We start from the raw sequence: 144179 nt of genomic DNA on the forward strand, positions 1-144179 counted from the left end.
TTTGCCTTCACCCTTTTCCTTCTTACAAATCCTATCTGTGCCTTGGATTTCACTCCCACTCGAGATCGATTCAAAGTGAAGAAGTGAGAATTATTTATGCATCTACTAATCTTCATCTATATATATATATATATAGCATAAAGAAAATGTTTATTTCAGTTATTGAAATATCATATGTTTATTAATAAATTTAAATATGAAATTTTGATAGGGTTATTGCTATAGATAACCACATTATTGGAATTTTTTCAGTAGATCATACTTCCAATGCTACTTTCTCTTAAGCTTGAGATATAAAAGATTGTTTACCCCCTTTCAATAGGTTATTATCTAAGACATCCTTAACCCTTCCTTCCTCTAATAAAGAGGAGGTTTTATGTGTTTTAAGTTATACTTTTTCTCATATTCAAGTGACTCACTTTTCTTAGCACGGTCAGTATGCCTTGGAGATGAAATAGGGACTGCATTCAACCCTAGGGAACTCTGAAGTAGAGATTCCTATGAGAAAATTATAGAGGAAATTTAGGGGCATAAGTTGAAAGTTCATTGCATCATGAGTCTCCTTACATGGAGCATCATCATCAAGACCTTCTAACAAGAGTTTCTAGGGAGATGCCTATGTATTCACCATCATTACTTTATATCCAATCACCAAAACAAGTAAAGGATCTAATTCTTCCAATCACATACCTTTATCTTGAGTTGACTTCAAAATCTTAGTCACCTCCTTGTGATTTGCATTCTAGTTAACTTTAAATTCTTCAATAATATCTTTAGTTTCTAGAGACTTTCTAAAGCTTCTATGATTGCAGTGTTCAAGTCAAATTTTTCAATACGAACCTCCATAGGAGAAATGCTCTTTTTTCAGTGAAGGTCCCTTTAAAATGTTGGAAGTAGGTGATTTTTTACCCTAACTTTTTATTGAAAATAAATGAGCAATATTTAGCTATATGAATTAGTTAATGTCATATTAACATATTAAGGGAAGAACATGGCAATCAAGCTCAGAAATAACCATAGGCAAGTCCTTCTAAATCACCATTCCCAATACTAATCCATCTCCAAAATAAATTCCAATCATAATTTGAGTGACCGTCGTATTCTTAGTCTTAATAAAATTCATGTTTGCCTCCAAATAATGACCTAAAGAGTTTCGTATCTTTGTAAAGACTCTGGAAAACCAATAATTGATATGTAAGCTAGGTATATTTCACCATCGATGAATGTCATCAATTGTTTCAAATTGTGAATGAAAGAAGAGACGGAAAATTTTCAAATTGAGAATCACCTATTTCCATAATGAAAAAGAAGATGATTCATTTTCTACATTCTCCCATTGAAAAAAAGGTGGAGGCCAACCATCTTCTTGCAACAAAAAAACTCTATTGGAACATAGCCTAATAACGTTCGCAAACATTACCACATAAGGACTTAATGTTGGATTCATTAAAAAATCATTTGAAGATGCATCATCCTATTGTATGTTATATTATGTTAACAACCATCTTGTGCTTAATATCACTGTATGGACTAACCTTGTGTAAGTACCATTTATTTTTATGCATTTTCTTTTCTTCCTCTTCATATTTGGGCATCATAAGTCCTCAACAATGTGTTCAATCATAGGAATATGTTGATATATTTCATCAGCTAAGTCCTTTGATCCATACCTCATCACATATGGAGGGGACACATAGGAAGATAAGTCAAATTCTGAGCCATAAATATTAACAAGGGCTTCTACCTGGAATCCAATTCCCTTAATTGAATCATTTCTCAGCCCTTCTCATGAATCTTAGCCTTTTGCATGGAATCTGCTAGGCTTACAAGGATGGATTGAGTTTTGCTTTGATAAAAAACACCATCCTTTAATGTAGACAATGTTTTCACAATAACATTACTAGGTGACCTATTCTTATACTACCCATTCAATGGAGGATATGGATGAAAATATAGACAAACATTTCCAACATAACATTATTTTTTCCTTATGACAAACACCCTCCAAAATTTGGTCTAACTTGAATTTTAGAGCCTACTGTGGATCTTGTGATCATTCGTTCCCTAATCGATTTATGGTTAGTTGATAAGTGTCAAAGTCACTTGCTGAAACATGCTTATTCTACAACAAGTTCGTTAGTGCACCCTTTTGTGCAAGCTTGAACAGGAAAAGTACAAGTCCATCAACGTAGTGTCTATGCACTGTTCCACCTGTGTCGAAAGTCAGTGCACACTTTCATCAACAGTCCCTCACTTTTTGTTGTGATTTTCATCAATGACGTGATGTTCTCATTAAACTATTGTTATAATACATATATTGAACTAATGTTTAATATATAATTTAAATTACATACATTATTGTTGTAATTCACAATCAATCATCAGAAACTATCACAAGTGAAATCCCGATAAAAAAAGTTCAAGCAATTAATTTATTAATCCAAACCTCTTTTATTTACGTTATGAAATATTCTCAAAATTTATTAATCCAAATAAATTTCAACGAGGAAAAAACAAATTATCGTCATAAACATACCATACCCAAATTTCAATGTGATTGGTGATTGTGCAACTTTGCACCTAGCATCAATTTGCAATTGAAAACAATATCGGCACTACATTTTTGGCCTTCACCATTTTCCTTCCTACAAATGCTATCTGTACCTTGGATTTGGCTTCCATTCGAGATCAATTCAAAGAGGAGAAGTGAGAATTATTTATGCATCTTCTAATCTTCATCTAGATATAACTCTTTTCTATGTATTCATGGGCATACTCTAGTTTATTGTATCTATGGTTTTTTGGTGCATAAACTGTTTTACTCACAATCACTATGTTTATCAACCTAAAGTGTGTTACTTAGTCACTAAGTTTAATTACCTTCATAGGTATCCTCTACTTTGAAATGGTTTCTAAAATTTCTGTCTTTTATAATAATATAATATATATTTGATTTAAATTTCAGAATATGAGAATATTTTTAAAAATATACACACTTTTTGTGAGTTGTATCTCGGAATTTTACTCTATCTTTCGATTACAAAGGTTTAGTATTACATAAATTAAATAGCACATTATTATTTTAATCACTCATAACAACTTTTATTGCCCATTTAATTTATATAACTATGCTAATTATTATGAAAATGTTATTTTATCATCTACCAAGCTCAAAATTGTCACGGTTGATTGTGCTACTTTCACTTTGTCTTCACCCTTAATTTGATGTTTATAACCCTTGCATTATTCACTTTTACATTCCTGGTAAGGAATAGTTTTTATAATACTCTTATTCCTAATTTTTTGTTCAAATACATAACATTATGTTGTTTGATTGTGATAAATTTCCTTTATCTTCATCATTAATTAAATGTTCATAATCCATTATGCATGTTTATATTCCTGCTAACGAATAATGTTTATATTACTCTTATTCCTAGTTTTCTTTTTGTTCAAATAAATAGCATTTTGTTGTTCTCAACCCTAATTTATTTCCACAATGCTTTAAATACCTAATTTATCTTTGCAAAATAATGTATTTTGCAGTAAAATTTATAATTGGTTGAATTGATGTTTAAATTTTATTTTAATAACCATTAATTATTTGTTTCCTTTTATTCGAAAAATATTTGTTTTGAAATTATGAGATATCATTTATTTATTTGACATCACATTTTGTTTGCACCATCTATTTGGTTAGTTTTATTTTATAAAAATAAATTTTTTGGTTAATTTTTATTTTAAAAAAATATATTTATATTTTCAAAGCAAGTTAACCAAAGTGAAGAGATATATCACTTTTTATTCAACATTAGTTTTTTTCTTAGTTTATTTATCCATTAAGAATTATAACATTTATAATTTATAGAAATTTATTATTTAAAATATTCTATTTTATTTTATTTCAATTTTTTTATTTATCATTTAAAATATAAATATTTTATATGAAAAAAATAGATGAGTGGTAAAATTTTAATATATTTTATCTATAAATTTTGTTATATTATTATTATTATTATTAATTAATTAATTAATTTATTTTTCTTCTTCAGAACGTAATATCTATAAATAAATCATAATATTAAAATGTTATTCCATGGGCTTACTGAGTGCAATTAACCAAAATTTCATGATACATTCAATTTTCTGTGGAATATACTTGGATTGATATATTTTATTAATATATTTTTATCTATATATTATATTTATTAATATATTTTCATATATATATTATATTTTATTAATATATTTTTATTAATGTATTCTATTTTATTTTTGTATCTTTTCCAGCATTGTTTAATTACTTTGTCTTTGGGGTTTTCAGTTTGAATTTGAGGAAGTAATTTTTGCCAAGTTTTTGTTATTTAAAATATGTTTTTGAATGCATCAACTACTATGGGATAAATTTGATGGGCACTCCCACCTGTCAAGTAAATTCTTGATCATGGGTTTCCTTTTAAAAGTGTCCTTCACATGCCTTTTGATTTTAATTTTTACCCATCATTTAAATATCATGTATTATTTGTTTTTGTTAGTAAGCTCAATAGCGGGGCCTTAAATTCCATGGAATATTCTAGAATACTGATAGTAGTATACACAAATCAATGGTTGAGATTTTGTCAAAAGTAGTTATAATCTTTTAACCATTTTAATTAAATTGATTAATTAAAATAAAAATGTGATATGAAGTGAGTTGAGATTTTTGGGACATGTGGTATTGATACGGCATGGTATTGTCCAATGAGATTGTAACAAAGCCTATTTATAGATTAAGATACTTCAATGTAAAGTAGAGGTAAATCTCCATGGTTAGGAATCGTATTCCATGTTTTTTTAAATATATGTATGTTTAAATTATATATTAATTATTTTTAAAAATAATAATAATATTTAAAATAATGATAATTTGTTTAGTTTTTATTAATTTTTACTTCTAGCAACATGAGATGCATATGGAGTAATTGTTTTGATTTTTATTACGGATTGTTGCAAATATGCTTTTACCATCCATCTCTCTCTCTCTCTCTCTCTCTTGCATGATCTCTCTCTCACCTTATCTCCCCACTCTCTCCCTATCTCACGATCCTTCCCCTTCAATTTATCTCACCATCTACTCCCTCTCCTTCTCTCTTTATCCCCCCACCTCTACCTCTCTCTCCTCCCTCCCTCACTCTATCCTTTTCTCTCAATAATTTCATCGCACTTCCCCCTCTCTTATACATGTTCTCGACATCTTTCTGTCGAGACCCTTCCTCTCAGTCTCCACCTCTTATTCTCTCTCTATCACCGATGCCTTACGTCTCAAACTATCCCCATTTTCCCCATATCTCTCTCTCCCTCTCCCTCAAGCTCTCATTATTTTCCCATCACTCCCTCTCTCTCTCCCTCTCCCTCTCTACCACTTCTCCATGTTCATCTTTGTCTCACACACTATCATGCTCTTCCCTCATCTCTCTCTCCCATCCCTCTCTATCGTCTCTCTCTCCACTGTTGTTTCCCTCCCTCTGACTGTCGCCATCCAAATATTCGCTCCCTCCCTCTCTCGCTCTCAATCCCGCTGACCCTCTCTCTCTCTCTCATGCGCCCTCCCTCCCTCTTTCTCTCTCTCTCAACCCCCCTTACCCTCTCTCTCTCACGCACCCTCCCTATCTCTCTCTTTTTGTCTCATGCACTCTCTCTTACCCACCTTTAGCTCCCTCTCCCTATCCTTATCTCTCTTTCCCTCCTACTCTCTATCTCTCTCCCCCAAACTTATCCTCACATTATCTCTCCCCTTCCCACTCTCACCCTCCCTCTCTCTTCCCCCCTCACTCTCTATTCCCCTTCCCCTCCCTCTCTCTTTCTCTCTCTTCCCCCTGCCCACATATCTCTCCCTTACACTTCCCCTTCCCCTCTCTCCCCCTCTCTCTCTCTCCCCCACTCCCTCCCATTCCTTTTCCCTCCCTCTCTCACCCTCTTTCTCCCACTCCCCCTCCCTTCCTCCTCCTCCATCTCTCCCTCCCTCTCCTTCTTTCTCCCTTCCTTCCTCTCTCCCTTTCCCACCCTCTCTACCACTCTCCCTTTTTCTCCCTCTTTCTCTCACTCTCTCTCCCTCCTGCCATTCCTTCCACTACTCTCTCTATATATCCTACCCTCTCTTCTTCTATCTCTGCCCCTGTCCCTCTCCCTCTTTCTATCACTCTCTCTCCCACTCCCTCCTTATTTTCCACTCTCTCTATCTCCTCCGCCTCTCTGTCTCCATCCTCCCTACCTCATCCGCCTCTCTCCCTCCCTCCTTCACCTCTCTCCCGCCTCCACCTCTCTCTCCAGCCGCTGCCTCTCCCTCCCTTCCTCTTTTTATCTCTCCCCCTATATCTATGTCTCTCCCTCCTCCTTCCCCTCTCGCACCCACAATTCTTCCCTCTCCCACTCTCTCCATCCCTACTCCCTCCCTCTATATCCCTATCTATCTCTTTCTATCCATCCCTCTTTTATATGTCTCTCTACACACCCACTCCCTCTCTCCTCTCCTTCCCACTCCCCCCCACTCTTCTTCTCTCTCCTTACCCCCTCCCCTTACATGTTAATTACATGTAAAAAAAATGTATCAATAAAGCAAACACACATACCAAAGAAACAATATAAATATACACATATATTAAAAACTACAATTCATCATATTATATATATATATATAAACATTTATTTAATTGTCAATTAAGAACAATTTATTTAAATTAATGATAAAACACTTACAATATTAGACACATATTACATTAGAATAACAATAAATTATAATTTAAAAAAGAGAAACCATATTCCAAAAACAAGCTAAAAAAGTCTTTAATTTTTTAATGATAGAATAAAATAATTACTAACACTGAAAATTTATATATATATATGAAAATCAAGGTTGACAAACAACGTTGCGAATCTATGCAAAAATAAATAATCTTACCAAAACAATTTAAACATGTTAAAAAATAAATTAAGCAAAGGATGAATGTAACAAAAATGATGTCAAATAGATACATCGATCTTTGTTTTATATTTTAAAACATTACTTATTTTAGAACATTGCGATCTCTAACAGCTACTCAAACCAAATTAGTAAGAAAGTGTGAGATCTATCGAGCCAAGCGTGAAAGGTTAAACAACTACAATAATCCAAAACCATATATTTTTCATTGGGATTAGCATAACTTATTGCAAGCATTATCAACGTAAACGAGTGTTTAGACATAAACAATTGTTTGTAGCAGCAATAAAGAAATAACCATAAAAGGCTAAACATTACGCCTTAGAGAGATTGTAAATATACATATTGCGAGAACTATAGAGAGTTTCGTGCTATTAAGAAACTGTAGAGGAGTGCGGTTAGTAGCAGCACCATGGAGAATTGAAAGGAGGACTCTATAAATCAACCCTGAGCCGAATCAATGGAAGAAGGCGAGTGCGGTTAGTAGCAGCACCATGGAGAATCAAAAGGAGGACTCTCTAAATCAACCCCGAGCCGAATCGATGGAAGAAGGCAAGAGACATTTGATTTTTCGATTACACAAAAATTGAGAGGAGGATTAATAATGAAAGAGTTGTGGTCGATAAAATGATAATAGGTTAGACCTATATAACGTAGCATGCACCAGAAATGGAGAGGCAGTCTTTCAAAGTCACTCCTCGATTTAGGTCTATTTAATTTTTGGAAACACCTGAAACAGATCGTTATGAAAACAAAAATTAAAAAAAGACAGAAGCATACATACTCGAAGCACGAGACAAAAGCATGATTGGTTTCAAAAGCAACTCAATTTCATCCCACAGAGGTGGTTCGAGAGCAGAGCAGAGATCCAATTCCATTTCTACAGTAGAGGTGGTTCGAGGGCAGAGCAGAGGTCCAATTCCATTTCTCCTGAAGGCCACCCTCCTCCTTCAGGCCAGACTCAAACATACGACCAACCCTCCTCCTCTATCACATATGGACTCAGGACCAACGCGGACTCCATGTGTGGGGGGGATTCCAACACAACACAGATCAATGGTTTGAGAACTATGTCGAAATGGTGATACGATACCAAGAGTTTTTTCCACAAATCGTTTTTATTGCTTTTTATAAATTTCTTTTTTCTAATTTTAAACTTTTTCGCTTTTCTCTCTATCACATATTAATAAATATTCCTTTTCTTGCTTTTCTCTCCATCAGCTATCATTAAAAATTGCTTTTCTTGATTTTATAACCGTTATAAATTGTTTTTCTTTTTTTCTTTTTCTAACAAGTTTTGCTTTTCTCACCAGCAACTATCCTTAAAAATTGTTTTTCTTGCTTTTCTGACGTTTCGAAGGTGGAGTTGAGGCTGTTTAACTTGGGTGAGAAAAGGACATTTGAGATTCCACTCGATGATGTTTTTCCGACGACGTGTTTAGCTTTGAATTTCAACTCATTTGGCTGTTGCCTCATAGACATTCGCTGCATGTTTAACATTACGAAGGTTTTCTGCTAATACCGTTACATTCCAAATTACTACTACATTCTAAATTGTTTCATTACTAGTAGGCGATTAAGAAATCATCAACGAAATTGTTCTCACTCTAAGTTATATTTCTCTTGAAATTGGGGTTAGTTTTGTGCATGATTTGGTCCAAAATTGATTTTCTTGGATGCCTTTTCTAAAATGCAAATGGCTTGTTAATTTTAAATTATGTCGTACTGCATGTTTATATTTTTGTATATAATACAACTGTTACTAAACATGAGGTTTAAGTTTAAATAGTGTTTACTTCCTTATTCATGGAAAATCAAACTCGAAATAGTCATCCTACCTAGTTTAGGTTAGGTTAGGGTTGTGTCATTACAATCTATTTATTAGGTATTGTTTTTGAATCTTACACTTATACTTACAATATGTTTAGTAGGTATATTTTCATTTTATTTATAAGATTATGGGAGTTATAATTTTATTTTATTTTAATTAATGGTTTTTAACTATGAAATTTATTTTTTTCCTGCCAGAAAGATTTGGTTGGGGATTTGAGTGCTATTTAGCAATCTAGGACAAAAAGCCAAGAGGCCTATGGAATTGAGGGTTTAATTACCAATTTGTAATTTTAATTTACTACCATCATGCTACCTCATCTTTTCACCATAAGCCTCAGAGAATTATTTGTAGGAAGCTCTTAGTAATGAACATATCATCAACCCATAAACTATTTCCACCATTTCCCCATCTCCACCTTAATATGTTGTGAAGCTTCTCCAAATACGCATCTTGATATGTTGAAGAGATTTTCCAAATAAGCACTTTTCACAAGAACTTGATTCTCAAATTTTAGAGCTTTTTTCCTACTTATCCATTCTCTCATAATGATACTTACATTTGTGATAACATTTCATAATTCCTAGTATGTTCACTTTTTAAAATTAAATTTTGAGTTGTTCTCTTATAATATTGCTTAAGGTATTACAATTCATGGTGAGATCATCACTCAATTTAATTTTGAGTTTTTAAGAATAAATTTAATTATGATCTTCATCCATTCAGAATCCTACAATTTTAACAGGAAATAAAATATATAGATATGCATGGGTATAATGATATCTTCCAAACAACTCTATTTAGCCTCTCCTAAAAATCAAGGTTAAAATACTTTATAAAATGGTACCACAATTGTAATAAACATTTTTTTTAAATATTTTTTTCTTATTATAAAATAATTTTAATTTTACAAAATTCTATTAATTACAATTATTTGTCATAAATTTTCTATATTTTAACATTTAAATATTTAAACAATTTATCTTAGTTGGTGTTGTATCTTTCAAAATTCATTTTGTAAATACACCACCTATTAGCATCGTTACCATGAATCCTTTCAAATGTTGTGGAGCTTCTTGAGAAAAGCATTCTTCATGTGAAAGCCTAGTTTTTAGAGTTTGAAAATTAACTTGGTTAGTATCAATTCTCTTACAATGACACTTACATTTGTAATAACGTTGGACAATGGGTAATATGGTGAACTTTTTTAGTTGTTTTCTCTTGGAATATTGTTAAAGATATTATAGTTCAAGCAAAGGTCATTACGCATAAAAAAATTATTTAATTTAATGTGTTTAGACATTAATTTAATTGCGATGATTTTGATACAAGTAAAATTAGTTGAAGAATATACTCAAAAAAATGCTTTAAAATATTAAATTACCACTTTAAATTCAATACTACACAAATATATATGTGAATAGGTTTGACATTTTAAATCAATAAAATTGATATAAACCATCTTTTAATATATAACTATACATATTTTAAAGAAAAATTTATAAAATTCATTAATCATAATATCTCTAATAAAAGCAAATAATTAAACTAGCTTAGACACATCTTAACTTTGGATCTACCAAGGGACGAGAGGGATCAAATATTTTTCACTCTAAAAGAGGCTTGTACCTCAAAGAGATTTGATACTTTTGGGTGCTTGGTAGATCCAAAGTTAAGATGCATCTAAATGCTTGGTAGATCCAAAACTAAAATGAATCTAGGAAACTATAATTTATAAATAAAAATACATATTAAATTAGAATAATGGTTAAATTATAGTTAAAAAAAAGAAAAACATATTCCAAAAATATATCAAAAGAATTTTATTTTTTTACAATAGAGTAAAATAACCAGTAAGACTAAAAAAAAAATCATAATAAACAATAATTATTTGAAAATAAAGATTCAAAAGAAAAGTTGAGACTCTATGCAAAAATAAATAATCTAACCAAGACAACTTAAGCCCAATCTAATAAAGAAAAAATGAATGATAAATGCAACAAAATTTATGTGAAGTAGGTGTATCTCCTCATATTTTAAAATATTAATTAATTGAAACTAGGCCAGCCTGATCACTAACTGCTACTGAAACCAAATTAACAAAAAAGTGTAAGATCTATCAAACCAATCATGAAAGCTTAAACTACTACAATAATACGAAACAACATATTTTGAAGATATAAATGTATACCAAACATTGAAATGAGCATTAACTTATTGCAAGAATTATCCACATAAATGATGGTTTGTTGTTGTAGCAATAAATTAGGAATCATAAAAGGCTAAACATTATGCCCTAGATAGATTGTAAATATACATATGGAAAGAACCATGAATAGAGAATGAACATGGAGAGCTACATGTTAGAAGGAAATTGTAGGGAGGGTAGTGATTAGCAGCGCCATGGAGAACTGAAAGGAGGACTCTTAACAATAAACTATAGAAACATGAGTAAGACATTGTACACTAAACTAAAAAAACTTGGTAAATTTTTGTGCACTAAACTAAATATAATAAACCTAGGTAAGGCATTATACACTAAAATAAATACAGTAAACCCTAGTAAAGCATTTTATTCCTGAAAAGAAAGTAAAGAAAGAGATCAATGCCTACACTAAGAATGTTTCTAGCAATAAACTCCATGTGCAGATGCATTCAACATATGTTTTTTGTACTCCTAAATAAACCCCAAGATGAATCCATGGAGTTAGGACATGTACATGGAAGGAGAAGGGAGAAGGCAGGAGACATTTAATTTTTCAGTTACACACAAAATGAGAGAGGAGTATTAATAATGAAGGAGATGTTGTCGATAAAATGATGCCGGGTTCAACTTATATAACACAACATGCACCGAAAATGGTGAGGAAACCTTTCAATCTCACTCCTACATTTGATTTGATACTTTGTTAGATGTCAATGGGCTGCTTAATGGATATTCTTCTTAGTAATTGTATGTATTGAATTTTAAGCATCACTTAATTTCATATTGTCTCTATCAAAGATTTAGCTCACCATTTTTAAATTTTAAATCTTCTCTGCTCTGATCTATCTTAGCTTTTAAAATTTCATATTTTTTTAAAATTCATATTTTTTTTTTGTGCGATCTACCCTAGTATGTTATAAGTTATTTGAAATCCCATTTTGGACCTCCCTACCACATTCACAACAACATAACATAAATGGAAAAAAACATCAATGCGAATGCAAGGAATGAAGAATTTGACATCAATTATTGTTGGTCAAAACCTCAACAAATTAATGTAAATCATTTCTTTAGATATGCATGCACCTCTCTTGTCATGTTAACTCACCTCTCACTGCATTTCCAATTTTTTTGTTCCCCATGTTACTAAAATAAAATGAAATGAAATCTAAGAATGAGTTTCTTAAATTATCAAAGGGACCTTCTCCATTTCCAATACATGTTGTATATGTCAAGCGTGGTATTGTTTTATCAATCCCATCTCCTCTATTATTAAACCTTATCTATCATTTTATATATATGTCGACAGTGATTATGACTACAGTCAATTTGGTATATGCGAGGCTTTCATTTGAGAGGCGGACTCTTGAGAAAAGAGTGCTCTCCTCCACAGGCTATAAATTATCCAATATCTTATAGCTCCATTGCATCTCGAGGTTCCACGAGGAGGAAGGGTACCCAAGAGTAGTCTAGGAGGTGAACTGACGAGTCATTAACATTTGGTTCGAACACATCAACATTCACACATGAAAGTGGATGATGACAAGGGAGCATAAGCAACAACCAATCCAAGAACTGGAACTGCACTCCTTGGTGAACGCTACATTGTCTATTAATATTATTTTATATGATTAATGATGTATTTATAATGACCAGAATGTAATGTGAATGTCATGATGATTGAATTTTAGAATATGACAATTGATGTATGTACGTCATATATATGTGTTTTCAATATTGATGAAATTTCATAATGGTCATGGCCATCAAATGACTAGTTGATAGAATGTTTATTTACTTATTATTATAGTATTCTAAGTTAAATATGAATTTTTCCGTATACCTAGTAACTTGATTTCTACTCTGACTAGTAAAAAAAATTAGCATCAGAGGGTGTGTCCCCACGCTTGGTATTAGAGTCGTAGATCTAGGACCTATGGACCCATAAAAATTAATTTTCATCAGTGACATGATTCACTGATTGGACTATTATTATAATACATATATTGAACTAATATTTGATAGCTAATTTAAATAATATACAATATCGTTGTGAATAACAATCAATCATAAGAAGCTATCACAATTATAATCCCTATAAGAAAGGTCAACAATTAACCTCTTTTATTTACATCATGAAATATTCGCAAAATTTATCAATCCAAAACTCTTTAATTTACATTATGAAATATTCTCAAAATTTATTAATCCAAATAAATTTCAACAAGGGAAAAACAAATGATCGGCATAAAGGTACCATACAAAAATTCCAATATCATTTGTGATTGTGCAACTTTGCACCCAACATCAATTTACACCACATTTTTTGCCTTCACCCTTTTCCTTCTTACAAATCCTAGATGTGCCTTAGCTTTGGCCTCAACTGAAGATCGATTCAAAGTGGATAAGTGAGAATTATTTATGCATATGCTAATCTTCATCTACATAGACAACATTAAGAAAAGGTTTATTTCAATTAATGAAATATTATATGTTTGTTAATAAATCTAAATATGAAAATTTGATAGGTTCATTTCTCTAATTAACCTCATTATTGGATTTTTTTATTAGATCATACTTCCAATGCTACTTTCTCTTGAGCTAGAGATATAAAAGATTGTTTGCCCCATTTCATTGGGTTATTGGATAAGACATCCTTAACCCTCCCTTCCTCTAATAAAGAGGAGTCTTTATGTGTTTCAAGTTATAATTTTGCTCGTATTCAGGCGAGTCATTTTGGTTAGCAGGGTCAATATGCCTTGGAAATGAAATAGGGACTCCATTCACCCCCAAGGGAACTCTGAAGGAGAGACTCCTATGAAAAACTTATGGACGAAACATAAGGGCATAAGTTCAAGATTCATTGCATTGTGAGTCTCCTTCCATGGAGCATCATCATCAAGACCATCTAACAAGAGCTTATAGGGTTATGCCTACATATTCACCATCATTCCTTTATATCCAATCACCAAAATAAGTAAAGGAGATAATTATTTCAAACACATACCTTTATCTTGAGTTGACTTCAAAATATTAGTCAAATCCCTGAGATTGGCATTCTATTTATCTTCAAATTCTTGAATAATATCTTTAGATTCTAGTACCTCCAAATACTTTCTAAATCTTTTGTCATTGTTGTACTCAAGTCAAATATTTCAATACCAACCTCCATACGAGAGATTCTCTTTGCCAGGGAAGGACCCTTTAAAATGTTGGAAGTAGTTGATTTTTTACCCTATATTTTTATTGAAAGGAAATGAGCAATATTTAGTTATATGAATTATTTAATAGCATATAAACATATTAAGTGGACACCATGAAAATCAAGCTCAAAAATAACCATAGGTGGGTCATTCTAAATCACCATTCTCAATACTAATCCATCTCCAATATCAATTCCAACCATAATCTGAGTGACTATCATAATGTTAGTCTTAATAAAATTCATGTTTGCCTCTAAATAATGACCTAAAGAGTTTCCTATCTCTGTAAAGACTCTGGAAAACCAATATTTGATATGTAAGCTAGGTAGATTTCACCATCGATGAATGCCATCAATTGTTTCAAATTGTGCATTCAAGGAGACAGGCCAACTTTTTAAACTGAGACGCATCTATTTCCATAATGAAAAAGAAGACAATGCCTTTTCTACATTCCCCCATTGAATGGAAAGTGAAGGCCAACCATCGTATTGCAAGCAAAAAGGCCTTTTGGAACATAGCCTAGTAATGTTCCCAAACCTTACCAGATAAGTACTTAATGTTGGCTTCATTAAAGATTCATCATACTATTGTATGTTATATAATTTTAATAACCATATTGAGCTTAGTATAACTGCAAGGGCTAACCTTGTATAAGTACATTTTAGTTTTATGCATTTCTTGTCTTCTTAATATTTGGGCCTCATAAGTCCTCAAAAATATGTCCAATTGCAAGAATATGTTGATATATTTCATGAGAAAAGTCTTTCGAACCACACTTTATCACATATGGAGGGGTCACATAGGCAAATAAGTCAAATGCTGAGCCCTAAATATTTATGAGGGCTTATAGTTGGAATCCAATTCCCTTAACTGAATCATTTCTCAACCCTTCTCAGGAATCTTACACTTTTGCTTGGAATCCCCTAGGCTTACAAGGATGTATTGAGTGTTTGTTTGATCCAGAACAACCTCCTTTAATGTAGACAATGTTTTCACAATAACATTACTAGGTGATCTCTCCTTATACTACCCATTCGATGGAGGATATGGATGAAAATATAGACAAACATTTCCCAAATAGCCTTATTTTTTCGTTACGATAAACACCCTCCAAAATTTGGTCTAACTTGAATTTTGGAGCCTACTATGGATCTTGTGATCATTCATTCCATAATCACTTTATGGTTGGTTGATAAGTGTTAAACTCACTTTCTCACACATTCTTATTCTAAAACAAGTTTTTGAGTGCACTCTTTTATGCAACCTTGAACAGGGAAAGCACAAGTCCATCAAGGTAGTGCTTATGCAATGTTCCACCTGGGTCAAAAGTTAGTGCACACTTTAAAACATAGCAATCTCCTCTTAAAACTACTGAAACTAAATTAATAAGAAAGTGTGAAATCTATCCAGCCCATCGTGAAAGGTTAAACAACTACAATAATCGCAAACCATATATTTTGCATTGAGATTAGCATAACTTATTACAAGCATTATCCACGTAAACAACCAGCAGCAATAAACTAGGAATCAGAAAAGGCTAGACATTACGCCCTAGAGAGATTGTAAATATACATATTGCGAAGAATCAGAAAAGGCTAAACATTATGCCCTTGAGAGATTGTAAATATACATATTGCGAGAAGTGTAGAGGAGGGCAGTTATTGTACCGAGCCGAATTGATGGAAAGAGAAAGGAGAAGGCCAGAGACATTTGATTTTTCTATTACACAAAATGAGAGGAGGATTAATAATGAAAGAGATGTGGTAGATAAATGATACCATTTTTGGCACCGAAAATGGAGAGACAGTCTTTCAAACTCACTCCTAGATTTGAGTTTATTTTATTTTGGAAACACCTGAAACAGATCAATATGAAAACAAAAGTTAAAAAAACTTGGAAGCACAAGACAGAAGCATACATACTTGGAAGCCCGAGACAGAAGCATGATTGGTTTCGGCAGCAACTCAATTTCATCTAGCAGAGGTGGTTCGAGAGCGGAGCAGAGGTCCAAGTCCATTTTCCCAGGGGAAGTGGTTCGAGACCAGAGCAGAGGTCCAATTCCATTTCCCCTGAAGGCCACCCTCCTCTATGCTAGACTCAGACAGAGGACCAACCCTCCTCCTCTGTCACATATGGACTCGGGACAAGGCGGACTCAATCTTGGATGTGTGGAGCGCTTCAAACACAACACAAAACAATGGTTTGACAACCGTCCGTGTCAAAGTGGAGATTCAATATAAAAATTTGTTCCCAAATCACTTTGATTGTTTTTCTATCCATCAACTATTTTGATAAAGTGCTTTTCTTTCTTTCTCTAACTTTTCTTGCTTTTCTCTCCCTATTAAGTATAATTAAAAAATTGTTTTTCTGGCTTCTCTCTCCATTAGATATCTTTATAAATTGCTTTTCTTGATTTTCTAACCATTATAAATTATTTTTCTAACTGTTTTTGCTTTTCTCTCCGGCAGCTATCTTTAAAAATTGATTTTCTTGCTTTTTTTAACGTATCAATTTTTGGTGTGTGAGGAGCTTGGAGGGTTCGAAGCTGGAGTTGAGACGGTTTAACTTGGGTGAAAAAAAATGACATTTGAGCTTCATTATGTTCCCGCCGTGGAGGATTCTTTTCCCCCGACGTGTTTGAATTTCAGCTCATTTAAGAGTTGCCTCATAGACATTCGTTGCATATTTAATATAGATAATAAAGTGTTGTGCACTAAACTAAATATAATAAAAGTAGATAAGCCATTGTACACTGAAATAAATACAGTAAACACTAGTAAAGCATTTTATGCCTCAAAAGCCTATAAAGAAAGAGATGAATAACTACACTAAGAATATTGCAAGCAATAAACTCCATGATGAGATGCGTTCAACATATCTTATTTGTTACAAACAAAATGAGAGAGGAGGATTAATAATGAAGGAGTGGTGGTCGATGAAATTATAATTGGTTCAACTTATGTAACATAGCATGCACTGAAAATGGTGAGGAAACCTTTCAAACTCACACTTACATTTGATTTGATACTTTGTTAGATGTCAATGGGCTGCTTAATGGATATTCTCTCAGTAACGGTATTTATTGCATTTTAAGCTACTCTTAATTTCATATTCTCTCTCTTAAATATTTAGCTCACATTTTTATATTTTAAATTTGATCTATCTTAGCTTTTAAAATTTCATAGCTTTTTAAAATTCCTTTTGTTTGTGTGGTCTACCCTAGTATGTTAGGAGATTTGAAATCCCATTTTCAACCCTCCTACCACATTCACAACAACATACCAAAAATGAAAAAAAAAACATCAATGCCAATGCAAGGAATGAATAATTTGAAATGATTTATTGTTGGTAAAAACGTCAAGAAATTATTGTAAATCCTTTCTGTAGGTATGTATGCATCTATGTTGTCATGTTAACTCACATCTTGCTGCATTTCCAATTTTATTGTTCCTCTTTTGTTCCACATGTTACTAAAATAAAATGAAATGAAATCTAAGAATGAGTTTCTTAGATTATCTAAGGGACTTTCTCCATTTCCAATACATTTTGTATATGTGAAGCATGGTATAATTTTATCAATACCATATCTTCTATTATTAAAACACCTGTCTAACTTTATATATGTGTTGACAATAATTATGACTATAGTCACTTTGGTATTGTGGAGGCTTTCTTTTGAGAGGGGGACTCTTGAGCAAAGAGTGTTCTCCTCCACTGGATATAACTTCTCCACCATTGTATAGCCCCATTGTATCTCCGCGGTCCACCAGGAGGAAGGCTACCCAAAGAGTAGGCTAGGAGGTAAGCTGATGAATCATTAACATTTGGTTAGAACACATTGACATTCACACAAGAACGTGGACGACAGAAATGGAGCGCAAGCAACAACCAATCTGAGAACCAAAAATCCACTCCTTGGTGAACGATCCAAATTGTGTATTAATAATTTTTGTTATATTATTAATGATGTCTTTATAATGAGCAGAATGTAATGTGAATGTCATGATGATTGAATTTCAGAATATGACTATTGATGCATGTACCTCAAATTTATGTGTTTTCAATATTGATGAAATTCCATAATGGTCGTCGCTAAAAAATGACTAGTTTATTAGAATGTTTATTTACTTATTATTATAGTATTGTATCTTAAATAGAAATTTCCCCCTATACTTAGTAACCTAATTTCTACTCTGATTAGTAAAAAGAAAATGGCATAAGAGAAAGTGTCCCCACACATGGTATCATAGTCATAGATCTAGGACCCATGGACCCATAAAAGTTAATTTTCATCAATGATGTGATGCTCTCATTAAGCTATTGTTATAATACATATATTGAGTTAATATTTAGTATCTAATTTAAATAATATACAATATTTTTGTAAATCACAATCAATCATCAGAAACTATCCCAAGTGAAAAACCTATAATAAAGGTCAAACAATTAACCTATTTTATTTACATCATGAAATATTCTCAAAATTTATGAATCCAAACCTTCTTTATTTACATTATGAAATATTCTCAAAATTTATTAATCGAAATAAAATTCAACCAGGGAGAAACAAATCATGGACATAAAGATACCATACAAAAATTTCAATATCATTTGTGATTGTGCAATTTTTCACCCAACATCAATTTGCACTACATTTTTTGCCTTCACCCTTTTCCTTCTTACAAATCCTATCTGTGGCATGGCTTTCACTCCCACTCGAGATCGATTCAAAGTAGAGAAGTGAGAAAGTGAGAATTATTTATGCATCTGCTAATCTTCGTCTATATATTTATAGCATAAAGAAAAAAATTATTTCAATTATTGAAATATTATATGTTTATTAATAAATTTAAATATGAAATTTTGATAGGGTTATTGCTCTAGCTAACTGCATTATTGAAATTTTTTCAGTAGATCATACTTCCAATGCTACTTTCTCTTAAGCTTGAGATATAAAAGATTGTTTAACCCCCATTCACTAGGTTATTGGCTAATACATCCTTAACCCTTCCTTCCTCTAGTAAAGAGGAGGTTTTATGTGTTTTAAGTTATACTTTTTCTCATATTCAGGTGAGTCACTTTTCTCAGCAGGGTCATTATGCCATGGAAATGAAATAGCGACTACATTCACCACTAGGGAACTCTGAAGGAGAGATTCCTATGAGAAAATTATAGAGGAAATTTAGGGGCATAAGTTGAAGGTTAATTGCATCATGAGTCTCCTTACATGGAGCATCATCATCAATGCCTACTAACAAGAGTTTCTAGGGAGATGCCTACGTATTCACCATCATTACTTTATATCCAATCACCAAAACAAGTAAAGGATCTAATTCTTCAAATCACATACCTTTATCTTGAGTTGACTTCAAAATATTAGTCACCTCCTTGTGATTGGCATTCTAGTTAACTCCAAATTCTTCAATAATATCTTTAGGTACTAGTCCCTCCAAATACTTTCTAAAGCTTTTATGATTGCGGTATTCAAGTCAAATTTTTCAATACCAACCTCCACAGGAGAAATGATATTTTTTCAGTGAAGGTCCCTTTAAAATGTTGGAAGTAGGTGATTTTTTACCCTAACTTTTTACTGAAAGGAAATGAGCAATATTTAGCTATATGAATTAGTTAATGGCATATTAACATATTAAGGGAAGAACATGGCAATCAAGCTCAAAAATAACCATAGGTAAGTCCTTCTAAATCACCATTCCCAATACTAATCCATCTCCAAAATAAATTCCAATCATAATTTGAGTGACCATCGTATTCTTAGTCTTAATAAAATTCATGTTTGCCTCCAAATAATGACCTAAAGAGTTTCGCATCTTTGGAAAGACTCTGGAAAACCAATAATTGATATGTAAGCTAGGTATATTTCACCATCAATGAATGTCATCAGTTGTTTGAAATTGTGAATGAAAGGAGAGAGGGAAACTTTTTAAATTCAGAATCACCTATTTCCTTAAAGAAAAAGAAGACGATTCATTTTCTACATTCTCCCATTGAGAAAAAGGTGGAGGCCAACCATCTTCTTGCAAGAAAAAATCTCTATTGGAACATACCCTAATAACATTCCCAAACATTACCACATAAGGACTTAATGCTGGATTCATTAAAAATTCATTTGAAGATGCATCCTCCTATTGTATGTTATATTATGTTAACAACCATATTGTGCTTAATATCACTGTATGGACTAACCTTGTATGAGTACCTTTTATTTTTATGCATTTTCTTCTCTTATTCTTAATATTTGGGCATCATAAGTCATCAAAAATGTGTTCAATCATAGGAATATGTTGATATATTTCATCAACTAAGTCCTTTGATCAATACTTCATCACATATGAAGGGGACACATAGGAAGATAAGTCAAATGTTGAGCCCTAAATATTAACAAGGGCTTCTACCTGGAATCCAATTCCCTTAACTGAATCCTTTCTCAACCCTTCTCATGAATCTTAGCATTTTGCTTGGAATCCCCTAGGCTTACAAGGATGGATTGAGTTTTGCTTTGATCCAAAACAACATCCTTTAATGTAGACAATGTTTTCACAATAACATTACTAGGTGATCTCGCCTTATACTACCCATTCAATGGAAGATATGGATGAAAATATAGACAAACATTTCTGACATAACATTATGTTTTCCTTATCACAAACACCCTCCAAAATTTGGTCTAACTTGAATTTTAGAGGCTAATGTGGATCTTGTGATCATTCATTCCCAAATCGATTTATGGTTAGTTGATAAGTGTCAAAGTCACTTGCTGAAACATGCCTATTATACAACAAGTTCGTTAGTGCACCCTTTTGTGCAAGCTTGAACAGGAAAAGTACAAGTCCGCCAAGGTAGTGTCTATGCACTGTTCCACCTGTGTCGAAAGTCAGTGCACACTTTCATCAACATTCCCTCACTTTTTGTTGTGATTTTCATCAATGACGTGATGCTCTCATTAAACTATTGTTATAATACATATATTGAACTAATATTTAATATATAATTTAAATAATATACATTATTGTTGTAAATCACAATCAATCATTGGAAACTATCACAAGTGAAATCCCCATAAAAAATGTTCAAGCAATTAATTTATTAATCCAAACCTCTATTATTTACATTATGAAATATTCTCAAAATTTATTAATCCAAATAAATTTCAACCAGGAAAAAACAAATTAGTGTCATAAACGTACCATACCCAAATTTCAATGTGATTGGTGATTGTGCAACTTTTCACCTAGCATCAATTTGTAATCGAAAACAATATCAGCACTACATTTTTGGCCTTCACCATTTTCCTTCTTACAAATCCTATCTTTGCCTTGGATTTGGCTTCCACTCGAGATCGATTCAAAGAGGAGAAGTGAGAATTATTTATGCATCTTCTAATCTTTATCTATATAATTATTTTCTATGTATTCATGGGCATACTCTAGTTTATTGTATCTATGGTTTTGTGGTGCATAAACTGTTTTACTCACAATCACTACTTTTATCAACCTAAAGTGCGTTATTCAATCACTAAGTTTAATTACCTCCATAGGTATCCTCTACTTTGAAATGGTTTCTAAAATTTCTATCTTTTATATAATAAAATATATATTTGATTTAAATTTCATAATATGAGAATATTTTTAAAAATATACACAATTTTTGTGAGTTGTATTTGGGAATTTTACTCTATCTTCCGATTACAAAGGTCTAGTATTACATAAATTAAATAGCACATTATTATTTTAATCACCCGTAACAACTTTTATTGCCCATTTAATTTATATAACTATGCTAATTATTATGAAAATCCTATTTTATCATCCACCAAGCTCCAAATTGTCACGGTTGATTGTGCTACTTTCTCTTTGTCTTCACCTTCAATTTGATGTTTATAACCCTTGCATTATTCACTTTTACATTCCTGGTAAGGAATAGTTTTTATAATACTCTTGTTCCTAATTTTTTTGTTCAAATACATAACATTATGTTGTTTGATTGTGCTCCATTTTGTTTATCTTCACCATTAATTAAATGTTCCCGCTAACGAATAATGTTTATATTACTCTTATTCCTAGTTTTTTTTTTTTTCAAATAAATATCATTTTGTTGTTCTCAACCCTGATTTATTCCCACAATGCTTGAAATACCTAATTTATCTATGCGAAATAATCTATTTTGCAGTAACATTTATAATTGGTTGAATTGATGTTTAAATTTTATTTTAATAACCATTAATTATTTGTTTCCTTTTATTGCAAAAATATTTGTTTTCAAATTATGAGATATCATTTATTTATTTGACAAGCAATTTTTGGCAAGTTTTTGTTATTTAAAATATGTTTTTAATGCATCAATTAATATGGGATAAATTTGATGGGCACTCCCACCTGTGAAGTAAATTCTTGATCATGGGTTTCCTTTTAAAAGTGTCCTTCACATGCCTTTTGATTTTTATTTTTACCCATCATTTAAATATCATGTATTATTTGTTTTTGTTAGTAAGCTCAATAGTGGGGGCTTAAATTCCATGGAATATTCTAGAATATTGATAGTAGTATACACAAATCAATGGTTGAGATTTATGTCAAAAGTAGTTATGCTCTTTTAACCATTTTAATTAAATTGATTAATTAAAAGAAAAATGTCATATGAAGTGAGTTGAGATTTTTGGGACATGTGGTATTGATAAGGCATGGTATTGTCCAATGAGATTGTAACAAAGCCTATTTATAGATTAAGATTCTTCAATGTAAAGTAGAGGTAAATCTCCATGGTTAAGATTGTATTCCATGTTTTTTCAAATGTATGTATGTTTAAATTATATATTAATTATTTTTATAAATAATAATGATATTTAGAATAATGATAATTTGTTTAGTTTTTATTAATATTTACTTCTAGCAACATGAGATGCATATGGAGTAATTGTTTTGATTCTTATTATGGATTGTTGCAAATATGCTTTTACCATCCATCTCTCTCTCTCTCTCTCTCTCTCTCTCTCTCTCTCTCTCTCTCTCTCTCTCTCTCCTGCATGATCTCTCTCTCACCTTATCTCCCAACTCTCTCCCAACTCATCTCTATCTCATGATCCTTCCCCTTCAATTTATCTCACCATCTACTCCCTCTCCTTCTCTCTTTATCCCCCCACCTCTACCTCTCTCTCCTCCCTCCCTCACTCTATCCTTTTCTCTCAATAATTTCATCGCTCTTCCCCTTCTCTTATACATGTTCTCAATATCTTTCTTTTGAGACCCTTCCTCTCAGTCTCCCCCTCTTATTCTCTCTCTATCACCCTGCCTTACGTCTCAAACTGTCCCTATTTTCCCCATATCTCTCTCTCCCTCTCCCTCAAGCCCTCCCTATTTTCCCATCACTCCCTCTCTCTCTCCCTCTCCCTCTCTGCCACTTCTCCATGTTCATCTTTGTCTCACGCACTATCATGCCCTTCCCTCATCTCTCTCTTCCCTCCCTCTCTATCGTCTCTCTCTCCACTATTGTTTCCCTCCCTCTGGCTATCGCCATCCCAATCTCGCTCCCTCCCTCTCTCACTCTCAATCCCGCTAACCCTCTCTCTCTCTCTCTCTCATGCTCCCTTCCTCCCTCTTTCTCTCTCTCTCAACCCCTCTTAACCTCTCTCTCTCACAGACCCTCCCTGTCTCTCTCTTTTTGTCTCACGCACTCTCTCTTCCCCACCTTTAGCTCCCTCTCCCTATCCTTATCTCTCTTTCTCTCCTAATCTCTATCTCTCTCCCCCCAACCTTATGCTGACTTTGTCTCTCCCCTTCCCACTCTCACCCTCCCTCTCTCTTCCCCTCTCACTCTCTATTCCCCTTCCCCTCCCTCTCTCTTTCTTTCTCTTTCTCCCTCTAACATTTATAATTGGTTGAATTGATGTTTAAGTTTTATTTTAATAACCATTAATTATTTGTTTCCTTTTATTGCAAAAATATTTGTTTTCAAATTATGAGATATCATTTATTTATTTGACAAGCAATTTTTGGCAAGTTTTTGTTATTTAAAATATGTTTTTGAATGCATCAATTACTATGGGATAAATTTGATGGGCACTCCCACCTGTTAAGTAAATTCTTGATCATGGGTTTCCTTTTAAAAGTGTCCTTCGCATGCCTTTTGATTTTTATTTTTACCCATCATTTAAATATCATGTATTATTTGTTTTTGTTAGTAAGCTCAATAGTGGGGGCTTAAATTCCATGGAATATTCTAGAATATTGATAGTAGTATACACAAATCAATGGTTGAGATTTATGTCAAAAGTAGTTATGCTCTTTTAACCATTTTAATTAAATTGATTAATTAAAAGAAAAATGTCATATGAAGTGAGTTGAGATTTTTGGGACATGTGGTATTGATAAGGCATGGTATTGTCCAATGAGATTGTAACAAAGCCTATTTATAGATTAAGATTCTTCAATGTAAAGTAGAGGTAAATCTCCATGGTTAAGATTGTATTCCATGTTTTTTTAAATGTATGTATGTTTAAATTATATATTAATTATTTTTAATAATGATATTTAAAATAATGATAATTTGTTTAGTTTTTATTAATATTTACTTCTAGCAACATGAGATGCATATGGAGTAATTGTTTTGATTCTTATTATGGATTGTTGCAAATATGCTTTTACCATCCATCTCTCTCACTCCCTCTCTCCTGTCCTTCCCACTCTCCCCCCAATCTCCTTCTCTCTCCTTACCCCCTCCCCTTACATGTTAATTACATGTAAAAAAAATGTATCAATAAAGCAAACACAAATACCAAAGAAACAATATAAATATACACATATTTTTTTTTCCTCAATCAGTCTACTCCTATTATTTATACAAAAAGTGTTACAGCAAGGCCACTGCCTTGAAAATTCTTGCCATGAAGTTGGCATTTTACAAAAAGATGCTTGACGTCTGTCCGTGGAGGAACCACAACAGTGCTTTTAACTCCCATAAAACTCAAAATTGACCCACAGTTATCCATCGCTAAACATAAAAAAAGCATTAAATGACAGAGACCTGAAACATACATTAACATCGAGATTCAAAAGGGAGGCGAACTCCTACTTCAGAAACTGCACAAAACAGAGGCACGGGCTGGTTCATTCGTCCTCTGTGGTATACGATTACTCAATGACCCTACACCCAAATTGAGGTGAGTCATCAGAGTCGGACGGATGGACCTCTGAGCCTGTAGGCTCTCCTCCTGCTGGCACGCTCAGAGCTACGTTGTCTTCAAAATTCACCACAGAAAGGCCTCCTATGACCTGGCGCTGGTTATCATTCGGATTTTCCATCCTCTGATCTGCAGGAACCCCATGATGAGCTGCTCCCAAACCCCGGGAATTCTCACACTTTTCCATCGTGACCGAGACTATGAAGGAGGAGTTTTCCAAAGAACACGGGATGCGAAAATGGGTAGTGAGATGAGCATTATGCTCACAGTCATCATCCCTAACTCGCCCTCTGCCCCTGCCTCTGCCACTTCTGGTGGTTGGATGATTGAAGCGACCAAATTCCAACACATCCGAGGATGGGTTCGAGGTGGTGGTGGACCGCTGATGAGTGGCGCGACCACAGGAACCTCCACGCCTACTCCCCATCCTAGGCCTTTCACGCGGTATGATGTTATGCGCAAGCTTGACAGAGGAGCGAATGCACAGAGAGGGATGACTAAGAAATGAGTGCTCAGAGAGAAATGGAAAAGGAGCCCAGACAAGTCCGTGAGTCACTGCAACCAGAGCCAAGTGAAAGAAGAGGATAGAGAAAGATCTTGAGTCGAGCGAAGGATAGATGAGTAGAAACGAACTAACAGAGTGACTCAGGGAAACACACAGAGCAGTGACCTTTGTGGCATCGATGGTCTGCGACGAAGCCGTGGGAGTGACAAACATATTGGGAGCCATGGCGCAAATAACCGGGAGACTGAATGACGTAGTTAATGCAGCCATAAATAGAATTGTGTGAGACCAGCTCGCCAACCCATAACTATAACCCGTGGTGCACTTGGGCTAACACCTGTCCACTCACTGCGCCTTCAACGTACCCTGTGGCCTGTCAATATATAAACATTTATTTAATTCTCAATTAAAAACAATTTATTTAAATTAATGATAAAAACTTACAATATCAGACACATATTACATTAGAATAACAATAAATTATAATTTAAAAAAAAAGAGAAACCATATTCCAAAAACAAGCTAAAAAAGTCTTTAATTTTTTTATAAAAGAATAAAATAATTACTCACGGTGAAAATTTATATAGATATATATATATATATATATATATATATATATATATATATATATATATATATGAAAATCAAGGTTCACAAACAATGTTGAGAATCTATGCAAAAATAAATTATCTTACCAAAACAATTTAAACATGTTAAAAAATAAATTAAGCAAAGGATGAATGTAACAAAAATGATGTCAAATAGATACATCGATCTTTGTTTTATATTTTAAAACATTAGTTATTTTGGAAACTCAAACCAAATTAATAAGAAAGTGTGAGATCTATCCAACCAAGCGTGAAAGGTTAAACAACTACAATAATCCCAAACCATATATTTTGCATTGAGATTAGCATAACTTATTGCAAGAATTATCAACGTAAACGAGGGTTTACACATAAACAATTGTTTGTAGCAGCAATAAAGTAAGAGTAAAAAAAGGCTAAACATTATGCCTTAGAGAGATTGTAAATATACATATTGCGAGAACTATAGAGAGTTTCGTGCTATTAAGAAACTGTAGAGGAGTGCGGTTAGTAGCAGCACCATGGAGAATTGAAAGGAGGACTCTCTAAATCAACCCTGAGCCGAATCGATGGAAGAAGGCAAGTGCGGTTAGTAGCAGCATCATGGAGAATCAAAAGGAGGACTCTCTTAATCAACCCCGAGCCGAATCGATGGAAGAAGGCGAGAGACATTTGATTTTGCGGTTACACAAAAATTGAGAGGAGGATTAATAATGAAAGAGATGTGGTCGATAAAATGATACCACGTTAGACCTATATAACGTAGCATGCACCAGAAATGGAGAGGCAGTCTTTCAAACTCACTCCTCGATTTAAGTCTATTTAATTTTTGGAAACACCTGAAACAGATCGTTATGAAAACAAAAATTAAAAAAAGAGAGAAGCGTACATACTCGAAGTACGAGACAAGCATAAATACGAGACAGGAGAATGATTGGTTTCGGCAGCAACTCAATTTCATCCCGTAGAGGTGGTTCGAGAGTGGAGCAGAGGTCCAATTCCATTTCCCCAGTAGAGGTGGTTCGAGGGCAGAGCAGACGTCCAATTCCATTTCTCCTGAAGGCCACCGTCCTCGTCTAGGCCAGACTCAGACATACGACCAACCCTCCTCCTCTATCACATATGGACTCGGGACCAACGCGGATTCCATGTGTGGCGGGATTCCAACACAACACAAAACAATGGTTTGACAACTATGTCAAAATGGAGATACGATACCAAGAGTTGTTCCCACAAATCGCTTTTATTGCTTTTTATAAATTGCTTTTTTTCTAATTTTAAACTTTTCTTGCTTTTCTCTCTATCACATATTATTAAAAATTCGTTTCTTGCTTTTCTCTCTATCACATATTATTAAAAATTCCTTTCTTTCTTTTCTCTCCATCAGCTATCATTATAAATTTCTTTTATTCATTTTCTAACCGTTATAAATTCTTTTTCTTTTCTTTCTTTTTCTAACCGTTTTTGCTTTTCTCACCAGCAACTATCCTTAAAAATTGTTTTTCTTGCTTTTCTGACATTTCGAAGGTGGAGTTGAGGCTGTTTAACTTGGGTGAGAAAATGACATTTGAGATTCATCACGTTTCCGCCCTGGATGATGTTTTTTCGGCGACATGTTCAGCTTTGAATTTCAACTCATTTGACTGTTGCCTCATAGACATTCGCTGCATGTTTAACATTACGAAGGTTTTCTGCTAATACTGTTACATTCCAAACTACTGTTACATTCTAAATTGTTTCATTACTAGTAGGCGATTAAGAAATCATCAACGAAATTGTTCTCACTCTAAGTTATATTTCTCTTGAAATTGGGGTTAGTTTTGTGCATGATTTGGTCCAAAATTGATTTGATTAGATGCCTTTTCTAAAATGGAAATGGTTTGTTAATTTTAAAATATGTCGTACTGCTTGTACATATTTTTGTATATAATACAATTGTTGCTAAACATTAGGTTTATGTTTAAATAGTGTTTACTTTCTTATTCATGGAAAATCAAACTTGAAATGGTCATCATACCTAGTTTAGGTTAGGTTAGGGTTGTGTCATTACAATCTATTTATTAGGTATTGTTTTTTAACCTTAGACTTACACTTACAATATGTTTTGTAGGTATATTTTCATTTTATTTATAATATTATGGGAGTTATACTTTTATTTTATTTTAATTAATGGTTTTTGACTATGAAATTTATTTTTTTCCTGCCAGAAAGATTTGGTTGGGGATTTGAGTGTTATTTAGCAATCTAGGACGAAAAGCCAAGAGGCCTACGGAATTGAGGGTTGAATTACCAATTTGTAATTTTGATTTACTACCATCATGTTACCTCATTTTTCGACCATAAGCCTCAAAGAATTATTTGTAGGAACCTCTTAGTAATCAACGCATCATCAACCCATAAACTATTTCCACCGTTTCCCCATCTCCACCTTCATATGTTGTGGAGATTCTCAAAATAAGCATCTTCATATGTTGAAGAGGTTTTCCAAATAAGAATTTTTCACAAGAACTTGATTCTGAAATTTTAGAAATTAATATCCTGCTTATCCATTCTCTCATAGTGATACTTACATTTGTGATAACATTTCGTTATGCGTAGTATGTTCACTTTTTACTTTTTAAAATTAATTTTGAGTCGTTTTTATTATAATATTGTTTAAGGTGTTATAATTCATGGTGAAATCATCACTCAATTTAATTTTGAGTATTTAGGAATTAATTTAATTATGATCTTCATCCATTCAGAATCCTACAATTTTAATAGGAAATAAAGTATATAGATATGCATGGGTATAATGAAATCTTCCAAACAACTCTATTTAGCCTCTCCTTAAAATCAAGGTTCAAATACTTTATAAAATGGCACGACAATTGTAATAAACATTTTTTTAAATATTTTTTTTCCTTATTATAAAATAATTTAAATTTTACAAAATTTTATTAATTACAATTATTTTTCATAAATTTTCTATATTTTAACATTTAAATAATTAAACAATTTATCTTAGTTGGTGTTGTATCTTTCAGAATTCATTTTGTAAATACTCCACCTATTAGCATCGTTACCATCAATCCTTTCACATGTTGTGGAGCTTCTTGAGAAAAGCATTCTTCATGTGAAAGCCTAGTTTTTAGAGTTTGAAAATTAATATGGTTAATATCAATTCTCTTACAATGATACTTACATTTGTAATAACGTTGGACAATGGGTAATATGGTGAAATTTTTTAGTTTTTTTCTCTTGGAATATTGTTTAAGATGTTATAATTCAAGCAAAGGTCATTACTCATAAAAAAATATTTAATTTAATGTGTTTAGACATCAATTTAATTGCGATGATTTTGATACAAGCAAAATTAGTTGAAGAATATACTCAAAAATATGCTTTAAAATATTAAATTACCACTTTAAATTCAATACTACACAAATATATATGAGAACAAGTTTCACATTTTAAATCAATAAAATTAATATAAACCATCTTTTAATATATAACTATACATATTTGAAAGAAAAAATTATAAAATTCTTTAATCATAACATGTCTAATAAAAACAAATAATTAAACCAGCTTAGAAACATCTTAACTTTGGATCTACCAAGGGACCGGAGGGATCAAATATTTTTCACTCTAAAAGAGGCTTGTACCTCAAAGAGATTTGATCCTTTTGGGTGCTTGGTAGATCCAAAGTTAAGATGCATCTAAATGCTTGGTAGATCCAAAACTAAAATGAATCTAGGATACTATAATTTATAAATAAAAATACATATTAAATTAGAATAATGGTTAAATTATAATTTAAAAAAAGAAAAACATATTCCAAAAATATATTAAAATAAATTTATTTTTTTAGAATAGAGTAAAATAACCAGTAAGACTAAACAAAAAATCATAATAAAAAATAATTATTTGAAAATAAAGATTCAAAAGCAAAGTTGAAACTCTATGCAAAAATAAATAATCTAACCAAGACAACTTAAGCACAATCTAATAAAGAAAAAATGAATGATAAATGCAACAAAATTTATGTGAAGTAGATGTATCTCCTCATATTTTAAAATATTAATTAATTGAAACTAGGCCAGCCTGATGACTAACTGCTACTGAAACCAAATTAATAAAAAAGTGTAAGATCTATCAAACAAATCATGAAAGGTTAAAATACTACAATAATACGAACCAACATATTTTGAAGATATAAATGTATGCCAAACATTGAAATGAGCATTAACTTATTGCAAGAATTATCCACATAAATGATGGTTTGTTGTAGTGGCTATAAATTAGGAATCATCAAAGGCTAAACATTATGCCCTAGATAGATTGTAAATATACATACGGAAAGAACTACCAATAGAGAATGAACATAGAGAGCTACATGTCAGTAGGAAATTGTAGGAAGGGTAGTGATTAGCAGCACCATGGAGAACTGAAAGGAGGACTCTTAACAATAAACTATAGAAAACGTGAGTAAGACATTGTACACTAAACTAAAAAACCTAGTAAATTTTTGTGCACTAAACTAAATATAATAAACCTAGGTAAGGCATTGTACACTAAAATAAATACAGTAAACCCTAGTAAAGCATTTTATGCCCGAAAAGAAAGTAAAGAAAGAGATGAATGCCTACACTAAGAATATTTCTAGGAATAAACTCCATGCGCAAATGCATTCAACATATTTTTTTTGTACTCCTAAATAAACCCCAAGCTGAATCCATGGAGTTATGACATGTACATGGAAGGAGAAGGGAGAAGGCAAGAGACATTTAATTTTGCAGTTACACACAAAATGAGAGAGTAGTATTAATAATGAAGGAGATGTTGTCGATAAAATGATGACAGGTTCAACTTATATAACACAACATGCACCGAAAATGGTGAGGAAACCTTTCAATCTCACTCCTACATTTGATTTGATACTTTGTTAGATGTCAATGGGCTGCTTAATGGATATTTTTCTGAGAAATTGTATGTATTGCATTTTAAGCATCACTTAATTTCATATTGTCTCTATTAAAGATTTAGCTCACCTTTTTTAAATTTTAAATCTTCTCTGCTATGATCTATCTTAGCTTTTAAAATTTCATAATTTTTTAAAATTCATATTTTTTTTTTGTGCGGTCTACCCTAGTATGTTAGAAGTTATTTGAAATCCCATTTTGGACCTCCCTACCACATTCACAACAACATAACATAAATGGAAAAAAACATCAACGTGAATGCAAGGAATGAAGAATTTGACATGAATTATTGTTGGTCAAAACCTCAACAAATTAATGTAAATCATTTCTTTAGATATGCATGCAACTCTCTTGTCATGTTAACTCACCTCTCACTGCATTTCCAATTTTTTTGTTCCCCATGTTACTAAAATAAAATGAAATGAAATCTAAGAATGAGTTTCTTAATTTATCAAAGGGACCTTCTCCATTTCCAATACATGTTGTATATGTCAAGCATGGTATTGTTTTATCAATCCCATCTCCTCTATTATTAAACCTTATCTGTCATTTTATAAATATGTTGACAGTGATTACGACTACAGTCAATTTGGTATAGGAGAGGCTTTCATTTGATTGGGGGACTCTTGAGAAAAGAGTGCTCTCCTCCACAGGCTATAAATTATCCAATATCTTATAGCCCCATTGCATCTCGAGGTTCCACGAGGAGGAAGGGTACCAAAGGAGTAGGCTAGGAGGAAAACTGATGAGTCATTAACATTTCGTTAGAACACATCAACATTCACACATGAAAGTGGATGACGACAAGGGAGCACAAGCAACAAAAAATCCAAGAACTGAAACTGCACTCCTTGGTGAATGCTACAATGCGTATTAATAATTTTTTTTATATGATTAATGATGTATTTGTAATGACCAGAATGTAATGTGAATGTCATGATTATTGAATTTCAAAATATGACTATTGATGTATGTACCTCAAATATATGTGTTTTCAATATTGATGAAATTTCATAATGGTCATGGCCATCAAATGACTAGTTGATAGAATATTTATTTACTTATTATTATAGTATTCTAAGTTAAATATGAATTTTTCCCTATACCTAGTAAGTTGATTTCTACTCTGACTAGTAAAAAAATTAGCATCAGAGGGAGTGTCCCCATGCTTGGTATTAGAGTCATAGATCTAGGACCTATGGACCCATAAAAATTAATTTCCATCAGTGACGTGATGCTCTGATTAAACTATTATTATAATACATATATTGAACTAATATTTGATAGCTAATTTAAATAATATATAATATTTTTGTAAATAACAATCAATCATAAGAAACTATCACAATTATAATCCCTATAAGAAAGGTCAACAATTAACCTATTTTATTTACATCATGAAATATTCGCAAAATTTATCAATCCAAACCTCTTTTATTTACGTTATGAAATATCCTCAAAATTTATTAATCCAAATAAGTTTCAACAAGGGAAAAACAAATGATCGGCATAAAGATACCATACACAAATTCCAATATCATTTGTGATTGTGCAACTTTGCACCCAACATCAATTTACACCACATTTTTGGCCTTCACCCTTTTCCTTCTTACAAATCTTATATGTGCCTTAGCTTTGGCTTCCACCAAAGATCTATTCAAAGTGTATAAGTGAGAATTATTTATGCATATTCTAATCTTCATCTATATATACAGCATTAAGAAAACGTTTATTTCAATTATTGAAATATTATATGTTTGTTAATAATTTAAATATGAACATTTGATAGGTTCATTGCTCTAATTAACCTCATTATTGGATTTTTTTAGTAGATCATACTTCCAATGTTACTTTCTCTTGAGCTCGAGATATAAAAGACTGTTTGCCACATTTCATTAAGTTATTGGCTAAGACATCCTTAGCCCTCCCTTCCTCTAATAAAGAGGAGTTTTTATGTGTTTCAGGTTATACTTTTGCGCATATTCAGGTGAGTCATTTTGGTTAGCATGGTCAATATGCCTTGGAAATTAAATAGGGACACCATTCACCCCCTAGGGAACTCTGAAGGAGAGACTCCTATGACAAACTTTTGGAGGAAACATAAGGGCATAACTTGAAGGTTCATTGCATCGTGAGTCTCCTTCCATGGAGCATCATCATAAAGACCATCTAACAAGAGCTTCTAAGGATATGCCTCTGTATTCACCATCATTCCTTTATATCTAATCGCCAAAACAAGTAAAGGAGACAATTCTTTCAAACACATACCTTTATCTTGAGTTGACTTCAAAATATTAGTCAAATCCTTGAGATTGGCATTCTATCTATCTTCAAATTCTTGAATAATATCTTTAGCTTCTAGTACCTCCAGAGACTTTCTAAATCTTTTACCATTGCGGTACTCAAGTCAAATTTTTCAATACCAACCTCCATATGGGAGATCCTCTTTGTCAGGGAAGGACCCTTTAAAATGTTGGAAGTAGGTGATTTTTTACCCTAACTTTTTATTGAAAGGAAATGAGCAACCTTTAGCTATATGAATTATTTAAGAGCATATAAACATATTAAGTGGACACCATGAAAATCAAGCTCGAAAATAACCATAGGTGGGTCATTCTAAATCACCATTCCCAATACTAGTCCATCTCCAATATCAGTTCCAACCATAATCTGAGTGACTGCCATAATGTTAGTCTTAATAAAATTCATGTTTTCCTCTAAATAATGACCTAAATAGTGACCTAAAATTCATGTTTTCCTCGAAAGCCAATATTTGATATGTAAGCTAGCTAGATTTCACCATCGATGAATGCCATCAATTGTTTCAAATTGTGCATTGAAGGAGACATGCCAACTTTTTAAACTGAGAAGCATCTATTTCCATAATGAAAAAGAAGACAATGCCTTTTCTACATTCCCCCATTGAATGAAAAGTGAAGGCCAAGCATCGTCTTGCAAGAAAAAGGGTCTTTTGGAACATATCCTAGTAATGTTCCCAAACCTTACCACTTAAGGACTTAATGTTGGCTTCATTAAAGATTCATCGTGGTATAACTGCAAGGGCTAACCTTGTATAAGTACATTTTAGTTTTATGCATTTTCTTGTCTTCTTAATATTTGGGCCTCATAAGTCCTCAACAGTGTGTCCAATTACAAGAATATGTTGATATATTTCATGACAAAAATCTTTCGATCCACACTTCATCACATATGGAGGGGTCACATAGGGAGATAAGTCAAATGCAGAGCCCTAAATATTTATGAGGGCTTATACTTGGAATCAAATTCCCGTAACTGAATCATTTCTCAACCCTTCTCAGGAATCTTAAACTTTTTCATGGAATCCCCTAGGCTTACAAGGATGGATTGAGTATTTCTTTGATCCAAAACAACCTCCTTTAATGTAGACAATGTTTTCACAATAACATTACTAGGTGATATCTCCTGATACTACCCATTCAATGGAGGATATGGATGAAAATATAGACAAACATTTCCCACATAGCGTCATTTTTTCATTACGATAAACACCCTCCAAAATTTGGTCTAACTTGAATTTTGGAGCCTATTGTGGATCTTGTGATCATTCATTCCATAATCACTTTATGGTTCGTTGATAAGTGTTAAAGTCACTTTCTCACACATTCTTATTCTAAAACAAGTTTTTTAGTGCACTCTTTTATGCAACCTTGAACAGGGAAAGCACAAGTCCATCAAGGTAGTGCTTATGCAATGTTCCACCTGTGTCGAAAGTTAGTGCACACTTTCATCAACCGTCCCTCACTTTTTCTTACGATTTTCATGAGTGACGTGATGATCTCATTAAAATATTGTTATAATACATATACTGAACTAATATTTGATATCTAATTTAAATAATATTCATTATTGTTTTAAATCACTATCAATACTATCAGAAGTGAAATCCCTATAAAAAAAGTCGAACAATTAATTTATTAATCCAAACGTATTTTATTTACATTATGAAATATTATCAAAATTTATTAATCCAAATAAATTTCAACCACGGAAAAACAAATGATCGGCATAAAGATACCATACACAAATTTCAATATCATTGGTGATTGTGCAACTTTACACCAAGCATCAATTTGCAATTGAAAACAATATCGGCACCACATTTTTGGCCTTCACCCTTTTCCTTCTTACAAATCCTATCTTCGTGTTCGCTTTGGCTTCCACTCAAGGTCGATTCGAAGTTGAGAAGTGAGAATTATTTATGCATCTCCTAATCTTCTATGCATTCATGGGCTCTCTCTAGTTTATTGTGTCTATGGTTTTGTGGTGCATAAAGTGTTTTACTCACAATCACTACGTTTATCAACCTAAAGTGTTTTACTCAATCACTAAGTTTAATTAGGTCCATAGGTATCCTCTATTTTGAAATGGTTTCTAAAATATCTATCATTTATAATAATAAAATGTATATTTGATTTCAATTTCATAATTTGAGAATATTTTTAAAAATATACACAATTTTTGTGAGTTGTATTTGGGACTTTTACACTGTTTTCCTATTAACAAGGTTCAATATTCCATAAATTAAATAGCACATTATTATTTTAATTACTCGTAATAATTTTTATCACCCATTTAATTTATATAGCTATGCTAATTATTATGAGTAATCCTATTTTATCATCCACCAACCTCCCAATTATCATGCTCTTCTACAATTTCTTGATTGTGCTACATTATCTTTGTCTTCACCCTTAATTTGATGTTCATAACCCTTGGATAATTCACTTTTACATTCCTGCTAAGGAATAATGTTTATATTACTATTATTCCTAGTTTTTTTGTTCAAATAAATAGCATTTTGTTGTTGTCAACCTTGGTTTATTTCCACAATGCTTGAAATACCTAATTTATCTCTACTAAATAATGTATTTTGCAATAACATTTATAATTGGTTAAATTGATGTTTAAATTTTATTTTAATAACCATTAATTATTTTCCATCTTTTATTCCAAAAATATTTGTTTCCAAATTATGAGACATCACTTATTTATTTGACATCACATTTTGTTTGCAACATCTATTTGGTTAACTTTTATTTAAAAAAATATATTTATATTTTGCAAGTTAACTGAAGTGAAGAGATATATCACTTTTCTCTTCAGCATTAGCTTTTTTCTTAGTTTATTTATCCCTTAATGTTTATAAGATTTATAACATATACAAATTTATTATTTAAAATATTCTATTTTATTTTATTTCAACTTTTTAATTTATCATTTAAAATATAAATAATTTATATGAAAAAAATAAATGAGTAGTAAATTTTTAATATATTTTATCTATAAATTTTGTTATATTAACTTTGTTTTCCTAGTATAATATTATAAATAAATCATAATATTAAAATCTCATTCCATGGGCAATTTAGACTTACTAGTGCAATTTACAAAGAAATTATGATCATTTCAATTTTCAGTGTAATATTTATAGATAAATCAGAATATTAAAATCTTATATATGTTTTCATGGGCTTACTCTAGTTTATTGTATCTAAGGTTTTGTGGTGAATAAAGTGTTCTACATGCAATCATTAAGTTTATCAACCTAAAGTGTTTTACTCAATCACTAAGTCTATCTATTTTGAAATGGTCTTTGAAATAATAAAATGTGTATTTCATTTAAATTTCCTAATTTGATAATATTTTTAAAAATATACACAATTTTTGTGAGTTGTATTTGGAACTTTTACTCTATTTTCCCATTACAAAGGTTCATTATTAAATAAATTGAATAGCACATTATTATTTAAAATATTTATTTTATTTTATTTCAACTTTTTAATTTATGATTTAAAATATAAATATCTTATATGAAAAAAATGAATGAGTGGTAAATTTTTAATATACTTTATCTGTAAATTTTGTTACATTTAACTTTCTTTTATATCTAGAATATAATATTTATAAATAAATTGTAATATTAAAATCTTATTCCATGGACGATTTAGACTAACTAGTGCAATTTACAAAAAAATTATGATCATTTCAACTTTTGGTGTAATATACTTTGATTCATATATTTTAATAATATTTTTTATCTATACATTATATTTTATTAATGTATTTTATTTTCTTTTTATATCTTTTTCAGCACTGTTTAATTATTTTCTGTTTGGAGTTTTTGGTTTGAATTAGAGGAAATATTTTTGGTAAGTTTTTTTATTTATAATATGTTTTTGAATGCATCAATTACTAGGGTGTAAATTTGATGGCCATTCCCACCTGTCAAGTAAATTCTTGATCATGGTTTCCTTTAAAAAGTGTGCTTCAGATGGCTTTTCATTTTTATTTTTACCCATCATTTAAATATCATGTATTTTGTTTTTGTTAGTAAGATCGATAGTACGGACTTAACTTCCATGGAATATTTTAGAATATTTATAGTAGTATAGAAAATTCAATGGTTGAGATTTATCTGAAAAGTAGTTATGCTCTTTTAGCAATTTTAATTAAATTCATTAATTAAAGAAAATGTCATATGAAGTGGGTTGTGATTTTTGGGACATGTTGTATTGATAAGGCATGTTATTGCCCAATGGGATTGTAACAAAGTCTATTTATAGATTGAGATTCAGCAATGTAAAGTCCTGGTAAATCTCCATGATTAAGAATCTTATTCCATGTTTTTTTAAATATATGTATGCTTAACTTATATATGAATTATTTTTATAAATAATAATATTATTTAAAATAATGATAATTTGTTTAGTTTTTATTTTTATTTTACTTCTAGCTACATGAGATGCATATGAAGTAATTGTTCTAATTCTTATTATGGGTTGTTGCAAATATGCTTTTACCTTTCTCTCTCTCTCTCTCTCTCTCTCTCTCTCTTGCATGATCTCTCTCCTACCTTCTCTCTTGCATGATCTCTCTCCTTCCCCTTCCCACCCTCTCTTTCTCTCTCCCTCCCTCTCCCTCGTTCTCTCACTCTCTCTCCCCATCCCTCCCTATTTTCCACACTCGCTCTATTTCTCTCCCTCCTACCCTTCCTCCTTCCTCCCACTGCTCTCTCTCTATCTCCTACCCCCTCTTCCTCTCTCTCTCCCTCCCTCTCCCTCTCTCTATCACTCTCTCTCACCATTCCTCCCTCCTTTCAACACTCTCTCTATCTCTCCTTGACACCCTTCCTCCTCCCTCCCTCTACTATCTCTCTCCCTCTGCCTCTCTCTCCAGCCACCCCCCTCCATCCCTTCCTCGTTTTCTCTCTCCCCCTATCTCTATGTCTCTCCCTACTCCTCCCTCTCTCCCATGCACCATTCTTCCCTCTCCCTCTCTCTCCATGCCTATTTCCTCTATCTCTTTTTATCCATCCCTCCTTTATATGTTTCTTTACACCCTCACTCCCTCTCTTCTCTCCTTCCCACTCTCCCCCTGCTCTCCTCCTCTCTCCTTACCCCCTTGCCTTACATGTTAAAGAAATTTGTATCAATAAAGCAAACACAACACAGATACAAGAGAATCAATATAAATATAAACATATATTAAAAACTACAATTCATCATTACTCAAAAATATATATATATAAACATTTAATTCATTGTCAATTAAAATCAATTTATTTAAATGGATAGCAAAACACTTACAACATCACATACATATTAAATTAGAATAACCTTAAATTATAATTAAAGGAAAAAAAAACATATTCCAAAAACAAACTAAAAAAACTTTATTTTTTTACCATAGAATAGAATAATTACTAACATTGAAAAATTATATATATATATATATATATATATATAATTAATATTTATTTGAAAATCAAAATTCAGAAACAAAATTGAAAATCTACCCAAAAATAAATAATATAACCAAAACCATTTAAACACGTTAAAAAATAAATTAAACTAACAAAAATTATGTCAAATAAGTACATGGCCTCTCATTTTAAAACATGGCAATCTCCTCTTAAAACTTCTGAAACTAAATTAATAAGAAAGTGTGAAATCTATCCAGCCCAGCGTGAAAGGTTAAGCAACTACAATAATCGCAAACCATATATTTTGCATTGAGATTATCATAACTTATTGCAAGCATTATCCACGTAAACAACCAGCAGCACTAAACTAGGAATCAGAAAAGGCTAAACATTACGCCCTAGAGAGATTGTAAATATACATATTGCGAGAACTGTAGAGGAGGTCGGTTATTGGCCCGAGCCGAATTGAGGGAGAGAGAAGGGAGAAGGCCAGAGACATTTGATTTTGCAATTACACAAAATGAGAGGAGGATTAATAATGAAAGAGATGTGGTCGATAAATGATACCAGGTTTCGCACCGAAAACGGAGAGGCAGTCTTTCAAACTCACTCCTAGATTTGAGTTTATTTTATTTTGGAAACACCTAAAACAGATCGGTATGAAAACAAAAGTTAAAAAAAGTTAAAAAAACTTGGAAGCACGAGACAGAAGCATACATAATTGGAAGCCCGAGAGAGAAGCATGATTGGTTTCGGCAGCAGCTCAATTTCATCTAGCAGAGGTGGTTCGAGAGCGGAGCAGAGGTCCAAGTCCATTTCCCCAGCAGAAGTGGTTCGAGACCAGAGCAGAGGTCCAATTCCATTTCCCCTGAAGGCCAACCTCCTCTATGCCAGACTCAGACAGAGGACCAACCCTCCACCTCTGTCACATATGGACTCGGGACAACGCGGACTCAATCTCGGATGTGTGGGCTTCCAACACAACACAAAACAATGGTTTGACAACCGTCCTTGTCAAAGTGGAGATACAATATAAAAATTTCTTCACAAATCACTTTGATTGTTTTTCTATCCATCAACTATTTTGATAAAGTGCTTTTCTTTCTTTCTTTAATTTTTTTTTGCTTTTCTCTCTATTAAGTATAATTAAAAAATTGTTCTTCTGGCTTTTCTTTCCATCAGGTATCTTTATAATTTGCTTTTCTTGATCTTCTAACCGTTATAAATTATTTTTCTAACTGTTTTTGCTTTTCTCTCCGGAAGCTATCCTTAAAAATTGATTTTCTTGCTTTTTTTTAGTATCAATTTTTGGTGTGTGTGGAGCTTGGAGGGTTCGAAGCTGGAGTTGAGGCGGTTTAACTTGGGTGAAAAAAATGACATTTGAGCTTCATCATGTTTCCGTCGTGGATGATGCTTTTCCCCCGATGTGTTTGAATTTCAGCACGTTTAAGAGTTGGCTCATAGACATTCGTTGTATATTTAATATAGATAATAAAGTGTTGTGCACTAAACTAAATATAATAAACTTAGATAAGGCATTGTACACTGAAATAAATACAGTAAACACTAGTAAAGCGTTTTATGCCTGAAAAGGCTATAAAGAAAGAGATGAATAACTACACTAAGAATATTACAAGCATTAAACTCCATGCAGAGATGCGTTCAACATATGTTATTTGTTACAAACAAAATGAGAGAGGAGGATTAATAATGAAGGAGTGGTGGTCGATAAAATTATACTCGGTTCAACTTATATAACATAGCATGCACTGAAAATGGTGAGGAAACCTTCCAAACTCACTCCTACATTTGATTTGATACTTTGTTAGATGTCAATGGGCTGCTTAATGGATATCTTTCTCAGTATTTATTGCATTTTAAGCTGCTCTTAATTTCATATTCTCTCTCTTAAATATTTAGCTCACATTTTTAAATTTTAAATCTGCTCTATCTTAGCTTTTAAAATTTCATAGCTTTTTAAAATTCTTTTTGTTTGTGTGGTCTACCATAGTATGTTAGGAGTTATTTGAAATCCCATTTTCAACCCTCCTACCACATTCACAACAACATACAAAGACCGGAAAAAAAACATCAATGCCAATGCAAGGAATGAATAATTTAAAATGATTTATTGTTGGTAAAATCGTCAAGGAATTATTGTAAATCCTTTCTTTAGGTATGTATGCATATATGTTGTCATGTTAACTCACCTCTCGCTGCATTTCCAATTTTTTTGTTCCTCTTTTGTTCCACATGTTACTAAACTAAAATGAAATCAAATCTAAGAACGAGTTTCTTAGATTATCTAAGGGACTTTCTCCATTTCCAATACAATTTTTATATGTCAAGCATGGTATAATTTTATCAATACCATCTCTTCTATTATTAAACCTTCTCTGTCACTTTATATATATGTTGACAATAATTATGACTATAGTCACTTTGGTATCGTGGAGGCTTTCTCTTGAGAGGGGGACTCTTGAGCAAAGAGTGTTCTCCTCCACTAGATATAACTTCTCCACTATTTTATAGCCCCATTGCATCTCCGCGGTCCACCAGGAGGAAGGGTACCCAAAGAGTAGGCTAGGAGGGAAGCTGATGAATCATTAACATTTGGTCAGAACGCATCAACATTCACACATGTACGTGGATGACGGCAATGGAGCGCAAGCAACATCCAATCTGAGAACCAAAACTCCACTCCTTTATGAATGATCCATTGCGTATTAATAATTTTTGTTATATTATTAATGATGTCTTTATAATGACCAGAATGTAATGTGAATGTCATGATGATTGAATTTCAGAATATGACTATTGATGCATGTACCTCAAATTTATGTGTTTTCAACATTGATGAAATTCCATAATGGTTGTGGCTAACAAATGACTAGTTGATTAGAATGTTTATTTACTTATTATTATAGTATTGTATCTTAAATAGAAATTTCCCCCTATACCTAGTAACCTAATTTCTACTCTGATTAGTAAAAAGAAAATGGCATCAGAGCAAGTGTCCCCACACATGGTATCATAGTCATATATCTAGGACCCATGGACCCATAAAAGTTAATTTTCATCAATGATGTGATGCTCTCATTAAGCTATTGTTATAATACATATACTGAGTTAATATTTAGTATCTAATTTAAATAACATACAATATTATTGTAAATCACAATCAATCATCAGAAACTATCCCAAGTGAATACCCTATAATAAAGGTCAAACAATTAACCTATTTTATTTACATCATGAAATATTCTCAATATTTATGAATCCAAACCTTTTTTACTGACATTATGAAATATTCTCAAAATTTATTAATCCAAATAAACTTCAACCAGGGAAAAACAAATCATGGACATAAAGATACGATACAAAAATTTCAATACCATTTGTGATTGTGCAATTTTTCTCCCAACATCAATTTGCACTACATTTTTTGCCTTCACCCTTTTCCTTCTTACAAATCCTATCTATGCCTTGGCTTTCACTCCCACTCGAGATCGATTCAAAGTGGAGAAGTGAGAATTATTTATGCATCTGCTAATCTTCATCTATATATATATATATATATATATAGCAAAAAGAAAATGTTTATTTGAGTTATTGAAATATTATATGTTTATTAATAAATTTAAATATGTAATTTTTATACGGTTATTGCTCTAGCTAACCGCATTATTGGAATTTTTTCAGTAGATCATACTTCCAAGGCTACTTTCTCTTAAGCTTCAGATATAAAAGATTGTTTACCCCCTTTCAATAGGTTATTGTCTAAGACATCCTTAACCCTTCCTTCCTCTAATAAAGAGGAGGTTTTATGTGTTTTAAGTTATACTTTTTATCATATTCAGGTGAGTCACTTTTCTTAGCAGGGTCAGTATGCCTTGGAAATGAAATAGGGACTGCATTCACCCCTAGGGAACTCTGAAGGAGAGATTCCTATGAGATAATTATAGAGAAAATTTAGGGGCATAAGTTAAAGGTTCATTGCATCATGAGTCTCCTTACATGGAGCATCGTCATCAAGACCTTCTAACAAGAGTTTATAGGGAGATGCCTACGTATTCACCATCATTACTTTATATCCAATCACCAAAACAAGTAAAGGATATAATTCTTCGAATCACATACCTTTATCTTGAGTTGACTTCAAAATATTAGTCACCTCCTTGTGATTGGCATTCTAGATAACTTCAAATTATTCAATAATATATTTAGGTTCTAGTCCCTCCAGAGACTTTCTAAAGCTTTTATGATTGCAGTATTCAAGTCAAATTTTTCAATACCAACCTCCATAGGAGAAATGCTCTTTTTTCAGTGAAGGTCCCTTTAAGAGGTTGGAAGTGGGTGATTTTTTACCCTAACTTTTTATTGAAAGGAAATGAGAAATATTTAGCTATATGAATTAGTTAATGGCGTATTAACATATTAAGGGAAGAACATGGCAATCAAGCTTAGAAATAACCATAGGTAAGTCCTTCTAAATCACCATTCCCAATACTAATCCATCTCCAAAATAAATTCCAATCATAATTTGAGTGACCGTCATATTCTTAGTCTTAATAAAATTCATGTTTGTCTCCAAATAATGACCTAAAGAGTTTCGTATCTTTTTAAAGACTCTAGAAAACCAATAATTGATATGTAAGCTAGGTATATTTCACCATCGATGAATGTCATCAATTGTTTCAAATTGTGAATGAAAGGAGAGAGGGAAACTTTTTAAATGAGAAGCACCTATTTCCATAATGAAAAAGAAGACGATTCATTTTCTACATTCTCCCATTGAAAAAAAGGTGGAGGCCAACCAACTTCTTGCAAGAAAAATTCTCTATTGGAACATAGCCTAATAACGTTCCCAAACATTACCACATAAGGACTTAATGTTGGATTCATTAAAAATTAATTTGAAGATGCATCCTCCTATTGTATGTTATATTATGTTAACAACCATATTGTGCTTAATATCACTGTATGGACTAACCTTGTATAACGTGTACCTTTTATTTTTATGCATTTTCTTCTCTTCTTCCTAATATTTGGGCATCATAAGTCCTCAAAAATGTGTTCAATCCTAGGAATATGTTGATATATTTCATCAGCTAAGTCCTTTGATCCCTACTTCATCACATATGGAGGGGACACATAGGAAGATAAGTCAAATGCTGAGCACTAAATGTTAACAAGGGCTTCTACCTGGAATCCAATTCCCTTAACTGAATCATTTCTCAACCCTTCTCATGAATCTTAGACTTTTTCTTGGAATCCCCGAGGCTTACAAGGATGGATTGAGTTTTGCTTTGATCCAAAACAACATCCTTTAATGTAGACAATGTTTTCACAATAACATTACTAGGTGATCTCTCCTTATACTACCCATTCAATGGAGGATATGGATGAAAATATAGACAAACATTTCCGACATAACATTATGTTTTCCTTATGACAAACACCCTCCAAAATTTGGTCTAATTTGAATTTTAGAGCATACTGTGGATCTTGTGATCATTCATTCCCTAATCGATTTATCGTTAGTTGATAAGTGTCAAAGTCACTTGCTGAAACATGCTTATTCTACGACAAGTTCGTTAGTGCACCCTTTTGTGCAAGCTTGAACAGGAAAAGTACAAGTCCATCAAGGTAGTCTCTATGCACTGTTCCACCTTTGTCGAAAGTCAATGCACACTTTCATCAACAGTTCCTCACTTTTTGTTGTGATTTTCGTCAATAACGTGATGCTGTCATTAAACTATTGTTATAATACATATATTGAACTAATATTTAATATAATTCAAATAATATACATTATTGTTGTAAATCACAATCAATCATCAGAAACTATCACAAGTGAAATCCCGATAAAAAAAAACTAAAGCAATTAATTTATTAATCCAAACCTCTTTTATTTACATTATGAAATATTCTCAAAATTTATTAATCCAAATAAATTTAAACCAGGGAAGAACAAATTATCGTCATAAACATACCATACCCTAATTTCAATGTGATTGGTGATTGTGCAACTTTGCACCTAGCATCAATTTGCAATTGAAAACAATATCGGCACTACATTTTTGGCCTTCACCATTTCCCTTATTACAAATCCTATCTTTGCCTTGGATTTGGCTTCCACTCGAGATCGATTCAAAGAGGAGAAGTGAGAATTATTTATGCATCTCCTTATCTTCATATATATAACTCTTTTCTATGTATTCATGGGCATACTCTAGTTTATTGTATCTATCGTTTTGTGGTGCATAAACTGTTTTACTCACAATCACTACATTTATCAACCTAAAGTGTGTTACTCAATCACTAAGTTTAATTACCTCCATAGGTATCCTCTACTTTGAAATGGTTTCTAAAATTTCTATCTTATATAATAATAAAATATATATATGATTTAAATTTGATAATATGAGAATATTTTTAAAAATATACATAATTTTTGTGAGTTGTATTTGGGAATTTTACTCTATCTTCCAATTACAAAGGTTTAGTATTATATAAATTAAATAGCACATTATTATTTTAATCACTCGTAACAACTTTTATTGCACATTTAATTTATATAACTACGCTAATTATTATGAAAATGCTATTTTATCATCCACCAAGCTCCAAATTGTCACCGTTGATTGTGCTACTTTCTCTTTGTCTTCACCTTTAATTTCATGTTTATAACCCTTTCATTATTCACTTTTACATTCCTCCTAAGGAAAAGTTTTTATAATACTCTTATTCCTATTTTTTTTCAAATACATAGCATTATGTTTTTTGATTGTGCGACATTTTCTTTATCTTCACCATTAATTAAATGTTCATAATCCATTATGCACATTTATATTCATGCTAACGAATAATGTTTATATTACTCTTATTCCGAGTTTTTTTTTTGTTCAAATAAATAGCATTTTGTTGTTCTCAACCCTGATTTATTTCCACAATGCTTGAAATATCTAATTTATCTCTGCAAAATAATATACTTTGTAGTAACATTTATAATTTCTTGAATTGATGTTTAAATTTTACTTTAATAACCATTAATTATTTGTTTTCTTGTATTCCAAAAAAATTTGTTTTCAAATGATGAGATATCATTTATTTATTTGTCATCACATTTTGTTTTCAGCATCTATTTGGTTAGTTTTTATTTTAAAAAAATATATTTATATTTTCAAAGCACGTTAACCAAAGTGAAGAGATATATCACTTTTTTATTCAACATTAGTTTTTTTTTAATTTCTATATCCATTAACAATTATAATATTTATAATTTATAGAAATTTGTTATTTAAAATATTCTATTTTATTTTATTTCAATTTTTTTATCTATCATTTAAAATATAAATATTTTATATGAAAAAAAAACTGAGTGGTAAATTTTTGATATATTTTATATATAAATTTTGTTTTATTATTATTATTATTATTATTATTATTATTATTATTATTATTATTATTATTATTATTATTATTAATTTATTTATTTTTCTTCTTCAGAACATAATATCTATAAATAAATCATAATATTAAAATGTTATTCCATGGGCTTACTGAGTGCAATTAACAAAAATTTCATGATAATTTCAGTTTTTTGTGGAATATACTTGGATTGATATATTTTATTAATATATTTTTATCTATATATTATATTTATTAATATATTTTCATCTATATATTATATTTTATTAATATATTTCTATTAATGTATTTTATTTTATTTTTGTATCTTTTCCAACATTGTTTAATTACTTTGTCTTTGGGGTTTTTTGTTTGAATTTGAGGAAGTAATTTTTGGCAAGTTTTTGTTATTTAAAATATGTTTTTGAATGCATCAATTACTATGGGATAAATTTGATGGGCACTCCCACCTGTCAAGTAAATTCTTGATCATGGGTTTCCTTTTAATAGTGTCCTTCACATGCCTTCTGATTTTTATTTTTACCCGTCATTTAAATATCATGTATTATTTGTTTTTGTTAGTAAGCTCAATAGTGGGGACTTAAATTCCATGGAATATTCTAGAATGTTGATAGTAGTATACACAAATCAATGGTTGAGATTTTGTCAAAAGTAGTTATACTCTTTTAACAATTTTAATTAAATTGATTAATTAAAAGAAAAATGTCATATGAAGTGAGTTGAGATTTTTGGGACATGTGGTATTGATAAGGGATGGTATTGTCCAATGAGATTGTAACAAAACCTATTTATAGATTAATATTCTTCAATGTAAACTAGAGGTAAATCTCCATGGTTAAGAATCGTATTCCATTTTTTTTTAAATGTATGTATGTTTAAATTATATATTAATTATTTTTATAAATAATCATAATATTTAAAATAATGATAATTTGTTTAGTTTTTATTAATTTTTACTTCTAGCAACATGAGATGCATATGGAGTAATTGTTTTGATTCTTATTATGGATTGTTGAAAATATGCTTTTGCCATCCATCTCTCTCTCTCTCTCTCTCTATCTCCTACATGACCTCTCTCTCACCTTATCTCCCCACTCTCTCCCAACTCATCTCTATCTCATGATCCTTCCCCTTCAATTTATCTCACCATCTACTCCCTCTCATTCTCTCTTTATCGCCCCACCTCTACCTCTCTCTCCTCCCTCCCTCACTCTATCTTTTTCTTTCAATAATTCCATCGCTCTCCCCCCTCTCTTATACATGTTCTTGATATCTTTCTGTCCAGACCCTTCCTCTCAGTCTCCCCCTCTTATTCTCTCTCTATCACCCATGCCTTATGTCTCAAACTGTTCCCATTTTCCCCATATCTCTCTCTCACTCTCCCTCAAGCCCTCCCTATTTTCCCATCACTCCCTCTCTCTCTCCCTCTCCCTCTCTGCCACTTCTCCATGTTCATCTTTGTCTCACACACTATCATGCTCTTCCCTCATCTCTCTCTCCCCTCCCTCTCTATCGTCTCTCTCACCACTGATGTTTCCCTCCCTCTGGCTGTCGTCATCTCAATCTCGCTCCCTCCCTCTCTCGCTCTAAATCCTGCTGACCCTCTCTCTCTCTCTCTCATGTGACCTCCCTCCCTCTTTCTCTCTCTCTCAACCCCGCTTACCCTGTCTCTCTCACACACCCTCCCTATCTCTCTCTTTTTGTCTCATGCACTCTCTCTTCCCCACCCTTAGCTCCCTCTCCCTATCCTTATCTCTCTTTCCCTCATACTCTCTATCTCTATCCCCCCAACCTTATTCTAACTTTGTCTCTCCCCTTCCCACTCTCACCCTCCCTCTCTCTTCCCCTCACTCTCTATTCCCCTTCCCCTCCCTCTCTCTTTCTCTCTCTTCCCCCCCCCCATATATCTCCCTTACACTTCCCCTTTCCCTCTCTCCCTCTTTTTTCTCTCCCTTCCTCCTCCCCCTCCCCCGCCCCCTCCCTCCTCCTCCTCCTCCTCCCCCGCCCCCTCCCTTCCTCCTCCTCCTCCTCCCCCGCCCCCTCCCTTCCTCCTCCTCCATCTCTCCCTCCCTCTCCTTCTTTCTCCCTTCCTTCCTCTCTCCTTTCCCACCCTCTCTACCACTCTCCCTTTGTCTCCCTCTTTCTCTCACTTTCTCTCCCTCCTGCCCTTCCTCCCACTACTCTCTCTATATATCCTACCCTCTCTCCTCTCTCTCTCTCTCTCTCCCCCTCCCTCTCCCTCTTTCTGTCACTCTCTCTTCCCCTCCCTCCTCCGCCTCTCTCTCTCCCTCCGGCCCTTCCTCCCTCTCCCTCTCCCTCTCCCTCTCCCTCTCCCTCTTTTTATCACTCTCTCTCCCCCTCCCTCCTTATTTTCCATACTCTCTCTATCTCCCTCCCACCTCTGGCTCTCTACCTCCCTCATTCACCTCTCTCCCGCCTCCACCTATCACTCCCGTCTCCACCTCTCACTCTAGCCACTACCTCTCCCTCCCTTCCTCTTTTTCTCTCTCCCCCTATATCTATGTCTCTCCCATCCACAATTCTTCCCTCTCCCTCTCTCTCCATCCCTACTCCCTCCCTCTATATCCCTATCTATCTCTTTCTATCCATCCCTCTTTTATATGTCTCTCTACACCCTCACTCCCTCTCTTCTCTCCTTCCCACTCTCCTTCTCTCTCCTTACCCCCTCCCCTTACATGTTAATTACATGTAAAAAAAATGTATCAATAAAGCAAACACACATGCCAAAGAAACAATATAAATATACACATATATTATAAACTACAATTCATCATATTATAAACATTTATTTAATTGCCAATTAAAAATAATTTATTTAAATTAAAGATAAAACACTTACAATATCAGACACATATTACATTAGAATAACAATAAATTATAATTTAAAAAAGGAGAAACCATATTCCAAAAAAAAGCTAAAAAAGTCTTCAATTTTTTATAATAGAATAAATTAATTACTAACACTGAAAATTTATATATATATATATATGATTGAAAATGAAGGTTCACAAACAAAAACAATTTAAACATGTTAAACAACTACAATAATCCCAAACCATATATTTTGCATTGAGATTAGCGTATTGCAAACATTATCAACGTAAACCAAGGTTTACACATAAACAATAGTTTGTAGCAGCAATAAAGTAAGAATCATAAAAGGCTAAACATTAAGCTTTAGAGAGATTGTAAATATACATATTGCGAGAACTATAGAGAGTTTCGTGCTATTAAGAAACTGTAGAGGAGTGCGGTTAGTGGCAGCACCATGGAGAATTGAAAGGAGGACTCTCTAAATCAACCCTGAGCCGAATCGATGGAAGAAGGCGAGTGCGGTTAGTAGCAGCACCATGGAGAATCAAAAGGAAGACTCTCTAAATCAACCCCGAGCCGAATCGATGGAAGAAGGCGAGAGACATTTGATTTTGCGGTTACACAAAAATTGAGAGGAGGATTAATAATGAAAGAGATGTGGTCGATCAAATGATACCAGGTTAGACCTATATAACATAGCATGCACCAGAAATGGAGAGGCAATCTTTCAAATTCACTCCTCGATTTAAGTATATTTAAGCAGTCTTTCAAATTCACTCCTCGATTTAAGTATATTTAATTTTTGGAAACACCTGAAACAGATCGTTATGAAAACAGAAATTAAAGAAAGATAGAAGCATACATACTCGGAGCACGAGACAGAAGCATAAATACGAGACAGAAGCATGATTGGTTTCGGCAGACACTCAATTTCATCCCGCAGAGGTGGTTCGAGAGCGGAGCAGAGGTCCAATTCCATTTCCCAGCAGAGGTGGTTTGAGGGCAGAGCAGAGGTCCAATTCCATTTCTCCTGAAGGCCACCATCCTCCTGTAGGCCAGGCTCAGACATACGACACAACACAACACAACACAAAACAATGGTTCGACAACTATGTCAAAATGGAGATACGATACCGAGAGTTGTTCCCACAAATCGCTTTTATTGCTTGCTTTTTTCCTAATTTTAAACTTTTTTTTTTCTTTTCTCTATATCACATATTATTAAAAATTCCTTTTCTTACTTTTCTCTGCATCAGCTATCTTTAAAAATGGCTTTTCTTGATTTTATAACCGTTATAAATTGTTTTTCTTTTCTTTCTTTTTCTAACCGTTTTTGCTTTTCTCACCAACAACTATCCTTAAAAATTGTTTTTCTTGCTTTTCCTACCTTACGTTTCGAAGGTGAAGTTGCCGCTGTTTAACTTGGGTGAGAAAAGGACATTTGAGATTCATCACGTCTCCGCCCTGGATCATGTTTTTCCGGCGACGTGCTTAGCTTTGAATTTCAACTCATTTGACTGTTACCTCATATGTTTAACATTACGAAGGTTTTCTGCTAATACTGTTACATTCCGAATTACTGTTACATTCTAAATTGTTTCATTACTAGTAGGCGATTAAGAAATCATCAACGAAATTGTTCTCATTCTAAGTTATATTTCTCTTGAAATTGGGGTTAGTTTTGTGCATGATTTGGTCCAAAATTGATTTGATTAGATGCCTTTTCTAAAATTCAAATGGTTTGTTAATTTTAAATTATCCCATACTGCATGTACATATTTTTGTATATAATACAATTGTTACTAAACATGAGGTTTAATTTTAAATAGTGTTGACTTCCTTATTCACTGGAAATCAAACCTGAAATGGTCATCGTACCTAGTTTAGGTTAGGTTAGGGTTGTGTCATTACAATCTATTTATTAGGTATTGTTTTTGAATCTTACACTTACACTTACAATATGTTTAGTAGGTATATTTTCATTTTATTTATAATATTATGGGAGATATACTTTTATTTTATTTTAATTAATTGTTTTTAACTATGAAATTTATTTTTTTCCTACCTTAAAGATTTGGTTGGGGATTTGAGTGTTATTTAGCAATCTAAGACAAAAAGCCAAGAGGCCTATGGAATTGAGGGTTGAATTACCAATTTGTAATTTTCATTTACTACCATGATGCTACCTCATTTTTCCACCATAAGCCTCAGAGAATTATTTGTAGGAAGCTCTTAGTAATGAACGTATCATCAACCCATAAACTATTTACACCATTTCCCCATCTCTACCTTCATATGTTGTGGAGCTTCTCCAAATAAGCATCTTCATATGTTGAAGAGATTTTCCAAATAAGCATTTTTCACAAGAACTTGATTCTCAAATTTTAGAAATTAATATCCTACTTATCCATTCTCTCATAACGATACTTACATTTGTGATAACATTTCATAATGCCTAGTATGTTCACTTTTTAAAATTAAATTTTGAGTTGTTCTCTTATAATTTTGTTTAAGGTATTATAATTCATCCTGAAATCATCACTCAATTTAATTTTGAGTATTTAGGAATTAATTTAATTATGATCTTCATCCATTCACAATCCTAAAATTTTAATAGGAAATAAAATATATAGATATCCATGGGTATAATGAAATCTTCCAAACAACTGTATTTAGCCTCTCCTTAAAATCAAGGTTCAAATACTTTATAAAATGGTACCACAATTGTAATAAACATTTTTTTAAAGATTTTTTTCTTATCATAAAATTATTTTAATTTTACAAAATTTTATTAATTACAATTATTTGTAATAAATTTTCTATATTTTAACGTTTAAATAATTAAACAATTTATCTTAGTTGGTGTTGTATCTTTCAAAATTCATTTTGTAAATACTCCACCTATTAGCATCGTTACCATCAATCCTTTCAAATATTGTGGAGCTTCTTGAGAAAAGCATTCTTCATGTGAAAGCCTAGTTTTTAGAGTTTGAGAATTAACATGGTTAGTATCAATTCTCTAACAATGATACTTACATTTGTAATAATGTTGGACAATGGGTAATATGGTGAAATTTTTTAGTTGTTTTCTCTTGAAATATTGTTTAAGATATTATAATTCAAGCAAAGGTCATTACTCATAAAAAAAAATAAAAAAATTATTTAATTTAATGTGTTTAGACATTAATTTAATTGTGATGATTTTGATACAAGTAAAATTAGTTGAAGAATATACTCAAAAAAATGCTTTAAAATATTAAATTACCACTTTAAATTCAATACTGGACAAATATATATGAGAATAGATTTCCAATCTTAAATCAATAAAATTGATATAAACCATCTTTTAATATATAACTATACATATTCAAAAGAAAAATTTATAAAATTCGTTAACTTTGGATCTACCAAGGACGAGAAGGATCAAATATTTTTCAGTCTAAAAGAGGCTTGTACCTCAAAGAGATTTGATCCTTTTGGGTGCTTGGTAGATCCAAAGTTAAGATGCATCTAAATGCTTGGTAGATCCAAAACTAAAATGAATCTAGGATACTATAATTTATACATATTAAATTAGAATAACCGTTAAATAATAGTTTAAAAAAAGAAAAACATATTCCAAAAATATATTAAAAGAATTTTATTTTTTTAGAATAGAGTAAAATAACTAGTAAGACTAAAAAAAATCATAATAAACAATAATTATTTGAAAATAAAGATTCAAAAGCAAAGTTGAGACTCTATGCAAAAATAAATCATCTAACCAAGACAACTTAATCACAATCTAATAAAGAAAAAATGAATGATAAATGCAACGAAATTTATGTGAAGTAGATGTATCTCCTCATATTTTAAAATATTAATTAATTGAAACTAGGCCAACCTGATGACTAACTGCTACTGAAACCAAATTAATAAAAAAGTGTAAGATCTATCAAACCAATCATGAAAGGTTAAACTACTACAATAATACGAACCAACATATTTTGAAGATATAAATGTATACCAAACATTGAAATGAGCATTAACTTATTGCAAGAATTATCCACATAAATGATGGTTTGTTGTAGTAGCTATAAATTAGGAATCATAAAAGGCTAAACATTATGCCCTAGATAGATTGTAAATATACATATGGAAAGAACTATCAATAGAGAATGAACATAGAGAGCTACATGTCAGTAGGAAATTGTAGGAAGGGTAGTGATTAGCAACACCATGGAGAACTGAAAGGAGGACTCTTAACAATAAACTATAGAAAACGTGAGTAAGACATTGTACACTAAACTAAAAAAACCTATTAAATTTTTGTGCACTAAACTAAATATAATAAACCTAGGTAAGGCATTGTACACTAAAATAAATACAGTAAACCCTAGTAAAGCATTTTATGCCCGAAAAGAAAGTAAAGAAAGAGATGAATGCCTACACTAAGAATATTTCTAGGAATAAACTCCATGCGCAAATGCATTCAACATATTTTTTTTGTACTCCTAAATAAACCCCAAGCTGAATCCATGGAGTTACGACATGTACATGGAAGGAGAAGGGAGAAGGTGAGAGACATTTAATTTTGCAGTTGCACACAAAATGAGAGAGTAGTATTAATAATGAAGGAGATGTTGTCGATAAAATGATGACAGGTTCAACTTATATAACACAACATGCACAGAAAATGGTGAGGAAACCTTTCAATCTCACTCCTACATTTGATTTGATACTTTGTTAGATGTCAATGGGCTGCTTAATGGATATTTTTCTAAGAAATTGTATGTATTGCATTTTAAGCATCAATTAATTTCATATTTTCTCTATTAAAGATTTAGCTCACCTTTTTTAAATTTTAAATCTTCTCTGCTCTGATCTATCTTAGCTTTTAAAATTTAATAATTTTTTAAAATTCATTTTTTTTGTTTGCGGTCTACACTAGTATGTTAGAAGTTATTTGAAATCCCATTTTGGACCTCCCTACCACATTCACAACAACATAACATAAATGGAAAAAAACATCAACGTGAATGCAAGGAATGAAGAATTTGACATGAATTATTGTTGGTGAAAACCTCAACAAATTAATGTAAATCATTTCTTTAGATATGCATGCAACTCTCTTGTCATGTTAGCTCACCTCTCACTGCATTTCCAATTTTTTTGTTCCCCATGTTACTAAAATAAAATGAAATGAAATCTAAGAATGAGTTTCTTAATTTATCAAAGGGACCTTCTCCATTTCCAATACATGTTATATATGTCAAGCATGGTATTGTTTTATCAATCCAATCTCCTCTATTATTAAACCTTATCTGTCATTTTATATATATGTTGACAGTGATTATGACTACAGTCAATTTGGTATAGGAGAGGCTTTCATTTGATTGGGGGACTCTTGAGAAAAGAGTGTTGTCCTCCACAGGCTATAAATTATCCAATATCTTATAGCCCCATTGCATCTCAAGGTTCCACGAGGAGGAAGGGTACCAAAGGAGTAGGATAGGAGGTAAACTGATGAGTCATTAACATTTCGTTAGAACACATAAACATTCACACATCAAAGTGGATGACGACAAGGGAGCACAAGCAACAAAAAATCCAAGAACTGAAACTGCACTCCTTGGTGAATGCTACAATGTGTATTAATTTATTTTTTTATATGATTAATGATGTATTTGTAATGACCAGAATGTAATGTGAATGTCATGATGATTGAATTTCAGAATATGACTATTTATGTATGTACCTCAAATATATGTGTTTTCAATATTGATGAAATTTCATAATGGTCATGGCCATCAAATGCCTAGTTGATAGAATGTTTATTTACTTATTATTATAGTATTCTAAGTTAAATATGAATTTTTCCCTATACCTAGTAACTTGATTTCTACTCTGACAAGTTCGTTAGTGCACCCGTTTGTGCAGTCTTGAACAGGAAAAGTACAAGTCCATCAAGGTAGTGTCTATGCACTGTTCCACCTGTGTCGAAAGTCAGTGCACACTTTCATCAACAGTCCCTCACTTTTTGTTGTGATTTTCATCAATGACGTGATGCTCTCATTAAACTATTGTTATAATACATATATTGAACTAATATTTAATATATAATTTAAATAATATACATTATTGTTGTAATTAACAATCAATCATTAGAAACTATCACAAGTGAAATCCCCATAAAAAAGTTCAAGCAATTAATTTATTAATCCAAACCTCTTTTATTTACATTATGAAATATTCTCAAAATTTATTAATCCAAATAAATTTCAACCAGGAAAAAATAAATTATCGTCATAAACATACAATACACAAATTCCAATGTGATTGGTGATTGTACAACTTTGCACCTAGCATCAATTTGCAATTGAAAACAATATCGGCACTACACTTTTGGCCTTCACCATTTTCCTTCTTACAAATCCTATCTTTGCCTTGGATTTGGCTTCCACTCCAGATCGATTCAAAGAGGAGAAGTGAGAATTATTTATGCATCTTCTAATCTTCATCTATATAACTCTTTTCTATGTATTCATGGGCATACTCTAGTTTATTGTATCTATGGTTTTGTGGTGCATAAACTGTATACTCACAATCAAGTTACGTTTATCAACCTAAAGTGCGTTAGTCAATCACTAAGTTTAATTACCTCCATAGGTATCCTCTACTTTGAAATGGTTTCTAAAATTTCTATCTTTTATAATAATAAAATATATATTTGATTTAAATTTCATAATATGAGAATATTTTTAAAAATACACACAATTTGTGTGAGTTGTATTTGGGAATTTTACTCTATCTTCCGATTACAAAGGTTTAGTATTACATAAATTAAATAGAACATTATTATTTTAATCACTCGTAACAACTTTTATTGCCCATTTAATTTATATAACTATGCTAATTATTATGAAAATCCTATTTTATCATCCACCAAGCTCCAAATTGTCACGGTTGATTGTGCTACTTTCTCTTTCTCTTCACCCTTAATTTGATGTTTAAAACCCTTGCATTATTCACTTTTACATTCCTGCTAAGGAATAGTTTTTATAATACTCTATTCCTAATTTTTTTGTTCAAATACATAACATTATGTTGTTTGATTGTGCTACATTTTCGTTCATAATCCATTATGCACGTTTATATTCCTGCTAATGAATAATGTTTATATTACTCTTATTCCTAGTTTTTTTTTTTGTTCAAATAAATAGCATTTTGTTGTTCTCAACCCTGATTTATTTCCACAATGCTTGAAATACCTAATTTATCTCTGAAAAATAATGTATTTTGCAGTAACATTTATAATTGGTTGAATTGATGTTTAAATTTTATTTTAATAACCATTAATTATTTGTTTCCTTTTATTCCAAAAATATTTGTTTTCAAATTATGAGATATCATTTATTTATTTGACATCACATTTTGTTTGCAACATCTATTTGGTTAGTTTTTATTTTACAAAGCTAATTTTTTTGGTTACCTTTTATTTTAAAAAAATATATTTATATTTTCAAAGTATGTTAACCAAAGTTAAGATATATATCACTTTTTTATTCAACATTAGTTTTTTTCTTAGTTTATTTATCCATTAACAATTATAACATTTATAGAAATTTATTATTTATAATATTCTATTTTATTTTATTTCAATTTTTTATTTATCATTTAAAATATAAATATTTTATATGAAAGAAATAAATGAGTGGTAAATTTTTAATATATTTTATCTATATATTTTTAATATACTATTATTATTATTATTATTATTTTTCTTCTTCGGAACGTAATATCTATAAATAAGTCATAATATTAAAATGTTATTCCATGGGCTTACTGAGTGCAATTAACAAAAATTTCATGATAATTTCAATTTTCTGTGGAATATTCTTCGATTGATATATTTTATTAATATATTTTTATCTATATATTATATTTATTAATATATTTTCATCTATATATTATATTTTATTAATATATTTTTATTAATGTATTTTATTTTATTTTTGTATCTTTTCCAACATTGTTTAATTACTTTGTCTTTGGGGCTTTTGGTTCGAATTTGAGGAAGTAATTTTTGGCAAGTTTTTGTTATTTAAAATATGTTTTTGAATGCATCAATTACTATGGGATAAATTTGATGGGCACTCCCACCTTTCAAGTAAATTCTTGATCATGGGTTTCCTTTTAAAAGTGTCCTTCACATGCCTTTTGATTTTGATTTTTACCCGTCATTTAAATATCATGTATTATTTGTTTTTGTTAGTAAGCTCAATAGTGGGGACTTAAATTCCATGGAATATTTTAGAATATTGATAGTAGTATACACAAATCAATGGTTGAGATTTATATCAAAAGTAGTTATGCTCTTTTAACCATTTTAATTAAATTGATTAATTAAAAGAAAAATGTCATATGAAGTGAGTTGAGATTTTTGGGACATGTGGTATTGATAAGGCATGGTATTGTCCAATGAGATTGTAACAAAGCCTATTTATAGATTAAGATTCTTCAATGTAATGTAGAGGTAAATCTGCATGGTTAGGAATCGTATTCCATGTTTTTTTAAATGTATGTATGTTTAAATTATATATTAATTATTTTTATAAATAATAATGATATTTAAAATAATTATAATTTGTTTAGTTTTTATTAATTTTTACTTCTAGCAACATGAGATGCATATGGAGTAATTGTTTTGATTCTTATTATGAATTGTTGTAAATATGGTTTTACCATCCATCTCTCTCTCTCTCTCTCTCTCTCTCTCTCTCTCTCTCTCTCTCTCTCTCTCTCTCTCTCTCTCTCTCTTGCATGATATCTCTCTCACCTTATCTCCCCACTCTCTCCCAACTCATCTCTATCTCACAATCCTTCCCCTTCAATTTATCTCACCATCTACTCCCTCTCCTTCTCTCTTTATCCCCCCACATCTACCTCTCTCTCCTCCCTCCATCACTCTATCCTTTTCTCCCAATAATTCCATCGCTCTTCCCCCTCTCTTATGCATGTTCTCGATATCTTTCTATTGAGACCATTCCTGTCAGTCTCCCCCTCTTATTCTCTCTCTATCACCCACGCCTTACCTCTCAAACCGTTCCCATTTTCCGCATATCTCTCTCTCCCTCTCCCTCAAGCCCTCCCTATTTTCCCATCACTCCCTCTCTCTCTCCCTCTCCCTCTTTACCACTTCTCCATGTTCATCTCTGTGTCACACACTATCAAGATCTTCCCTCATCTCTCTCTCCCCTCCCTCTCTATCCTCTCTCTCTCCACTATTGTTTCCCTCCATCTGGTTGTCTCCATCCCAATCTCGCTTCGTCCCTCTCTCCCTCTCAATCCCGTTGACCCTCTCTCTCTCTCTCACATGCGCCCTCCCTCCCTCTTTCTCTCTCTCTCAACCCCCCTTACCCTCTCTCTCTCACGCACCCTCCCTATCTCCCTCTTTTTGTCTCACGCACTCTCTCTTCCCCACCATTAGCTCCCTCTCCCTATCCTTATCTCTCTTTCCCTCCTACTGTCTATCTCTCTCCCCTTCCCACTCTCACCCTCCCTCTCTCTTCCCCTCTCACTCTCTATTCCCCTTCCCCTCCCTCTCTCTTTCTCTCTCTTCCCCACCCCCACATATCTCTCCCTTACACTTCTCCTTTCCCTCTCTCCCTCTCTCCCTCTCTCCCCCACTCCCTACCATTCATTTTCCCTCCCTCTCTCTCCCACTTTTTCCCACTCCCCCTCCCTTCCTCCTCCTCTATCTCTCCCTCCCTCTCCTTCTTTCTCCCTTCCTTCCTCTCTCCCTTTGTCTCAATTCTCTTACAATGATAATTACATTTGTAATAACGTTGGACAATGGGTAATATGGTGAAATTTTTTAGCTGTTTTCTCTTGGAATATTGTTTAAGATATTATAATTCAAGAAAAGGTCATTACTCATAAAAAAATTGTTTAATTTAATGTGTTTAGACATTAATTTAATTGCGATGATTTTGATACAAGTAAAATTAGTTGAAGAATATACTCAAAAAATGCTTTAAAATATTAAATTACCACTTTAAATTCAATACTACACAAATATATATGAGAATAGGTTTCACATTTTAAATCAATAAAATTGATATAAACCATCTTTTAATATATAACTATACATATTTGAAAGAAAAATTTATAAAATTCGTTAATCATAATATCTCTAATAAAAACAAATAATTAAACCAGCTTAGACACATCTTAACTTTGGATCTACCAAGGGATGAGAGGGATCAAATATTTTTCACCCTAAAAGAGGCTTGTACCTCAAAGAGATTTGATCCTTTTGGGTGCTTGGTAGAACCAAAGTTAAGATGCATCTAAATGCTTGGTAGATCCAAAACTAAAATGAATCTAGGATACTATAATTTATAAATAAAAATACATATTAAATTAGAATAAGGGTTAAATTATAGTTTAAAAAAAGAAAAACATATCCCAAAAACATATTAAAAGAATTTTATTTTTTTAGAATAGAGTAAAATAGCCAGTAAGACTAAAAAAAAAATCATAATAAATAATAATTATTTGAAAATAAAGATTCAAAAGCAAAGTTGAGACTCTATGCAAAAATAAATAATCTAACCAAGACAACTTAAGCACAATCTAATAAAGAAAAAAATGAATGATAAATGCAACAAAATTTATGTGAAGTAGATGTATCTCCTCATATTTTAAAATATTAATTAATTGAAACTAGGCCAGCCTGATGACTAACTACTACTGAAACCAAATTAATAAAAAAGTGTAAGATCTATCAAATCAATCATGAAAGGTTAAACTACTACAATAATACGAAACAACATATTTTGAAGATATAAATGTATACCAAACATTGAAATGAGCATTAACTTATTGCAAGGATTATCCACATAAACGATGGTCTGTTGTAGTAGCAATAAATTAGGAATCATAAAAGGCTAAACATTATGCCCTAGATAGATTGTAAATATACATATGGAAAGAACTATGGATAGAGAATGAACATAGAGAGCTACATGTCAGTAGGAAATTGTAGGAAGGGTAGTGATTAGCAACACCATGGAGAACTGAAAGGAGGAATCTTAACAATAAACTATAGAAAACATGAGTAAGACATTGTACACTAAACTAAAAAGACCTAGTACATTTTTGTGCACTAAACTAAATATAATAAACCTAGGTAAGGCATTGTACACTAAAATAAATACAGTAAACCCTAGTAAAGCATTTTATGCACGAAAAGAAAGTAAAGAAAGAGATGAATGCCTACACTAAGAATATTTCTAGCAATAAACTTCATGCACAGATGCATTCAACATATTTTTTTTGTACTTCTAAATAAACCCCAAGCTGAATCTATGGAGTTATGACATGTACATGGAAGGAGAAGGGAGAAGGTGAGAGACATTTAATTTTGCAGTTACATAAAAAATGAGAGAGGAGTATTAATAATGATGGAGATGTTCTCAATAAAATGATGCCAGGTTCAACTTATATAACACAACATGCACCGAAAATGGTGAGGAAACCTTTCAATCTCACTCCTACATTTGATTTGATACTTTGTTAGATGTCAATGGGCTGCTTAATTATATTTTTCTGAGTATTTGTATGTATTGCATTTTAAGCATCACTTAATTTCATATTGTCTCTATTAAAGATTTAACTCACCATTTTTTAATTTTAAATCTTCTCTGCTCTAATCTATCTTAGCTTTTAAAATTTCATATTTTTTTAAAATTCATATTTTTTTTGTGCGGTCTACCCTAGTATGTTAGAAGCTATTTGAAATCCCATTTTGTACCTCCCTACCACATTCACAACAACATAACATAAATTGAAAAAACATCAGCACAAACACAAGGAATGAAGAATTTGACATGAATTATTGTTGGTCAAAACCTCAACAAATTAATGTAAATCATTTCTTTAGATATGCATGCACCTCTCTTGTCATGTTAACTCACCTCTCACTCCATTTCTAATTGTTTTGTTCCCCATGTTACTAAAATAAAATGAAATGAAATCTAAGAATGAGTTTCTTAAATTATCAAAGGGACCTTCTCCATTTCCAATACATGTTGTATATGTCAAACATGGTATTTTTTTATCAATCCCATCTCCTCTATTATTAAACATTATCTGTCATTTTATATATATGTTGACAGTGATTATGACTACAGTCAATTTGGTATAGGCGAGGCTTTCATTTGAGAGTGGGACTCTTGAGAAAAGAGTGCTCTCCTCCACAAGCTATAAATTATCCAATATCTTATAGCCCCATTACATCTTGAGGTTCCACGAGGTGGAAGGTTACCCAAGGAGTAGGCTAGGAGGTAAACTGATGAGTCATTAACATTTGGTTAGAACACATCAACATTCACACATGAAAGTGGATGACGACAAGGGAGCACAAGCAACAACCAATCCAAGAACTGAAACTGCACTCCTTGGTGAACGCTACAATGTGTATTAATAATTTTCTAATATGATTAATGATGTGTTTATAATGACCAGAATGTAATGTGAATGTCATGATGATTGAATTTCAGAATATGACTATTGATGTATGTACCTCAAATATATGTGTTTTCAATATTGATGAAATTTCATAATGGTCATGGCCATCAAATGACTAGTTGATAGAATGTTTATTTACTTATTATTATATTATTCAAAGTTAAATATGAATTTTTCCCTATACCTAGTAACTTGATTTCTACTGTGACTAGTAAAAAAATTAGCATCAGAGGGAGTGTCCCCACGCTTGGTACTAGAGTCGTAGATCTAGGACCTATGGACCCATAAAAATTAATTTTCATCAGTGACGTGATGCTCTGATTAAACTGTTATTATAATACATATATTGAACTAATATTTGATAGCTAATTTAAATAATATACAATTATAATCCATATAAGAAAGGTCAACAATTAACCGCTTTTATTTACATCATGAAATATTCACAAAATTTATCAATCCAAACCTCTTTGATTTACATTATGAAATATTCTCAAAATTTATTAATCCAAATAAATTTCAACTATGGAAAAACAAATGATCGGCATAAAGATACCATACACAAATTCCAATATCATTTGTGATTGTGCAACTTTGCACCCAACATCAATTTACACCACATTTTTGGCCTTCACCCTTTTCCTTCTTACAAATCCTATATGTGCCTTAGCTTTGGCTTCCACTGAAGATCGATTCAAAGTGGATAAGTGAAAATTATTTATGCATATGCTAATCTTGATCTATATATACAGCATTAAGAAAAGGTTTATTTCAATTATTGAAATATTATATGTTTGTTAATAAATTTAAATATGAAAATTTGATAGGTTCATTGCTCTAATTAACCTGATTATTGGATTTTTTTAGAATATCATACTTCCAATGCTACTTTCTCTTGAGCTCGAGATATAAAAGACTGTTTGCCCCATTTCATTGGGTTATTGGCCATGACATCCTTAACCCTCCCTTCCTCTAATAAAGAGGAGTTTTTATGTGTTTCAAGTTATACTTTTGCTCATATTCAGGTGAGTCATTTTTCTTAGCAGGGTCAATATGCCTTGGAAATGAAATAGAGACTCCATTCACCCCCTAGGGAACTCTAAAGGAGAGACTCCTATGACAAACTTATGGAGGAAACATAAGGGCATAATTTGAAGGTTCATTGCATTGTGAGTCTCCTTCCATGGAGCATCATCATCAAGACCATCTAACAAGAGCTTCTAAGGATATGCCTACGTATTCACCATCATTCCTTTATATCCAATCACCAAAACAGGTAAAGGAGATAATTCTTTCAAACACATACCTTTATCTTGAGTTGACTTCAAAATATGAGTCAAATCCCTCAGATTGGCATTCTATTTATCTTCAAATTCTTGAATAATATCTTTAGATTCTAGTACCTCCAGAGACTTTCTAAATCTTTTATCATTGCGGTACTCAAGTCAAATTTTTCAATGCCAACCTCCATACAAGAGATTCTCTTTTTCAGGGAAGGACCCTTTAAAATGTTGGAAGTAGGTGATTTTTTACCCTAACTTTTTATTGAAAGGAAATGAGAAATCTTTAGCTATATGAATTATTTAACAGCATATAAACATATTAAGTGGACACCATGAAAATAAAGCTCGAAAATAACCATATGTGGGTCATTCTAAATCACCATTCCCAATACTAATCCATCTCCATATCAATTCCAACCATAACCTGAGTGATTGTCATAATGTTAGTCTTAATAAAATTCATGTTTGCCTCTAAATAATCACCTAAAGAGTTTCCTATCTCTATAAAGACTCTGGCAAACAAATATTTGATATGTAAGCTAGGTAGATTTCACCATCGATGAATGCCATCAATTGTTTCAAATTGTGCATTGAAGGAGATAGGCCAACTTTTTAAACTGAGAAGAATATATTTCCATAATGAAAAAGAGGACAATGCCTTTTCTACGTTCCCCCTTTGAATGGAAAATGAAGGCCAACCATCGTCTTGCAAGAAAAAAGGTCTTTTGGAACATAGCCTAGTAATGTTCCCAAACCTTACCGCTTAAGGACTTAATGTTGGCTTCATTAAAGATTCATCATGCTACTGTATGTTATATAATGTTAATAACCATATTGAGCTTAGTATAACTGCAAGGGCTAACCTTGTATAAGTACATTTTAGTTTTATGCATTTTCTTGTCTTCTTAATATTTGGGCCTCATAAGTCCTCATCAATGTGTCCAATTACAAGAATATGTTGATATATTTCATGAGAAAAGTCTTTCGATCCACACTTCATCACATATGGAAGGGTCACATAGGGAGATAAGTCAAATGCTGAGCCCTAAATATTTATGAGGGCTTATACATGGAATCCAATTCCCTTAACTGAATCATTTCTCAACCCTTCTCAGGAATCTTACACTTTTTCTTGGAATCCCCTAGGCTTACAAGGATGGATTGAGTGTTTCTTTGATCCAAAACAACCTCCTTTAATGTAGACAATGTTTTCACAATAACATTACTAGGTGATCTCTCCTTATACTACCCATTCGATGGAGGATATGGATGAAAATATAGACAAACATTTCCTACATAGCCTTATGTTTTCGTTACGACAAACACCCTCCAAAATTTGGTCTAACTTGAATTTTGGAGCCTACTGTGGATCTTGTGATCATTCATTCCATAATCACTTTATGGTCGGTTGATAAGTGTCAAAGTCACTTTCTCACACATTCTTATTCTAAAACAAGTTTTTGAGTGCACTCTTTTATGCAAGCTTGAACAGGGAAAGCACAAGTCCATCAAGGTAGTGCTTATTCTTAGTGCACACTTTCATCAACCATCCCTCACTTTTTCTTACGATTTTCATGAGTGACGTGATGCTCTCATTAAAATATTGTTATAATACATATATTGAACTAATATTTGAGATCTAATTTAAATAATATGCATTATTGTTCTAAATCACTATCAATACTATCAGAAGTGAAATCCCTATAAAAAAGGTCAAACAATTAATTTATTAATCCAAACCTATTTTATTTACATTATGAAATATTCTCAAAATTTATTAATCCAAATAAATTTCAACCACGGAAAAACAAATGATCGGCGTAAAGATAACATACACAAATTTCAATATCATTGGTGATTGTGCAACTTTGCACCAAGCATCAATTTGCAATTTCAAACAATATCGGCACCAGATTTTTGGCCTTAACCCTTTTCCTTCTTACAAATCCTATCTTCGTGTTGGCTTTGGCTTCCACTCAAGGTCGATTCGAAGTTGAGAAGTGAGAATTATTTATGCATCTTCTAATCTTCTATGTATTCATGGGCTCACTCTAGTTTATTGTGTCTATGGTTTTGTGGTGCATAAAGTGTTTTACTCACAATCACTACATTTATCAACCTAAAGTGTTTTACTCAATCACTAAGTTTAATTATGTCCATAGGTATCCTCTATTTTGAAATGGTTTCTAAAATTTCTATCTTTTATAATAATAAAATATATATTTGATTTAAATTTTATAATTTGAGAATATTTTTAAAAATATACACAATTTTTGTGAGTTGTATTTGGGACTTTTACACTGTTTTCCTATTAACAAGGTTCAATATTCCATAAATTAAATAGCACAATATTATTTTAATCACTCGTAATAATTTTTACCACCCATTTAGTTTATATAGCTATGCTAATTATTGTGAGTAATCTTTTTTTATCATCCACCAACCTCCCAATTATCATGCTCCTCTACAATTTCTTGATTGTGCTACATTATCTTTGTCTTCACCCTTAATTTGATGTTCATAACCCTTGCATAATTTACTTTTACATTCCTGCTAAGGAATAATGTTACTAATACTCTTATTCCTAATTTTCTTGTTCAAATACATAGCATTATGTTGTCTGATTATGCTACATTCTCTTTATCTTTACCATTCTATATATTCTTGCTAAGGAATGATGTTTATATTACAATTATTCCTAGTTTTTTTTGTTCAAATAAATAGCATTTTGTTGTTGTCAACCTTGGTTTATTTCCACAATGCTTGAAATACCTAATTTATCTCTACGAAATAATGTAGTTTGCAATAACATTTATAATTGGTTGAATTGATGTTTAAATTTTATTTTAATAACCATTAATTATTTTTCATCTTTTATTCCAAAAATATTTGTTTCCAAATTATGAGACATCACTTATTTATTTGACAACACATTTTGTTTGCAACATCTATTTGGTTAACTTTTATTCAAAAATATATATATTTATATTTTGCAAGTTAACTGAAGTGAAATATCACTTTGTTACTCAACATTAGTTTTTTTCTTAGTTTATTTATCCCTTAATGATTATAAGATTTATAATATATACAAATTTATTATTTAAAATATTCTATTTTATTTTATTTCAACTTTTTAATTTATCATTTAAAATATAAATATTTTATATGAAAAAAATAAATGAGTAGTAAATTTTTAATATATTTTATCTATAAATTTGTTATATTAACTTTGTTTTCCCAATATAATATTTATAAATAAATCATAATATTAAAATCCTATTCCATGGGCAATTCGGACTTACTAGTGCAATTTACAAAAAAATTATGATCATTTCAATTTTCAGTGTAATATTTATAAATAAATCAGAATATTAAAATCTTATCTATGTTTTCGTGGGCTTACTCTAGTTTATTGTATCTAGGGTTTTGTGGTGCATAAAGTGTTTTACTTGCAATCATTAAGTTTACCAACCTAAAGTGTTTTACTCAATCACTAAGTCTATCTATTTTGAAATGGTCTTTAAAATAATAAAATGTGTATTTCATTTAAATTCCATAATTTGATAATATTTTTAAAAATATACACAATTTTTGTGAGTTGTATTTGGAATTTTTACCCTATTTTCCCATTACAAAGGTTCATTATTACATAAATTGAATAGCACATTATTACTTAAAATATTTATTTTATTTTATTTCAGCTTTTTAATTTATGATTTAAAATATAAATATTTTATATGAAAAAAATGAATGAGTGGTAAATTTTTAATATACTTTATCTATAAATTTTGTTATATTTAACTTTCTTTTATATCGAGAATATAATATTTATAAATAAATCATAATATTAAAATCTTATTCCATGGACGATTTAGACTAACTAGTGCAATTTACAAAAAAATTATGATCATTTCAATTTTTGGTGTAATATACCTTGATTCATATATTTTAATAATATATTTTTATCTATATATTATATTTTATTAATGTATTTTATTTTATTTTTATATCTTTTTCAGCATTGTTTAATTATTTTCTGTTTGGAGTTTTTGGTTTGAATTAGAGGAAATATTTTTTGGTAAGTTTTTGTTATTTATAATATGTTTTTGAATGCATCAATTACTAGGGTGTAAATTTGATGGGCACTCCCACCTGTCAAGTAAATTCTTGATCATGGTTTCCTTTTAAAAGTGTGCTTCACATGGCTTTTGATTTTTATTTTTACCCATCATTTAAATATCATGTATTATTTGTTTTTGTTAGTAAGATCAATAGTATGGACTTAACTTCCATGGAATATTTTAGAATATTGATAGTGGTATACAAAATTCAATGGTTGAGATTTATCTCAAAAGTAGTTATGCTCTTTTAACAATTTTAATTAAATTCATTAATTAAAGAAAATGTCATATGAAGTGAGTTGTGATTTTTGGGACGTGTTGTATTGATAAGGCATGTTATTTCCCAATGGGATTGTAACAGAGTCTATTTATAGATTGAGATTCTCCAATGTAAAGTGTTGTATTTATAAGGCATGTTATTGCCCAATGGGATTGTGACACAGTCTATTTATAGATTGAGATTCTCCAATGTAAAGTCCAGGTAAATCTCCATGATTAAGAATCTTATTGCATTTTTTTTAAATATATGTATGCTTAACTTATTTATGAATTATTTTTTTAAATAATAACAAATTATTTAAAATAATGATAATTTGTTTAGTTTTTATTATTTTTTACTTCTAGCCACATGAGATGCATATGAAGTAATTGTTCTAATTCTTATTATGGGTTGTTGCAAATATTCTTTTACCTCTCTCTCTCTCTCTCTCTCTCTCTCTCTCTCTCTCTTGCATGATCTCTCTCTCACCTTCTCTCCCCACTATCTCCCAACTCATCTCTATCTCATGATCCTTCCCCTTTAATTTATCTCCCCATCTACTCCCTCTCCTTCTCTTGTTATCCCCCCACCTCTACCTCTCTGTCCTCGCTCCCTCACTCTATCATTTTCTCTCAATCCTTCCATCCCTCTCTCCCCACTCTGTTCTACATGTTCTCGATATCTTTATGTCCACACCCTATGTCACGCCCCCAATTATTTTTTCGTTTAATTGGGTGGGTGTGGCACCGCCTAGGTTAATAACTTGTTCCATCGTTAATTAACTTTGCGAACTATGCCTTCAACAATTCATAATAAACATGAATTACATATTATTAATGCGCGGAAACCATCAACAATATAAGAATAATAATAACTCGACAATAATATAAAAGAAGAGATCTTTTATTATATAAGAGGAATTACAATGGTCGGGAGCCGCGCTCCACCGGCGTTAATAATACAAGTGGGCGCCCGCCTGTGCAAGGGCACACAGCGGTCTACCTCAACCATCCACCGAATAAAAAGATACCAATACAAGTCTAGCCTTGGGCGGGCGGGCGCACCCGTGCACGACCCGTGCCCAAGCCTCAACCTAAACCAAGTATTCACCGTGCGGGTGGGTGCCCGTACGCACCACCGTTCACCCTACCACCATTCCACACAATACTGTCACCCGGTTCAGCGGGCACATCTAATTGTGCGACCTGCGGTAAACTACCTCACACCTTCGTGCGCACTCAAGTCTTGTGCGAAGATGCTCTGCGAGGAGTTCATTTTCAAATGAGCGTGCGCCTTCATGTTTATATACGCACATATGGAGGTGTCGCCCTCCATGCGGCCGGCCTCCAATCTTCAATAAAATCGCCCAACCAATGCGCCATCTATCGTCGGCTTGCCCCAACCTGTAACTCGCTCCTTGGTCGGCTTGTTGTGTGGCGAGCTGCCTGCCTGCCTTATAAGTGGGCGAGCGCCCTCTCACATCCGCGTGCACATATACTTGTGTCTCGTCGTTTTGGAGCGCTCGCACATCGACGCTTAGTCGCATGTCGCAATGGGAGGGGCGCGCGCCTTCGCACAAACCTGCAAGCCGTTACATCCTCGCCCACTGGAAATCATTGTCGCCCTGGACAATCCTGCTCTTCTCCTCAACTTCCTGTCATACTTCTCGATCTTGTTCTTCCATCTCCAAAGTGAGTCCTTCGTTTCCCAGCTGTCTTCCTCTGGTGCATCCTTCCATATGCAAAGAAATTCCCGTCGCATGTGGCGACCAACTCATGTAGTTTTGAGACTCAAAATCTTCTCCAACTCTAGTCCTGGTCTGTCCACAATCTGGGCTGGTCCTCTTGTCAGTTCAACTCTCTCCAGATGGTCTGAATCAAGTCTACATCTCTTCAACTGACTCACATGAAAAACTGGGTGCTTCATGTGCATATGGCATGGAAGCTCTAGCTCGTAAGCAACTTCCCCCACTCTCTTCTTCACTCGGAATGGTCCCTCATACTTCTGTGTCAGTTTGCTCGTCATCCCCTTGGCTGGCTGAAACTGCTCCTCGGTAATCCTGAGAAACACCATATCTCCCACACTGAAGTGTGCCTCCTGTCTTCAACAATTAGCATACTTTTTCATCCTCCTTGCAGCATCGTGCAAGCGTAACCGTGCTAACTCCAAGGTCTCCTCCCAATACTTCATGAACTTCTTTGCATGAGGGCTTCTCAAGAAGCCTCCCATTGCTACAGTATGCGGTGCAACCGGCATCTGTCCATTCACCAACTCAAATGGACTATACCCCGTCGCAAAACTCTTTTGAATATTGTAGCTAAACTGAGCAATATCCAAGAGTTCAGGCCAATTCTTCTGATCAGCCATCACATAATGTCGCAAGTAGTCCTCTAGCAATGCGTTGATCCTCTCAGTGTTCCCATCTATCTGTGGATGGTAACTCGAACTCATCAACAACACCATCTCGACTAACTTGAACAATGTGGTCCAAAATCTCCCTGTAAAACGCGGATCTCTATCTGACACAATGCTCAATGGTGTTCCCCAATACTTCACTATGTTCTTAAAGAACAACTCCGCAATCTGCTCGGCTCCACAAGGTATCTTTGTCAGAACAAAGATAGCATACTTGGAAAAATGATCAACCACAACCATAATCCCATTATACCCCTGAACCTGTGGCAATTGGGTGATGAAGTCCATCGAGACACTCATCCACGGCCTCTCTGGAATCGGTAAAGGCTGCAACGGTCCTCCTTGCCTCTGAGTATTTGATTTGTCTTGCTGACAAATGATGCATGTATGTACATACTCCTCTACATCCTCTTGCATCTTTTCCCAAAAGAATCCTCTCTCCAACAATGCCAAAGAACGACGCTGCGCTGGGTGGCCAGCCCACAGAGAATCATGGCACTCCTTCAAAAGGTGCCTCCTGAGCCTAGATGACTTTGGAACATAGAGTCGGTTTCCAAGGAACAAGAACCCGTCTCGTAGAAATAACTTTCGTGTCTTCCCTTCCTTTATCTGCTTCACTATATTCTGCGCCAAAGTATCGGTTTCAACACTTTCCTTGATCTTATTTTGCATCTCTTCTGACATCTGAACCCGACTCCTACTCCTTACTGCTCGGTCTTCTCCTTCCAATGCTGCAAGTTGTCCCTTCCTGCTAAGGGCATCTGCTACCGCATTGTGCCTTCCCGGTCTATACTCAATAGTCATGTCGAATTCTGCCAAGAAGTCTTGCCAACGAGCTTGCTTCGCAGAAAGCTTCGGTTGTGACGCAAAATAACTTGCTGCAACATTGTCAGTCTTGACAACAAACGACTTTCCAATCAGGTAATGCCTCCACTCATGAAGACAATGGATGATGGCAGTCATCTACTTCTCATGGACCGGATACCTTCGTTCTCTATCCTGCAACTTCCGACTCTCATATGCCACCAGATGCCCATCCTGCATAAGTACTCCTCCTATGGCAAAATCTGAAGCATCAGTGTGCACCTCAAACGGTCTCTCGAAGTCAGGCAACTTCAGTATCGGTGCTGTAACCATCCTCTTCTTCAAGTCATCAAATGCCTCTTGACATTTGCTCGTCCAACTCCACCTCTTGTCTTTCTTCAATAAGTCTATCAGTGCTGATGTCACCTTGGAGTACACCTCTAGAAACTTTTGTTGGTAGTTGGTCATGCCCAAGAACACCCTCATCTCATGGACATTCTTCGGTTCAACCCAGTCCTCCATCGCCTTCACTCCCCTCGGCTCCATCCGTATGTACCCTTGACCAACAATATGCCCAAGGAACGGAATCTCGGTCTGAGCAAACACACACTTAGACTTCTTCAAGAACAACTGATTTGTCCTCAGTGCCTCGAACACCATTTCCAAGTGCTTTTTATGATCCTCCATGTTGTCACTGAACACCACTATATCATCCATGTATACTACTACGAACGAATCCAAGTATGGTTGTAGAACATCGTTCATCAAAGAGCAAAATGTAGCAGGAGCATTGCACAACCCGAATGGCATAACAAGGAACTCAAAGCTACCATACCTTGTTACTATTGCGTTCTTCTTCTCGTCTCCTTCAGGTCCACACCTAATAATACCCATGTCTCAAGTCCAACTTGGAAAACACTCGGGATTTTGCAAGCTTGTCAAAGCAATCAACAGCCAATGGCAAAGGATACCTATTCCTTACTGTCTGCTTGTTCAATGCATGGTAATCACAGCACATCCGTAGCTCATTCGAATCCTTCTTCCGCTGGAACAATACCGGAGCTCCATAAGGGGACCTTGAAGGTCTAATGAAACCTGCCTCAGTTAACTCCTTTAACTGTCGTTTCAATTCCTCTAACTCAGGCCCTGAAAATCGATAAGGTGCTTTAGCTGGGGGTTGCTTTCCTGGCTCAAGCTCAATGCTACGATCCATTGCACGCCTTGGTGGAAGCTTCTGCGGAAGCTCATCAGGCATCAAATCTGCATATTTGGTAAGCACATCAGATATCTCAGCTGGAACAGGCGTCCCCACTCCATCACCTTCGACATCCTGGAACATCACCGCATATGTCTCCATATTTGACTCCTTCATAGCCTTCTCCAAACTCAGTGCCGAAACATGCTGCACCTTGACTTCCCTCCTTTGCCTATGAGTGGGCAAAGTCCAAGTTTGTGACTGTCCAACCAGCACCACCTCATCACAGAAGGGGACAAAAATAGCCTTGTTTCCATTCAAGAAATCCTGTCCGAGTATCATATCAAAGTCGTTCATCTCCATCACTGTGAATTCCAACTCACCCTTCTAGTCTTTTATCTGCAAGGTACTTCGTGTACCAAACCTGCCACTTTAGCTCTAGAGTTCACTGCCTTGACTTCCATATTCGATGGGAAGATCATTAGTGCAACCTTTTTGCCAACCATGTCATCATGAAGTTATGAGTGGCCCCTGTGTCCACTAGAGCTTGAATGGTCTTGCCATGAACCATCAAGTCCACAAAACCCAAACTGTTCATCCACGATTTCTCCATAACTTTTCCCTGTTCATCACGCTTCTTCAACCCTGAATCAACTTCACCTGTCATGAGCAACCCTGCTCTACCAAGCTTCATCAACCCTGAATCCGCTCTGATACCAACTGTCACACCCCAAATTCTTTTTTCGTTTAATTGGGTGGGTGCAGCACCGCCTAAGTTAATAACTTGTTCCATCATTAATTAACTTTGCGAACTACGCCTTCAACAATTCATAATAAACGTGAATTGCATATTATTAATGTGCGGAAACCATCAATAATATAAGAATAATAATAACTCGACAATAATATAAAAGAAGAGATCTTTTATTATATAAGAGGAATTACAATGGCCGGAAGTCGCGCTCCACCCGTGTTAATAATACAAGTAGGTGCCCACCCATGCAAGAGCGCATGGCGGTCTGCCTCAACCATCCACCGAATACAAAGATAATAATACAAGTCTAGCATTGGGCAGGCGGGCGCACCCGTGCACGACCCGTGCCCAAGCCTCAACCTAAACCAAGTATTCACCGTGCGGGTGGGCGCCCATGTGCACCACCGTTCACCCTACCACCGTTCCACACAATACCGTCTCTCGGCTCGGCGAGCACATCTACTTGTGCGACTTGTGGTAAACTACCTCACACCTTCGTGCGCACTCAAGTCTTGTGTGAAGATGCTCTGCGAGGAGTTCTTTGTCAAATGAGCATGTGCCTTCATGTTTATATACGCACATATGGAGGTGTCGCCCTCCATGCGGCTGACCTCCAATCTTCAATAAAATCGACCAACCAATGCGCCATCTATCGTCAGCTTGCCCCAACATGTAACTCGCTCCTTGGTCGGCTTGTTATGTGGCGAGCTGCCTGCCCGCCTTGTAAGTGGGCGAGCACCCTCTCACATCCGCGCGCACATATACTTGTGTCTCGTCATTTTGGAGCGCTCGCATATCGACAATTAGTTGCATTTCGCAATGGGAGGGGCGCGCACCTTCGCACAAACCTGCAAGGTGTTACAACCTATCTCTCAATCTCCCCTTCTTATTCTCTCTCTCTCTCTCTATCTCCCATGCCCTATCTCTTAAACCATCCCTATTTTCCACATATCTCGATCTCCCTCTCTCTTAGGCCATCCCTATTTTGCCATGACTCCCTCTCTCTCCCCCTCTTCTCAATGCCCATATTTGTCTCACACACTATCATGCTCTTCGCTCATCTGCCTCTCTGATGCTCCCTTTCTTTCTCTCCAGTATCATTCTCCCTCTATCTCTCCCCCACATTCTCTCCGTCCCTTCCTTGCACTCTCTCTCAAACCCTCCAAATTATCCACCCTCTCATTCTACCACCCCTCACATTCTAACCCTACCTCTCTCTCTCTCTCTTTCTCTCTCCCCATCATTGTTTCCCTTGCTCCCTCTCTCGCCCTCCCTATCTCTCTGTCCCTATCTCCCTGCCTCCCTCTCTTTCTCTCAATCCCTCTCCTCTTTGCTTTCTCTCCCCTCTCGCTGTCGGCCACCCTTACCCTCTCTCCCTCTCTCTCTTAGCCCCCCTTACCCTCTCTCTCCCACGCGCCCTTCCTCCCTCTCTCTCTCGCTCTCAGCCCCTGTTACCCTCTCTCTCTCTCTCTCTCTTTCTCACTATCTCTCACCCACCTTTAGCTCCCTCTCCCTATCCTTATCTCTCTTTCCCTCCTACTCTCTATCTCTCTCCCCCCAACCTTATATTGACTTTCTCTCTCCCTTTCTCCCTCTCACCCTCCCTCTCTCTTCCCCTCTCACTCTCTGCCCCCCTTCCCTCTCCCTCTCCTTCTTTCTCTCCCCCCATCACTCTCTCCCTTGCACTTTGCCTCTCCCTCCCTCTCTCTCTCTCGCTCTCTCACTCTATCTACACTTAACTCTATCTCTCTCCCCCCCCACTTAACTTTCTCTCTCTCTCCCCCTCCTGCCTTTCTCCTCCTCCATCTCTCCCTCTCTCTCCTCCTTTCTCCCTACCCTCCTCCTTCCCCTTCCCACCCTCTCTTCCTCTCTCCCTCCCTCTCCCTCGTTCTCTCACTCTCTCTCCCCATCCCTCCCTATTTTCCACACTCTCTCTATTTCTCTCCCTCCTACCCTTCCTCCTTCCTCCCACTGCTCTCTCTCTATCTCCTACCCTCTCTTCCTCTCTCTCTCCCTCCCTCTCCCTCTATCTATCACTCTCTCTCACCCTCCCTCCCTCCTTTCAACACTCTCTCCATCTCTCTCCCTGACACCCTTCCTCCTCCCTCCCTCTACTATCTCTCTCCCTCTGCTCTCTCTCCAGCCACCCCCTCTCCATCCCTTCCTCGTTTACTATCTCCCCCTATCTCTATGTCTCTCCCTACTCCTCCCTCTCTCCCACGCACCATTCTCCCCTGTCCCTCTCTCTCCATCCCTATTTCCTCCCTCTATCTCATTTTATCCATCCCTCCTTTATATGTTTCTTTACACCCTCACTCCCTCTCTTCTCTCCTTCCCACTCACCCCCTGCTCTCCTCCTCTCTCCTTACCCCCTCCCCAAATTTGTATCAATAAAGAAAACACAACACAGATACAAGAGAACCAATATAAATATAAACATATATTAAAAACTACAATTCATCATTATTCAAATATATATATATATATATATATATATATATATAAACATTTAATTCATTGTCAATTAAAATCAATTTATTTAAATGAATAGAAAAACACTTACAATATCACATACATATTAAATTAGAATAACCGTAAATTATAATTAAGAAAAAACATATTCCAAAAACAAACTAAAAAAAGCTTTAATTTTTTTACGAATGAATAAAATAATTACTAACATTGAAAATTTATATATATATATATATATATATATATATATATATATATATATATATATATATATATATATATATATATATATATTTGAAAATCAAGATTCAAATAAATATATATATATATATTATTTATTTGAAAATCAATATTCAGAAACAGAATTGAGAATCTACGAAAAATAAATAATACAACCAAAACAATTTAAACACGTTAAAAAATAAATTAAGCTAACAAAAATTATGTCAAATAAGTACATCGCCTCTTACTGAAACTAAATTAATAAGAAAATGTGAAATCTATCCAGCCCAACGTGAAAGGTTTAACAACTACAATAATCACAAACCATATATTTTTCATTGAGATTAGCATAACTTATTGCAAGCATTATCCACGTAAACAACCAGCAGCAATAAACTAGGAATCAGAAAAGGCTAAACATTACGCCCTAGAGAGATTGTAAATATACATATTGCGAGAACTGTGGAGGAGGGCGGTTATTGGCCCGAGCCAAATTGATGGAAAGAGAAGGGAGAAGGTTGGAGACATTTGATTTTGTAATTACACAAAATGAGAGGAGGATTAATAATGAAAGAGATGTGGTCGATAAATGATACCAGGTTTGGCACCGAAAATGGAGAGGCAGTCCTTCAAACTCACTCCTAGATTTGAGTTTATTTTATTTTGGAAACACCTGAAACAGATCGGTATGAAAACAAAAGTTAAAAAAACTTGGAAGCACGAGACAGAAGCATACATACTTGGAAAACCAAGACAGAAGCATGATTGGTTTCGACAGCAACTCAATTTAAAAAAACTTGGAAGCACGAGACATAAGCATGATTGGTTTCGACAGCAACTCAATTTCATCCAGCAGAGGTGGTTCGAGAGCGGAGCAGAGGTCCAAGTCCATTTCCCCAGCAGAAGTTGTTCGAGACCAGAGCAGAGGTCCAATTCCATTTCCCCTGAAGGCCACCCTCCTCTATGCCAGACTCAGACAGAGGACCAACCCTCGTCCTCTGTCACATATGGACTCGGGACAACACGGACTCAATCTCGGATGTGTGGAGCACTTCCAACACAACACAAAACAATGGTTTGACAACCGTCCATGTGAAAGTGGAGATACAATATAAAATTTGTTCCCAAATCACTTTGATTGTTTTTCTATCCATCAACTATTTTGATAAAGTGCTTTTCTTTCTTTCTCTAACTTTTCTTGCTTTTCTCTCTATTAAGTATAATTAAAAAATTGTTTTTCTGGCTTTTCTCTCCATTGGCTATCTTTATAAATTGCTTTTCTGGATCTTCTAACCGTTATAAATTATTTTTCTAACCGTTTTAGCTTTTCTCTCCGGGAGCTATCCTTAAAAATTGATTTTCTTGCTTTTTTAACGTATCAATTTTTGGTTTGTGAGGAGCTTGGAGGGTTCGAAGCTGGAGTTGAGACGATTTAACTTGGGTGAAGAAAATGACATTTGAGCTTGATCATGTTCCTGCCGTGGATGATGCTTCTCCCCCCCACGTGTTTGAATTTCAGCTCATTTAAGAGTTGTCTCATAGGCATTCGTTGCATATTTAATATAGATAATAAAGTGTTGTGCAGTAAACTAAATATAATAAAAGTAGATAAGGAATTGTACACTGAAATAAATACAATAAACACTAGTAAAGCATTTTATGCCTGAAAAGGCTGTAAAGAAAGAGATGAATAACTACACTAAGAATATTGCAAGCAATAAACTCCATGTGGAGATGCATTCAACATATGTTATTTGTTACAAACAAAATGAGAGAGGAGGATTAATAATGAAGGAGTGGTGGTCGATAAAATTATACTAGGTTCAACTTATATAACATAGCATGCACTGAAAATGGTGAGGAAACATTCCAAACTCACTCCTACATTTGATTTGATACTTTCTTAGATGTCAATGGGCTGCTTAATGGATTATTGCATCTTAAGCTATTCTTAATTTCATATTCTCTCTCTTAAATATTTAGCTCACATTTTTAAATTTTAAATCTGATCTATCTTAGCTTTTTAAAATTCTTTTTGTTTGTGTGGTCTACCCTAGTATCTTAGGAGATTTGAAATCCCATTTTCAACCCTCCTACCACATTCACAAAAACATACCAAAAATGAAAAAAAAAACATCAATTGCAATGCAAGGAATGAATAATTTGAAATGATTTATTGTTGGTAAAAGCATCAAGCAATTATTTTAAATTCTTTCTATAGGTATGTATGCATCTATGTTGTCATGTTAACTTACCTCATACTGCATTTCCAATTTTTTTGTTCCTCTTTTGTTCCACATGTTACTAAAATAAAATGAACTCAAATCTAAGAATGAGTTTCTTAGATTATCTAAGGGACTTTCTCCATTTCCAATACATTTTGTATATGTCAAGCATGGTATAATTTTATCAATACCATCTCTTGTATTATTAAACCTTCTCTGTCACTTTATATATATGTTGACAATAATTATGACTATAGTCACTTTGGTATCGTGGAGGCTTTCTTTTGAGAGGGGGACTCTTGAGGAAAGAGTGTTTTCCTCCACTAGATATAACTTCTCCACTATTTTATAGCCCCATTGCATCTCCACGGTCCACCAGGAGGAAGGGTACCCAAAGAGTAGGATAGGAGGTAAGCTGATGAATCATTAACATTTGGTTAGAACACATCAACATTCACACATGTACGTGGATGACGACAATGGAGCACAAGCAACAACCAATCTGAGAACCAAAACTCCACTCCTTGGTGAACGATCCATTGTGTATTAATAACTTTTTTTATATTATTAATGATGTCTTTATAATGACTAGAATGTAATGTGAATCTCATGATGATTGAATTTCAGAATATGACTATTGATGCATGTACCTCAAATTTATGTGTTTTCAATATTGATGAAATTCCATAATGGTCGTTGCTAAAAAATCACTAGTTCATTAGAATGTTTATTTACTTATTATTATAGTATTGTATCTTAAATAGAAATTTCCCTCTATACTTAGTAACCTAATTTCTACTCTGATTAGTAAAAAGAAAATGGCATCAGAGCAAGTGTCCCCACACATGGTATCATAGCCATAGATCTAGGACCCATGGACCCATAAAAGTTAATTTTCATCAATGATGTGATGCTCTCATTAAGCTATTGTTATAATACATATATTGAGTTAATATTTAGTATCTAATTTAAATAATATACAATATTGTTGTAAATCACAATCAATCATAAGTAACTATCCCAAGGGAAAACCCTATAATAAAGGTCAAACAATTAATCTATTTTATTTACATCATGAAATATTCTCAAAATTTATGAATCCAAACCTTCTTTATTTACATTATGAAATATTCTCAAAATTTACTAATCCAAATAAAATTCAACCAGGGAAAAACAAATCATGGACATAAAGATACCATACAAAAATTTCAATATCATTTGTGAATGTGCAATTTTTCACCCAACATCAATTTGCACTACTTTTTTTGCCTTCACCCTTTTCCTTCTTACAAATCCTATCCGTGGCATGGCTTTCACTCCCACTCGAGATCGATTCAAAGTGGAGAAGTGAGAATTATTTATGCATCTGCTAATCTTCGTCTATATATATATAGCATAAAGAAAAAGTTTATTTCAGTTATTGAAATATTATATGTTTATTAATAAATTTAAATATGAAATTTTGATAGGGTTATTGCTCTAGCTAACCGCATTATTGGAATTTTTCAGTCGATCATACTTCCAATGCTACTTTCTCTTAAGCTTGAGATATAAAAGATTGTTTAACCCCCATTGACTAGGTTATTGGCTAAGACATCCTTAACCCTTCCTCTAATAAAGAGGAGGTTTTATGTGTTTTAAGTTATAATTTTTCTCATATTTAGGTGAGTCACTTTTCTTAGCAGGGTCAATATGCCTTGGAAATGAAATAGGGACTGCATTCAACCCTAGGGAACTCTGAAAGAGAGATTCCTATGAGAAAATTATAGAGGAAATTTAGGGGAACAAGTTGAAGGTTCATTGCATCATGAGTCTCCTTACATGGAGCATCATCATCAAGACCTTCTAACAACAGTTTCTAGGGAGATGCCTACGTATTCACCATCATTACTTTATATCCAATAACCAAAACAAGTAAAGGATCTAATTCTTCCAATCACATACCTTTATCTAGAGTTGACTTCAAAATATTAGTCACCTCCTTGTGATTGGCATTCTAGTTAACTTCAAATTCTTCAATAATATCTTTAGGTTCTAGTCCCTCCAAAGACTATCTAAAGCTTTTATGATTGCAGTATTCAAGTCAAATTTTTCAATACCAACCTCCATAGGAGAAATGACCTTTTTCAGTGAAGGTCGCTTTAAAATGTTGGAAGTAGGTGATTTTTTACCCTAACTTTTTACTGAAAGGAAATCAACAATATTTAGCTATGTGAATTAGTTAATGGCATATTAACATATTAAGGGAAGAACATGGCAATCAAGCTCAGAAATAACCATAGGTAAGTCCTTCTAAATCACCATTCCCAATACTAATCCATCTCCAAAATAAATTCCAATCATAATTTGAGTGACCGTCGTATTCTTAGTCTTAATAAAATTCATGTTTGCCTCCAAATAATTACCTAAAGAGTTTCATATCTTTGGAAAGACTCTGGAAAACCAATAATTGATATGTAAGCTAGGTATATTTCACCATCGATGAATGTCATCAATTGTTTCAAATTGTGAATGAAAGGAGAGAGGGAAACTTTTTAAATTGAGAAGCACCTATTTCCTTAATGAAAAAGAAGACGATTCATTTTCTACATTCTCCCATTGAAAAAAAGGTGGAGGCCAACCATCTTCTTGCAAGAAAAAATCTCTATTGGAACATAGCCTAATAACGTTCCCAAACATTACCACATAAGGACTTAATGTTGGATTCATTAAAAATTCATTTGAAGATGCATCCTCCTATTGTATGTTATATTATGTTAACAACCATATTGTGCTTAATATCACTGTATGGACTAACCTTGTATAAGTACCTTTTATTTTTATGCATTTTCTTCTCTTCTTCTTAATATTTGGCCATCATAAGTCCTCAAAAATGTGTTCAATCATAGGAATATGTTGATATATTTCATCAGCTAAGTCCTTTGATCCACACTTCATCACATATGGAGGGGACACATAGGAAGATAAGTCAAATGTTGAGCCCTAAATATTAACAAGGTCTTCTACCTGGAATCAAATTCCCTTAACTGAATCATTTCTCAACCCTTCTCATGAATCTTAGCCTTTTGCTTGGAATCCCCTAGGCTTACAAGGATGGATTGAGTTTTTCTTTGATCCAAAACAACATCCTTTAATGTAGAGAATGTTTTCACAATAACATTACTAGGTGATCTCTCCTTATACTACCCATTCAATGGAGGATATGGATGAAAATATAGACAAACATTTCTGACATAACATTTTGTTTTCGTTATGACAAACAACCTCCAGAATTTGGTGTAACTTGAATTTTAGAGCCTAGTGTGGATCTTGTGATCATTCATTCCCTAATCGATTTATTTTTAGTTGATAAGTGTCAAAGTCACTTGCTGAAACATACTTATTCTACAACAAGTTTGTTAGTGCACCCTTTTGTGCAAGCTTGAACAGAAAAAGTACAAGTCCATCAAGGTAGTGTCTATGCACTGTTCCACCTGTGTCGAAAGTCAGTGCACACTTTCATCAACATTCCCTCACTTTTTGTTGTGATTTTCATCAATGACGTGATGCTCTCATTAAACTATTGTTATAATACATATATTGAACTAATATTTAATATATAATTTAAATAATATACATTATTGTTGTAAATCTCAATCAATCATCAGAAACTATAACAAGTGAAATCCCCATAAAAAATGTTCAAGCAATTAATTTATTAATCCAAACCTCTATTATTTACATTATGAAATATTCTCAAAATTTATTAATCCAAATATATTTCAACTAGGAAAAAACAAATTATCGTCATAAACGTACCATACCCAAATTTCAATGTGATTGGTGATTCTGCAACTTTGCACCTAGCATCAATTTGCAATTGAAAACAATATCGGCACTACATTTTTGGCCTTCACCATTTTCATTCTTACAAATCCTATCTTTGCCTTGGATTTGGCTTCCACTCGAGATCGATTCAAAGAGGAGAAGTGAGAATTATTTATGCATCTTATAATCTTCATCTATATAACTCTTTTCTATGTATTCATGGGCATACTCTAGTTTATTGTATCTATGGTTTTGTGGTGCATAAATTGTTTTACCACAATCACTACTTTTATCAACCTAAAGTGCGTTATTCAATCTCTAAGTTTAATTACCTCCATAGGTATCCTCTACTTTGAAATGGTTTTTAAAATTTCTATCTTTTATAGTAATAAAATATATATTTCATTTAAATCTCATAATATGAGAATATCTTTAAAAATATACACAATTTTTGTGAGTTGTATTTGGGAATTTCACTCTATCTTTCGATTACAAAGGTTTAGTATTACATAAATTAAATAGCACATTATTATTTTAATCACTTGTAACAACTTTTATTGCCCATTTAATTTATATAACTATGCTAATTATTATAAAAATCCTATTTTATCATCCACCAAGCTCCAAATTGTGACGGTTGATTGTGCTACTTTCTCTTTGTCTTCACCTTCAATTTGATGTTTATAACCCTTGCATTATTCACTTTTACATTCCTTGTAAGGAATAGTTTTTATAATACTCTTATTCCTAATTTTTTTGTTCAAATATATAACATTATGTTGTTCGATTGTGCTACATTTTCTTTATCTTCACCGTTAATTAAATGTTCATAATCCATTATGCACGTTTATATTCCTGCTAACGAATAATGTTTATATTACTCTTATTCCTAGTTTTGTTTTTTTTTTTTTCAAATAAATAGCATTTTGTTGTTCCCAACCCTGATTTATTCCCACAAATGCTTGAAATACCTAATTTATCTATACGAAATAATGTATTTTGCAGTAACATTTATAATTGGTTGAATTGATGTTTAAATTTTATTTTAATAACCATCAATTATTTGTTTCCTTTTATTCCAAAAATATTTGTTTTCAAATTATGAGATATCATTTATTTATTTGAAAAGCAATTTTTGGCAAGTTTTTGTTATTGAAAATATGTTTTTGAATGCATCAATTACTATGGGATAAATTTGATGGGAACTCCCACCTGTCAAGTAAATTCTTGATCATGGGTTTCCTTTTAAAAATGTCCTTCACATGCCTTTTGATTTTTATTTTTACCCATCATTTAAATATCATGTATTATTTGTTTTTGTTAGTAAGCTCAATAGTGGGGACTTAAATTCCATGGAATATTCTAGAATATTGATAGTAGTATACAAAAATCGGTGGTTGAGATTTATGTCAAAAGTAGTTATGCTCTTTTAACCATTTTAATTAAATTGATTAATTAAAAGAAAAATGTCATATGAAGTGAGTTGAGATTTTTGGGACATGTGGTATTGATAAGGCATGGTATTGTCCAATGAGATTGTAACAAAGCCTATTTATAGAGTAAGATTCTTCAATGTAAAGTAGAGGTAAATCTCCATGGTTAAGATCGTATTCCATGTTTTTTTAAATGTATGAATGTTTAAATTATATATTAATTATTTTTATAAATAATAAAGATATTTAAAATAATGATAATTTGTTTAGTTTTTATTAATTTTTACTTCTAGCAACCTGAGATGCATATGGAGTAATTGTTTTGGTTCTTATTATGGATTGTTGTAAATATGGTTTTACCATCCATCTCTCTCTCTCTCTCTCTCTCTCTCTCTCTCTCTCTCTCTCTCTCTCTCTCTCCTGCATCATATCTCTCTCACCTTATCTCCCCACTCTCTCCCAACTCATCTCTATCTCACGATCCTTCCCCTTCAATTTATCTCACCATCTACTCCCTCTCCTTCTCTCTTTATCCCCCCACCTCTACCTCTCTCTCCTCCCTCCCTCACTCTATCCTTTTCTCTCAATAATTGAATCGCTCTTCCCCCTCTCTTATACATGTTCTCAATATATTTCTGTCAAGACCCTTCCTCTCAGTCTCCCCCTATTATTCTCTCTCTATCACCCATGCCTTACGTCTCAAACTTTCCCCATTTTCCCCATATCCCTCTCTCCCTCTCCATCAAGCCCTCCCTATTTTCCCATCACTCCCTCTCTCTCTGCCTCTCCCTCTCTGTCACTTCTCCATGTTCATCTTTGGCTCACACACTATCATGCTCTTCCCTCATCTCTCTCTTCCCTCCCTCTCTATCGTCTTTCTCTCCACTATTGTTTCCCTCCCTCTGGTTGTCGCCATCCCAATCTCACTCCCTCCCTCTCCCACTCTCAATCCCGCTGACCCTCTCTCTCTCTCTCATGCGCCCTCCCTCCCTCTTTCTCTCTCTCTCAACCCCCCTTACCCTCTCTCTCACACACACCCTCCCTTTCTCTCTCTTTTTGTCTCACGCAGTCTCTCTTCCACACCTTTAGCTCCCTCTCCCTATCCTTATCTCTATTTCCCTCCTACTCTCTATGTCTCTCCCCCCAACCTTATGCTGACTTTGTCTCCTCCCCTCCCACTCTCACCCTCCCTCTCTCTTCCCCTCTCACTCTCTATTCCCCTTCCCTCGCTCTCTCTTTCTCTCTCTCCCCCCCCCCCACAAATCTCTCCCTTACACTTCCCCTTTCCCTCTCTCCCTCTCTCTCTCCCTCTCCCCCACTCCCTCACATTCCTTTTCCCTCCCTCTCTCTCCCTCTTTCTCCCACTCCCCCTCCCTTCCTCCTCCTCCATCTCTCCCTCCCTCTCCTTCTTTCTCCCTTCCTTCCTCTCTCCCTTTCCCACCCTCTCTACCACTCTCCCTTTGTCTCCCTCTTTCCCTCCTGCCCTTCCTCCCACTACTCTCTCTATATATACTACCCTCTCTTCCTCTCTCTCTCTCTCTCCCCTTCCCTCTCCCTCTTTCTATAGCTCTCTCTTCCCCTCCCTCCTTATTTTCCATACTCTCCCTCCCTCCTCCGCCTCTCTCTCTCCCTCCTACCATTCCTCCCACTACTCTCTCTATATATCCTACCCTCTCTTCCTCTCTCTCTCCCCCGCTCCCTCTACCTCTTTCTATCACTCTCTCTCCCCCCCCTCCTTATTTTCCATACTCTCTCTATCTCCTCCACCTCTCTGTCTCCTCTTTCCCTCCCTCCTCCGCCTCTCTACCTCCCTCCTTCACCTCTCTCCCGCCTCCACCTCTCTCTCCAGCCACTGCCTCTCCGTCCCTTCCTCTTTTTCTCTCTCCCCTATATCTATGTCTCTCCCTCCTCCTTCCCCTCTCCCACCCACAATTCTTCCCTCTCCCTCTCTCTCCATCCCTACTCCCTCCCTCTATATCCCTATCTATCTCTTTCTATCCATCCCTCTTTTATATGTCTCTCTACATCCTCACCCCCTCTCTCCTATCCTTCCCACTCTCCCCCAACTCTCCTTCTCTCTCCTTACCCCCTCCCCTTACATGTTAATTACATGTAAAAAAAATGTATCAATAAAGAAAACACAAATACCAAAGAAACAATATAAATATACACATATTTTTTTTTTTTCTCAATCAGTCTACTCCTATTATTTATAAGAAAAGTGTTACAGCAAGGCCACTTCCTTGAAAATTCTTGCCATGAAGTTGGCATTTTACAAAAAGATGCTTGACGTCTGTCCGCAGAAGAACCACAACAGTGCTTTTAACTCCCATAAAACTCAAAATTGACCCACAGTTATCCATCACTAAACATAACAAAGCATTAACTGACAGAGACCTAAAAAATACATTAACATCAAGATTGAAAAGGGAGGCGAACTCCTAATTCAGAAACTACACAAAATGGAGGCACAGGCTGGTTCATTCATCCTCTGTGGTATACGGTTCCTCAATGACCGTACACCCAAATTGAGCTGAGTCATCAGAGTTGGACGAATGGACCTATGAGCCTGTAGGCTCTCCTCTTGCTGGGGTGCTCGAACCTGCATCGTCTTCAAAATTCACCACAGAAAGGCCTCCTATGACCTGGTGCTGGTTATGATTTGGATTTGCTGTCCTTTGATATGCAGGAACCCCAGGATGAGCCGCTCCCGAACCCCAGGCATTCTCACACTTTTCAATCATGACCGAGACTATGAAGGAGGAGTTTTCCAAAGAACACGGGATGCGGAAACGGGCAGTGGGATGAGCATTATGCTCACAGTCATCATTCCTAACTTGCCCTCTGCCCCTACCTCTGCCACTTCTGGTGGCTGGATGATTGAGGAGACCAAATTCCAACGCATCCAAGGATGGGTCCGAGGTGGTGGTGGACCGCTGATGAGTGGTGCGACCGCGAGAACCTCCACACCTACTCCCCATTCCGGGCCTTTCACGCGGCATGATGTTATGCAGAAGCTTGACAGAGGAGCGAATGCACAGAGATGGATGACTAAGAAATGAGTGCTCAGAGAGAAGAGGAAACAGAGCCCAGACAAGTCCGTGAGTCCCTGGAACCAGAGCCAGGCAAAAGACGAGGATAGAGAAAGCTCTTGAGCCGAGCGAAGGATAGACGAGCAGAAACGAAATAACGGAGTGACTCAGGGAAATGCAAAGAGAAGCGAACTTTATGGAATCGATGGTTTGTGACGAAGTTGTGGGAGTGACAAACATATTGGGAGCCATGGCGCAAATAACCGGGAGACTGAAGGACGTAGTTAATGCAGCCATAAATAGAATTGTGCGAGACCAGCTCGCCAACCCATAACTGTAACCCGTGGTGCACTTGGGCTAACACCTATCCACTCGCTGCACCTTCAACGTACCCTGTGGCCTGTCAATCACCCGCATCTGAGAAGAAATATACATTTATTAAAAACTACAATTCATCATATATTATATATATATATATATATATATATATATATATATATATATATATATATATATATATATATAAACATTTATTTAATTGTCAATTAAAAATAATTTATTTAAATTAATGATAAAAGACTTACAATATCAGACACATATTACATTAGAATAACAATAAATTATAATTTAAAAAAAAAGAGAAACCATATTCCAAAAACAAGCTAAAAAAGTCTTTAATTTTTTTATAAAAGAATAAAATAATTACTCACGGTGAAAATATATATATATATATTTGAAAATCAAGGTTCACAAGCAATGTTGAGAATCTATGCAAAAATAAATAATCTTACCAAAACAATTTAAACATGTTAAAAGATAAATTAAGCAAAGGATGAATGTAACAAAAATGATGTCAAATAGATACATCGATCTTTGTTTTATATTTTAAAACATTAGTTATTTTAGAAACTCAAACCAAATTAATAAGAAAGTGTGAGATCTATCCAGCCAAGCGTGAAAGGTTAAACATAACTTATTGCAAGCATTATCAACGTAAACGAGGGTTTACACATAAACAATTGTTTGTAGCACCAATAAAGTAAGAATCATAAAAGGCTAAACATTACGCCTTAGAGAGATTGTAAATATACATATTGCGAGAACTATGGAGAGCTTCGTGCTATTAAGAAACTGTAGAGGAGTGCGGTTAGTAGTAGCACCATGGAGAATTGAAAGGAGGACTCTCTAAATCAACCCTGAGCCGAATCGATGGAAGAAGGTGAGTCCGGTTAGTAGCAGCACCATGGAGAATCAAAAGGAGGACTCTCTAAATCAACCCCGAGCCGAATCGATGGAAGAAGCCGAGAGACATTTGATTTTGCGGTTAGACAAAAATTAAGAGGAGGATTAATAATGTAAGAGATGTGATCGATAAAATGATACCAGGTTAGACCTATATAACGTAGCATCCACCAGAAATCGAGAGGCAGTCTTTCAAACTCACTCCTCGATTTAAGTCTATTTAATTTTTGGAAACACCTGAAATAGATCGTTATGAAAACAAAAATTAAAAAGAGACAGAAGTGTACATACTCAAAGCACGAGACAAAAGCATAAATACGAGATAAAAGAATGATTGGTTTCGGCAGCAACTCAATTTCATCCTGCAGAGGTGGTTCGAGAGTGGAGCAAAGGTCTAATTCCATTTCCCCAGCAGAGGTGGTTCGAGGGCAGAGCAGAGGTCCAATTCCATTTCTCCTGAAGGCCACTCTCCTCCTGTAGGCTAGACTCAGACATACGACCAACCCTCCTCCTCTATCACATATGGACTCGGGACCAACGCGGACTCCATGTGTGGAGGGATTCCAACACAACACAAAACAATGGTTTGACAACTATGTCAAAATGGAGATACGATACCAAGAGTTGTTCCCACAAATCGCTTTTATTGCTTTTTATAAATTGCTTTTTTTTTCTAATTTTAAACTTTTCTTGCTTTTCTCTCTATCACATATTATTAAAAATTCCTTTCTTGCTTTTCTCTCCATCAGCTATCATTATAAATTGCTTTTCTTTATTTTCTTACTGTTATAAATTGTTTTTCTTTTCTTTCTTTTTCGAACCGTTTTTGCTTTTCTCACCAGCAACTATCCTTAAAAATTGTTTCCATCACGTTTGAGATTCATCACTTTTCCACCCTGGATGATGTTTTTAAGGCGACATGTTTAGCTTTGAATTTAAACTCATTTGACTGTTGCCTCGTAGACATTCACTGCATGTTTAACATTATGAAGGTTTTCTGCTAATACTGTTACATTCCAAATTACTGTTACATTCTAAATTGTTTCATTACTAAATTACTGTTACATTCTAAATTGTTTCATTACTAGTAGGCGATTAAGAAATCATCAACGAAATTGTTCTCACTCTAAGTTATATTTCTCTTGATTTGGTCCAAAATTGATTTGATTAGATGCCTTTTCTAAAATGCAAATGGTTTGTTAATTTTAAAATATGCCGTACTGCATGTACATATTTTTGTATATAATACAATTGTTACTAAACATGAGGTTTAAGTTTAAATAGTGTTTACTTCCTTATTCATTGAAAATCAAACTTGAAATGGTCATTGTACCTAGTTTAGGTTAGGTTAGGGTTGTGTCATTACAATCTATTTATTAGGTATTGTTTTTGAACCTTACACTTACACGTACAATATGTTTAGTAGGTATATTTTCATTTTATTTATAATATTATGGGAGTTATACTTTTATTTTATTTTAATTAATGGTTTTTAACTATGAAATTTATTTTTTTCCTGCCAGAAAGATTTGGTTGGGGATTTGAGTGTTATTTAGTAATCTAGGAGAAAAAAGCCAAGAGGCCTATGGAATTGAGGGTTTAATTACCAATTTGTAATTGTCATTTACTACCATCATGCTACCTCATTTTTTGACCATAAGCCTCAGAGAATTATTTGTAAGAAGCTCTTAGTAATGAACGTATCATCAACCCATAAACTATTTCCACCGTTTCCCCATCTCCACCTTCATATGTTGTGGAGCTTCTCCAAATAAGCATCTACATATGTTGAAGAGATTTTCCAAATAAGCATTTTTCACAAGAACTTGTTTCTCAAATTTTAGAAATTAATATCCTACTTATCCATTCTCTCATAGTGATACATACATTTGCGATAACATTTCATAATGCATAGTATGTTCACTTTTTAAAATTAAATTTTGAGTTGCTTTTCTTATAATATTGTTTAAGGTGTTATAATTCATGGTGAAATGATCACTCAATTTAATTTTGAGTATTTAGGAATTAATTTCATTATGATCTTCATCCATTCACAATCCTACAATTTTAACAGGAAATAAAGTATATAGATATGCATGGGTATAATGAAATCTTCCAAACAACTCTATTTAGGCTCTCCTTAAAATCAAGTTTCAAATACTTTATAAAATGACACCACAATTGTAATAAACATTTTTTTTAAATATTTTTTTTCTTTTTATAAAATAATTTTAATTTTACAAAATTTTATTAATTACAATTATTTGTCATAAATTTTCTATATTTTAACATTTAAATAATTAAACAATTTATCTTAGTTGGTGATGTACCTTTCAAAATTCATTTTGTAAATACTCCACCTATTAGCATCGTTACCATCAATCCTTTCAAATGTTGTGGAGCTTCTTGAGAAAAGCATTCTTCATGTGAAAGCCTAGTTTTTAGAGTTTGAAAATTAATATGGTTAGTATCAATTCTCTTACAATGATACTTACATTTGTAATAACGTTGGGCAATGGGTAATATAGTGAAATTTTTTAGTTGTTTTCTCTTGGAATATTGTTTAAGATATTATAATTCAAGCAAAGGTCATTACTCATAAAATAATTATTTAATTTAATGTGTTTAGACATTAATTTAATTGCGATGATTTTGATACAAGTAAAATTAGTTGAAGAATATACTCAAAAAAATGCTTTAAAATATTAAATTACCACTTTAAATTCAATACTACGCAAATATATATGAGAATAGGTTTCACATTTTAAATGAATAAAATTGATATAAACCATCTTTTAATATATAAATATACATATTTGAAAGAAAAATTTATAAAATTCGTTAAGCATAATATCTCTAATAAAAACAAATAACTAAACTAGCTTAGACACATCTTAACTTTGGATCTACCAAGGGACGAAAGGGATCAAATATTTTTCACTCTAAAAGAGGCTTGTACCTCAAAGAGATTTTATCCTTTTGGGTGCTTGGTAGATCCAAAGTTATGATGCATCTAAATTCTTGGTAGATCCAAAACTAAAATGAATCTAGGATACTATAATTTATAAATAAAAATACATATTAAATTAGAATAACGGTTAAATTATAATTTAAAAAAAGAAAAACATATACCAAAAATATATTAAAAGAATTTTATTTTTTTAGAATAGAGTAAAATAACCAGTAAGAGTAAACAAAAAATCATAATAAACAATAATTATTTGAAAATAAAGATTCAAAAGCAAAGTTGAAACTCTATGCAAAAATAAATAACCTAACCAAGACAACTTAAGCACAATCTAATAAAGAAAAAAATGAATGATAAATGCAACAAAATTTATGTGAAGTAGATGTATCTCCTCATATTTTAAAATATTAATTAATTGAATATTTCATATTGTCTCTATTAAATATTTAGCTCACCATTTTTAAATTTTAAATCTTCTCTGCTCTGATCTATCTTATCTTTTAAAATTTCATATTTTTTTAAAATTCATATTTTTTTAAAATTCATATTTTTTTTTGTGCGGTCTACCCTAGTATGTTAGAAGTTATTTGAAATCCCTTTTTGGACCTCCCTACCACATTCACAACGACATAACATAAATGGAAATAAACATCAACGTGAATGCAAGGAACGAAGAATTTGACATGAATTATTGTTGGTAAAAACCTCAACAAATTAATGTAAATCATTTCTTTAGATATGCATGCAACTCTCTTGTCATGTTAACTCACCTCTCACTACATTTCCAATTTTTTGTTCCCTATGTTACTAAAATAAAATGAAATGAAATCTAAGAATGAGTTTCTTAAATTATCAAAGGGACCTTCTCCATTTCCAATACATGTTGTATATGTCAAGCATCGTATTGTTTTATCAATCCCATCTCCTCTATTATTAAACCTTATCTGTCATTTTATATATATGTTGACAGTGATTATGACTACAGTCAATTTGGTATAGGCGAGGCTTTCATTTGATTGGGGGACTCTTGAGAAAAGAGTGCTCTCCTCCACAGGCTATAAATTATCCAATATCTTATAGCCCCATTGCATCTCGAGGTTCCACGAGGAGGAAGGGTACCAAAGGAGTAGCCTAGGAGGTAAAATGATGAGTCATTAACATTTGGTTAGAACACATCAAAATTCACACATGAAAGTGGATGACGACAAGGGAGCACAAGCAACAACCAATCCAAGAACTGAAACTGCACTCCTTGGTGAACGCTACAATGTGTATTAATAATTTTTTTTATATGATTAATGATGTATTTATAATGACCAGAATGTAAAGTGAATGTCATGATGATTGAATTTCAGAATATGACTATTGATGTATGTACCTCAAATATGCGTTTTCAATATTGATGAAATTTCATAATGGTCATACCTAGTAACTTGATTTCTACTTTGACTAGTAAAAAAATTAGCATCAGAGGGAGTGTCCCCACGCTTGGTATTAGAGTCGTAGATCTAGGACCTATGGACCCATAAAAATTAATTTTCATTAGTGACGTGATGCTCTCATTAAACTGTTATTATAATACATATATTGAACTAATATTTGATAGCTAATTTAAATAATATACAATATTGTTGTAAATAACAATCAATCATAAGAAACTATGACAATTATAATCCCTATAAGAAAGGTCAACAATTAACCTATTTTATTTACATCATGAAATATTCGCAAAATTTATCAATCCAAACCTCTTTTATTTACATTATGAAATATTCTCAAAATTAATTAATCCAAATAAATTTCAACAAGGGAAAAATAAATGATCAGCATAAAGATACCATACACAAATTCCAATATCATTTGTGATTGTGCAACTTTGCACCCAACATCAATTTACACAACATTTTTGGCCTTCACCCTTTTCCTTACAAATCCTATATGTGCCTTAGTTATGGCTTCCATTGAAGATCGATTCAAAGTGGATAACTGAGAATTATTTATGCATCTTCTAATCTTCATCTATATATACAACATTAAGAAAACATTTATTTCAATTATTGAAATATTATATGTTTGTTAATAAATTTAAATATGAAAATTTGATAGGTTCATTGCTCTAATTAACCTCATTATTGGATTTTTTGAGTAGATCATACTTCCAATGCTACTTTCTCTTGAGCTCGAGATATAAAAGACTGTTTGCCCCATTTCATTGGGTTATTGGCTAAGACATCCTTAACCCTCCCTTCCTCTAATAAAGAGGAGTTTTTATGTGTTTCAAGTTATACTTTTTCTCATATTCAGGTGAGTCATTTTGGTTAGCAGGGTCAATATGCCTTGGAAATGAAATAGGGACTCCATTCACCCCCTAGGGAACTTTGAAGGAGAGACTCCTATGACAAACTTATGGAGGAAACATAAGGGCATAAGTTGAAGGTTCATTGCAATGTGAGTCTCCTTCCATGGAGCATCATCATCAAGACCATCTAACAAGAGCTTCTAAGGATATGCCTATGTATTCACCATCATTCCATTATATCCAATCACCAAAACAAATAAAGGAGATAATTCTTTCAAACACATACCTTTATCTTGAGTTGACTTCAAAATATTAGTCAAATCCCTGAGATTGGCATTCTATTTATCTTCAAATTCTTGAATAATATCTTTAGCTTCTAGTACCTCCAGAGACTTTCTAAATCTTTTATCATTGTGGTACTCAAGTCAAATTTTTCAATACCAACCTCCATACGAGAGATCCTCTTTGTCAGGGAAGGACCCTTTAAAATGTTGGAAGTAGGTGATTTTTTACCCTAACTTTTTATTGAAAGGAAATGAGAAATATTTAGCTATATGAATTATTTAACAGCATATAAACATATTAAGTTGACACCATGAAAATCAAGCTCAAAAATAACCATAGGTGGGTCATTCTAAATCACCATTGCCAATACTAATCCATCTGCAATATCAATTCCAACCATAATCTGAGTGACTGTCATAATGTTAGTCTTAATAAAATTCATGTTTGCCTCTAAATAATGACCTAAAGAGTTTCCTATCTTCGTAAAGACTCTAGCAAACCAATATTTGATATGTAAGCTAGGTACATTTCACCATCGATGAATGCCATCAATTGTTTCAAATTGTGCATTGAAGGAGACAGGCTAACTTTTTAAGCTGAGAAGCATCTATTTCCATAATGAAAAAGAGGACAATGCCTTTTCTACATTCCCCCATTGAATGAAAAGTGAAGGCCAACCATCGTCTTGCAAGAAAAAAGGTCTTTTGGGACATAGCCTAGTAATGTTCCCAAACCTTACCACTTAAGGACTTAATGTTGGCTTCATTAAAGATTCATCATGCTATTGTATGTTATATAATGTTAATAACCATATTGAGCTTAGTATAACTGCAAGGGCTAACCTTGTATAAGTACATTTTAGTTTTATGCATTCTCTTGTCTTCTTAATATTTGGGCTTCATAAGTCCTCAACAATGTTGATATATGTCATGAGAAAAGTCTTTCGATCCACACTTCATCACATATGGAGGGGTCACATAGGGAGATAAGTCAAATGCAGAGCCCTAAATATTTATGAGGGCTTATTCTTGGAATCCAATTCCTTTAACTGAAGCATTTCTCAACCCTTCTCAGGAATCTTAGACTTTTTCTTGGAATCCCATAGCCTTACAAGGATGGATTGAGTGTTTCTCTGATCCAAAACAACCTCCTTTAATGTAGACAATGTTTTCACAATAAAAGTACTAGGTGATATCTCCTTATACTACACATTCAATCGACGGTATGGATGAAAATATAGACAAACATTTCCCACATAGCCTCATTTTTTCGTTACAATAAGCACCCTCCAAAATTTGGACTAACTTGAATTTTGGAGCCTATTGTGGATCTTGTGATCATTCATTCCATAATCACTTTATGGTTGGTTCATAAGTGTTAAACTCACTTTCTCACACATTCTTATTCTAAAAAGAGTTTTTGAGTGCACTGTTTTATGCAAGCTTGAACAGGGAAAGCACAAGTCCATCAAGGTAGTGCTTATGCAATGTTCCACCTGTGTCAAAAGTTAGTGCACACTTTCATCAACCTTCCCTCACTTTTTCTTACGATTTTCATGAGTGGCGTGATGCTCTCATTAAAATATTGTTATAATACATATATTGAACTAATATTTGAGATCTAATTTAAATAATATGCATTATTGTTCTAAATCACCATCAATACTATCAGAAGTGAAATCCCTATAAAAAAAGTCAAACAATTAATTTATTAATCCAAACCTATTTTATTTACATTATGAAATATTCTCAAAATTTATTAATCCAAATAAATTTCAACCACGGAAAAACAAATGATCGGCATAAAGATACCATACACAAATTTCAATATCATTGGTGATTGTGCAACTTTGCACCAAGCATCAATTTTCAATTGCAAACAATATCGGCACCACATTTTTGGCCTTCACCGTTTTCCTTCTTACAAATCCTATCTTCATGTTGGCTTTGGCTTCCACTCAAGGTCGATTTGAAGTTGAGAAGTGACAATTATTTATGCATCTTCTAATCTTCTATGTATTCATGGGCTCACTCTAGTTTATTGTGTCTATGGTTTTGTGGTGCATAAAGTGTTTTACTCACAATCACTACATTTATCAACCTAAAGTATTTTACTCAATCACTAAGTTTAATTACGTCCATAGGTATCCTCTATTTTGAAATGGTTTCTAAAATATCTCTTTTATAATAATAAAATGTATATTTGATTTAAATTTCATAATTTGAGAATATTTTTAAAAATATACACAATTTTTGTGAGTTGTATTTGGGACTTTTACACTGTTTTCCTATTAACAAGGTTCAATATTCCATAAATTAAACAACGCATTATTATTTTAATCACTGGTAATAATTTTTATCACCCATTTAATTTATATAGCTATGTTAATTATTATGAGTAATCCTATTTTATCATCCACCAACCTCCCAATTATCATGCTCCTCTACAATTTCTTGATTGTGCTACATTATCTTTGTCTTCACCCTTAATTTGATGCTCATAACCCTTGCATAATTCAATTTTACATTCCTACTAAGGAATAATGTTTTTTTTTTTCTCAGTAAAACTATGCTAATTGATTATATTATGTACAAAGAACAATACAGGCAGTAAAACATGTTTCCCATGGCCATCTGTGGCACTATGGGTTGGCAGCTGGCTGTACCAGAGATATGTGTCCAAGCCGCCTCAAAACTCATCATAATTTTCCTTCTGGCACCAACATTACCTACGCAGGGGCTTTGACTCAAAAAACTGCCCTCGCAGGGGCGACCGTGGACATGAGCAATCACCCTGAAAAGATTTTCTGACTGAAACAAAGACACATAAAGACCTGTAGACGAACTAAAAGACCCAGACATAAACATAAGATTTATCATATACACAGAAAGCGACCAAGACATAAGACCTTAAAACTGGACCTGAACAAAAGATGGTTGCTAATTTTTTTGTTCAAATACATAGCATTATGTTTTTTGATTAGGCTACATTATCATTATCTTTACCATTAATTTGATGTTCATAACCCATTATGCACGTATATATTCCCGCTAAGGGATAATGTTTATATTACTATTATTCCTAGTTTTTTTGTTCAAATAAATAGAATTTTGTTGTTGTCAACCTTGGTTTATTTCCACAATGCTTGGAATACCTAATTTATCTCTATGAAATAATGTAGTTTGCAATAACATTTATAATTGGTTGAATTGATGTTTAAATTTTATTTTAATAACCATTAATTGTTTTCTATCTTTTATTCCAAAAACATTTGTTTCCAAATTATGAGACTTCACTTATTTATTTGAAATCACATTTCGTTTGGAACATCTATTTGGTTAACTTTTATTTAAAAAAATATATTTATATTTTGCAAGTTAACTGAAGTGAAGAGATATATCACTTTTCTCTTCAACATTAGTCTTTTTCTTAGTTTATTTATCCCTTAATGATTATAAGATTTATAATATATACAAATTTATTATTTAAAATATTCTATTTTATTTTATTTCAAATTTTTAATTTATCATTTAAAATATAAATATTTTATATGAAAAAAATAAATGAGTAGTAAATTTTTAATATATTTTATCTATAAATTTTGTTATATTAACTTTGTTTTCCTAGTATAATATTTATAAATAAATCTTAATATTAAAATATTATTCCATGGGCAATTTAGACTTACTAGTGCAATTTACAAAAAAATTATGATCATTTCAATTTTCATTGTAATATTTATAGATAAATCAGAATATTAAAATCTTATCTATGTTTTCATGGGCTTACTCTAGTTTATTGTATCTAGGGTTTTGTGGTGAATAAAGTGTTCTACATGCAATCATTAAGTTTATCAACTTAAATTGTTTTACTCAATCACTAAGTCTATCTACTTTGAAATGGTCTTTATAATAAAAAATGTGCATTTCATTTAAATTTCATAATTTGATAATATTTTTAAAAATATACACAATTTTTGTGAGTTGTATTTGGAACTTTTACTCTATTTTCCCATTACAAAGGTTCATTATTACATAAATTGAATAGCACATTATTATTTAAAATATTTATTTTATTTTATTTCAACTTTTTAATTTATGATTTAAAATATAAATATCTTATATGAAAAAAATGAATGAGTGGTAGATTTTTAATATACTTTATCTGTGGATGGATACCCTAGCTTCTGAGCCCTGAGCTCTGCACCCTACTGCCAATGCACAGTCCTGCGCCCCTGCGCCATCAGACCTTCTCAGAACATCATCATACTCAGAATAGCTTGCAGTAACGGTTCTGGAATATATAGGACATCGCGTCATGTCCTCTCGGAAGGGAGGGGCGGGATCTCAAGCCCCCCCTCCTTCAAATGAACAGCAACGGAATGGCGGCGCACCCGTGTTCTCCTCGCCTCCACCTGGTTCATTTCCAGAACAAGGCCAAAGTTCCGAACAACCTGACATTTCAGTACAACACCCAGACACGGAAGGGGAAGAGACAAATACTCCAAGAGCGTCACAACGAAAGGCAACATCGGCCACTTACATACCCAAGGAAATAGAACGAATCAAAGTTGAGCTTCCCAGCCATAGAATCAATGGCGAAATCCAATACATGCAAGATCATGCACTCATTGGAAAATTTCTCGAGTTCTGGCTAACAGAAAAAGCTTTATATGGATGGATCGCCTCCAAATGGAAACCCAAAGGGCATGTATCGCTGCTACTAGGCCCTAAAGGCTTCTTCACTACAATATTCACCTACCTGGAGGACAAAATAAGAGTATTTGAAGGAGGCCCTTACTTCTTCAACTCCGCAGGTCTCTTCCTGCGAGATTGGAAACTGAGGTTCAATCCAGACACAGAAGATCTAAGTCACGCTCCATTGTGGATTCGCATGTATGGTCTCCCCACGGAGTACTGGAGAGAAGAAACGCTGAAGGACATCGGCGATCGCATTGGCACCTTTATAAAAGTTGCTGAGGAAACCAAGAACAGAAGATTCACCTCATATGCCAGGCTCTGCGTCCAAATGCATCTCAAGAAGACCCTTGCAGACTCGGTAAGTCTTTTTCACGATGACTATGAATGGACTCAACCTCTTGATTATGAACATATTCCATTCCGCTGTCGTAAATGTCATGAACATGGTCATCTGTTCCGAGACTGCCCTCTGACCTCCCAGCTCAAATCTTCTGTTAATGAACCCAGCAAAGACTCTGAGGGTTTCATTAAAGTGCCTTCTCGACGCAGACATACTAAAAAACAGGCTGCTACTCCCTCAAGCCCCAAAAAGCTAGCCTCCCAAAACAGATTTCAAGCCCTCGCTCCTCAAGATCCCTCAGTCTCTCAGCCAAATGTATCCCCTGCCTCGCCTCTGCAGCCATCATCATCCAAGGATCTAAAAAACCCCTCGGATCCTTCCTCCTCTATAATGGCCAATGCTCCTCTTGAATCGAATGCCAAAATGCCAACCATAGAAGCTGATATACACCCCTCATCCATGGATCTTGATGCCGCACTAGCCCTCAGTTTGCATGAGGAGGCTACAGAAGACCCTCAGAACATCCCCATTATTATGGAGGAAGATCAAGAAACGGTAAGTATAGATGGTCTGGATATACTTAAACTTGAAGAGGCCTGCAAGCAAAAAGAATATAATTCAATCCCCCCATGGGAAATAGACAGACTTGCAGGAGTCCTTGCCAAAGCTCAGCACAGCAAATGTCTTGGAGTACAAGCAGGCAGTCCATGGGACGGCAAGAAAATCCAAAAAGAAACCAAGAAAAGGGGACGCAAAACCGATTTGCAAAGAACCATCATTCTAGGAGAAATACTTATGGAATCTGGGAGATTTCCGAAGTTGACCACGTTTTACAAGCCCCACCCCCAAAGTTCCCCATGAAGCTTATCTCCTGGAACATGCGTGGGCTCAACAGTCCTTCGAAACACAGAATGTTGAAGAATATGATACAGTTGGAAAAACCAGTAGTGGTATTCCTTCAAGAAACAAAAAGTATTAGTACAGCGCTTGAAAAGATCCTTCGCAAAGCCTGGAGCGGAAGTAGATCAGTTTCCGCGGACGCAGTAGGGGCGTCGGGCGGGCTCTCCATTGCATGGAATCCGCAGTTCCTGAAGCTACAAGACTTTCATGCAACCCACCATTTCATTCAAGCTAATTTTCATCTTATTGGAATGGACATTCATGGACTCCTCACCAATACATACTTCCCGCAAGATATGCACCACAAGCTAGATGTGCTGGAAGCATTAACAGATCTAAACTCAACCAGACAATTCCCATTGTGGATAAGTGGAGGCGACTTCAATCTTATCACTCATCTGGGAGAAAAAAAAGGCGGGCGCATGAAACTAGAAGATGACAGCGCCGGTTTCAAAGACTTCATTCGAAGTAATCAGCTTATAGACATACAAACTTCCAATGGCACCTTCACATGGACGAACAAGCGCAGGGGAGTACACAATATTGCCTCGCGACTTGACCGCTTTCTCATCTCAGACAATGCTATCCACCTGGGCGGAGACTTTAACGCTTCCATCCTACCTCAGGGGGGATCGGACCATTGGCCAATCATGCTGCAATGGACGAGACCTGGTAAACACAACAATCGACCATTTAAATATGAAGCCTTTTGGGCCAGTCATCCCAAATTCAAAGAGGTGGTCCAAGAGGCATGGAAATCATTCTCTCCTCCAGAAGGCGCAAAGATGTTCATATTTCAACAGAAACTCCGACATCTCAAGAAAGTATTGAAGGTGTGGAATAAAACTCAATTCGGGAACATCACAGAATCCAGGCAAAAACTGGAACAGGAAATGAGCACAATACAGCAAACAATCATCCTAGAAGGCAGAACAGAGGAATTGGCAGACAAGGAGCAAGCCACATGGACAGCGTTAGAAGCTCGGAGATCTCAAGAGGAAATCCTCTGGCGCCAAAAATCCAGAATAAAATGGTTAAAAGAAGGTGAGAAAAATACAAAATTCTTTCATCGATCTACCATTCAACGGCGAATGCACAATAACATTACCTTCATCAACAATAACCAAGGGGAGAAATTAGAAACGCATGAAGATATGGAAAAAGAGCTAAGGGATTACTTTCAGGAAGCACTCAAGGAACAAACCAGAAGCAGAACAGCAGCAATACAAGAGGTCACTAGGCACATCCCCAAGCTCATCACAGAAGAACACAACAAAAATTTGCTGCAACCAGTCACAAAGCAAGAGGTAGAGGAAGCAATGGCGCAGTTAAAAGATGGTAAGGCTCCTGGACCTGATGGCTTTACTGCAAATTTTTTTCATGATTTCTGGGAACTAATACACGCAGAGGTCTGGGAACTAGTGGAAGAATCTCGCTCCATGCACTGGCTCCTCCCCTCTCTCAACTCCACGTTCATTGCTCTGGTTCCCAAGGGGGAAGAAGCCAATACGCCTGACAAATTCAGGCCCATAGCCCTCTGTAATGTTATTTATAAACTCATCTCCAAGGTAGTGGCCAATCGGCTCAAACCCCTCCTGCCGCTTCTTGTCCTTCCGGAACAAACGGGTTATGTCGAAGGTCGCCAAATCATGGATGGCATCATCCTTTCTAATGAGGTGCTCCACTCCCTAAAAATCCTAAAGAAACCTGGTATGATTATGAAGCTTGATCTATCTAAAGCCTTTGACAAGCTTAGTTGGGAGTATATTCAGAAGATGCTGCTAGCCTTTGGCTTTAATGCAACATGGACTAGATGGATCATGAGCCTTATCTCATCTCCCTGTTTCTCGGTTCTTCTCAATGGCTCCCCATCTTTGCCTTTCCGCTCCTCACGAGGCATCCGGCAAGGGGACCCCCTCTCGCCTTTCATTTTCGTTCTGATGGCGGAAGGGCTCAGCCGCCTTATACACCATGCTATCTCCTCTCAAGCAATCAGAGGCATAACGCTTCATGGCCTCTCCCCCTTATCTCATCAACAGTTTGTCGACGATACCATGCTCTTTGGCCATCCTTCTTCTTCTGAAGCTAAATCCTTCAAAGCCTTGCTCGAGCTGTTCTCTGAAGCCTCAGGGACCTCCATCAATGCTTCTAAATCTCAGCTCTTCTTTTTCAATACCCCTGTCTCCATTCAAAGGAATATAGCGCGCATCCTTGGCTTCACCATTGCAGTGCTCCCGTCCAAATACTTGGGTGCTCCTCTTATGGTCTCTGCTCTCAAGCATGCATCCTGGCGCACGCTCCTGGACAAGCTGGAAGCCAGACTCTCATCTTGGACATACCGATGGCTAAACACAGCCAGTCGACTTGTAATGATCAAGTCCGTGCTCCAGGCTATGCCTCTTTACCTCTTTTCCATATTAGCTGCTCCCAAGTGGGTACTCAAAGCCATTCGAAATCTTCAGCGGAACTTTCTATGGGGATCCACAGGTCTCAACAGGAAATGGGCCCTTGTTAAATGGTCAAAAGTATGCCAACTTAAATCAGAAGGAAGATTAGGCCTGCGGGATCCAATGCAAAGTAATCATACCATGGGCGCGAAAGTTTGGTGGAACTGGCTGGTCAAACCTCTAATTCCATGGGCAAAACTCTGGCAAGCCAAGTATGCACCTCGCAGTCAATGGGAGGATCTCATCAGAATAAGTCCAAGCATCTCTGGCTCCATGATCTGGAATGCGGCTAAGCTACACAGTGCATTCATACAGGAGTACAGTTTCTGGGAAGTTCATTTCGGTAACTCAACACGTTTCTGGGAAGATTCGTGGCAACAACTTCCGAAGCTTGACACGATTTTCCACAAACCACTTTGGCAGACTTACATGCAAAGCCACAGTTTGGTTCTCATCTCCCAATTCTGGCAACAACAGGCAAACAACGATTACCAACAATGGAAGCCAGCTTGCTCATGGCAACCGAGATGGCAAGAAGAGACCCACGCAGATATTGAGGAAGAATTAAACCATAGGAAAATCAAGCAGTCAAATAAGTAGGATAAGCTGAGATGGGGGAACACAACAAAGGGAACCTTCACCACGAAAGAGGCTTATATACTGCGATATGCTCCAAGTCAAAACAGCAGAGAACCGCTATGGAATAATATATGGCAGCCCAAACTTTGGCCCAAAGTTTCAACCTTCCTATGGTTGTTGAGCAAAAAACGCATCCTTACTTGGGACAACTTGCAGAGAAGAGGATTCATTGGGCCATCAATATGTCCAAATTGCGCTCTCCAGTCGGAAACCATACTGCACCTCATGGAGACATGCCCCCTCGCAGCCCATCTCTGGAATCAAATAGAACGATGCAATCAACGAAGAGTACACCGTCAGGGAGATATCGCAAACCTGCTGAGAACCTGGCACAAATCGCCGTATAAAAGTCCGCTGTTAAACTCTTTGTGGGCTCTCATCCCAGGATTCCTCTATTGGTCCCTATGGAAGGAACGGAATAACAGAGTATTCAACAATAAAAAGCGCCCTCCTGACATCCTTTGGCTACTATTCAAACAAAGTATCCAAGAAACTCTGGCGATAAGAACATGGCAAGAAACAGACTGGCCCTCTTCTCCACAAGAGCTACAGGTCTGGAAATTATGGGATCTCCACATTGCTTGCCCACCTTCTGCCCCCTCTTCATCCCCTCCCAAGATTGGCTCCCCTGTTCATTGGACACCCCCAGTATCATCAGTCTTCAAACTTAATTTCGACGGTGCAGCAAAAGGAAATCCAGGACCAGCTGGATACGGAAGTGTCATTCGAAACGATCAAGGTATCATTCAGCACATTATCTTTGGCTCCATAGGCAATGACACCAACAATGTTGCAGAACTGGAAGGCCTATGGAAAGGCATATGTATAGCCGATCAACAAGGATACTATCCGCTGGTAGCTGAAGGCGACTCATTGATCCTCATCAACGCAGCCATTCGAATTCAGGCAGGATCACCTGCTGCCAAAGTAGCTTCCAGTTGGAGATTGCTCAGCAGACTTGAAGCACTGGAGGACAGGCTCAGGAGCCCCAATAGCATTATCTTCCAACATGTTAAGAGATCCGCCAACAAGGTAGCAGATCGCCTGGCCAACCAAGGAGTTAATCTGAATAGCTCACCCTTCTCAGGTCATCTCAATGAATCAAAGGACACTCAACTTCAACAGGATTGCCTTTCTCTGGCAAATCAGGACCTTCTACCCCCGGCTGCGGAGGCCTCGGGTGCGGCTGCGGGAGCAACGGCTGGAACAAGCGAGCCTGCACGCAATGAACCTCCCCACACGGATTCGAGCGCCTCTGATCCCTACGCCTGCCGAGTGGTGGAGGAACAACCGTCCACCTCCATGGATGAGTAAGTCCTCTGCTTGGCTGCGCTTTCAGTTCCAGAATGGCGGCTTCATGGTTTTTGCACGATACTTATCATCGTATGTAATGTCGGTCAAGTGTCTTGGGACGGGTATGAATGGTAGCTCTGAGTCTGTAATGGGAGCGGGTAGCATAGCTCAATGTCTGTTACGTGTCTTGTCTTTGGATCGTTGGGAAGTTCCGTGTCGTTTTGGCAGGGACAGAAAGCAATCTGCGTGTAACTAGTTTGTTATCTGCATGTAACTAGTTTGTCATGTGTCCGGGTCTAGAGTCAGTGGACAACTCCTTAGCTCCACAATTTTCAGGTTTATGTTCAGTCATAGCGCACTCAAATGTTCAGTGGCGGCCATCTTAGCATGGCGGATGTACTCTTTTGTAACAATTTTTGTATAATATAATAGCAGTAGTCAAATTTACACAAAAAAATATACTTTATCTGTAAATTTTGTTATATTTAACTTTCTTTTATATCTAGAATATAATATTTATAAATAAATCATAATATTAAAATCTTATTCCATGGACGATTCAGACTAACTAGTGCAATTTACAAAAAAGTTATGATCATTTCAACTTTTGGTGTAATATACTTTGATTCATATATTTTAATAATATTTTTTTATCTATATATTATATTTTATTAATGTATTTTATTTTATTTTTATATCTTTTTCAGCACTGTTTAATTATTTTCTGTTCGGAGTTTTTGGTTTGAATTAGAGGAAATATTTTAGGTAAGTTTTTGTTATTTATAATATGTTTTTGAATGCATCAATTACTAGAGTGTAAATTTGATGGGCACTCCCACTTGTCAAGTAAATTCTTGATCATGGTTTCCTTTAAAAACTATGCTTCACATGGCTTTTGATTTTTATTTTTACCCATCATTTAAATATCATGTATTATTTGTTTTTGTTAGTAAGATCAATAGTACGGACTTAACTTCCATAGAATATTTTAAAATATTGAGATTTATCTCAAAAGTAGTTATGCTCTTTTAGCATAACTACCAAATTATCCCTCTCTCATTATTCCTCTCTCATTCTCAAACCCTCCAAATTATCCCCCCTCTCATTCTACCCCCCCACATTCTAACCCTGCCTCTATCTCTCTCTCTCTCTCTCTCCATCATTGTTTCCCTTGCTCCCTCTCTCGCCCTCCCTATCTCTCTGTCCCAATCTCCCTGCCTCCCTCTCTTTCTCTCTCTCCCTCTCCTCTTTGCTTTCTCTCCCCTCTAACTCTCACCGCTGTCCCTCCCTCTCTTTCACTCTCAGCCCCCATTACCCTCTCTCTCTCCCACACCCCCTTCCTCCCTCTCTCTCTCGCTCCCAGCCCCTGTTACCCTCTCTCTCTCTCTCTTTCTCACTCTCTCTCCCCCAGATTTAGCTCCCTCTCCCTATCCTTATCTCTCTTTCCCTCCTACTCTCTATCTCTCTCCCCCCAACCTTATATTGACTTTCTCTCTCCCCTTGTCCCTCTCACCCTCTTTCTCTCTTCCCCTCTCACTCTCTGCCCCCCCTCCCCTCTCCCTCTCTCTTTCTTTCTCTCCCCCCATCACTCTCTCCCTTACACTTTCCCTCTCCCTCCCTCTCTCTCTCTCTCTCTCTACACTTAACTCTATCTCTCTCTCCCCCCAATTAACTTTCTCTTCTCTCCCCCTCCTGCCTTCCTCCTCCTCCATCTCTCCCTCCCTCTCCTCCTTTCTCCCTACCCCCCTCCTTCCCCTTCCCACCCTCTCTTCCTCTCTCCCTCCCTCTCCCTCGTTCTCTCACTCTCTCTCCCCATCCCTCCCTATTTTCCACACTCGCTCTATTTCTGTCCGTCCTACCCTTCCTCCTTCCTCCCACTACTCTCTCTCTATCTCCTACCCCCTCTTCCTCTCTCTTTCCCTCCCTCTCCCTCTCTCTATCACTCTCTCTCACCCTCCCTCCCTCCTTTCAACACTCTCTCTATCTCTCCCTGACACCATTCCTCCTCCCTCCCTCTACTATCTCTCTCCCTCTGCTCTCTCTCCAGCCACCCCCTCTCCATCCCTTCCTCGTTTTCTCTCTCCCCCTATCTCTATGTCTCTCCCTACTCCTCCCTCTCTCCCGCGCACCATTCTTCCCTGTCCCTCTCTCTCCATCCCTATTTCCTCCCTCTATCTCCCTATCCATCTCTTTTTATCCATCCCTCCTTTATATGTTTCTCTACACCCTCACTCCCTCTCTTCTCTCCTTCCCACTCTCCCCCTGCTCTCCTCCTCTCTCCTTACCCCCTCCCCTTACATGTTAAACAAATTTGTATCAATAAAGCAAACACAACACAGATACAAGAGAATCAATATAAATATAAACATATATTAAAAACTACAATTCATCATTTTTCAAATATATATATATATATATATATATATATATATATATATATATATATATATATATATATATATATATAAACATTTAATTCATTTTCAATTAAAATCAATTTATTTAAATAAATAGCAAAACACTTACAATATCACATACATATTAAATTAGAATAACCGTAAATTATAATTAGAAGAAAAAAAAACATATTCCAAAAACAAACTAAAAAAAACTTTAATTTTTTCACACCCGGATGCGGGTGTCTTTAATAGATGTTAATGCTGATGCATGCGCAGCCGACAACTAGCAAGCAATCAAGCAAGGTAAGGCGGTTTAAGGCAGGTAATCAATTAACATTAATGCAGGCACGAGCTCGAGGAACGCAGCTGGAGGTTAACAGGATGGCGCGCATTCTCCATGTTTCATTTGTTCTGGTCTTTTCTGGAAGCATTGCAGTGTGTCCAGTCTATGCAAGCAGAGGTCTCCTCTGGTGGTCTTGGTCTCAGAGTCTTAGCGCAACCCAGAGAACTGGGAAGCCTTCATGGTCTCATAACAGTTCCAAGTTGGTCAGCCTCAGGAATACAATTCTGAATCTTTTCGAAGGTGATGGGCGCTCTAAGTTAGTTTTCGCCTTTTGCGTCTGGCGTCTCAGGTCAGTCTTCGACATCATCTCTGTAAGGGATTTGGTCTCTGTCCTTACTGTAGGTGTCTGGGTTGGGAATTGGGTTCACTCAGTCATGGTTGGGTATTGTCTGGAAGCCGGGTCTATCTTATGGTAGCTTAGAGTCTGGGTCTTACATATTACAGTCTGGTTCTCACTTTGGGTTCTATTAGTCGGTGAGTTGCTTTTCCCTTACCCTCAGTCCTTGAGCTTCTTCATTCCGCTGTTATTTTCGATTATGGCCCGTCGTCGGGGCATTCCCAGGCGCGGGAGCAATTCGGGGTCCCGGGGAGGGCAGGGGGGGCGTGGGAGCTCTGCACCTCGTCGTATATCCCCGTTAGCCACTGCCTCGCCTTCCTCTCCGCCCTCAGATGATTCTGGTCCCTCCCTAAATAGTTCTCTTCATACATCCAGGTTCAAATTCAAAAGCAGGCTCAACAGACCGCTCATCTCTGCCATAATCATGGTCATCTTCTCGGAGGAAGAAGATGAGCTCGCCAGCTTAGATGAAGCTTCCAAGGAACAGTCGCTTTCTCAGAATGCCAGTGCTTCTCAGAGTAGCTTGGCGGATGCTGTCCTCAAGGTTTCTGCTGCGGTGCACGAAGAGGATCATCAGGAAGAGGCTTGCACTCAGCTGGACTCTCCTCAGGAGCAAATCATTGCTTGTGAGCCAGTGCGCCTATATGAAAGTGTCCTGCACCTCGTGCCTCCTCCGGATGGCAATTTGATGGAAGCCGAAGATGAGGTGATGGTTACCTGGGCGCGCTCCCCGGACCAGGTCAATGATAATGCTACTGGTGAGCCAAAGCAGGTCTAATTACATTTGCCTTCAGCTTCAGGATAGTATATCAGTTTTTAGTTTTCAGGATCTCGTGGGTAATTCTCAGTGCGCATGGTACCTGATAACACCAGCTGGAAGTTGTTCACACACATGGACTTTATTTTGGCTTTCCTTTTTTGTAATGTTGTTAAAGGACAGTAATCAGTAATATGGGAGCTCTCTCTGAAGCATAATGTACTGTTTAGTTTTGGGTCTATATAGGTCTGTTCAGGTTTTAAGGTTATGACTACCATTTTTGTAAACAGAAGGAACAACAATATTTGCAACGGTTTTTTGACAGAGGGCTGGCTACAGCCCCCTCAGAGGTTCAATCCTCTTTGTACATATTTTTTCTCTTTTTATTCTTAATAGAATAGCCTTTACACAGAAAAACAAATAATAATATTTATTTGAAAATCAAAATTCAAAAACAAATAAATAATATAACCAAAACAATTTAAACACGTTAAAAAATAAATTAAGCTAACAAAAATTATGTCAAATAAGTACATCACCTCTCATTTTAAAACATTTCAATCTCCTATTAAAACTATTGAAACTAAATTAATAAGAAAGTGTGAAATCTATCCAGCCCATCGTGAAAGGTTAAACAACTACAATGATCTCAAAACATATATTCTGCATTGAGATTAGCCTAACTTATTGCAAGCATTATCCACGTAAACGACCAGCAGCAATAAACTAGGAATCAGAAAAGGCTAAACATTACGCCCTAGAGAGATTGTAAATATACATATTGCGAGAACTGTAGAGGAGGGCGGTTATTGGCCCGAGCCGAATTGATGGAAAGAGAAGGGAGAAGGCCAGAGACATTTGATTTTGCAATTACACAAAATGAGAGGAGGATTAAAAATGAAAGAGATGTGGTCGATAAATGATACCTGGTTTGGCACCGAAAATGGAGAGGCAGTCTTTCAAACTCACTCCTAGATTTGAGTTTATTCTATTTTGGAAACACCTGAAACAGATTGGTATGAAAACAAAAGTTAAAAAAACTTGGAAGCACGAGATAGAAGCATACATACTTGGAAGCCCAAGAGAGAAGCATGATTGGTTTCGGTAGCAGCTCAATTTCATCTAGCAGAGGTGGTTCGAGAGTGGAGCAGAGGTCCAAGTCCATTTCCTCAACAGAAGTGGTTCGAGACCAGAGCAGAGGTCCAAGTCCATTTCCCCAGTAGAAGTGGTTCGAGACCAGAGTAGAGGTCCAATTCCATTTCCCCTGAAGGCCACCCTCCTCTATGCCAGACTCAGACAGAGGACCAACCCTCCACCTCTGTCACATATGGACTCGGGACAACGCGGACTCAATCTCGGATGTGTGGAGCGCTTCCAACACAACACAAAACAATGGTTTGACAACCGTCCGTGTCAAAGTGGAGATACAATATAAAAATTTCTTCCCAAATCACTTTGATTGTTTTTCTATCCATCAACTATTTTGATAAAGTTCTTTTCTTTCTTTCTCTAACTTTTTTTTGCTTTTCTCTCTATTAAGTATAATTAAAAAATTATTTTTCTAACTTTTCTCTCCATCAGCTATCTTTATAAATTTCTTTTCTTGATCTTCTAACCATTATAAATTATTTTTCTAACTGTTTTTGCTTTTCTCTCCGGCAGCTATCCTTGAAAATTGATTTTCCTGTTTTTTTAACGTATCAATTTTTGGAGTGTGTGGAGCTTGGATGGTTCGAAGCTGGAGTTGAGGCAGTTTAACTTGGGTGAAAATGTGAGCTTCATCATGTTCCCGCCGTGGATGATGCTTTTCCCGCGACGTGTTTGAATTTCACCTCATTTAAGAGTTATCTCATAGACATTCGTTGCATATTTAATATAGATAATAAAGTGTTGTGCACTAAACTAAATATAATAAACGTAGATAAGGCATTGTACACTGAAATAACTACAGTAAACACTAGTAAAGCATTTTACACTTGAAAAGGCTGTAAAGAAAGAGATGAATAACTACACTAAGAATATTGCAAGCAATAAACTCCATGCGGAGATGCGTTCAACATATGTTATTTGTTACAAACAAAATGAGAGAGGAGGATTAATAAGGAAGGAGTGGTGGTCGATAAACTTATACTCGGTTAAACTTATATAATATAGCATGCACTGAAAATGGTGAGGAAACCTTCCAAACTCACTCCTACATTTGATTTGATACTTTTTTAGATGTCAATGGGCTGTTTAATGGATATTTTTCTCAGTAATGGTATTTATTGCATTTTAAGCTACTCTTAATTTCATATTCTCTCTCTTAAATATTTAGCTCACATTTTTAAATTTTAAATCTGCTCTATCTTAGCTTTTAAAATTTCATAACTTTTTAAAATTCTTTTTGTTTGTGTGGTTTACCCTAGTATGTTAGGAGTTATTTGAAATCTCATTTTCAAACCTCCTACCACATTCACAACAACATACCAAAACTGGAAAAAAACATCAATGCCAATGCAAGGAATGAATAATTTAAAATGATTTATTGTTGGTAAAAACATCAAGAAATTATTGTAAATCCTTTCTTTAGGTATGTATGCATATATATTGTCATGTTAACTCACCTCTCGCTGCATTTCCAATTTTTTTGTTCCTCTTTTGTTCCACATGTTACTAAAATAAAATGAAATGATATCTAAGAATGAGTCTCTTAGATTATCTAAGGGACTTTCTCCATTTCCAATACATTTTTTATATGTCAAGCATGGTATAATTTTATCAATACCATCTCTTCTATTATTAAACCTTCTCTGTCACTTTATATATATGTTGACAATAATTATGACTATAGTCACTTTGGTATCGTGGAGGCTTTCTCTTGAGAGGGGGACTCTTGAGCAAAGAGTGTTCTCCTCCACTAGATATAACTTCTCCACTATTTTATAGCCCAATTGCATCTCTGCAGTCCACCAAGAGGAAAGGGACCCAAAGGGTAGGATAGGAGGTAAGCTGATGAATCATTAACATTTGGTCAGAACCCATCAACATTCACACATGTACGTGGATGACGGCAATGGAGCGCAAGAAACAACCAATCTGAGAACCAAACCTCCAGTCCTTGGTGAACGATCCATTGTGTATTAATAATTTTTGTTATATTATTAATGATGTCTTTATAATGACCAGAATGTAATGTGAATGTCATGATGATTGAATTTCAGAATATGATTATTGATGCATGTACCTCAAATTTATGTGTTTTCAACATTGATGAAATTCCATAATGGTCGTGGCTAATAAATGACTAGTTGATTAGAATGTTTATTTACTTATTATTATAGTATTGTATCTTAAATAGAAATTTCCCTCTATACCTAGTAACCTAATTTCTACTCTGATTAGTAAAAAGAAAATGGCATCAGAGCAAGTGTCCCCACACATGGTATCATAGCCATAGATCTAGGACCCATGGACCCATAAAAGTCAATTTTCATCAATGATGTGATGCTCTCATTAAGCTATTGTTATAATACATATATTGAGTTAATATTTAGTATCTAATTTAAATAATATACAATATTGTTGTAAATCACAATCAATCATCAGAAACTATCCCAAGTGAAGACCCTATAATAAAGGTCAAACAATTAACCTATTTTATTTACATCATGAAATATTCTCAATATTTATGAATCCAAACCTTTTTTATTTACATTATGAAATATTCTCAAAATTTATTAATCCAAATAAACTTCAACCAGGGGAAAACAAATCATGGACATAAAGATACCATACAAAAATTTCAATACCATTTGTGACTATGCAATTTTTCTCCCAACATCAATTTGCACTACATTTTTTGCCTTCACCCTTTTCCTTCTTACAAATCCTATCTGTGCCTTGGGTTTCACTCCCACTCGAGATCGATTCAAAGTTGAGAAGTGAGAATTATTTATGCATCTGCTAATCTTCGTCTATATATATATATAACATAAAGAAAATGTTTATTTGAGTTATTGAAATATTATATGTTTATTAATAAATTTAAATATGAAATTTTGATAGGGTTATTTGCTCTAGCTAACTGCATTATTGGAATTTTTTCAGTAGATCATACTTCCAAGGCTACTTTCTCTTAAGCTTCATATATAAAAGATTGTTTAGCCCCTTTCAATAGGTTATTGTCTAAGACATCCTTAACACGTCCTTCCTCTAATAAAGAGGGGGTTTTATGTGTTTTAACTTATACCTTTTATCATATTCAGGTGAGTCACTTTCCTTAGCAAGGTTAGTATGCCTTGGAAATGAAATAGGGACTGCATTCAACCCTAGGGAACTCTGAAGGAGAGATTCCTATGAGAAAATTATAGAGGAAATTTAGGGGCATAAGTTGAAGGTTCATTGCATCATGAGTCTCCTTACATGGAGCATCATCATCAAGACCTTCTAACAAGAGTTTATAGGGAGATGCGTACGTATTCACCATCATTACTTTGTCTCCAATCACCAAAATAGGTAAGGGATCTAATTCTTCCAATCACATACCTTTATCCTGAGTTGACTTCAAAATATTAGTCACCTCCTTGTGATTGGCATTCTAGTTAACTTCAAATTCTTCAATAATATCTTTAGGTTCTAGTCCCTCGAGAGACTTTCTAAAGCTTTTATGATTGCAGTATTTAAGTCAAATTTTTCAATACCAACCTCCATAGGAGAAATGCTCTTTTTCAGTGAAGGTCCCTTGAAAATGTTGGAAGTAGGTGATTTTTTACCGTAACTTTTAATTGAAAGGAAATGACCAATATTTAGCTATCTGAATTAGTTAATGGCATATTAACATATTAAGGGAAGAACATGGCAATCAAGCTCAAAAATAACCATAGGTAAGTCCTTTTAAATCACCATTCCCAATACTAATCCATCTCCAAAATAAATTCCAATCATAATTTGAGTGACCGTCGTATTCTTAGTCTTAATAAAATTCATGTTTGCCTCCAAATAATGACCTAAAGAGTTTCGTATCTTTGTAAAGACTCTGGCAAACCAATAATTGATATGTAATCTAGGTATATTTCACCATCGATGAATGTCATCAATTGTTTCAAATTGTGAATGAAGGGAGAGAGGGAAACTTTTAAAATTGAGAAGCACCTATTTCCATAATGAAAAAGAAGACGATTCATTTTCTACATTCTCCCATCGAGAAAAAGGTGGAGGCCAACCATCTTCTTGCAAGAAAAAATATCTATTGGAACATAGCTTAATAATGTTCCCAAACATTACCACATAAGGAATTAATGTTGGATTCATTAAAAATTCATTTGCAGATGCATCCTCCTATTGTATGTTATATTATGTTAACAACCATATTGTGCTTAATATCACTGTATGGACTAACCTTGTATAAGTACCTTTTATTATTATGCATTTTCTTCTCTTGTTCTTAATATTTGGGCATCATAAGTCCTCAACAATGTGTTCAATTGTAGGAATATTTTGATATATTTCATCAGCTAAGTCCTTTGAACGACACTTCATCACATACAGAGGGGACACATAGGAAGATAAGTCAAATGCTGAGCCCTAAATATTAACAAGGGCTTCTACTTGGAATCCAATTCCCTTAACTGAATCATTTCTCAACCCTTCTCATGAATCTTAGCCTTTTTCTTGGAATCCCCTAGGCTTACAAGGATGGATTGAGTTTTGCTTTGATCCAAAACAACATCCTTGAATGTAGAAAATGTTTTCACAATAACATTACTAGGTGATCTCTCCTTATACTACCCATTCAATGGAGGATATGGATGAAAATATAGACAAACATTTCCGACATAACATTATGTTTTCCTTATGACAAACACCCTCCCAAATTTGGTCTAACTTGACTTTTAGAGCCTACTATGGATATGGTGATCATCCATTCCCTAATCGATTTATGGTTAGTTGATAAGTGTCAAAGTCACTTGGTGAAACATGCTTATTCTACGCCAAGTTCGTTAGTGCAGCCTTTTGTGCAAGCTTGAACATGAAAAGTACAAGTCCATCAAGGTAGCATCTATGCACTGTTCCACCTGTGTCGAAAGTCAGTGCACACTTTCATCAACAGTCCCTCACTTTTTGTTGTGATTTTCATCAATGACGTGATGCTCTCATTGAACTATTGTTATAATACATATATTGAAGTAACATTTAATATATAATTTAAATAATATACATTATTGTTGTAAATCACAATCAATCATCAGAAACTATCACAAGTGAAATCCCTATAAAAAAGTTAAAGCAATTAATTTATTAATCCAAATAAATTTCAACCAGGGAAAAACAAATTATCGTCATAAACATACCATACCCAAATTTCAATGTGGTTGGTGATTGTGCAACTTTGCACCTAGCATCAATTTGCAATTGAAAACAATATCGACACTACATTTTTGGCCTTCACCATTTTCCTTCTTACAAATCCTATCTTTGCCTTGGATATGGCTTCCACTCGAGATCGATTCAAAGAGGAGAGGTGAGAATTATTTATGCATCTTCTAATCTTCATCTATATAACTCTTTTCTATGTATTCATGGGCATACTCTAGTTTATTGTGTCTATGGTTTTGTGGTGCATAAACTGTTTTACTCACAATCACTAGATTTATCAACCTAAAGTGCGTTACTCAATCACTAAGTTTAATTACCTCCATAGGTATCCTCTACTTTGAAATGGTTTCTATAATTTCTATCTTTTATAATAATAATATATATATATGATTTAAATTTCATAATATGAGAATATTCTTAAAAATATACACAATTTTTGTGAGTTGTATTTGGGAATTTTACTCTATCTACAGATTACAAAGGTTTAGTATTACATACATTAAATAGCACATTATTATTTTAACCACTTGTAACAACTTTTATTGCCCATTTAATTTATATAACTATGATAATTATTATGAAAATGCTATTTTATCATCCACCAAGCTCCAAATTGTCACGGTTGATTGTGCTACTTTCTCTTTGTCTTCACCCTTAATTTGATGTTTATAACCCTTGCATTATTCACTTTTACATCCCTGCTAAGGAATAGTTTTTATAATACTCTTATTCGTAGTTTTTTTTTGTTCAAATACATAACATTATGTTGTTTGATTTTGCTACATTTTCTTTATCTTCACTGTTAATTAAATTTTCATAAAACATTATGCACATTTATATTCCTGCTAAGGAATAATGTTTATATTACTCTTATTGCTAGTTTCTTTTTTTGTTCAAATAAATAGCATTTTGTTGTTCTCAACCTTGATTTATTTCCACAACGCTTGAAATACCTAATTTATCTCTGCGAAATAATGTATTTTGCAGTAACATTTATAATTGGTTGAATTGATGTTTAAATTTAATTTTAATAACAATTAATTATTAGTTTCCTTTTATTCCAAAAATATTTGTTTTCAAATTATGAGATATCACTTATTTATTTGACATCACATTTTGTTTGCAGCATCTATTTGGTTATTTTTTATTTTACAAAACTAATTTTTTTGGTTAATTTTTATTTAAAAAAAATATATTTATATTTTCAAAGCAAGTTAACCAAAGTGAAGAGATATATCACTTTTTTAGTCAACATTAGTTTTTTTCTTAGTTTATTTATCCATCAACAATTATAACATTTACAATTTATAGAAATTTATTATTTAAAATATTCTATTTTATTTTATTTCAATTTTTTTATTTATCATTTGAAATATAAATATTTTATATGAAAAGTGTCCTTCACATGCTTTTTGATTTTTATTTTTACCCATCATTTAAATATCATGTATTATTTGTTTTTGTTAGTAAGCTCAATAGTGGGGACTTAAATTCCATGGAATATTCTAGAATATTGATAGTAGTATACACAAATCAATGGTTGAGATTTATGTCAAAAGTAGTTATGCTCTTTTAACCTTTTTAATTAAATTGATTAATTAAAAGAAAAATGTCATATGAAGTGAGTTGAGATTTTTGGGACATGTGGTATTGATAAGGCATGGTATTGTCCAATGAGATTGTAACAAAGCCTATTTATAGATTAAGATTCTTCAATGTAAAGTAGAGGTAAATCTCCATGGTTAAGAATCGTATTCCATGTTTTTTTAAATGTATGTATGTTTAAATTATATATTAATTATTTTTTATAAATAATAATAATATTTAAAATAATGATAATTTGTTTACTTTTTATTATGGATTGTTGCAAATATGCTTTTACCATCCATCTCTCTCTCTCTCTCTCTCTCTCTCTCTCTCTCTCCTACATGATCTCTCTCTCACCTTTTCTCCCCACTCTCTCCCAACTCATCTCTATCTCACGATCCTTCCCCTTCAATTTATCTCACCATCTACTCCCTCTCCTTCTCTCTTTATCCCCCCACCTCTACCTCTCTCTCCTCCCTCCCTCACTCTATCCTTTTCTCTCAATAATTGCATCGCTCTTCCCCCTCTCTTATACATGTTCTCAATATCTTTCTGTCAAGACCCTTCCTCTCAGTCTCCCCCTCTTATTCTCTCTCTATCACCCATGCCTTACGTCTCAAATTGTCCCCATTTCCCCATATCTCTCTCTCCCTCTCCCTCAAGCCCTCCCTATTTTCCCATCACTCCCTCTCTCTCTCCCTGTCCCTCTCTGCCACTTCTCCATGTTCATATTTTTCTCACACACTATCATGCTCTTCCCTCATCTCTCTCTCCCCTCCCTCTCTATCGTCTCTCTCTCCACTGTTGTTTCCCTCCCTCTGGCTGTCGCCATCCCAATCTTCGCTCCCTCCCTTTCTCGCTCTCAATCTCGCTGACCCTCTCTCAGTCTCATTCGCCCTCCCTCCCTCTTTCTCTCTCTCTCAAACCCCCTTACCCTCTCTCTCTCACGCACCCTCCCTATCTCTCTCTTTTTGTCTCACGCACTCTCTATTCCCCACCTTTAGCTCCCTCTCCCTATCCTTGTCTCTCTTTCCCTCCTACTCTCTATCCCTCTCTCTATCCTTGTCTCTCCCCTTCCCACTCTCTTCCCCTCTCACTCTCTATTCCCCTTCCCCTCCCTCTCTCTTTCTCTCTCTTCCCCGTGCGCAAATCTCTCCCTTACACTGCCCCTTTCCCTCTCTCCCTCTCTCTCTCTCCCCCACTCCCTCTCATTCCTTTTCCCTCCCTCTCTCTCCCTCTTTCTCCCACTCCCCCTCCCTTCCTCCTCCTCCATCTCTCCCTCCCTCTCCTTCTTTCTCCCTTCCTTCCTCTCTCCCTTTCCCACCCTCTCTACCACTCTCCCTTTCTCTCCCTCTTTCTCTCACTCTCTCTCCCTCCTGCCCTTCCTCCCACTACTCTCTCTATATATCCTACCCTCTCTTTCTCTCTCTCTCTCTCTCTCTCCCCCTCCCTGTCCCTCTTTCTATCACTCTCTCCTCCCGTCCCTCCTCCACCTCTCTCTCTCCCTCCTGCCCTTCCTCCCACTACTCTCTCTATCTCCCCCACCTCTCTGTCTCCATCCTCCCTTCCTCCTCCGCCTCTCTCCCTCCCTCCTTCACCTCTCTCCTGCCTCCACCTCATTCTCCAACCACTGCCTCTCCCTCCCTTCCTTTTTTTCTCTCTCCGCCTATATCCATGTCTCTCCCTCCTCCTTCCCCTCTCCACCCACAATTCTTCCCTCTCCCACTCTCTGCATCCCTACTCCCTCCCTCTATATCCCTATCTATCTCTTTCTATCCATCCCTCTTTTATATGTCTCTCTACACCCTCACTCCCTCTCTCCTCTCCTTCCCATTCTCCCCCCATTCTCCTTCTCTCTCCTTACCCCCTCCCCTTACATGTTAATTACATGTAAAACAAAATGTATCAATAAAGCAAACACACATACCAAAGAAACAATATAAATATACACATATATTAAAAACTGCAATTCATCATATATATATATATATATATATATATATATATATATATATATATATATATATATATATAAACATTTATTTAATTGTCAATTAAAAACAATTTATTTAAATTAATGATAATACACTTATAATATTAGACACATATTACATTAGAATAACAATAAATTATAATTTCGAAAAGAGAAACAATATTCCAAAAACAAGCTAAAAAAGTCTTTAATTTTTTTACAATTAATTACTAAGAGTGAAAATAATATATAATATCTATATATATATATATATATATATATATATATATATATATATGAAAATCAAGGTTCACACACAATGTTGAGAATCTATGCAAAAATAAATAATCTTACGAAAACAATTTAAACATGTTAAAAAATAAATTAAGCAAAGGATGAATGTAACAAAAATGATGTCAAATAGATACATTGATCTTTGTTTTATATTTTAAACATTACTTATTTTAGAACATTGCAATCTCTAACAACTACTCGAACCAAATTAATAAGAAAGTGTGAGATCTATCCAGCTAAGCGTGAAAGGTTAAACAACTACAATAATCCCAAACCATATATTTTGCATTGATATTAGAATAACTTATTGCAAGCATTATCAATGTAAACGAGGGTTTACACATAAACAATTGTTTGTAGCAGCAATAAAGTAAGAATCATAAAAGGCTAAACTTTACGCCTTAGATAGATTGTAAATATACATATTGCGAGAACTATAGAGAGTTTTGTGCTATTAAGAAACTGTAGAGGAGTACGGTTAGTAGCAGCACCATGGAGAATTGAAAGGAGGGCTCTCTAAATCAACCCTGAGCCGAATCGATGGAAGAAGGCGAGTGCAGTTAGTAGCAGCACCATGGAGAATCAAAAGGAGGACTCTCTAAATCAACCCAGATCCAAATCGATGGAAGAAGGCGAGAGACATTTGATTTTGCGGCTACACAAAAATTGAGAGGAGGATTAATAATGAAAAAGATGTGGTCGATAAAATGATACCAGGTTAGACCTATTTAACGTAGCATGCACCAGAAATGGAGAGGCAGTCTTTCAAACTAACTCCTCGATTTAAGTCTATTTAATTTTTGGAAACACCTGAAACAAATCGTTATGAAAAAAAAATTAAAAAAAGACAGAAGCATACATACTCGAAGCACGAGACAGAAGCATGATTGGTTTCGGCAACAACTCAATTTCATCCCGCAGAGGTGGTTCGAGAGCAGAGAAGAGGTCCAATTCCATTTCCCCAGCAGAGGTGGTTCGATGGCAGAGCAGAGGTCCAATTCCATTTCTCCTGAAGGCCACCCTCCTCCTCTAGGCTAGACTCAGACATACGACCAACCCTCCTCCTCTATCACATATGGACTCGGGACCAACGCGGACTCCATGTGTGGAGGGATTCCAACACAACACAAAACAATGGTTTGACAACTATGTCAAAATGGAGATACGATACCAAGAGTTGTTCCCACAAATCACTTTTATTACTTTTTATAAATTAATTTTTTTCTAATTTTAAACTTTTCATGCTTCTCTCTCTATCACATACTATTAAAAATTCATTTTCTTGCTTTTCTCTCCATCAGCTATCATTAAAAATTGCTTTTCTTGATTTTCTAACTGTTATAAATTGTTTTTCTTTTCTTTCTTTTTCTAACCGTTTTTGCTTTTCTCATGAGAAACTATCCTTTAAAATTGTTTTTCCTGCTTTTCTGATGTTTCGAAGGCGTAGTTGAGGTTGTTTAACTTGGGTGAGAAATGGACATTTGAGATTTATCATGTTTGTGCCCTGGATGATGTTTTTCCGGCGACGTGTTTAGCTTTGAATTTCAACTCATTTGACTGTTGCCTCATAGACATTCACTACATGTTTAACATTACGAAGGTTTTCTGCTAATACTGTTACATTCCAAATTACTGTTACATTCTAAATTGTTTCATTACTAGTAGGCGATTAAGAAATGATCAACGAAATTGTTCTCACTCTAAATTATATTTCTCTTGAAATTGGGGTTAGTTTGTTGCATGATTTGGTCCAAAATTGATTTGATTAGATCCCTTTTCTAAAATGCAAATGGTTTGTTAATTTTAAATTATGCCGTACTGCATGTACATATTTTTGTATATAACACAATTGTTACTAAACATGAGGTTTAAGTTTAAATAGTGTTTACTTCCTTATTCATGGAAAACCAAAATTGAAATGGTCACCGTACCTAGTTTAGGTTAGGTTAGGGTTGTGTCATTACAATCTATTTATTAGGTATTGTTTTTTAATCTTACACTTACACTTACAATATGTTTAGTAGGTATATTTTCATTTTATTTATAATATTATGGGAGTTATACTTTTATTTTATTTTAATTAATGGTTTTTAACTATGAATTTTTTTTTCCTGCCAGAAAGATTTGGTTGGGGATTTGAGTGTTATTTGGCAATCTAGGAAAAAAAGCCAAGAGGCCTATGGAATTGAGCGTTGAATTACCAATTTGTAATTTTCATTTACTACCATCATGCTATCTCATTTTTCCACCATAAGCCTCACAGAATTATTTGTAGGAAGCTCTTAGTAATGAACGTATCATCAACCCATAAACTATTTCCACCATTTCCCCATCTCCACCTTCATATGTTGTGGAGCTTCTCCAAATAAGCATCTTCATATGTTGAAGAGATTTTCCAAATAAGCATTTTTCACAAGAACTTGATTCTCAAATTTTAGAAATTAATATCCTACTTATCCATTCTCTCATAATGATACTTACATTTGTGATAACATTTGATAATGCATAGTATGTTCACTTTTTAAAATTAAATTTTGAGTTGTTATCTTATAATATTGTTTAAGGTAATATAATTCATGGTGAAATCATCACTCAATTTAATTTTGAGTATTTAGGAATTAATTTAATTATGATCTTCATCAATTATATAGATATGCATGGGTATAATGAAATCTTCCAAACAACTCTAGTTAGCCTCTCCTTAAAATCAAGGTTCAAATACTTTATAAAATGGTACCACAATTGTAATAAACATTTTTTTTTTATATTTTGTTTCTTATTATAAAATTATTTTAGTTTTACAAAATTTTATTAATTACAATTATTTGTCATAAATTTTCTATATTTTAACATTTAAATAATTAAACAATTTATCTTAGTTGGTGTTGTATCTTTCAAAATTCATTTTGTAAATACTCCACCTATTAGAATCGTTACCATCAATCCATTCAAATGTTGTGGAGCTTCTTGAGAAAAGAATTCTTCATGTGAAAGCCTAGTTTTTAGAGTTTGAAAATTAATATGCTTAGTATCAATTCTCTTACAATGATACTTACATTTGTAATAACATTGGACAATGGGTAATATGGTTAAATTTTTTAGTTGTTTTCTCTTGGAATATTGTTTAAGATATTATAATTCAAGCAAAGGTCATTACTGATAAAAAAAATTATTTAATTTAATGTGTTTAGACATTAATTTAATTGCGATGATTTTGATACAAGTAAAATTAGTTGAAGAATATACTCAAAAGAATGCTTTAAAATATTAAATTCCCAGTTTAAGTTCAATACTACACAAATATATATGAGAATAGGTTTCACATTTTAAATCAATAAAATTGATATAAACCATATTTTATTATATAACTATACATATTTGAAGAAAAAATTATAAAATTTGTTAATCATAATATCTCTAATAAAAACAAATAATTAAACCAGCTTAGACACATCTTAACTTTGGATCTACCAAGGGATGAGAGGGATCAAATATTTTCACTCTAAAAGAGGCTTGTACGTCAAAGAGATTTGATCCCTTTGGGTGCTTGGTAGATCCAAAGTTAAGATGCATCTAAATGCTTGGTAGATCCAAAACTAAAATGAATCTAGGATACTATAATTTATAAATAAAAATACATAATAAGAATACATATTAAATTAGAATAACGGTTAAATTATAGTTTAAAAAAAGAAAAACATATTCTAAAAATATATGAAAAGAATTTTATTTTTTTAGAATAGAGTAATATAACGAGTAAGACTAAAAAAAAATCATAATAAACAATAATTATTTGAAAATAAAGATTCAAAAGCAAAGTTGAGACTCTATGCAAAAATAAATAATCTAACCAAGAAAACTTAAGCACAATCTAATAAAGAATAAAATGAATGATAAATGCAACAAAATTTATGTGAAGTAGATGTATCTCCTCATATTTAAAATACTAATTAATTGAAACTAGGCTAGCATGATGACTAACTGCTACTGAAACTAAATTAATAAAAAAGTGTAAGATCTATCAAACCAATCATGAAAGTTAAACTACTACAATAATACGAAACAACATATTTTGAAGATATAAATGTATACCAAACATTGAAATGAGCATTAACTTATTGCAAGAATTATCCACATAAATGATGGTTTGTCGTAGTAGCAATAAATTAGGAATCATAAAAAGCTAAACATTATGCCCTAGAAAGATTGTAAATATACATATGGAAAGAACTATGAATAGATAATGAAGATAGAGAGCTACATGTCAGTAGGAAATTGTGGGAAGGGTAGTGATTAGCAGCACCATGGAGAACTGAAAGGAGGACTCTTAACAATAAACTATAGAAAGCATGAGTAAGGCATTGTACACTAAACTAAGAAAACCTAGTAAATTTTTGTGCACTAAACTAAATATAATAAACCTAGGTAAGGAATTGTACACTAAAATAAATACAATAAACCCTAGTAAAGCATTTTATGCCCGAAAAGGAAGTAAAGAAAGAGATGAATGCCTACACTAAGAATATTTCTAGCAATAAACTCCATGCGCATATGCATTCAACATATGTTTTTTGTACTCCTAAATAAACCCCAAGCTGAATCCATGGAGTTAGGACATGTACATGGAAAGAGAAGGGAGAAGGTGAGAGACATTTAATTTTTTCAGTTACTCGAAATGAGAGAGGAGTATTAATAATGAAGGAGATGTTGTCGATAAAATGATGCCAGGTTTAACTTATATAACACAACATGCACCGAAAATGGTGAGGAAACCTTTCAATCTCACTCCTACATCTAATTTGATACTTTGTTAGATGTCAATGGGCTACTTAATGGATATTTTTCTGAGTAATTGTATGCATTGCATTTTAAGCATCACTTAATTTCATATTGTCTCTATTGAAGATTTAGCTCACCATTTTTAAATTTTAAATCTTCTCTGCTCTCATCTATCTTAGCTTTTAAAATTTTATATTTTTTTAAAATTCATATTTTTTTTGTGCGGTCTACCCTAGTATGTTAGAAGTTATTTGAAATCCCATTTTGTACCTCCCTACCACATTCACAACAACATAACATAAATGGAAAAAAAACATCAACGCGAATGCAAGGAATGAAGAATTTGACATGAATTATTGTTGGTCAAAACCTCAGCAAATTAATGTAAATCATTTCTTTAGATATCCATGCACCTCTCTTATCATGTTACCTCACCTCTCACTGCATTTCCATTTATTTTATTCCCCATGTTACTAAAATAAAATGAAATGAAATCTAAGAATGAGTTTCTTAAATTATCAAAGGGACCTTCTCCATTTCCAATACATGTTGTATATGTTAAGCATGGTATTGTTTTATCAATCCCATCTCCTCTATTATTAAACCTTATCTATCATTTTATATATATGTTGACAGTGATTATGACTACATTCAATTTGGTAACTTGATTTCTACTCTGACTAGTAAAAAAAATTAGCATCAGAGGGAGTGTCCCCACGACTGGTATTAGGGTCATAGATCTAGGACCTATGGACCCATAAAAATTAATTTTCATGAGTGACGTGATGCTCTGATTAAACTATTATTATAATACATATATTGAACTAATATTTGATAGCTAATTTAAATAATATACAATATTGTTGTAAATAACAATCAATCATAAGAAACTATCACAATTATAATCCCTATAAGAAAGGTCAACAATTAACCTCTTTTATTTACATCATGAAATATTCGCAAAATTTATCAATTTAAACCTCTTTTATTTGCATTATGAAATATTCTCAAAATTTATTAATCCAAATAAATTTCAACAAGGGAAAAACAAATGATCAGCATAAAGATACCATACACAAATTCCAATATCATTTGTGATTGTGCAACTTTGCACCCAACATCAATTTACACCACATTTTTGGCCTTCACCCTTTTCCTTATTACAAATCCTATATGTGCCTTAGCTTTGGCGTCCACTGATGATCGATTCAAAGTGGATAAGTGAGAATTATTTATGCATATGCTAATCTTCATCTATATATACAACATTAACAAAACGTTTATTTCAATTATTGAAATATTATATGTTTGTTAATAAATTTAAATATGAAATTTGATAGGTTCATTGGTCTAATTAACCTCATTATTGCATTTTTTTAGTAGATCATACTTCCAATGCTACTTTCTCTTGAGCTCAAGATATAAAATATTGTTTGCCCCATTTCATTGGGTTATTGGCTAAGACATCCTTAACCCTCCCTTCCTCTAATAAAGAGGAGTTTTTATGTGTTTGAAGTTATACTTTTGCTCATATTCATGTGAGTCATTTTGGTTAGTAGGGTAAATATGCCTTGGAAATGAAATAGGGACTCCATTCACCCCATAGGGAACTCTGAAGGAGAGACTCCTATGACAAACTTATGGAGGAAACATAAGGGCATAAGTTGAAGGTTCATTGCATCGTGAGTCTCCTTCCATTAAGCATCATCATTAAGACCATCTAAAAAGTGGTTCTAAGGATATGCCTACGTATTCACCATCATTCCTTTATATCCAATCACCAAAACAAGTAAAGGAGATAATTCTTTCAAACACATAACTTTTTTTTCCCGTAGAAAAACGTCGTAATTTATATTCATGTATGAAATAAATTACATATTCTAGATGCTTAGAGCATATGCAATTTCCTGTCCATGTGTAGGACAAATTACAATGATAGCAAGAAAAAATTAATAAAAAATACAACAATCATATACTTTCCTGCCCTTCTTCTTCTCCACCCTACGCCAGCCTTGAGAGTCAGGAGGGGGAATGATGATGGCCTGCGGGTTCTCTTGTGTGTTCACTAGAGGTTCTTTGTCGGATTCTGATCCTTCAGATCCATGAGTTCTTTTGATGCCACTCACTTCCAGCTGTGGAAATTGCTGCTGTTGAATATGGTCCTCCATTTGTGGGTCTGGTGCTTTTTCATCTTGCGTGCCCTTCTGTTCCATATTTATATCAGGTTCCTCTTGGTTTACTATATGCTTTGGCTGAAAGTCCTCTTCTTCTAGCGGTTCTGTATGCTGCCACCCATTGGGCTTTTTTTGCTGTTTCTTGTTTCCTTTTGGATCCTTTCTGACCTGTAGGCAGGAGTTTTGGATGTGTCCTGTTTGCCTGCATCTGCGACATCTGAATGCGGTGTTTTCATAGTCTAGGGGTTGTGTCCACTGAGTGTTGTTATGGATCAATGTAATATGATCAGGAAGCCCCTGACTCAGGTCCACTTCAACGCAAATTCTGGCGTAAGTGAAGATTTCTCTGCTAATTCTGTCTTCATCAGTTTTTAGGAATTTCCCCAAGGAATTCCCAATGGCAATTAATACTTTATGATGCCAGAAGTGTAATGGGAGGTTATGAAGTCTTACCCAAATAGGCATTGTTGAGATTTTCATAGTGTTTGCGTCAAAATCAGCGAACCAAGGGGTAACAAAGAGGCCAGCATTACCCCAGAACCAAGGCCCCTCATTGATGATACTATCCCTTTCTTCCTCTTTGTGGAAATTAACAATGAAAAAACCTTTGGAACATAGGTGTATATCACATTCTGGTGTCCAGCGGGAGTGAACCCATTGATGTAAAGCATCGGATTTTGGCCAGTAACCATTAAATCTACATATGACAGCATGTTTAGAGAATTCATAGTGTAGTACATTTAACTCTGTCTTGAGTTGACCTCAAAATATTAGTCAAATCCTTGAGATTGGAATTCTATTTATCTTCAAATTCTTGAATAATATCTTTAGATTCTAGTACCTCCAGTGACTTTCTAAATCTTTTATCATTGCGGTACTCAAGTCAAATTTTTCGATACCAACCTCCATATGAGGGATTCTCTTTGTCGGGGAAGGACCCTTTAAAATATTGGAAGTAGGTGATTTTTTACCCTAACTTTTTATTGAAAGGAAATGAGAAAACTTTAGCTATATGAATTATTTAACATCATATAAACATATTAAGTGGACACCATGAAAATCAAGCTCGAAAATAACCATAGGTGGGTCATTCTAAATCACCATTGCCAATACTAATCCATCTCCAATATCAATTCCAACCATAACCTGAGTGACTGTCATAATGTTAGTCTTCATAAAATTCATGTTTGCCTCTAAATAATGACCTAAAGAGTTTCATATCTCTGTAAAGACTCTGGAAAACCAATATTTGATATGTAAGCTAGGTATATTTCACCATCGATGAATGCCATCAATTGTTTCAAATGGTGCATTGAAGGAGACAGGCGAACTTTTTAAACTGAGAAGCATCTATTGCCATAACGAAAAAGAAGGCAATGCCTTTTCTACATTCCCCCATTGAATGGAAAGTGAAGGCCAACCATCGTCTTGCAAGAAAAAAGGTCTTTTGGAACATAGCCTAGTAATGTTCCCAAACCTTACCACTTAAGGACTTAATGTTGGCTTCATTAAAGATTCATCATGCTATTGTATGTTATATAATGTTAATAACCATATTGAGCTTAGTATAACTGCAAGGGCTAACCTTGTATAAGTACATTTTAGTTTTATGCATTTTCTTGTCTTCTTAATATTTTGGCCTCATAAGTCCTCAACAATGTGTCCAATTACAGGAATATGTTGATATATTTCATGGGAAAACTATTTCGATCCACGCTTCATCACATATGGAGGGGTCACATAGGGAGATAATTCAAATGCGTAGCCCTAAATATTTATGAGGGCTTATACTTGGAATCCAATTCCCTTAACTGAATCATTTCTCAATCCTTCTCAGGAATCTTAGACTTCTACTTGTAATCCCCTAGGCTTACAAGGATGGATTGAGTGTTTCTTTGATCCAAAACAACCTCCTTTAATGTAGACAATGTTTTCACAATAACATTACTAGGTGATCTCTCCTTATACTACCCATTCGATGGAGGATATGGATGAAAATATTGACAACATTTCCCTCCAAAATTTGGTCTAACTTGAATTTTGGAGCCTACTGTGGATCTTATGATCATTCATTCCATAATCATTTTATGGTTAGTTGATAAGTGTTAAACTCACTTTCTCACGCATTCTTATTCTAGAACAAGTTTTTGAGTGCACTCTTTTATGCAAGCTTGAACAGGGAAAGAACAAATCCATCAAGGTAGTGCTTATGCAATGTTCCACCTGTGTCAAAAGCTAGTGCACACTTTCATCAACCGTCCCTCACATTTTCTTACGATTTTCATGAGTGATCTGATGCTCTCATTAAAATATTGTTATAATACATATATTGAACTAATATTTTAGATGTAATTTAAATAATATGCATTATTGTTCTAAATCACTATCAATACTATCAGAAGTGAAATCCCTATAAAAAAGTCAAACAATTAATTTATTAATCCAAACCTATTTTATTTACATTATGAAATATTCTCAAAATTTATTAATTCAAATAAATTTAAACCACAGAAAAACAAATGATCGGGATAAAGATACCATACACAAATTTCAATATCATTGGTGATTGTGCAACTTTGCACCAAGCATCAATTTGCAATTGCAAACAATATCGGCACCACATTTTTGGCCTTCACCCTTTTCCTTCTTACAAATCCTATCTTCGTGATGGCTTTGGCTTCCACTCAAGGTCGACTTGAAGTTGAGAAGTGAGAATTATTTATGCATCATCTAATCTTCTATGTATTCATGGGCTCACTTTGGTTTATTGTGTCTATGGTTTTGTGGTGCATAAAGTGTTTTACTCAAAATCACTACATTTATCAACCTAAAGTGCTTTACTCAATCACTAAGTTTAATTACGTCCATAGGTATCCTCTATTTTGAAATGGTTTCTAAAATTTCTATCTTTTATAATAATAAAATGTATATTTGATTTAAATTTCATAATTTCAGAATATTTTTAAAAATATACAAAATTTTTGTGAGTTGTATTTGGGACTTTTAAACTGTTTTCCTATTAACAAGGTTCAATATTCCATAAATTAAATAGCACATTATTATTTTAATCACTCGTAATAATTTTTACCACCCATTTAATTTATATAGCTATGCTCATTATTATGAGTAATCCTATTTTATCATCCACCAACCTCCCAATTATCATGCTCCTCTACAATTTCTTGATTGTGCTACATTATTTTTGTCTTCACCCTTAATTTGATGTTCATAACCCTTGCATAATTCACTTTTATATTCCTCCTAAGGAATAATGTTACTAATGCTCTTATTCCTAATTTTTTTGTTCAAATACATAGCATTATGTTGTTTGATTATGCTACATTCTCTTTAACTTTACGATTAATTTGATGTTCATAACCCATTATGCACGTATATATTCCTGCTAAGGAATAATGTTTATATTACTATTATTCCTAGTTTTTTTGTTCAAATAAATAGCATTTTGTTGTTGCCAACCTTGGTTTATTTCCACAATGCTTGCAATACTTAATTTATCTCTACGAAATAATGTAGTTTGCAATAACATTTATAATTGGTTGAATTGATGTTTAAATTTTATTTTAATAACCATTAATTATCTTTCATCTTTTATTCCAAAAATATTTGTTCCCAAATTATGAGACATCACTTATTTATTTGACATCACATTTTCTTTGCAACATCTATTTGGTTAACTTTTATTTAAAAAAATATATTTATATTTTGCAAGCTAACTGAAGTGAAGAGATATATCACTTTTTTATTCAACATTAGTTTTTTTCTTAGTTTATTTATCGCTTAATGATTATAAGATTTATAATATATACAAATTTATTATTTAGAATATTCTATTTTATTTTATTTCAACTTTTTAATTTATCATTTAAAATATAAATATTTTATATGAAAAAAATAAATGAGTAGTAAATTTTTAATATATTTTATCTATAAATTTTGTTATATTAACTTTGTTTTCCCAATATAATATTTATAAATAAATCATAATATTAAAATCCTATTCCATGGGCAATTTAGACTTACTAGTGCAATTTACAAAAAAATTATGATCATTTCAATTTTCAGTGTAATATTTATAAATAAATCAGAATATTAAAATCTTATCTATGCATTTATGGGCTTACTCTAGTTTATTGTATCTAGGGTTTTGTGGTGCATAAAGTGTTTTACTTGCAACCATTAAGTTTATCAACCTAAAGTGTTTTACTCAATCACTAAGTCTATCTACTTTGAAATGGTCTTTAAAATAATAAAATGTGTATTTCATTTAAATTTCATAATTTGATAATATTTTTAAAAATATACACAATTTTTGTGAGTTGTATTTGGAACTTTTACTCTATTTTCCCATTACAAAGCTTCATTATTACATAAATTCAATAGCACATTATTATTTAAAATATTTATTTTATTTTATTTCAACTTTTTAATTTATGATTTAAAATATAAATATTTTATAGGAAAAAAATGAATGAGTGGTAAATTTTTAATATACATTATCTGTAAATTTTGTTATATTTAACTTTCTTTTATACCCAGAATATAATATTTATAAATAAATCATAATATTAAAATCTTATTCCATGGATGATTCAAACTAACTAGTGCAATTTACAAAAAAATTATGATCATTTCAATTTTTGGTGTAATATACTTTGATTCAAATATTTTAATAATATATTTTTATCTATATATTATATTTTATTAATGTATTGTATTTTATTTTTATATCTTTTTCAGCGTTGTTTAATTATTTTCTATTTGGAGTTTTTGGTTTGAATTAGAGGAAATATTTTTTGGTAAGTTTTTGTTATTTATAATATGTTTTTGAATGCATCAATTAATAGGGTGTAAATTTGATGGGCACTCCCACTTGTCAAGTAAATTCTTGATCATGGTTTCCTTTTAAAAGTGTGCTTCACATGGCTTTTGATTTTTATTTTTACCCATCATTTAAATACAATGTATTATTTGTTTTTGTTAGTAAGATCAATAGTACGAACTTAACTTTCATGGAATACTTTAGAATATTGATAGTAGTATACAAAATTCAATAGTTGAGATTTATCTCAAAAGTAGTTATGCTCTTTTAACAATTTTAATTAAATTCATTAATTAAATAAAATGTCATATGAAGCGAGTTGTGATTTTTGGGACATGTTGTATTGATAAGTCATGTTGATGAGGCCAGCCCACGTGGTCCCACGCTAACCCAACCTATGTGGACCTTCACTGATATTTTGATTCGGATATGGTGTGATTGCAATTTATTTGGTAGGTGATTATTAATCAACCCGCGGTACTTACCTTGTCTATGCCCACGACACCTGTCCTCCTCGAAGTTACCAAACCCTAATTTCACTTACTCCCTTTTCACTGCCGCTTCGCGCCTATTCGGTCATTTTCACCCCGTCACTTTGCCCTCTGTGTTTTACTCTGATGTTCGGCTCTGCCTCTGGTTCTTCTTCGACGCTCGGCACTGTATCATCAGGTAATATATTGTTTCTTGCTATATTTCGTTATCCTCTGCTCGAGTTGGTGCTAACATTCCGCAGCCCCTTTGTGGTCAGGGTTTCACTTTGTTTCTGCGAGCTTATGGGTTCGGTTCACTTCAGGTATGGCTATTCTCCTCAGCCATACACGGGTTTCGTTTTCTGTTAATTCCTTTACAGCTTCACGATGTTGTTTCTGGTGTGAGGGTTTTTATTTGGTTATAAACCCTAACTTCACTCTTCTGTGGTGGTTGCAAGTGACCGGTCCCGTGACTTCGCAAGGATTTCGATCGCTATCTCCCGAGTAGCTCTGTTCTTATCTCAGTTTCTTCCGTGGTTCTCCGTCTTTGCTGTATTTTACTTGCGTCTGTGGTATGTATGTGATATAGTTGTCGAGTCTATTATTTGTGTTGTTCCAACCCGTAGCCATAGCTTGGAGGTTTTCTGTAAGTTCTTTTATTTGGTGGCTCGGTCCAACGAATCCTCGTTGCAGAGTCCTTTCATGTAATTTGAATTCTATAGACCTGCAATGTAATATACAGTGGTATGTAATATGTATTTAAGTTTGGTGCTGGTGCTTACCCGGTTTCGAGTGTGGACTGTTGTATCCTGCGATATTGTTTGTTTCTTCTCGCCTTATGCTCACTCTCGGTCTCGGCTGGTCATTAGACTTTTGGGGTCGTGAAACTCTGTTACTGTATCTGCCTGCAATGAATTGAATGTACAGTAATATATATGTGTGTATTCTATTACAGAGGACATAAATCTTGCAATCGTATATTTAATTGTGCACTGAATTTATTTTTTTTTGATGAAGGAAATTGAATGTATTTCTCTTATTTTCTTTCAAATGCTTCGCTGCTGAACCCTTCTGGGTTATTTCGTCTGTCCTTTTATACAATAGTTTCAAGCAGTTAGATAACTGCTGGTAGTTATTCCATTACAGTTTGCTCGGCAGTTACTATAAACTTACTTTACTTGACTATTTGCTTGTTTACTTGTCTCCTTTGTTCCATAAGGGTTTTCTGTTTACATTGCTTATTGATATTAATCTAACTTTTAACAACTCTAATTAAGACCTGTTACTACAGTTAAAATAAAATAAATAGAAATTAAGCTAACAGAATCTAATGCTGTAGTTGACCATGGAAGAAATAAAATAAAAACGTAAGAACTCTGACAGACTTGCTGTCCATTTGTCGAACTATTCATCTTTCCCAATCTTCTTCAGAAACTTTGTCCGCCCTCTCTCGGTCTTCGTCCTGTCGACCAGATGCTCCTGCATCAGGCTGCCGGGGTAAAAGAGAGATCTCATGGCTCCGTTCCATGAGTTCCTCCACCGAGTAGCCCACCTTCCGAATCTGTGTCTCGTCGAGCCAGGAGCTGTCCTCCATTGGATGGTCCTTCCACTTTACGAGATAACGCAGATACTCCTTCCTGCGCGTCTTCTTGGCTACATGTGTGCTGATGATTCCTTCGATTTCATGGGTCTTGACCGACGGTAACTGTTTCTTCCAAAGACTGCTCTCGAACTGGGTGTCCCGTTGTGGCTGTACCATTCTTTCATCTTCCGCCTGGGCATGATATGGGTACAGGTCTGCCACGTTGAATATGGGTCATATACCTATATCAGGTGGCAGCTGAATTTCATATGCATTCGCTGAAAATTTGCGCAGAATTTTGCATGGGCCGATCTTTTTGAACTTCAGTTTGTTATACGTACCCTTAGGAAACCGTTCCCAGCACAAATGCGCAAGGACTTCGTCTCCAATCTCAAAATGTACCTCACGCCGCCTTATGTCTGCGTGCTGCTTATATTTCTGCGTGCTATCCTGTAATCTCAATTTGACTTTCTCATGCAGTTCGCTCATTGCTTCGGAAAAATCTTCCCCGTCTGCACTTCTCCTTTCAAGCTGTCCCAAATCTCGTAACTCATGTACTCCTCACGGATGCATACCATACAAGATTTGGAATGGGCTAAGACCGGTGCTTCGATTAGGCGAATCGTTATAAGCGAATTCTGCCTGGGCAAGAGCTTGATCCCACAATCGCGAGTTTTCTTCTGTCAAGTTTCGTAACAAGTTGCCCAAACTCCTGTTCACTACCTCTGTCTGTCCATTAGTCTGCGGGTGATACGCTGAACTGAAATTTAACTGTGTGCCTAGCTTTTTCCACAGGGTGCGCCAAAAATGCCCTGTAAATTTCACATCCCTGTCTGAAACTATAGTTTTAGGTAAGCCATGTAATCGAACTACTCCTGTGAAGAAGAGATGTGCCACGTTTGTGGCGTCGCTAGTCTTCTGGCACGGAATGAAATGAGCCATCTTTGAAAACCTATCTACCACCACCATCACTGAATCATATCCCCGCTGTGTTCTAGGCAATCTTAGGACAAAGTCAATGCTAACTGAATCCCACGGCCTGCTTGGAACTGGTAGGGGTATGTATAATCCAGTATTCTGGCTGTGTCCTTTCGCCAGTTGGCAGATTTTACACCTGGTTACATACCTCTGTACGTCCCGACTCATTTTCGGCCAGTAATAAAAATGTCTTAGCTGTTCCAACGTTTTATCAATGCCAAAATGTCCTGCTAAACCGCCACTGTGTTTCTCTTTTACTAAATTTTCCCTCATCGAACAATCCGAAATACATAGCTGTCCACCTCGAAATAGTAATCCTTCCTGTAAATTAAAATCTAGCCATGGGCTTGTATTCCTTAAGACAGGATTTTGGCATGCCTCAAAGGCTTCCTTGAAATCCACGTCCATCTGGTACAAATCCTTCAAATACTCAAATCCCATCACCTGTATGACACTTTCCTGTAAGAGCAAGGCTCTTCTGCTTAAAGCATCCGCCACTTTTTTGGCTTGCCCACTTATGTGCTTCAACACAAAAGTAAAACTTTGCAGGTACTCCACCCACTTTGCGTGCTTATGGTTCAGTTTGTGTTGCTGTGTTATGTACTGTAACGCAGAATTATCAGAGAACAAAACGAACTCATTACCTAGTAAATAGTGCCTCCAATGCTTCAAGGCTTGAACCACTGCATAGAATTCTTTGTCGTATGACGAATACTTCTGTCGACTTTCATTTAGTTTCTCACTAAAGAACGCCACTGGTCTATCCTCTTGACTGAGTATAGCGCCAATAGCTGTCCCGCTTGCATCACACCGAACTTGAAAAGGTTTGCTAAAATCGGGCAGCCTCAAGATTGGCCTCTCCGTTATTTTCCGCTTCAGAAGTTGGAAACTGTCTTCTGCCGCCTTAGTCCAGCAAAAAGGTTGGCTGGCCTTTTTGATGGTCTCTAGCATGGGCGCGCAGATTTCACTAAAATTCTTAATGAACTTCCTATAAAAACTTGCTAAATCGTGAAAGCTACGTACCTCGAATAAATTCTTCGGTGACGGCCAACTTATGATCGCTGTAATCTTCTCTGGGTCCATTTTTAACTCATTCTCTGCCACTACAAATCCCAGATAAATTAACTCCTTTTGTAAGAAAGTGCATTTCTTCAAATTTATCAGCAGTTTGTTCTGCTGCAGCTTCTTGAATACTCTTCGAATATGTTGAAGGTGCTCTCTTTTCGTCCTGCTAAAAATTAAAATATCGTCCAGATAGACTATCACGAATTTTCCAATAAATTCCTTTAACATTTCGTTCATTAGTCTCATAAAAGTACTCGGAGCGTTACTCAACCCAAATGGCATAACCAGCCATTCGTACAGTCCTTCGTTGGTCTTGAAGGCTGTCTTCCATTCGTCTCCTTCTCTAATTCTGATCTGATGATACCCACTTTTCAGATCTATTTTTGTAAAATATGCTGCCCCACTAAGACAGTCCATCATGTCATCCATCCTAGGCAAGGGAAACCTGTATCGAATGGTGATCTTGTTTATAGCCCGCGAATCTGTGCACATTCGCCATTCTCCACCCTTCTTGGGCGCAAGGACTGTAGGTACTGCACAGGGGCTTAAACTCTCTCTGATCAGTCCCTTATCTAACAACTCCTGCACTTGTTTGCGTACTTCTTCATTGTCCTTTGGACTCATTCTGTACGCTGCCTTGTTCGGTAAGCTTGCTCCTGGTATAAAATCAATGTGGTGGCTGATGCTCCTTTTAGGAGGCAACTTATCAGGTAACTCATCAGCCGCAATGTCTTGAAATTCTTCTAACAGCTCTTGTATTTCTTTGGGCAATTCCGATTTCTCTAAGTTCAGTAATACTGGCTTCATCCTCCTCACAACTGCAAAATTAATTTCATTTTCCTCAACCTGCTTTATGAACTGTTTTCCTCCCATTAATAGCGCCTTTGTTCCACTTGATTCTGCTGAATCTTCCTCTTTGATGGGTACAAGTGTGTGTTTGACCCCATCCTTCGTAAACTTATAACAATTAGTTTTCCCATCGTGTGTCACCTTCCTGTCATACTGCCATGGTCTCCCGAGCAGTATGTGGCACATGTCCATTGGCATAATATCGCAGACCACTGTATCGTGGTACTTGCCAATGCGAAACTCTACCTCGCATTGCTCATCAACCAAGAGCTGGTGGCCTTTCTGCAGCCACGACACCTTGTAAGGTGTGGGGTGCTTCAGCCGCTTCAACCCCAGTTTTTCCACCATCTCAGTGGCAACCAAGTTATCCGTACTCCTGCTGTCTATTATCACCTTGCAGCATTTTCCATGCGATTTACAGACTGTCCGGAACAGTGACTTCCGCTGTGTTGGTTCAACCACTTCCTTGGTTGGCTTTAACAGCACTTTATTCAAAATCAACGCTTCTCCCGTTTCTGCCATGTCTTCCACTTCCCGTGGTTGTGCTTCAGCTTCTTCAGGCTGAATCATATATGTTCCCCTCTGACCTGTCTGCTCAACTTCTGGACATTCAAAGGATCGATGCCCCCATTTTTGACACCTGTAGCACTGGAAACTAGTCCCTCTTCCGCGGCCATTCCCTCATCCTCGTTGATATGACCGACCTCCTCTGGTGCTGTCTCCTTTGTCTGCTATCCCTGAAGGTTTTGAGCTGCTGCCTTCTTCGTTGTTCGCAGCACTCTTTCCTCTACCGTAGGACTGTCCTCGTCCTCTACCATTCCCTCTCCCTCTCCTGTTATTTTGCTTCCGATTAATTTTCTCCTCAGCCTTCAGAGCACTCTGAAAGGCTTCTTCAATATTTCGGGGAGAAAGAATGCTAATTTCATCCAGGATTTCCATCCTCAAGCCATTGACATATCTCGCTGTTTTTTCTGGAGTTTCATCCGTATAACCAGCACGTAGATTTACCCGGTAGAACTCTTCCGTATACTCTTTGACAGTCATACCTTTCTGTCTCAAATTCTGTACTCGCCGATATAGTTCAACCTGGTAATCTTTCGGCAGAAATCTGCCCTTCAATTTTGCTACCATCCTTGACCATTTCCGTATGGGTAATTTGTTCAGTCTTTTTCTGTCTGCTTGGACATTATCCCACCACAAGAGGGCATGTCCCTTCAACTTAGTAGCAGCGAACTTGACTCTCTTATCCTCCTTAACTTCCTCATTTTCGAAATACTTATCTAGTTCACTTATCCAATCCAATAGGATATCAGCAGACAGACTGCCATCGTAATTTGAAATCTCTGTTTTGGGTTTGCTGCTGGCCAATAAAATTGAACGCAGCAGTCTCAATTCTGGAGCTTCTTCATCAGACCCATCTGTAGCAGCTACCGCTTCTTCCTCACTGTCATCTCCCAGTTCCGGGTCTCTTCATCTACCCGCTTCCACTGCTTCCAAGCGAGCTGTAAGAACACTAATCTGTTCCCTCAATCCTTCATCTGCTCCTCTACGTGCACCTCTTCCACGTCCTCGTCTTGGCACTTGCCCTTCTGCCATCTTCCTCTATATATAAAAAAAACTAGGCTCTGATACCAATTGATGAGGCCAGCCCACGTGGTCCCACGCTAGCCCAACCTATGTGGACCTTCACTGATATTTTGATTCGGATATGGTGTGATTGCAATTTATTTGGTAGGTGATTATTAATCAACCCGCGGTACTTACCTTGTCTATGCCCACGACACCTGTCCTCCTCGAAGTTACCAAACTCTAATTTCACTTACTCCCTTTTCACTGCCGATTCGCGCCTATTCGGTCATTTTCACCCCGTCACTTTGCCCTCTGTGTTTTACTCTGATGTTCGGCTCCGCCTCTGGTTCTTCTCCAGCGCTCAGCACTGTATCATCAGGTAATATATTGTTTCTTGCTATATTTCGTTATCCTCTGCTCGAGTTGGTGCTAACATTCCGCAGCCCCTCTGTGGTCAGGGTTTCACTTCGTTTCTGCGAGCTTATGGGTTCGGTTCACTTCAGGTATGGCTATTCTCCTCAGCCATACACGGGTTTTGTTTTCTGTTAATTCCTTTACAGCTTCACGATGTTGTTTCTGATGCGAGGGTTTTGATTTTGTTATAAACCCTAACTTCACTCTTCTGTGGTGGTTGCAGGTGACCGGTCCCGTGACTTTGCAAGGATTTCGATCGCTATCTCCCGGGTAGCTCTGTTCTTATCTCAGTTTCTTCCGTGGTTCTCCGTCTTTGCTGTATTTTACTTGCGTCTGTGGTTTGTATGTGAGATAGTTGTCGAGTCTATTATTTGTGTTGTTCCAACCCGTAGCCATAGCTTGGAGGGTTTCTGTAAGTTCTTTTATTTGGTGGCTCGGTCCAACGAATCCTCGTTGCACAGTCCTTTCATGTAATTTGAATTCTATAGACCTGCAATGTAATATACAGTGGTATGTAATATGTATTTAAGTTTGGTGCTGGTGCTTACCCGGTTTCGACTGTGGACTGTTGTATCCTGCGATATTTTTTGTTTCTTCTCGCCTTATGCTCACTCTCGGTCTCGGCTGGTCATTAGACTTTTGCGGTCGTGAAACTCTGTTACTGTATCTGCCTGTAATGAATTGAATGTACAGTAATATATATGTCTGTATTCTATTACAGAGGACATAAATCTTGCAATCGTATATTTAATTGTGCACTGAATTTATTTTTTTTTTATGAAGGAAATTGAATGTATTTCTCTTATTTTCTTTCAAATGCTTCGCTGCTGAACCCTTCTGGGTTATTTCGTCTGTCCTTTTATACAATAGTTTCAAGCAGTTAGATAATTGCTGGTAGTTATTCCATTACAGTTTGCTCGGCAGTTACTATAAACTTACTTTACTTGACTATTTGCTTGTTTACTTGTCTCCTTTGTTCCATAAGGGTTTGCTGTTTACATTGCTTATTGATATTAATCTAACTTTTAACAACTCTAATTAAGACCTGTTACTACAGTTAAAATAAAATAAATAGAAATTAAGCTAACAGAATCTAATGTTGTAGTTGACCATGGAAGAAATAAAATAAAAACGTAAGAACTCTGACAGACTTGCTGTCCATTTGTCGAACTGTTCATCTTTCCCAATCTTCTTCAGAAACTTTGTCCGCCCTCTCTCGGTCTTCGCCCTGTCGACCAGATGCTCCTGCATCACATGTTATTTCCCAATGGGATTGTAACAGAGTCTATTTATAGATTGAGATTCTCCAATGTAATGTGTTGTATTGATAAGGCATGTTATTGCCCAATGGGATTGTAACACAGTCTATTTATAGATTGAGATTCTCCAATGTAAAGTCCAGGTAAATCTCGATGATTAAGAATCTTATTCCATGGTTTTTTAAATATATGTATGCTTAACTTATATATGAATTATTTTTATAAATAATAATATTATTTAAAATAATGATAATTTGTTTAGTTTTTATTATTTTTTACTTCTAGCCACATCAGATGCATATGAAGTAATTGTTCTAATTCTTATTATGGGTTGTTGCAAATATGCTTTTACCTCTCTCTCTCTCTCTCCCTTGCATGATCTTTCTCTCACCTTCTCTCCCCACTGTCTCCCAACTCATCTCTATCTCATGATCCTTCCCCTTTAATTTATCTCCCCATCTGCTCCCTCTCCTTCTCTCGTTATCCCCCCACCTCTACCTCTCTATCCTCCCTCCCTCACTCTATCATTTCCTCTCAATCCTTCCATCCCTCTCTTCCCAATCTCTTCTACATGTTCTCGATATCTTTATCTCCACACCCTATCTCTCAATCTCCCCTTCTTATTCTCTCTCTCTCTATCTCCCATGCCGTATCCCTCAAACCATCCCTATTTTCCACATATCTCAATCTCCCTCTGTCTCAAGCCCTCCCTTTTTTCCCATGACTCCCTCTCTCTCTCTCCCCCTCTTCTCGATGTCCATATTTGTCTCACACACTATCATGCTCTTCCCTCATCTCTCTCTCTCTAATGCTCACTTCCTTTCTCTCCAATATCATGCTCCATATGTCTCTCCCACACATTCTCTCCCTCCCTCCCTTGCGCTCTCTCTCAAACCCTCCAAATTATCCCCACTCTTATTCTACGACCCATTACATTCTAACCCTGCCTCTCTCTCTCTCTCTCTCTCTCTCTCTCTCTCTCCCCATCATTGCTTCCCTTTCTCCCTCTCTCGCCCTCCCTATCTCTCTGTCCCTATCTCCCTGCCTACCTCTCTTTCTCTCTCTCCCTCTCCTCTTTGCTTTCTCTCCCCTCTAACTCTCACTGTTGTCCCTCCCTCCCTCTCTCGCTCTTAGGCCCCCGTACCCTCTCTCTCTCCCACGCGCCCTTCCTCCCTCTCTCTCTCGCTCTCAGCCCCTGTTACCCTCTCTCTCTCTCTCTCTTTCTCTTTCTCACTCTCTCTCCCCCACCGCTAGCTCCCTCTCCCTATCCTTATCTCTCTTTCCCTCCTACTCTCTATCTCTCTCCCCTTCTCCCTCTCACCCTCCCTCTCTCTTCCCCTCTCACTCTCTGCCCCCCTTCCCCTCTCCCTCTCTCTTTCTTTCTCTCCCCCCATCACTCTCTCCCTTACACCTTCCCTCTCCCTCCCTCTCTCTCTCTCTCGCTCTATCTCTCCCTCTACACTTATCTCTATCTCTCTCTCCCCCTCTTGCCTTCCTCCTCCTCCATCTCTCCCTCCCTCTCCTACTTTCTCCCTACCCTCCTCCTTCCTCTTCCCACCCTCTCTTCCTCTCTCCCTCCCTCTCCCTCGTTCTCTCACTCTCTCTCCCCATCCCTCCCTATTTTCCACACTCGCTCTATTTCTCTCCCTCCTACCCTTCCTCCTTCCACCCACTACTCTCTCTCTATCTCATACCCTCTCTTCCTCTCTCTCTCTCCCTCCCTCTCCCTCTCTCTATCACTCTCTCTCACCCTCCCTCCCTCCTTTCAACACTCTCTCTATATCTCTCCCTGACACCCTTCCTCCTCCCTCCCTCTAATATCTCTCTCCCTCTGCCTCTCTCTTCAGCCACCCCCTCTCCATCCCTTCCTTGTTTTCTCTCTCCCCCTATCTCTATGTCTCTCCCTACTCCTCCCTCTCTCCCACGCACCATTCTTCCCTCTCCCCCTCTCTCTATCCCTATTTCCTCCCTCTATCTCCCTATCTATCTCTTTTTATCCATCCCTCCTTTATATGTTTCTCTACACCGTCACTCCCTCTCTTCTCTTCTTCCCACTCTCCCCCTGCTCTCCTCCTCCCTCCTTACCACCTCCCCTTACATGTTAAAAAAATTTGTATCAATAAAGCAAACACAACACACATACAAGAGAATCAATATAAATATAAACATATATTAAAAATTACAATTCATCATTATTCAAATATATATGTATATATATAAACATTTAATTCATTGTCAACTAAAATCAATTTATTTAAATGGATAGCAAAACACTTACAATATCACACATATTAAATTAGAATAACCCTAAATTATAATTAGAAAAAAAACATATTCCAAAAACAAACTAAAAAAACTTTAATTTTTTTACGATAGAATAAAATAATTACTAACATTGAAAAATTATATATATATATATATATATATAGATATATATATATATATATATATATATATATATATATATATATATATATATATATATATATATATATATATATATATATATATATATATTTGAAACAAAATTGAGAATATACGCAAAAATATATAATATAACACGTTAAAAAATAAATTAAGGTAACAACTGAAACTAAATTAATAAGAAAGTGTGAAATCTATCCGGCCGATCGTTAAAGGTTAAACAACTACAATAATCGCAAACCATATATTTTGCATTGACATTAGCATAACTTATTGCAAGCATTATCCACGTAAACAACCAGCAGCAATAAACTAGGAATCAGAAAAGGCTAAACATTACGCCCTAGAGAGATTGTAAATATACATATTGCGAGAACTGTAAAGGAGGGCGGTTATTGGCCCGAGCCGAATTAACGAAAGAGAAGGGAGAAGGCCAGAGACATTTGATTTTGCAATTACACAAAATGAGAGGAGGATTAATAATGAAAGAGATGTGGTCGATAAATGATACCAGGTTTGGCACCGGAAATGGAGAGGTAGTCTTTCAAACTCACTCCTAGATTTGAGTTTATTTTATTTTGGAAACACCTGAAACAGATCGGTATGAAAACAAAAGTTAAAAGAACTTGGAAGCACGAGACAGAAGCATACATACTCGGAAGCCCGAGACAGAAGCATGATTGGTTTCGGCAGCAACTCAATTTCATCTAGCAGAGGTGGTTCGAGAGCGGAGCAGAGGTCCAAGTCCATTTCCCCAGCAGAAGTGGTTCGAGACCAGAGCAGAGGTCCAATTCCATTTCCCGTGAAGGCCACCCTGCTCTATGCCAGACTCAGACAGAGGACCAACGCTCCTCCTCTGTCACATATAGACTCGGGACAACGCCGACTCAATCTCCAACACCACACAAAACATTGGTTTGACAACCGTCCATGTGAAAGTGGATATACAATTAAAAATTTGTTCCCAAATCACTAAGATTGTTTTTCTATCCCTCAACTATTTTGATAAAGTGCTTTTCTTTCTTTCTCTAATTTTTTTTTGCTTTTCTCTAAGTAAAATTAAAAAATTGTTTTTCTGGCTTTTCTCTCCATCAGCTATCTTTTTAAATTGCTTTTCTTGATCTTCTAATCATTATAAATTATTTTTCTAACCGTTTTTGCTTTTCTCTCCGGCAGTTATCCTTAAAAATTGATTTTCTTGCTTTTTTAACGTATCAATTTTTGGTGTGTGCGGAGCTTGGAGGGTTCGAAGTTGGAGTTGAGGCGGTTTAACTTGGGTGAAAAGAATGACATTTGAGCTTCATCATGTTTCCGGGGTGGATGATGTTTTTCCCGCTATGTGTTTGAATTTCAGCTCATTTAAGAGTTGCCTCATAGACATTCGTTGCATATTTAATATAGGTAATAAAATTTTGTGCACTAAACTAAATATAATAAACATAGATAAGGCATTGTACACTGAAATAAATACAGTAAATACTAGTAAAGCATTTTATGCCTGAAAAGGCTATAAAAAAAGAGATGAATAACTACACTAAGAATATTGCAAGCAATAAACTCCATGTGGAGATGCGTTCAACATATGTAATTTGTTACAAACAAAATGAGAGAGGAGGATTAATAATGAAGGAGTGGTGGTCGATAAAATTATACTAGGTTCAACCTATATAACATAGCATGCACTGAAAATGGTGAGGAAACCTTACAAACTCACTCCTACATTTGATTTGATACTTTGTTAGATGTCGATGGGCTGCTTAATGGATATTTTTCACAGAAATGATATTTATTGCATTTTAAGCTACTCTTAATTTAATTTCATATTCTCTCTGTTAAATATCTAGCTCACATTTTTAAATTTTAAATCTGTTCTATCTTAGCTTTTAAAATTTCATAGCTTTTTAAAATTCTTTTTGTTTGTGTGGTCTACCCTAGTATGTTAGGGGTTATTTGAAATCCCATTTTCAACCCTCCTACCACATTCACAACAACATACCAAAAAAATGGAAATAAACATCAACGCCAATGCAAGGAATAAATAATTTGAAATGATTTATTGTTGGTAAAATCCTCAAGGAATTATTGTAAGTCCTTTCTTTAGGTATGTATGCATCTATGTTGTCATGTTAACTCACCTCTTTCTGCATTTCCAATTTTTTTGTTGCTCTTTTGTTCCACACGTTACTAAAATAAAATGAAATCAAATCTCCGGTACATTTTGTATATGTCAAGCATGGTATAATTTTATCAATATCATCTCTTCTATTATTAAACCTTCTCTGTCGCTTTATATATATATATATGTCGACAATAATTATGAGTATAGTCACTTTGGTATCGTGGAGGCTTTCTTTTGAGAGGGGGACTCTTAAGCAAAGAGTGTTCTCCTCATCAACATTCACACATCAACATTCACACATGTACGTGGATGACGACAATGGAGAACAAGCAACAACCAATTTGAGAACCAAAACTCCACTCCTTCGTGAACGATCCATTGTGTATTAATAATTTTTTTATTATTATTAATGATGTCTTTATAATGACCAGAATGTAATGTGAATGTTATGATGATTGAATTTCAGAATATGACTATTGATGCATGTACCTCAAATTTATGTGTTTTCAGTATTGGTGGAATTCCATAATGGTTGTGGCTAACAAATGACTAGTTGATTAGAATGTTTATTTACTTATTATTATAGTATTGTATCTTAAATAGAAATTCCCCCTATACCTAGTAACCTAATTTATAGTCTGATTAGTAAAATGAAAATGGCATCAGAGCAAGTGTCCCCACACATGGTATCATAGTCATAGATCTACGACCCATGGACCCATAAAAGTTAATTTTCATCAATGATGTGATGCTCTCATTAAGCTATTGTTATAATACATATATTGAGTTAATATTTAGTATCTAATTTAAATAATATACAATATTGTTGTAAATCACAATCAATCATCAAAAACTATCCCAAGTGAAAACCCTATAATAAAAGTCAAACAATTAACCTAGTTTATTTACATCATGGAATATTCTCAAAATTTATGAATCCAAACCTTTTTTATTTACATTATGAAATATTCTCAAAATTTATTAATCCAAATAAACTTCAACCAGGGGAAAACAAATCATGGACATAAAGATAGCATACAAAATTTTTCATATCATTTGTGATTGTGCAATTTTTCACCCAACATCAATTTGCACTACATTTTTTGCCTATACCCTTTTCCTTCTTACAAATCCTATCTATGCCTTGGCTTTCACTCCCACTCGTGATTGATTCATAGTGGAGAAGTGAGAATTATTTATGCATCTGCTAATCTTCGTCTATATATATATAGCATAAAGAAAATGTTTATTTCAGTTATTGAAATATTATATGTCTATTAATAAATTTAAATATGAAATTTTGATAGGGTTATTTCTCTAGCTAACCGCATTATTGTAATTTTTCAGTAGATCATACTTCCAATGCTACTTTATCTTAAGCTTCAGATATAAAATATTGTTTACCCCCTTTCACTATGTTATTGGCTAAGACATCCTTAACCCTTCCTTCCTCTAATAAAGAGGAGGTTTTATGTGTTTTAAGTTATACTTTTTCTCATATTCAGGTGAGTCACTTTTCTTAGCACGGTTAGTAGGCCTTGGTAATGAAATAGGGACTGCATTCACCCCTAGGGAACTCTGAAGGAGAGATTCCTATGAGAAAATTATAGAGGAAATTTAGGGGCATAAGTTGAAGGTTCATTGCATCATGAGTCTCCTTACATGGAGCATCATCATCAAGACCTTCTAGCAAGAGTTTCTAGGGAGATGCCTATGTATTCACCATCATTACTTTATATCCAATCACCGAAATAGGTAAAGGATCTAATTCTTCCAATCACATACCTTTATCTTGAGTTGACTTCAAAATATTAGTCACCTCCTTCTGATTGGCATTCTAGTTAACTTCAAATTCTTCAATAATATCGTTAGGTTCTAGTCCCTCCAGATACTTTCTAAAGCTTTTATGATTGCAGTGTTCAAGTCAAATTTTTCAGTACCAACCTCCATAGGAGAAATTCTCTATTTTCAGCGAAGGTCCCTTGAAAATGTTGGAAGTAGGTGATTTTTTACCCTAACTTTTAATTGAAAGGGAATGAGCAATATTTAGCTATATGAATTAGTTAATGGCATATTAACATATTAAGGGAAGAACATGGCAATCAAGCTCAAAAATAACCTTAGGTAAGTCCTTCTAAATCACCATTCCCAATACTAATCAATCTCCAAAATAAATTCCAATCATAATTTGAGTGACCGTTGTATTCTTAGTCTTAATAAAATTCATGTTTGCCTCCAAATAATGACCTAAAGAGTTTCGTATCTTTGTAAATACTCTGGAAAACCAATAATTGATATGTAAGCTAGGTATATTTCACCATTGATGAATGTCATCGATTGTTTCAAATTGTGAATGAAAGGAGAGCGGGCAACTTTTTAAATTGAGAAGCACCTATTTCCATAATGAAAAAGAAGACGATTCATTTTCTACATTCTCCCATTGAAAAAAAGGTGGAGGCCAACCATCTTCTTGCAAGAAAAAATATCTATTGGAACATAGCC

This window comes from Pinus tabuliformis, chromosome 8 (genome assembly GCF_031772625.1).
Source record: "Pinus tabuliformis cultivar Carrire ecotype Pingquan chromosome 8, CPIR1, whole genome shotgun sequence".
Classification (NCBI taxonomy): Eukaryota; Viridiplantae; Streptophyta; class Pinopsida; order Pinales; family Pinaceae; genus Pinus; species Pinus tabuliformis.